This window comes from Camelina sativa, chromosome 5, assembly GCF_030686135.1.
Source record: "Camelina sativa cultivar CO46 ecotype springtype chromosome 5, ASM3068613v1".
In the NCBI taxonomy this organism is placed as follows: Eukaryota; Viridiplantae; Streptophyta; class Magnoliopsida; order Brassicales; family Brassicaceae; genus Camelina; species Camelina sativa.
This window is the reverse complement of record NC_141884.1, coordinates 14,286,499-14,412,825: the sequence shown is the minus strand read 5'-3', so window position 1 is coordinate 14,412,825 and position 126,327 is coordinate 14,286,499. Positions and strand designations below refer to the sequence as shown.

The 126,327-nt window shown below is 35.7% G+C and overlaps 13 protein-coding genes, 1 long non-coding RNA gene and 1 other non-coding gene across 67 annotated transcripts; 9 read left to right on the top strand and 6 right to left on the bottom strand.

Annotated features, from left to right (window-relative positions):
- Positions 1-2,916: 2,916 nt before the first annotated feature.
- On the bottom strand, positions 2,917-5,720 carry LOC104786846 (ethylene-responsive transcription factor RAP2-7). 2 transcript variants are annotated; one of them, XM_010512301.3, is made up of 9 exons: positions 4,863-5,662; positions 4,725-4,755; positions 4,555-4,642; positions 4,326-4,471; positions 4,081-4,125; positions 3,860-3,963; positions 3,651-3,778; positions 3,456-3,566; positions 2,917-3,369 (listed from the first exon to the last, which is right to left on the bottom strand). In XM_010512301.3, the coding sequence occupies exons 1-9, from the start codon at positions 5,398-5,400 to the stop codon at positions 3,148-3,150; spliced, it is 1,413 nt and encodes a 470-aa protein (XP_010510603.2). In that variant the 5' UTR covers positions 5,401-5,662; the 3' UTR covers positions 2,917-3,147. The 2 variants fall into 2 exon arrangements, with proteins under 2 accessions (XP_010510603.2, XP_010510604.2); XM_010512302.3 differs by lacking the exon at positions 4,081-4,125 and having other exon boundaries at positions 4,863-5,720.
- A 9,649-nt stretch (positions 5,721-15,369) lies between these two features.
- LOC104786847 (DNA repair protein RAD51 homolog 2-like) lies at positions 15,370-18,372 on the bottom strand. Of its 2 annotated transcripts, none has more exons than XM_010512303.3 (12): positions 18,226-18,372; positions 17,979-18,092; positions 17,712-17,864; positions 17,410-17,513; positions 17,267-17,330; positions 17,113-17,168; positions 16,840-16,920; positions 16,656-16,715; positions 16,466-16,557; positions 16,255-16,374; positions 16,008-16,151; positions 15,370-15,833 (listed from the first exon to the last, which is right to left on the bottom strand). In XM_010512303.3, exons 1-12 carry the CDS (start codon positions 18,307-18,309, stop codon positions 15,793-15,795), a joined length of 1,113 nt encoding a protein of 370 aa, XP_010510605.2. In that variant the 5' UTR covers positions 18,310-18,372; the 3' UTR covers positions 15,370-15,792. The 2 variants fall into 2 exon arrangements, with proteins under 2 accessions (XP_010510605.2, XP_010510606.2); XM_010512304.3 differs by having other exon boundaries at positions 17,979-18,099; positions 18,226-18,351.
- Positions 18,373-20,103: 1,731 nt separating this feature from the next.
- On the bottom strand, positions 20,104-20,664 carry LOC147943745 (zinc finger BED domain-containing protein RICESLEEPER 2-like). Its single transcript, XM_087512347.1, has one exon. The coding sequence runs from the start codon at positions 20,662-20,664 to the stop codon at positions 20,104-20,106; it is 561 nt and encodes a 186-aa protein (XP_087368473.1).
- An 18,864-nt stretch (positions 20,665-39,528) lies between these two features.
- LOC104786848 (uncharacterized) lies at positions 39,529-40,509 on the top strand. Its single transcript, XM_087450077.1, has 2 exons — positions 39,529-39,628; positions 39,816-40,509. The coding sequence occupies exon 2, from the start codon at positions 39,841-39,843 to the stop codon at positions 40,072-40,074; it is 234 nt and encodes a 77-aa protein (XP_087306203.1). The 5' UTR covers positions 39,529-39,628; positions 39,816-39,840; the 3' UTR covers positions 40,075-40,509.
- Positions 40,510-43,418: 2,909 nt separating this feature from the next.
- LOC104786849 (putative serine/threonine-protein kinase PBL6) lies at positions 43,419-45,590 on the top strand. The gene is made up of 5 exons (XM_010512305.3): positions 43,419-43,764; positions 43,969-44,207; positions 44,309-44,498; positions 44,600-44,991; positions 45,086-45,590. Exons 1-5 carry the CDS (start codon positions 43,611-43,613, stop codon positions 45,476-45,478), a joined length of 1,368 nt encoding a protein of 455 aa, XP_010510607.1. The 5' UTR covers positions 43,419-43,610; the 3' UTR covers positions 45,479-45,590.
- A 138-nt stretch (positions 45,591-45,728) lies between these two features.
- LOC104786850 (uncharacterized) lies at positions 45,729-48,848 on the top strand. The gene is made up of 7 exons (XM_010512306.3): positions 45,729-46,034; positions 46,207-46,686; positions 46,797-46,885; positions 47,032-47,131; positions 47,762-48,016; positions 48,235-48,353; positions 48,444-48,848. The coding sequence occupies exons 1-7, from the start codon at positions 45,879-45,881 to the stop codon at positions 48,724-48,726; spliced, it is 1,482 nt and encodes a 493-aa protein (XP_010510608.1). The 5' UTR covers positions 45,729-45,878; the 3' UTR covers positions 48,727-48,848.
- A 23-nt stretch (positions 48,849-48,871) lies between these two features.
- On the top strand, positions 48,872-49,988 carry LOC104786852 (psbP domain-containing protein 2, chloroplastic). Its single transcript, XM_010512307.2, has 3 exons — positions 48,872-49,307; positions 49,383-49,538; positions 49,614-49,988. Exons 1-3 carry the CDS (start codon positions 48,999-49,001, stop codon positions 49,875-49,877), a joined length of 729 nt encoding a protein of 242 aa, XP_010510609.1. The 5' UTR covers positions 48,872-48,998; the 3' UTR covers positions 49,878-49,988.
- A 5,493-nt stretch (positions 49,989-55,481) lies between these two features.
- LOC104786853 (WUSCHEL-related homeobox 3-like) lies at positions 55,482-56,960 on the top strand. Its single transcript, XM_010512308.3, has 2 exons — positions 55,482-55,942; positions 56,230-56,960. The coding sequence occupies exons 1-2, from the start codon at positions 55,520-55,522 to the stop codon at positions 56,527-56,529; spliced, it is 723 nt and encodes a 240-aa protein (XP_010510610.2). The 5' UTR covers positions 55,482-55,519; the 3' UTR covers positions 56,530-56,960.
- Positions 56,961-60,494: 3,534 nt separating this feature from the next.
- Positions 60,495-66,339, bottom strand: LOC104786854 (kinesin-like protein KIN-5A). The gene is made up of 21 exons (XM_010512309.2): positions 66,033-66,339; positions 65,500-65,746; positions 65,253-65,382; positions 65,010-65,165; positions 64,437-64,913; positions 64,223-64,320; positions 63,972-64,128; positions 63,818-63,887; positions 63,647-63,723; positions 63,505-63,558; positions 63,302-63,382; positions 63,091-63,202; positions 62,899-62,985; positions 62,649-62,824; positions 62,396-62,557; positions 62,033-62,299; positions 61,659-61,948; positions 61,462-61,563; positions 61,258-61,367; positions 61,019-61,170; positions 60,495-60,909 (listed from the first exon to the last, which is right to left on the bottom strand). Exons 2-21 carry the CDS (start codon positions 65,682-65,684, stop codon positions 60,697-60,699), a joined length of 3,156 nt encoding a protein of 1,051 aa, XP_010510611.2. The 5' UTR covers positions 65,685-65,746; positions 66,033-66,339; the 3' UTR covers positions 60,495-60,696.
- Positions 66,340-67,962: 1,623 nt separating this feature from the next.
- On the bottom strand, positions 67,963-69,030 carry LOC104786855 (uncharacterized). Its single transcript, XR_767651.3, has 2 exons — positions 68,792-69,030; positions 67,963-68,273 (listed from the first exon to the last, which is right to left on the bottom strand). It is a non-coding gene; the product is annotated as an uncharacterized LOC104786855 (long non-coding RNA).
- A 6,129-nt stretch (positions 69,031-75,159) lies between these two features.
- Positions 75,160-97,436, top strand: LOC104786843 (uncharacterized). 50 transcript variants are annotated; one of them, XR_015556996.1, is made up of 97 exons: positions 75,160-75,298; positions 75,408-75,528; positions 75,649-75,714; positions 75,839-75,893; positions 75,989-76,072; positions 76,179-76,240; positions 76,381-76,483; positions 76,569-76,661; positions 76,741-76,815; positions 76,897-76,965; positions 77,050-77,073; positions 77,221-77,293; positions 77,410-77,597; positions 77,706-77,740; positions 77,936-77,999; positions 78,274-78,345; positions 78,479-78,541; positions 78,652-78,705; positions 79,022-79,096; positions 79,177-79,245; positions 79,330-79,353; positions 79,498-79,564; positions 79,646-79,742; positions 79,854-79,953; positions 80,043-80,084; positions 80,337-80,391; positions 80,622-80,706; positions 80,794-80,890; positions 80,985-81,079; positions 81,247-81,298; positions 81,380-81,497; positions 81,602-81,697; positions 81,921-82,009; positions 82,122-82,253; positions 82,375-82,478; positions 82,559-82,652; positions 82,894-82,993; positions 83,080-83,274; positions 83,404-83,489; positions 83,588-83,780; positions 83,866-83,978; positions 84,157-84,238; positions 84,348-84,481; positions 84,569-84,691; positions 84,825-84,908; positions 84,995-85,061; positions 85,135-85,189; positions 85,315-85,406; positions 85,545-85,595; positions 85,690-85,818; positions 85,953-86,045; positions 86,165-86,289; positions 86,375-86,468; positions 86,575-86,658; positions 86,744-86,816; positions 86,898-86,935; positions 87,084-87,205; positions 87,332-87,396; positions 87,481-87,503; positions 87,599-87,684; positions 87,804-88,004; positions 88,093-88,158; positions 88,269-88,376; positions 88,481-88,527; positions 88,846-88,931; positions 89,017-89,109; positions 89,189-89,263; positions 91,616-91,684; positions 91,769-91,792; positions 91,940-92,012; positions 92,094-92,232; positions 92,328-92,403; positions 92,494-92,535; positions 92,788-92,842; positions 93,073-93,157; positions 93,245-93,341; positions 93,434-93,499; positions 93,675-93,727; positions 93,852-93,948; positions 94,041-94,134; positions 94,234-94,315; positions 94,396-94,473; positions 94,575-94,709; positions 94,826-94,887; positions 94,972-95,047; positions 95,209-95,282; positions 95,380-95,468; positions 95,591-95,647; positions 95,746-95,858; positions 95,947-96,091; positions 96,207-96,303; positions 96,385-96,469; positions 96,553-96,625; positions 96,734-96,763; positions 96,898-96,975; positions 97,058-97,146; positions 97,278-97,436. It is a non-coding gene; the product is annotated as an uncharacterized LOC104786843 (transcript). The 50 variants fall into 50 exon arrangements; XR_015556994.1 differs by lacking the exon at positions 94,826-94,887 and having other exon boundaries at positions 86,375-86,429; positions 87,161-87,205; positions 95,743-95,858; positions 96,734-96,816; XR_015556997.1 differs by lacking the exons at positions 82,375-82,478; positions 94,826-94,887 and having other exon boundaries at positions 79,878-79,953; positions 81,402-81,497; positions 83,080-83,132; ... (1 more) ...; positions 95,743-95,858; positions 96,734-96,816.
- Positions 97,437-98,162: 726 nt separating this feature from the next.
- Positions 98,163-98,819, top strand: LOC147943744 (protein PROLINE CONTENT ALTERNATIVE 22). Its single transcript, XM_087450076.1, has 2 exons — positions 98,163-98,532; positions 98,607-98,819. The coding sequence occupies exons 1-2, from the start codon at positions 98,279-98,281 to the stop codon at positions 98,647-98,649; spliced, it is 297 nt and encodes a 98-aa protein (XP_087306202.1). The 5' UTR covers positions 98,163-98,278; the 3' UTR covers positions 98,650-98,819.
- A 3,352-nt stretch (positions 98,820-102,171) lies between these two features.
- LOC109133098 (3-ketoacyl-CoA synthase 12) lies at positions 102,172-108,079 on the bottom strand. The gene is made up of 2 exons (XM_087450075.1): positions 107,516-108,079; positions 102,172-107,153 (listed from the first exon to the last, which is right to left on the bottom strand). Exon 2 carries the CDS (start codon positions 104,032-104,034, stop codon positions 102,604-102,606), a length of 1,431 nt encoding a protein of 476 aa, XP_087306201.1. The 5' UTR covers positions 104,035-107,153; positions 107,516-108,079; the 3' UTR covers positions 102,172-102,603.
- A 9,050-nt stretch (positions 108,080-117,129) lies between these two features.
- On the top strand, positions 117,130-118,391 carry LOC104786840 (uncharacterized). Its single transcript, XM_087512346.1, has 5 exons — positions 117,130-117,151; positions 117,455-117,526; positions 117,780-117,821; positions 117,987-118,039; positions 118,143-118,391. The coding sequence occupies exons 1-5, from the start codon at positions 117,130-117,132 to the stop codon at positions 118,254-118,256; spliced, it is 303 nt and encodes a 100-aa protein (XP_087368472.1). The 3' UTR covers positions 118,257-118,391.
- Positions 118,392-118,881: 490 nt separating this feature from the next.
- Positions 118,882-120,766, top strand: LOC104786838 (thioredoxin F1, chloroplastic-like). Of its 2 annotated transcripts, none has more exons than XM_087452840.1 (5): positions 118,882-119,152; positions 119,243-119,398; positions 119,537-119,636; positions 119,778-119,985; positions 120,373-120,766. In XM_087452840.1, exons 2-4 carry the CDS (start codon positions 119,349-119,351, stop codon positions 119,925-119,927), a joined length of 300 nt encoding a protein of 99 aa, XP_087308966.1. In that variant the 5' UTR covers positions 118,882-119,152; positions 119,243-119,348; the 3' UTR covers positions 119,928-119,985; positions 120,373-120,766. The 2 variants fall into 2 exon arrangements, with proteins under 2 accessions (XP_087308966.1, XP_087308965.1); XM_087452839.1 differs by having other exon boundaries at positions 118,920-118,994; positions 120,373-120,510.
- Positions 120,767-126,327: the final 5,561 nt, after the last annotated feature.

Sequence of the window (126,327 nt, the reverse complement as noted above, 5' to 3'; positions counted from 1 at the left end):
CTGGTTGGAGACTTGGAGTACTAGGTTAAAAAAATCTCAATCCGTTTCAAATTATCGAGATATTAGTAAGATAAGATCCAAACATTTTTTAAGTTAAGTTTTGAAAAACTGTAAAATATATATAAAAAAAATTGGTATTACACGATTTGACTATATTTCTCTCCATTTCAAATTAGTTGTCCTTGAATGTTTTCCACACATATTTAAAAAATACTCCGTATTTAATTTTCCTGTTTATCATAATTAATGTATTTTCTATTTGATATCATCAATTAATATGTTAAAAGAAAATAAATAAAATTGAAAACCTTGTAAAAAACTGTATTAGAAACATTTTTTTTTTGTGTTCAAACGGTATTAGAAACATAAAACGACGAAATATACAACAAGAGGTCAAATCATTTTACACGATATTAAATTAAACCAATAAACTTTGGTTCATTCTTAATTGAGTTAGCCCAAATATAGCCGAACAAACACAACAGAGTAGTGATCTTCTTAAGAAATTTAGCGACAGACTAAATCCTTTTAATGTGAATGTGAGTATGTGACTCCACATGCACATCATAAGAACACAATTCTTTGTTCGATCAATGGTCAAGTGAAGATAGTGGTATTCCTGTTTTATTTCTAAAAGAAGGATAATAATAATATTGTTTAAAGAAACATGTGAGTTTTTAGATTGACTGATAAAGGCATAGGATACGAGTCATAGCCTCTCATAGGAAAGGACCATATTTGGAATAATAATTCAGTTTCTTAAGACATCACATCTTTTTTTTTCTTTTCTTTTTTTATAACCAAAGACATCACATCTTACTGAATGAATATCATTTTACATTACCCCGAACGGTAGATAGACTTAGAGATTTGATTTGACAGAACAGGAGAGATTGGGAATCTCTCTCTTATTTTGCTTTCAGCTTGACAATTTGGTATAACAACTATAACAACAAAATATCTTCAAATTTTTGTTGACTGATACAAATAGAGATATCCTTCAAAAAAAAAAATTATTTAGAACGTTTTGGTCAGGTTAGGTTTTAAATCTGGAATTTTATTCCACCTCTACTTAGAGTCTTCTTGCTGGTTTGAGATTAGTTTTTCCTCTAGATTTATTTTTGGTGTGAGCCAGTGGCGGAGCCAGAGTCAAAGTTTGAAAGGGTCAAAAGAATTTTTTTTTTAATAGGGTAAAAAATATAAACTTTAAGGGGTTAAAAATGAAATTTTTTTCTTTCTATGGAGTAAAAATGCTAATCTTTGGAGGATCAAAATGCAAATTTTGTTTTAATATGGTCAAAATGCAAAATTTATAAGGGTCAAGATTAAAGTTTTAAATTTAAAGGGATCAAATTACAAAATTTAGAGGAGTCATTTTGTTATTTATACCTAAAAGCATACTAATTTTTTTTTTTTAATGGGGTCAGGCTGACCACCCTCCAACCTTACTGCCTCTGCCCTTGGTGTGAGCCATTTGGATGGTAATTTGTTGCTGAGTCACCTACTAGCCTTCCTTCGAATTTCCTTTTGGAAGTCTTAGAGTTAGGTTTTAGTTGAAGCAGTGGATTCATTATCTATTTCTTCTCTTGCGAGGACGTCGTCAGTTTTAAGTCTGTAGGTGGCTGAAGCTGGTTCGACGAGTGTCCGCGTGTAAGAATAGCTGATCTTGCATGGTTTGTCTCCTGTCGTTTTTAAGGTTTTGGCCTTCTCCCTAGTGTTTTTAGCTCTCTCTAATCAGCTGGTGAGGTGTGCTGGAAGTTGTATTTGTGTCTCTGGTCGTGTTGGATTCCTGCTTTCCTCTCTGTCGATTTGCTCTCTGGTTGTCTTTGGTGTATGGTATTCCGTGCTTTCGACATTAACAGGGTTTTAAGGGAAGCTTGGTGGGAATCTCTCATGCCTTTGCTCAAATATAGAGCTTAGTTCCTTTTCTTCTCCTTGTATGATCGACTGTTTGTAATCCTTCTTTGCCTCTTGTGGCTATTGACTTTGGGGACATTCTTGTAGTCCGCCAGCATTTATTTTCCTTGTTTGGATCTTGTTTTCCTCTCTGTTGTAATCTACCTTGGTTTGTAACCAAGTTTATCAATGAAATTCTAGATGTTTTAAAAAAAAAGAACGTTTGGTCATGTTTTCTTCTCCTATTCTCTATATTACATTACATATGTTTGTAGCGGATAAAAAAGAATACTAAACTTTAATAGAATAATTAAAAACAATACAAAACAAAAAATAAAAAATGACACAAAAAGGAAAGTTAAAAATAATATTTTGATATAAATCGGTTATGATATTCCTTTTGGTTTACTGAAAAAAATGTCATTTTAAAACAAACAAAAAGTAGTGGTTAAAGTGATACAATTACCAATCAAAATCATTAATTTCCTTTGTTGTTTTTTTTGTCAACATTTTTTATGTGGTGTTTTCAACATTTTGCTTTACAATTGTTTTTTAAAATAAATCTTGTTCAATATAATAAAATAACTATAGAAAATATATAAAGCATTAAGCATCCAATCTATCCCAATCTATTCCAAAAGTTTTAACCACATCCCCCACATGTACACATGACTCCTCCAAACAGTCAAGTACTGTATTCCACACGTGACTATAAGAATAAGTTACTTATGTTATATTTGGCTCTATATCCGGAATACACACACAAATAGGAATGTAGTGTTTTTTGCCAAATCGTTTCGGGTTCCGAAGAGGCAGCCAAAATTGTCACATCCTTATATTATCCTATCACTATCTATCTCTCTTTACTGTTCTTTTCAACAGTGTTATTAAATTATATATGTCTATATCAAACCCCACATTAAACGACAAAATCCTCATCATCATATTTTTTAGTACAGTATACCTTTATTCGCAAATTGTACCTTCCAAGTTTCAAGAGTCCTCTTACTAAGAAACATATTTTTCACATAAACAAACCATATTATATGATAATGACTTTTCATATTACCACAAAACACACACATTTCTCTCCCCCATTTAAAAAAAAAAAAAAAAAACCAAATTTTTTCACTAAATTTGGAAAAAAAAAAATCAGATCATTGTATGTAAAAATCTACCCAAATGACAAATTAAGGGGACTAAACTATAGTAGAGGCTAAAAACTCTCTCATATGTCCCCTCCTTTGTAAGTTAAGGTTGTGGATAAAAGTAACCATGAGTCGCATTGTCATTGGGAGGCTGTGGCCGGAAATGTGAGAATCCTGATGATGCTGCTGCAACTGAGAACAATGGTGGTGGTGGTGGTTGTGGTCCAGGAGGCTGCTGTTGCACCGTGCTTGTTTGCCCCGGTCTCTGCCATCCCCAGTTACTCATCATCCCTTCAGCTTCACTTCTCTTTTCTGTTGCTCTTCCCTGGAAATGAAAAACAAAACATTATCTCACATTGTCTCTGTTTGTTGCAATTGTGTTGTGTTTTTATTTCACCTCTATCTTTTTACCTCGATGGGATTATTATAACTAGGGCATGCTCCGTTCCAGTAAACGCGATGGTCCGTGGATCCATAAGGAATAGGTGTATTCACAGGCTTTCCCATAAACTCGTTATCCATCTACAGGTTGTTTTAAAGACACAATTAGTAACGTTTTGAAACACACTGATTCATGAGTAGAGACTGATATTTTGAAGTTATTACCCTCAAGCTAACTCCACGCTGTGTTTCATAAGTATTAGAAGGGAAGTGAAAGAGCCTCTCGTTTTGCTTTGGTGCATTTCCAGGAGAAAGAGACATTCCCAAGTTGAGATCAAGTTTCTCATGGCCACCTTCATATAGATTAAAACAATCAGAATCAGAACCGTTTTTATAGATTGAAAATGAAAGGTTTTTCATACGAAACTGATTACCTTCGTTATTGGCCTGAGAGTTAATCTCATTTTGGTATGAACTCATGTCAAAGTTTGTGACTGCTTCCGTACCATTGGTGTTGATTGCAGCCTTGTCATAAGCCCTGTTTCCAAGAAATTGTGTTCAGTAAGAGAGAAACTTATGTTGGAGGATTTTGAAAACAAAAGGAAAGGTCTCTTTCTAAGAGGTTTCTGGTAAAATTCAAGATCATTTTAAGGACCTTGCAGCTTCTACTTCGCTGTCGAACAGCCCAAGGTATATATACCTGCAATTCAAGCATCTTAAAATCACCATTGCTAAGCATTCAGCTTAACTCTTTTTTTGAGGTTGATCATTACTCATTCCTCTAAGTCTCATTTTCAAAGACAAAACACTTATATCCATCCCCTTTTTCTAAATATTGAAAGCATATCAAAAAGACAAAAAAAAAAAAAAAAAAAAAAAAAAAAAAAAAAAGCTGCTCACTTTTTACCAAGAAACTGACCCATCCTAGCTTCCCATCTCCCACATTTATGTAATGTAACCCCTCGATACTTTGAACTCCCCCGCGAGAACCCCGTGCTCTGACGACGAAGTATATGCACAAACTCTTCCTTACTCAAGTTTTGTACCTACATAAAAAAGTTAAACCAAACCAAAACAAAACAAAACCTTTGCTATAAGGAAAATTCAAAAAACTTAAAATCTACAAAACCTGTTTCATATCTTCCTCATAATCACCAAGAGTAAAGTTGATATCAGCATCAACACCTCTAAATTTGATCGCAGCTCTATCATAAGCTCTGCAAATTACAAACACACTTATCAAAACCCGAAACAAAGCTGATGAGATGAACAAACAAACACAATCCAAAAAAAAAATACCTAGCTGCAGCATGAGCAGTATCGAAACCACCTACGTTGAATCCAACAAACAAAGTTAAAAAAATAATCAAATCTTGAATCTATCAAGAAACCATTTTTATATAACTGAAACATGTCTCTAGTAGTTAGTTAGTTTACCTAAATAGACTTGTTTGCCACAATCCCAAATATGTGATTCCCAACGACCAGTTCTTCTATAGAAAGTGACTCCTCTATACTGTGAACTTCTCGACCTTGGTCCTCTCCTACTCTTCTTCACCTGAGCCGGAACCGGCGCCGGAGTCGGTACCGGAACCGGTACCGGAGCAGCTAATTTCGTTTCTCCGTCAAAAGAAAGATCAATCCAGCTTCTAGAGCTCGAAGATCCTTGGAGATCTCGCAGATGTCCACAGTCTCCGGTGACCGGAAAAAACTCCTTAGTAGTAACGCCGGCGACGGGAGTTTCCTCTCCGCCGCTACTACTGGTTCCGACTTTTAAAATATCGAAACTGAGAGTGAAGGCACGAGTATTAGAGCAAGAGTCTTCGTCTCCGTCGGCATTGATAACAGACGACGTCGATGTACCGGACTCTTCTAAACGATTCCCGGCGGAGCCGTCTGATGTTTGCCGATCTAAGTACGAGTCACCGTACTGAGTCGAATCAGGTGAATCGGCGTCGAGGTTAAGATCCAACATCGTGTGAAGAAGTTCACAAATCACAAAGCTCGAGATGATCGGAGTTCGTTTTGAGGAAGAAGAAGGGAGATTTTTTCTAAAAGGTTTTTTTAGCGGTGAAGCGTCATTGAAACTGAGGATAAAAGTTTAGGAAACACGGCGGAGGAGAAAAGTTTCGTCGCCGGGAAAAGTTACCGCCGGCGAGAGACAGTTTTAGTTTTTAGTTTAATTGGAGAAGAAGAAGAAGATAGAAGGAGACGTGTGAGGGAACATTTCAGACCCATTTTTAGAGGACCAATCTTTTTATTTATAATACTATTACTTAAACATTTTTTTATTTTATTTTTCTCTTTCTATAACTATAATTTGTATTATTAATACAATAATAATAATAATAATAAAACTTTATAATAATAAAAAATTAACATAATGTTGTTGGTCCTTTTTTGGCAGTGGTTTACAGGCTGAACAGGTTTCCGGTTTTTCTCTTTTTTTTCGGTTTTGGTTTGGGTTTTAAAATCCGGTTTAGGACTGCTTTTTTGGTCAATGCTTTGGTTTATGACCTTGACGTCAAAAATAGTATTATGAGTTTTTGCCAATAATTCATAGGAGACATTCAATACATCCAATAAAAACATCAACCTTTTTTTTTAAGTTTCGAACAAAACAAGAGTAATGATCACTGCAATAACTTTTTTTTTTTTCTTCTAATTATTACCTATGCTTGTTATATACTAGTAGGTATTTTGTATTAATGTGATTTTGTTGCGTACCATTTTTGGCTTTGGTGGTGGATATGGTCCAAATATGCCATTAGAGGATGGTACTGATCGTTATATGGTCTCTATGATGAGTGGACTGATATTGTTGTAGAATTGTGGGTGATGAGTACGACTCGAGCTGGACTTTGGCTGCTTCCATGAATTCATTGATCATGCATAGCTTCGTGAAGCTGAGGAATGGTGTTTGATGATAATGATGATGTTGTCAAAATCTCCCAAAAGTTTTGTAGATTAGAGATTGTCTATTAATTTTAGTAACTAGTATTTTGTAAAAACTAAAACTCAAAAATTTAGTGTAAAAGTAGTATTAAATCCTTGGTAAACACTAATTAAACCAAATATAGAGTATTACCCCCAATCCCCATTAACCACATATCAAGATTGAGAAATGAGATGTAGATATTGAAGGTTTAGCCGTTTAGGTTTAAAAGAATACATCTAAAACATACGACTGTTGTAAAGCCCTCTCTCTTGGACGGCATTGTACTAACGGCTCGATCGCATTGGTCAACAAGGTGGGTTAGATCTTAGATGATCCAACGGCTGGGATTGACTCAAAAGATAAAGAGTATTGTCTTAACGCTAATCTTATAAAAAAAGCAGTAAGCTTCTTCACATTATCCAGATTATCCCTAATTTTCATACGAGCATGAGTAACACGTGAGACTCTCGTTTTAACCAAACTTGTGTTTTGTTTCTTCCTTTCTCTCTCTCTGTGACTCTGTCTCTCATTTTTTCCTATGGCTTTTAATTTCATTTCGACAAACACTGGTTGCTGTGTATATAAATACTTTATTGAAGTTTTCCTATAAATACATGCTTCACCGAGATTAACTAAAGAATAAGTGCTCTTTTCTGTAAGAATTTATAATATAAACTACATATTTTTATTTAAAATATAATAATACGGATCTCAAACTTGAACGAATGCAAAAAACAAAAAAAAAATTATTGTTTAGATTAAATATTTCTCTATAGTTCAAAGTTTAAGTGAATCAATGGATTAGTATTTTTTCCATTTTTCCGGTCACTTTTGTAACATCTCCGACGTCGGAGCAACCTTTTCCGTTTTGTGAGTTGTTTAATTAGAAGAAAAAAAATGTGTAAGTTGCTCTATCACGTGTATTTTAATCTAAGTGAATCGCTTAAACTATTTCTTATAGTTTTATTTTTGGTTATTTTAGACATTATGTATAGATATTTGAGCACAATGGCCTGTATTACCCGATGGATAATCACATGCCGTTCCGGTTTCATGGCACTAGATAGAGTGGCCACACTACTCGGACAAAAAGTGCTTTATGGTTTCTTCACCACTAGGTTTCCTAATTGTATGATTTCTAATTAGTTCTAGAAACTATAATGAATTGTGTTACCATCAAAATTTGATGTTAGGAAAAGTATTAAAAACTGATTGAACATCATCACTTATGTTTATTACTTGCTATCTGCCTTGATTGGAAATGAGAGTTCAATAGTCATATGCTAACAAGCATAGTTGAAGACACCACTCAAAAGCGATAAAGAACTTAAAATAAGATTAATTTAATCAAGTAAAATATCAACTGTTACCTATAAAATTGTATCGTCGTGTGATTTTTCTAACTAAAATTAACGTGCATGCCAAGGATAGTTGTTTACTTGTTTGTATCATTAAAATATCTGAGAGATCGATCATAAAAGCAAAGCAATGTAGACAGACACCTTGCCGACAGGGAAATATGTATGCAAGTGGCGTACTTAAATGTTTTATCGCTTAACATAAATAGTTTTAAGAGGAACAATATTGATTTATTTTCCAAGTTGTTTAGTTTATTTCGATTGGATCCTGTTGGAGTGTTGGTAAAATAATAATCTTTTTGGATGGAGTTGCTGAAAACAAATGTTAATGGGTTGCGACTTCGTAATTAGATGATTATAGTTTCTAGGGAAACAAATAATCCCTGTAACAACACCTAATTTTTATTGTAATTTTTTACATTAGTGATCCGGATCTTGAGTTGGCTAATCCAATGAATGAGCTACTCTCTTAATGGTGCCAAAACTTGAAATACAAAGTGACTGCTGCGCAGCTCGAATTCAACGAATGTAATATGCGAGTTCAAAATTGGATAATGACACATCAACCACACACTAAACAAACCACTAAGTTACATACTTACGTGTCCTATTTTTTTTATCTTTTGTCAACAATTTAGAAAAAGGAAAAAAATGTCATCAATCTATTAAAAAATTATCAATGAAATATATCCTAGGAAATTTTTGATTGAATAATGTTTCAAAATTAATAACTTATTGGATTTTTATTCTATTTTATATCAGTGGGAAACAATTATGAGTTTTACAGTAAATAAGAAATAACGTTAAAATATAATAAATGAAGAAATGTAGGTATTTTTTGACAAAACAAAGAGCATATATAGTAAAATTCGGAGTATATACATCCATTTTATATATGCAGTATCTACCAAAATAAAATAAGATCAAGTATGATTGATAATATAATGCTTTAAAACTTTTAGTGGATAGAAACAACACAAATAAATAAAAATGATAGAAAATAACAAATAAAGAAAACAATACATAAAACTAAAAATATTTTAGTAGTATCTAAACTAATAAACATGAATAAGTTTCTAATTTTTGAGATTTGTATTTTTTTTCAATTATAAATATAGTTGGATCTCATAAATATGGTATATGTTTGACCAAAAAAAAATGATATATTATGTATTTATGTGATATAAAGTTACGAAAATAGAGATTTTGGCTAATGGAACTATCTATTGTGACAAAAAAAAAAAAAAGTGTTACTGATTACACATTTACACCCAGTATAACGAGAAAAATGAGGTAGGTGGTTTGTGACCAGTGTTCATAAATACATTTTCCCAATAAAATCGAAGATGTAGATTTTTTTCGTTACATGGGAAAAGCCAAAATGTAGACACGCACTTCTTCCACACATTTTCCCTAAAGATCCTCCCAAATTAGTTGGCTCCCATGATTTTGACATTTCCTATCATTATGTATCCCATTCACATCCCAACATTGTTTGTTTCTTCAATGTATGCATATATATATATATATACACTTTTAAATTCTTAAAACAAACCATTGTTGTATATTACAGTTTAGTACTATTTAGGTACCCATTGTTTAGGATGCTAGTATCCTCAAAAACAGTACGACCAAATATTTATCTTTGAGTACTACGTCGTACTTTCAGTTTTAAATTAAATAATCACAAACCAAATATTTTCTTCATATATATTTTTATTGACCGTATCTTTATTTAAGAAAACTCTCATAAAAATGTAGTACTTTCTTTTAGCTAGTTTCTTAAGAAGTAGATGTTTTTGAAATTTTGTTTTTTATATAATAAAAATAGATCTTTTGTATTTAAATTCAAAATTTGTAATCTTTCTAGTTATCTTTAACCAAGAAAAAAAAAACTAGCCGTTAAATTCATGACACAATAAATATTATAAAGAGTTTATAAATATGTATATTAAAAACTAAGGCCCTGTTCGTTTCATTATTTAGCATTTATATCTAAATGATCTATTTAAATGATACATCTAAATGATTCGTCTTAATGTCAAATGACCCAACAAACAAGATAAAAAAAATAGTTCACTTGGATGGTCTATCAATAATTCTCCTGTTATTTTTAGATGAACTATTTCCATCTAAATTGTCCAATTAGAATCATCCAAATGAGTTTCAATTTTTTGCCTAAAATTTTAAAACTTATTCAGATAATCCATGTGAATGATTCTGGATGATGCTCTTTTTTTTTGACAAAAATGAACAATATTTGAATGGTTCATTCAGATGGTCCATCCAAATGAATAAACGAACAAGGTCTAACTAAGAGTACTGCAAATCATACAATTTCGAAAATAAATGTTATCATCACGAAGTAAATGATACTTTTAATGATTTTTTGAGGGATTCCAAAATTATTAGTTTAACTCTATTTTAAAACTATGATCTATGTTTAAAATTTTGTATTATTAATGGTTTAGTTACACCATCCAAAAAACACTGTTTGCCAAAACTTTTAAAAGTTAGAAAAAGAGTAATAGAATTTGTCACTATTCCTGAAAATTGGTCGACATGAAAAGAAAAAAGAGAGGAAGTTAATCATCGGTTAGTGTTAGAATATATAAAGAAAGTGAAAAAAATATAAAAATGATTAGAAATGAAGAATTTTAGAGATGTTTTCTCATGTGTCTTGCCATCTTAGTCATCACAAGAAAATACTTTTGTGCCCTTTCCCATCATGGTAAGTGGTAACCAAAGTCTTCAACCTTAAAAGATACATAAATATATAAAAACTTATAAAACCTGGAAAAAGTAATTTATTCCAATTTTGGTTACTCTCAATAATGAATGGTTCTCCTCGTTACCTGCTAGAGCCGGTAGGTAAACCAACAACATGTGTGTTCTTTCTCATAAATAGAAAACAAATAGTTTTAAAATCTTTTTTTTTTTGCTGATAATGTAAAAAATCTCATTAACCCAATAATAGTATGCCACGTAGTGGATATGCCAACGTATATGATCTGACGGACGATATTTTGATCTGCTTTCCAATTTTGTTTTATTTTTCTCCAAAGACCTTTTTAATATGACACATTTCGAAAACAAAAATCATACATCAAAATCACACCGAACAAAAGAAAATTTGATGTGACTGATAGCAAAATTTGAAGCGTAGGAGGTTGATTGATTTATTTCTTCAATTGCCAATCAGACTGATACAATAAATGGTTAAAATTAGCAATTTAATTAGGTTGCTGAAAATATGGTTAGAAGTTTAAAGTTCTAGAACTGATTGAAAAATGAATTACTCCCTCTATTTCATATTAAGTGTCATTTTAGATTTCATATTAAGTGTTATTTTAGAGTTTCTCACACATATTAAAAAAATTATTAAATTTTCTATTTTACCCCTTATTAATATATTAATCAATTTTTCTATTGGTATATACATTAAATTAGTAGGGATAAAATTGGAAAATTTACCAAACATCTACATTGGAAATATAAAGTGACACTTATTTTGTAACAAAATAATCAGTTTAAAATGATACTTAATATGAAACAGAGGGAGTATAATTGTACGGCAGTTTATAAAAAACAAATTATTTTTTAATATTTTCGTAAAAGTGAAAAAAAAAATTCTTCAATCGACTACACGATCAATTTTTGGTTAAAAATGTCGTTTATATTTCTAGTACAGTTATAAATAGTAAAAATTCCTTTCACTTATTAATTTAATTAATGTATATAGAGTATAAAAAAATTCATGTGAAATATTTTAAAATAAAAGTATTTATAAAATGAGAGAGAGTATTACAAATTGGAATGGTTGTCGAAATGAATCAATACCACTTTGAAAGTCTAGTATTTATTTTTCATTTTCATAAGATCTCACTACCAAAGAGGATATATAATTGACGTCGACAATTTTTATAAACTTCTCCAATAACGGATCATTATTGATTTAGGTAACGACAAGCTAAGTGCAAACAAAACAAAAAATGAAAAAAAAAAAAAAAAGATAGTGGAGACCTTACAAATTATATACACTATAATACATTGTTAACATGTAGAGATCAATCTATTTATATATAAAAACAAAGTACAAAATCATCTTTTAACTAACGAAGAAACAAGGGGACCATTAAGCAAATTAGTATAAATAAAAAAGGTAAGAGCATATGGATATCATTTGAGAATAGAATATAAATAAGTTAGGAGGAGGAGGAGGAGCGTATTATGTGGAGGGCTTGTAGTGCACAACATCCAACATGAATGAATACAAAAGATTGGACAAAATAAGTAATTTTTGTTTATAATAATTTAGCCAAGTACAAAAGCAGTGTTTCCATTAATGGTGAGAATCTCTTGTCGGCAAGAATAGTGTACGAGGTTTTTAAATCTCTATGGGTTTACGTGGTCCTTTCCTCACCGTTCATTCTTCTTTTATCTTTCTTTGTTTACTTACATGTTACAGCCTTTTTTTTTTTATTTTATCTTGTTTTACATCAAGAAAAAAAAAAAGACAGCCTTTTGTTTCCAAGATATATGAATAGTTTATGAAATTTACAGTTGTTATGAGTATAATTAAAAGATACATTACATGAGTTAGATTGAACACGTACGTTAGTACCATAAACAAAGTAGGGTTTCAGATAGATGTAAATCAAATTATTAACTCTCTTTTCATCCTCTTTTTACACAACTTTTTTACGTAACATGCTAAACGACCATCATGACTTGTATAATAATCATAAGGAACATGACAACAAACTAAACATAATTCGTTTTGTATTTTTTCTTAATTTACTCTGAGTAACGACAAAAATTGAGTCTGAAAATATAAGATACTATAATAATTCGTTTTGAATCATTTCTTTAGTTAATCGCTCTGAAATCACTCAAGTAATCATAATATTTAGTTTGCTTATCTTCAAAACAATACCCAAAGTGTGTATGAAGGTACGCACATGCAATTTGCTGAAACGAGCTAGCTGTGTAAAACATAATTATCTCTTTATATCACAATTAATTTATTATTCACAAAAGAAAATAAAAATGTCTCTTGATATTGAAGTTTTTTTCTTAGACGCCACAATAAAACATCTTAGGGTTTGATTGTTTTTTTTTTTTTTTTTTAACTCATGAATTAATAGGAAAGGAAACAATAATGTTGCTAGAACAACCAAGGAGAAAAAACATAACAGTGGTAATAGCTTAAAACAAGAAACAAAGTCTCTGCAATTAGTATCTTCGGCATCGTTCTTTTTCAATCCTTTCATGTAACCAAGCCGGTCCGCCTCTAGCCAAATAAGAAGTAAGACGACCATCGCGAGTGACACTACCAGCAATATCCCTAACCAAAGAATTAGCTTTCAAGGAGGAGAGTTTAAAAGTAACATCCCCCATCTCTTGCATCACCCGTTGGATATTCAGTAACTGTGATCTGTACTTAGAGTTTGATTGTTCAAAACGTAAATTTTTTTTCGTTGAAATTTAGTGTATTTTAAAATAAAATAAAATATTTATTTATTTATAGAAAGATCATCTATAAATATATAATGGGCAAAAACACAAAATAAACAACTATAAATTGACTTTTCGTTTGTATTTGCAATTTACAATTACAAATTTAGACGCAAAATAATTTTCTTTTTTTTCTTTTTTTTTTGACCGATTTGGTCAAAAAAATGTTATCCTGAATTTTAAACTTAGAACTTTACACAATATCTATACGTACAAATCATGTATTAGATTGAAAATTCACCTTGTTCTGAAATGTACAAAATATATAAGCAAAAACAATAATGGAAAACTCTCATTGTTTAAAACACTTTGAAAGCACGATGAATAAGCGTCTGCACTCAAACGGTGCTAATTAAAGGAAAAATATACAAGAAACTAAAAAAACACAATTTGGCTTAGTGATAAGGGAGAGTCTAGAAAAGGGCATATAGTTATTGGTTCACACCAAATATGTTACCATCACAAAACATATATAAATCAACTCAACTCATTGCCTCGAAAAGCAATTACGCGAGAGTCTATTATATAAATCTGTATAGACCTTCAAATATTATATGTAAGATACTAAATTAAATAAGATTACAAAAGTTCATCAAATCCAAATGCAGTGGATGCCATCAATTAAAAAACATATCAAATTAGTATATTGGGTACCCATGAAATTTTCTAGTGACTTCTTAAACTAAAATAACGATAAAAAAGAAAGATTAATAAAATAAATCATGGGGCATGGAATATGATGCCATCCTTGAATTAATTTATGATTATCAGATTTAAGTAAAATATCATAGTACTCTTTAGAACCAGATTTTTTCTTTATCACTTGTGGATTTATTTTGTTTGTTAAGAAGAGAAGAACCCGACAGCTGTCTAGAAATATGATGTTGACATGAGGTGTTTCCAATATATTAAAAAGAAAAGAAAAAACTATTTGACATTGTGTATTGATTGATTACACACCAATTTGGTTAAAACAAAGACGTATATTAGTGATCCTTTGTTTGGGCAAAAATAAAAGAAAAAGATCCGTTGTAATCCTAATATCCTATCAAAATCAAGCTACCTTAATAATGTTGATATACTTTGCGAGTTGACGTGCACAGAGGACTTATTAGCATTGAAAGCTCTTTGGCCTATTGATGAAGATCGAATCCGAATATGACATTTGAGAGCATTCCCTACTACTATTAATGGAAGGAGAGAGTTAATTCATTTGTAAAAAGGTCTCTAGCCCAATTTGTTCAAATTCAAACGACCACTTTTTTTTTTCTTCTTATTTTCTATTCAAAATTATAAATAGTTTTCTCAACTTTGAGTTGATAGGAACTTATTCAACTAAATGAGTTAGCTTAGTTTCACATCGACCAAACTATTTTATGTTAGCACATTTTCTTTTTATGGTAAACTTATTTAGGTACAACGATTATGCCAAAGAAATGTCGGTAGATACTATCTACTATTTTTCATTACGTTTTCCGTTAGAAATTTCTTGAAACTGTTACAATTTAACAAATTTCCATATTTAAACCCCAAAGTGTGAAAAGTGAAAACTAAATTCCTAACCCCAACAACTTATATCATAATCACCGTCTTAAAGATTCATCAAACCTATAACAAATTGTAATCACAAAAGTTAAATCTTGACACCAAATTTTCTAAATCTTGCCCGATCCTATACTGTGACAATGTATACACCCCACTACTGTCAAACCTTAGCCTTAACCTAAACACAACCTTTCGTTTGTCGTCGGAACCCAAGTCATTGAAAAAGAAAACAAAAGATGAAGATATTTATGTGTAAAATAAAACGAAAGAAATTATTACTTGTTAACTTAAAAATTAGAGGTGGTATGGAGCAAATTAAATTTTAAATTTGGGGTTACTTTCACCGATTCCCATACTTGTACTGACTGACTAGATGACACATCTGATGATTCATTCTTTCAGAAGATGATTCCCAATAAAACTTTGAGTCGACCATATATTGGAATAATAATAATAATAAAACTATATATTGAAAGAAAAGAGAACCAAGATAATAAAAAGATAAACCTTGACGTCTTCTTTATTCAGAGGTCTTTTCTTGTCATTAATAAAGAAACCTAATTTTGACTTTGACAAGATAGACCAGGAAAGAAACATAAACATTTTTCTTCATATGAACATACCCATCTCATTCTCATTACATATTGCAACAGTTAGTTAGGTACTTCGGTCCAACAAAAAACAAGTAAACAAGCCTATCTTTACCAAAAGCAAAAAAGTTATACAGAGTGTAGGGATCTAACAAAAAAAAATACAATGATATACTAAGATTCAATCACTATTCATTCTCTGCAATGCAGTGTACCATGGAAGCCGCAATGCATCAGTGTACCATGGAAGCCTATATATATATACATATATATATATATATATATATATATATATATTAGTCTTTCCTAATAAAGTTGGATTGAGAACTGATGACTATTGTGATTATTTGCAGCATAGCAGTTGGGAGTCCATGTTGGTGCTTCTCGTTGATTTTTCGTATTAACACGCTTTTGCTTCGTTAAGAGCACTCCCCATGAAAATTAATCATGTCGCTGTGCCCTGCATTCTCATCATATTTAGTGTTTAAGTCTTTATATTGTAATATAGGCTCTGCCTCGAAATGTAATCAAATGCATCAACGGGCATATGACTTGTTTAAGTAGATTCTCTTTATAAGCTCAAGTTGGATGATTCATGCTAAAATGTGATCCTGAATACATAATATTATTATACCTCGAGCATGAATGGTGTTGATTCCTGGACCTTTCAGTTCAGTCCCTTTGTCGCTCAGCAATGAAATCCCAGCTGAAGTTATATGGAAGGGGAAGGCTAAAGGAGGTGACATAGGAGATTTTGCAACCTTAATGATTCTCTGACCTGCACAAAGCGTGAAATCAATCACATGAACATACATTCTTGGTAGTTACTGTGGCCTTACAAGTGCTTTACTTTTCATTCCATAAAATGTGTGAAGCCTTGCCTGATTTGGCTTCAAGAACCAGCCGGATGGTTACAGCATGAGCCCAATTTATCCCCAACGCAGCAACAAGGTGAGAATCATATGTCTTTGTTTGTTCTTGTAATCCATCTTTTAGTTTGGCTGTTGCAAAGGAAGTATATGATTGTGGTGAATAGGAATTAACAAATATCGCAAAACAGGAAAAAGATATATCAGTTTCTGTTTACTTTACCTTGAAAAGAATAGTGACTAGTTTCATCGCGGTTTTGGGATCTAACTTGATTAGTCACCACTATAGGAATCCGAGAAAATTCAGCAAGCGATCTGGTAATGTGAGACTTAATGTCAATTTATCTACAGAACAAGTGCTGATGTGAAAATATATTCCAAGCTTTGAGCTAGCACAAGACTACAGTTCATACTTTAAGAAAGAAATATGCCAACCCAACTGTTGCTGTCTCTGAGCTCCTTGTTTGTTTTCACTGAAAATCAATCAGTTGATCAAAAGAACAAAAGCTTTAAGCCAATACCTTGTAGTTACTAAGGTCACCAAGCAAACAAGAATGACATGAAAATGATCAGCAACGAAATAGAAACTGGACTAACCCTGAAAGAAGAGCTGTCATACTATCAATCACCAGAAGCTTTACTTGGTTTTGAAGAATTGAATCCTTGAGTTCTTGTATACTGTCGATTAGAAAGAAAAAGTTTGATATACTGTAACTGCAACATGATAATAGTTCCTAGCTGTACACTCAGAATTTCTCAACTGCTATTGCATAAACTTTTCAAATAAAACTAACAACGTTACACTCATGCACTTTCGTATTTCCTATAAGAAGCCTAGACTAACAAAACGATGAGCAAAATCTTACGGACCTTTCAGTAAAGTTAGCTAAAGATGTTGGCCGCAAAACTAGGATTCTTCCTGCCATCTGCACTGAGAATGGTTATGCAAGCAAATCTGGAATATGACAAGACTATTACCAAAGGCATTAAACACAGAACAAAACCAGATAAGGTGTTCCGCAACCTCTTGTGCCATTCCTTTAAGGTGAAACACTTCCGGAAAGCTTTCCAGTCCCATTTCTATCACCCTGAGAGATACATTCTTTGAGGATCTTTTTGCACAAAAAAATAAGCAAATGTGGCAAAAAAATAAAAAAGTCAGTTTACCTTCTTGAACTAAACTTGGACTCCACATCTATGTAAACCACACGACCATCTAATCCTCCATAAGCTGCTGGAAACGAAGCTGATAACGCAAGTTTCATGCAAAACTACATAACAGAGAAAACCTTTACCATACACAAACACACAAAAACAAAAAATGTAGAGAAAAAGATAACTCGATACAGGAGAATCTCACAAATACATGAATGATCAAACAGAACACAATGTAACTGCTTTCAGCTTTAACTACACAACAATGCTATGCTAATTCAACACTAGCATCAATCTCAGGAAAAAAAACTAACCTGTGATTTACCAATACCAGGAGGACCAACTAACTCAGTAAGAACACCAAAAGGAATCCCACCGCATAAAGTTTCATCCAACCCTTTCAAATGGGTAGGAAGATGACCAGATAAGTGCTCGTTTTCGACTTTTCTCTCCAGCAAAGATCGAGCCTTTTTGGACACACAACAAAGTGATTAAACAAGAACCTTAAGATTAAAGAATGACAAAAACAGCATATCATCATTCCATATCCTATATAGTAATAAACAAAAAAAGAGCTTTACTGATTGACATGGTGGAGAAGTAGCTTCACTGATGAGTGCCACTGCTGACTTTGTCTCTTTCATTCCAACATCAAGCAGCTCCATTAATTCAAATTCTGGCATTGATAACGCATCCTGAAACCTCCACCACAAACAATTTCATGGATTCATTATTATAAACCTTAAAGAATCTCTCATCCCATTTGTACACAAAATCTGAAAACCTAAGAAGAAATTAGTAATCTGTCTGACAGATTTGGAAAAAAACCTTGGCGGTGATGATGTTTCTTGCGGCGAAGATGTTTGAGATTTTGGTGTGAAGACCCATTTCTCCGATGACCTTGTTCGCCATTTTGTTGCCCGTCTCCGGCGACGGAGATTGGAATAGGGAAGAAAAGCCTCTCTCAGTCTCTCTCTTTCCCCGCCAAATTGGAAGTTATTATTTGGCTTACTACTAATTTGGGCCTGAGATGAGTACAGGCCTGACCCGTTTTGTAAGATCCGTGACCCAGACCAGATTCGTGATCCGTTTTCTGGCTATCAAAAATAATATTTTTTTTTTGTTTTTGGCGAAAAGATGAAGGCTGTAAATGGTAGATTAAAATTGAAAAAATGGGTTGAACAAAATTGGACTGAATATTATTTGTTGGGTATGTTTCATGAAGTGAGTTTTTAAGGTATGGGTTTTCAGTACCCATTAAACTCTTCTTCTCCAAAAGTACAAGTCAAAAACTAGGCCTGGGCGTCCTGATATCGGATCGGATTCGGTTCGGATTTTTTGGATATTGACTCTAACATCCATATGGGTATTTATAAAATTCGGATTGGTTTCGGTTCGAATTATTTGGTTTCCGGATCGGTTCGGATATTATTGTAGATAACCATAATATTTTATTCGGATACTTTTTAAATCTGATTGTATCCAAATTACCATACTAACCGAGCCAATAAAATAAAAAACAATATAATTGAAGCAAATGAAAAGCTCTAAGTTCAAACTTAAATCAAACCATACCAATAGATAAAAATATGACATACTAAAATCCAAAGTGAAGACTCAATGAAAAAAAATCAAAACCAAAGTAAACCATATCATTCTAAAGAAAAAAAAAGAAGCAAAACTAAATAACATCCTAAATCAAACTGAACGTAGTTTAAAAAAATTTCAGACCATAGCAGCAAACTCAAACTTCTCCTAGCCGCATAAGCTTCATGTCTTTGAATTCCTAATACAGCAACAAACAGAAATTCTTATGAGTCATAATATCTTTAGTGGCTTAACTTATGAAAGACAAAAAATTAAACATCAAGTTTAAAACAATCTACCTTATAACCAAGTAATGAGTTTACGATTACAAGTCTTCTAATTCATGTATGCTGGACTTTCAAACTCTGACAAACAACAAAAACAAGATACTGTTAACAATTAAAACTATTAATATAAAGTAGAGAGAATGAAAATACCTTTTTCAAGTTTATCAAGTAGCTCAATCTCTGCAAGCAATTCTGCATTTGTAACAATTGATATGTCACCAAATTAATTAGCATTCTTCATCCACTGCTCTGTGCACATTAACACTTCAACCATATAATGTGTTAAACAGCTTCGATGTGGCTCTATGACCCGACCACTAGTGCCAAAAGCACTTTCAGATGCAACTGATGACATTTGCATTGCAAGGACATCCCTAGCTATTTCTGACAAAATAGGATACCTGCCACTACTGAGCTTCCACCAAGACAATACATCCCACTCTGATCCGATGAAAGTTTTAGGATTTTTCACTTTTTGTTTCAAATATACATCCAACTCATCCTTACCATCACTAACACCTTCTTCGTCAAGCAACTCATTATAAGCAAAATCCATCCTTTCATACTCCATACTATCAGACATTGTATCAGTAGAATCACTTCTTGCAACATGATCTTGGCTACCAAAAGACGGTTGAGTGAACTGTGATGATGGAGAACTTGATGCATTCTTATGAGCACTATACTCCTTATAGAGATATATCAAAACAGTGGTGACCGAATCACACATCTCTTTAGCAGCTAAAGAATCTTTCCCATAAAGCTTTTCAAAGCACATCTTAGCAAACTGCATTTTTTACCTTGGATTAAAGACACTAGCAACTATAAGAAATTAATTAATGTTCTTCATTCTATCCCAGTACTTATCAAATTTCTCTAGCATACCATCAACTTTTTTGGACAAATCTGAATCTATACTATTGCTTAACGACACCAAAGCCTTTCCTATAGTCACTATCTCACCATAGGTCTTGTAAGAAGCAACTGAAGATAAAGCAGACACAACCAAGGTAGAATTGTAGAATATGATTAAAAAATTAACTAACCTCTCTACAGCATTCCAATCTGTCCTTGTAGGCGGTCCTGTTTTTTTTTTTTTCCCATTTTCTACTTCATTAAAGTAGTCATTGTATAACTTATCCTCAACTTCCAGTTTATCAAATGCTAATCTAAACTTAATGGCTCTTGACAACATTAAGTATGTAAAATTCCACCTTGTTTTGATGTCCAACGGTAAACTTCCTCTAGTCATCTTGCCTGAGACAACTTTCTGTTCAAATGAATCACATCTTGAAGTTGAAGACCTCACATATTGCACTGTATTGCGTATGGCTGCCACATTATCACTCAATTCCTTGACAATCAAATTGATTATGTGAGCACAACACCTCATGTTCATATTCTCCCCATTTAAAACCAATGCTTCTTTATTCCTTAAGCTAAATTAATCCTTATAACCAAGTAATGAGTTTACGATTACAAGTCTTCTAATTCATGTATGCTGGACTTTCAAACTCTGACAAACAACAAAAACAAGAGACTGTTAACAATTAAAACTATTAATATAAAGTAGAGAGAATGAAAATACCTTTTTCAAGTTTATCAAGTAGTTCAATCTCTGCAAGCAATTCTGCATTTGTAACAATTGATATGTCACCAAATTAATTAGCATTCTTCATCCACTGCTCTGTGCACATTAACACTTCAACCATATAATGTGTTAAACAGCTTCGATGTGGCTCTATGACCCGACCACTAGTGCCAAAAGCACTTTCAGATGCAACTGATGACACTTGCATTGCAAGGACATCCCTAGCTATTTCTAACAAAATAGGATACCTGCCACTACTGAGCTTCCACCAAGACAATACATCCCACTCTGATCTGATGAAAGTTTTAGGATTTTCCACTTTTTGTTTCAAATATACATCCAACTCATCCTTACCATCACTAACACCTTCTTCGTCAACCAACTCACTATAAGCAAAATCCATCATTTCATACTCCATACTATCAGACATTGTATCAGTAGAATCACTTCTTGCAACATGATCTTGGCTACCAAAAGACGGTTGAGTGAACTGTGATGATGGAGAACTTGATGCATTCTTATGAGCACTATACTCCTTATAGAGAGATATCAAAATAGTGGTGACCGAATCACACATCTCTTTAGCAGCTAAAGAATCTTTCCCATAAAGCTTTTCAAAGCACATCTTAGCAAACTGCATTTTTTTCCTTGGATTAAAGACACTAGCAACTATAAGAAATTTATTAATGTTCTTCATTCTATCCTAGTACTTATCAAATTTCTCTAGCATACCATCAGCTTTTTTGGACAAATCTGAATCTATACTATTGTTTAACGACACCAAAGCCTTTCCTATAGTCACTATCTCACCATAGGTCTTGTAAGAAGCAACTGAAGATAAAGCAGACACAACCAAGGTAGAATTGTAGAATATGATTAAAAAATTAACTAACCTCTCTACAACATTCCAATCTGTCCTTGTAGGCGGTCCTGCTTTTTTTCCCCATTTTCTACTTCATTAAAGTAGTCATTGTATAACTTATCCTCAACTTCCATTTTATCAAATGCTAATCTAAACTTAATGGCTCTTGACAACATTAAGTATGTAAAATTCCACCTTGTTTTGATGTCCAACGGTAAACTTCCTCTAGTCATCTTGCCTGAGACAACTTTCTGTTCAAATGAATCACATCTTGAAGTTGAAGACCTCACATATTGCACTGCATTGCGTATGGCTGCCACGTTATCACTCAATTCCTTGACAATCAAATTGATTATGTGAGCACAACACCTCATGTGCATATTCTCCCCATTTAAAACCAATGCTTCTTTATTCCTTAAGCTGAATTAATCCTTATAACCAAGTAATGAGTTTACGATTACAAGTCTTCTAATTCATGTATGCTGGACTTTCAAACTCTGACAAACAACAAAAACAAGAGACTGTTAACAATTAAAACTATTAATATAAAGTAGAGAGAATGAAAATACCTTTTCAAGTTTTACGATTACAAGTCTTCTAATTCATGTATGCTGGACTTTCAAACTCTGACAAACAACAAAAACAAGAGACTGTTAACAATTAAAACTATTAATATAAAGTAGAGAGAATGAAAATACCTTTTTCAAGTTTATCAAGTAGTTCAATCTCTGCAAGCAATTCTGCATTTGTAACAATTGATATATCACCAAATTGATTAGCATTCTTCATCCACTGCTCTGTGCACATTAACACTTCAACCATATAATGTGTTAAACAGCTTCGATGTGGCTCTATGACCCGACCACTAGTGCCAAAAGCACTTTCAGATGCAACTGATGATACTTGCATTGCAAGGACATCCCTAGCTATTTCTAACAAAATAGGATACCTGCCACTACTGAGCTTCCACCAAGACAATACATCCCACTCTGATCCGATGAAAGTTTTAGGATTTTCCACTTTTTGTTTCAAATATACATCCAACTCATCCTTACCATCACTAACACCTTCTTCGTCAACCAACTCATTATAAGCAAAATCCATCCTTTCATACTCCATACTATCAGACATTGTATCAGTAGAATCACTTCTTGCAACATGATCTTGGCTATCTAAAGACGGTTGAGTGAACTGTGATGATGGAGAACTTGATGCATTCTTATGAGCACTATACTCCTTATAGAGAGATATCAAAACAGTGGTGACCAAATCACACATCTCTTTAGCAGCTAAAGAATCTTTCCCATAAAGCTTTTCAAAGCACATCTTAGCAAACTGCATTTTTTTCCTTGGATTAAAGACACTAGCAACTATAAGAAATTTATTAATGTTCTTCATTCCATCCCAGTACTTATCAAATTTCTCTAGCATACCATCAGCTTTTTTAGACAAATCTGAATCTATACTATTGCTTAACAACACCAAAGCCTTTCCTATAGTCACTATCTCACCATAGGTCTTGTAAGAAGCAACTGAAGATGAAGCAGACACAACCAAGGTAGAATTGTAGAATATGATTAAAAAATTAACTAACCTCTCTACAACATTTCAATCTGTCCTTGTAGGCGGTCCTGCTTTTTTTTCCCATTTTCTACTTCATTAAAGTAGTCATTGTATAAGTTATCCTCAACTTCCATTTTATCAAATGCTAATCTAAACTTAATGGCTCTTGACAACATTAAGTATGTAAAATTCCACCTTGTTTTGATGTCCAACGGTAAACTTCCTCTAGTCATCTTGCCTGAGACAACTTTCTGTTCAAATGAATCACATCTTGAAGTTGAAGACCTCACATATTGCACTGCATTGCGTATGGCTGCCACATTATCACTCAATTCCTTGACAATCAAATTGATTATGTGAGCACAACACCTCATGTGCATATTCTCCCCATTTAAAACCAATGCTTCTTTATTCCTTAAGCTGAATTAATCCTGAAAATTTTTTAAAGCACAAGTGTTTGCAGTTGCATTGTCAACTGTGATCGTGAAGATCTTGTTTATACCCCAATCTGCCAAACATTTAAGAAGAACCCTTGATATAGTTCTTCCTTTGTGATCTGTGATGTACTTAAACCCAATAATTAGCTTCCTTAATCGCCAAGACGCATCAACAAATTGTGTTGTAACCACCATGTAACTAGCACCTGTAGCTTTAGCAACCCATATGTCAGTTGTCAAAGAGACTCTAGGCTTACTAGCAGCAATCCAAGTCTTCAGAGATGCTTTCATTTCCACATACATTTTAACTATGTCTCGAGTAGCTGTTCTTCTAGAATGTGGCTTGTAGAGGTTTACTTTGTTGCAGAAATGCTTCCAAGCAATGCTCTCAATGAATGCAAGTGGTAATTCTGCCAGCACAAGCATCTCGTTTGTAGCCTCCTTGAAGACTTCCTCTGTAACTTTCCCATCCTGCAGTTTTCCTTGATTATTAATCACAGTCTGAGTTTGCTTCTGACACCATGCTATATATTGCTTGCAGATTGCCAAATGATTCTTCAAGTTGGAAGTTCCTGCTGATGGAGCACATCCGTAAGTTTTGTGACAGTAGTTGCACTTGCATTTGTTTACCTTATCCTCTCTTATCGTGTAATGTGTCCACACAAAGGATCTTGTATTGCGCTTCTTATTTGGCTGAGAAGTAGTTCCACCTGAACCCGGAACATCCTTCCTTTTCTTTCCACTTTTCGACATATCTTGGTTATCTTGGTCTGAAAATTCATTCCCATCATTGTTGTGTGGAAATGACGAGGAATCCATCTAAACAGAAGAAGAGAAGAAGTTAAGAACACACCAACGTATATTAAAAGAGGCTAATAACAAATAAAAAGAAGAAGAAGCACATTCACGTTCAATTATATATGACTTATTTTTTTTTACTTTAGCTGGAATCATTCAGAAACATGAGAGACTATTAAAAATTGAATACCTCTTACGAACATGTAATACAAAGAGAAGAGATCGAGTATGCAAATTCTGTTTATTAAGAAGAAAAAAAATATCTAATAAAATGACGACAAGAGCTCCTTTCTTTGCCCAAAAACAAAAAACAGAGCTCCTTTAAAATACATGTTCCTACAATGACGACAAGAGCTACTAAAATGACGACAAGAGCTACAAAGTAAATGTATGTTCCTACAATGAACTTATACAAATCATTACTAATTGGAACTAGTCTCATAACTATGATCTGAAAGGCTAACAACACCAGCAATTGATCTTCCAACCAAAGCTTAACGAGTTTTTTTTTTGTTGATGAAAAAGTAATATGAGTTTCAGATCCATGAAGTTATTTATTCTGCTGAGCAGAGAGTCCTTAACATGTCATATACTTGGGACAAGTGTGTTGTGTTTGGTATTAACATTCAAAAATCCCAACAAGATATTAAATATCAAGTTTTCATAAGAAACAGAGACCTCGGATAAAAAGCACGAGCATGATTTTTTTTTTGTTTCATGTTTCTAAACATGAATAACCAAACAACCCAACACCACAAGCAATTGATTTTCCAAGAAAAGCAATACAAATTTCAAATCAATAAAGAGATTTGTTATAAAATTACAAACAACTCTACTCTCAGATTTGGTATATGAATATAATTAAACCATGAGCTGCAAAGTAGGCAATAACAATCGATTTTTAAACTAATGAAAAAGAAACATCACAGTTAAGAAAAATTAAAGTTCAGAATTCATAGCATACCCGATATCGATTTCAGATCTGTGATGGAGGAACTTAGCCGAGAGTGGGATTTGGGATGCCAGATTGAAATTTAGGGTTTTTATCTTAACTACGCACAATCGAGATTTGGGAAGTGGAAAGATACGCGGCAATATTCTTCGGGATATCAATTGATCTTATTTTTTTGGATTTATGTAGATATCTATTGGATATCGGTTTGGATCGGATATTATCCGATATCCATAAATAATGGAAGCAAAAATCGATCGGATATATCTTCGGTTTTGGTTCAGTTTTAATCTGATTTTTTTGGTTCGGATTCGGTTCGGATTTTCGGATTTGGATTTTGTGCCCAGGCCTATCAAAAACTGTCGATGACGGTTTCCTCTCCGAGATCGGTAACGGACAGAGAGATGACTGAAATCTCGGAGGGGAAGTTAGATTTTGTGGTATAAAGACATGAGCCCAGCCTTCTATCACAGTATGGAAAAAAGCAGGACTGCCGTCTACCTCCTCAGCCAAAGGAACCAAACAAAGCTCACCTCACAGAAGATCTAATTGCTGTCACCATTGAGGTAAATGCTGCGATTGATGTGGTGGAATGGATCATTGATTCAGGTTCCACACGTCACATCTGCAGCCAAAAGACTCTCTTTAAAACTCTTGATGAATCTCATGGTGATAGTGTGTACTTAGGTGATGCTAGTGCTTTGCAAGTTGCTGGAGTTGGTGAAGTTTCTTTGAAATTATCCTCTGGAAGAATTTTAACTTTAACTAAGGTCCTGTTTGTCCCAAACATGTGTAGGAATTTAATTTCTGGTGCTTTGATGATGAATGCTAGGTTTAAGCAAACTTATGAGGCTGGAAAATTAGTGATAACTAAGAATGGGGGGTATGTAGGAAAAGCCTTTTGTAAGGGAAATCTCTTTGTTCCTCAAATAATGAATGAAAGTGCTAGTGCTTCTGCTTACTTTGTAAGTGCTTTGGATACTTGGCATGGTAGATTAGGTCACTTAAATGTGAATTCAATCAAACGTTTAAAGCATGCTAATTTGATTCATGATAACTTAGAAAATGATATCTCAAAATGTGAAATTTGTGTGGAAGCAAAGCATGCTAGAAAGCCTTTTTCATATCCTGTTAATCAAAAATTTGAACTGCTTGAACTTATTCATTCTGATTTGGCTGATTTTAAAATCACCACTAGTAAAGATGGCAAGCATTATTACATTACATTTTTCGATGATTTTTGTAGATATACAAGAGTTTATTTATTAAGATCAAAGGATGAGGCATGTGAAATGTTTATGCAATATAAAGCTGAAGTTGAAAATCAACTAGATAGAAAAATTAAGAGGTTAAGATCAGATAGAGGTGGAGAATATGAATCTGAAATTTTGAAGTCTTTGTGTTTAAAAGAAGGTATTATTCATGAAAGAACTGCACCTTATTCTCCTCAACAAAATGGTATTGCTGAAAGGAAAAATAGAACTTTGAAAGATATAATGAATGCTATGCTTATTAGTTCTGGGTTACCTGATCAAATGTGGGGGAAGCTATTTTATCCGCATGTTATATTTTGAATAAAGTGCCTCATAAAGAAATTTCTGTTACACCTTATGAACTTTGGAAAGGACATTCTCCTAATTTGGGTTATTTGAAAGTGTGGGGGTGTCTTGTTAAAGTTGGGTTGCCTGCTTTTAAAAGGAATGTTGTTGGTTCTAAGACTGTTGATGTTGTGTTTGTTGGCTATGCTTTGAATAGTGCTGCTTATCGTTGTTTGACTTTTAAGCATGATTCTTTGCAATTTGATAGCATGATTGAGTCTAGAGATGTTGAATTCTTTGAGAATGTGTTTCCTTTTCAAAGGAACTTAGATTCTGCTTCTTCAAGTCATTCAGCTAATAGAGTTTCTGCTTCTTCTAGTAGTTGTAAAAGAATTGTTGTTGATGTTGAAGAACCTAGAAGAAGTAAAAGAATGAGAACTGAAACTGAGTTTGGTCCAGATTTTATTACTTTTTTTCTAGCTGAATATGATGAGATTAGCGAAGAATTTGTGTTTGCTTTCTTGATAGAAGAAGATCCAAAAACGTTTTTTGAAGCTATGAAATCTGTGGATGCTGTTTTTTTGGAAAGAAGCAGTTAATAATGAATTTGATTCTGTAATGACTAACCATACTTGGGAGATTGTTGATTTGCCTAGATGGGTGTAAAGCTATCAGGTGCAAGTGGATTTTAAAGAAAAAATTCAAGGCTGATGGCTCTATTGACATATTCAAAGCGAGGCCGGTGGCTCAAGGGTTTGCGCAAAAACAGAGAGTTGACTATTTTGATACTTATGCTCCTGTCACTAAAATTGCTTCCATTCGCATGTTGATAGTTGTTGCATCATTTCATAAATTAGTTGTGCATCAAATGGATATGAAAACTGCATTTTTAAATGGTGATTTGCATGAAGAAATTTATATGATGCAACCGGAGGGATTTATTATAGAAGGTCAAGAAAATAAAGTATGCAAATTGTTTAAGTCTCTTTATGGGCTTAAGCAAGCTCCTAAGCAATGGTTTGAACAATTTAGTAACACTTTGCTAGAAAATGGTTTTGTTTCAAATGAAGGTGATACTTGTATATTTTCTAAAATGCATAAACGTGGATATGTCATTATATGTTTATATGTAGATGATATGCTTATACTTGGCACATCTCTTGAAATTGTGTGTGAAACAAAAGTTTTCTTAAGTTCTAAATTTGATATGAAGAATTTAGGAGAGGCTGATGTTATTCTTGGAATTAAAGTTGTAAAAATTGATTCTGGATTTTCTTTGAACCAGTCTCATTATATTGAAAAGATTCTCAAGAAATTTGGTTATTGGAATGATGAACCTTGTGCTAAAACTCCTTATGATTCATTGTTATTTTTGTGTAAGAATAGAGGAGAAAGTGTGAATCAGTCTAAATATGCGAAGGTCATAGGCAGTGTAATGTACTTTATGAATTGCACAAGACCTGATATTGCTTATACTGTGAGTAGATTGAGTAGATATACTCATAATTCTGGTTCTGATCATTGGTTAGCACTTAATCGTTTAATGCAATATCTTAAGGGGACTATTGATTGGAATTTGTGTTATTCTGGTTCTTCTTGTGTTCTTGAAGCTTATTGTGATGCTAGTTGGGTTTCAGATAATGATGAAGTAAATTCTACTAGTGGCTTTGTATTTACTTTGGGTGGAGGAGCTATAGCATGGAAATCTACAAAACAAACTTGTATAGCTCGGTCTACTATGGAATCTGAACTGATTGCTCTTGAATTGGCCGGTCAAGAAGCTGAGTGGTTAAGAAACCTGCTGGCTGACTTTCCAATGATGGGAAGACCTTGTCCTTATGTGTCCATGAGATGTGATTGTAAAGCTGCGATTGCTGTAGCAATGAACAAGTTGTATAATAGAGAGAAACAGCATATACGTATGCGACATAAGGTGATTCGAAGCTTGATTGAAGCTGGTGTGATATCACTGGAGTTTGTGAGGACAGAGAAGAATCTAGTTGATCCTCATACGAAAGGTTTGTGTGGACCTATGGTTCTGGACACATCAAAAGAAATGGGACTTAAGCCTCTTTCAGGTTAGTTCATTCTGGATACCAAACCAAGAATTTTGTTCACTTTTGATTTCTTGGATCAAATTGGTCAAACGAAGGAATGATCTTAATCTAATGTTAGGTACGCTCCCAGGTTGTTGTCGGTTGGAAGGTTGAGACATATGGTCTCTTAATGATCTTATCCCTGTATGGGGGTGTGAGACAACACACCCTTGATAAGTCACCTAAGTAAGTGTTAAGGTATAGGCTGCCTAAATAGATGAGTTGTTGGCTAACTCACTAGAACACTTATGATGCAGGGTTGTGTTATAGGCATGTGAATAATTTGTATTTGATTTGCGAAACTCTCAAACATTTTTTTTTCTTTTTGTTGATTCAAGTCCTAAGGACATCAACATTTTCTTTCAATTTTAAAACATGTGGGGGATTGTTGCGTATGTTTCATGAAGTGGACTTTTTAGGAATGGGCTTCAGTACCCATTAAACTCTTCTTCTCCAAAAGTACAAGTCAAAAACTGTCGATGACGGTTTCCTCTCCGAGATCGGTAACGGACAGAGAGATGACTGAAATCTCGGAGGGGAAGTTAGATTTTGTGGTATAAAGACATGAGTCAAGCCTTCTATTTCAGTATGGAAAAGAACTTCTTATCTTTTCTGTTTCTTCGTCTCCTTCTTCTTCTTCTAATTTCTGATTTTGAGTTTGAGAGTTTCATCTCTTTTGAATTGAGTGCACAGTTCAATTGAGAGCAGAGTAAACCCTGGAGTGAGCCGTCTTGGTTATCTTGCACCAGGATTAGGCGGTTTTTCGCTCAAGTGCTGTAGATTCTCTACGACTCTGCAACTTAAACTTCTTTGTTCTTTCTCAATTGTTCTGAGTCTGGTTATGTTTCCAACATTATTCAACCCATTCATCTTCAAAATAGTGGTTGAACAAGTTGAACAATTTTACTGTAGGATTAGTATATTTTTTCAGCTTTTTAAGTTGAACGGGCTGAATAATTTTTTCCAATTTCTTCAACCTTTTTATTCGAACAAAGAACAGATAACCAACATGTTTACATCTTATTTTGCTGTAGGATAGTAAGTGTTTGATCCTATCTAACAGATAACCCACACATTTACATCTTATCTTGTAGGATTCGTCTGAACCAGACACGCGTCACGGATCGGCCGACAAGAGAACCCACCACTGACCAACGTTACCGTATGCCGGAAAACTCGTGATGACCGACGCACATCTCTCCGACCGTCGCTGGTACCATTTCTCCAATCAGCCCATACGGAGGCCGCCGTCCAACCAGTACCTAGATGCCGTCCGTACAAACTCCACCGTCCGTACGACCGCCATCCGTACCATGGCCGAGCAATAACAACCAGGAGAACCCCTTCCTCCACCTGAAATCAGAGCCGTATTAGCTGAGATACGCACGCAAATGGCCCAACTTGGGGAACGAATTCAAAGGATCGAGACGGGACAGCGCCAACAAGTGATTCGTGCACCACAAGTTCCGAACCGGCAACAACGCCATGGCCCCGATCCAGGAGGAACGTTCGACGAGGACGACCAGCGGTACAGAAGAAGGTGTCGCCACTACGAGGACGATCAAGTCGATGACCGACCTTACCAACCGGTGGAGCCGGGGCATAAGATCACCGCTCCAATGTTCGCTGGCAAGGTAGATCCGGAAGCGGACCTAGATTGGGAAGGGAGGATGGACAACATTTTCGCCTGTTACAACTATCCCGAGGCCAAGAAGGTCGCCTTCGCCGCAGCTCAGTTCACAGACCATGCTCTCATATGGTGGGACCGGAGTGAAGCTGATCGAAGGAGAAACGGAGAACGAGCCTTACCACACTGGGAGGCCATGAAGAATGATATGAGGCACCGCTATGTGCCACCACTGTACCCCCAAGACCTTCAGCGAAGGTTCCGCAAGATCTTGCAAGGAACCAAAAGCGTTGAAGAATACTACGAAAAGTTTGAATCTCCGCAACCGGTTGGAGATCGATGACACCGAAGAAGACATGATGGCACAGTTTTTAGATGGCCTTCAAGATCGAATAGCAAGGAAAGTGGAGCGTATGACGTATAACTCGTTCGACGAGCTCCTACATGTCGCGATGCAAGTGGAGCAACAAATCAAGAAGAATATCAACAGCACCAACCGTGCTCGCGCTCAAGGAACGCCAAGTTGGTCACCAAACTCGTCGCCAACGGCCGGTAGTAATCACTGCCAGGATAAGTCCAAGGCCATTGCTGTTGATTCACGGTTCAAGTCAAGGGAGCCGGCCAGGGACGCACGCCATGAATCAAGGCCGTAATAGAACAAAGAGAGAAGCCGAGATATTGTGTGTTACAAGTGTCAAGGTCGAGGTCACTATGCCCGCGTACCATGACCATTACCGCATCCGGAGAAATCGAGTTCGTGAATGGTGATGAACAAGACGAGCCAGACGACGCCTTGGAGATCGAAGAGGCCGTGGCCAAGCCAGACGAGGGAGAACTACTCATGATCCGACGAGTTCTCAACACTAGCCAAACACCGGACGATACGCATCAGAGAGACAACATATTTCATACGCGTTGCACTGTAAGTGGGAAGGTTTGTGGCTTGATCATCGATGGTGGATCTTGCACTAATGTTGCAAGTTCCTACATGGTCAAGAAATTATCTCTTAATACCACAAACCACCCGAAACCCTATAAACTCAAATGGTTGAGTGACAAAACCGTGATTCATGTCAATGAACAAGTCACGGTTCCGTTTAGTGTGGGTCCTTACAAAGACCAAGTCTTGTCTGATGTGGTGCCGATGCAAGCTAGCCACCTCCTTTTGGGGCGTCTATGGCAGTTTGACAAAAGGACCTCTCACTGCGGCCACACCAACCAATATTCTTTTGTGCATGATAATAAACGTATTTGTTTGAAACCTTTGAGTTCTGCGTAAGTCAGTGAAATGCTAACGAAATTGTCTAAGGATCCGACCGCTAAAATAAACTCTTTGATCAATGCTAGTGTTGTTTGGAGATCACTTAGTGACTCCACTTGTCAAGTGTTATTAATAGTGTTTAAAGATGTTGTGAGTGCAGAACGTGAACAAGACGCCGTACCGGCCGTGATCAAGTCACTCCTACCGCGCTATCAGGACGTCTTTCCGGAAGAACTACCGCACGGCCTACTACCATTGCGAGGCATTGAGCACAAGATCGATCTCTTACTCGGCGCACAACTACCTAACTGACCCGCGTACCGCGTGAACCCCGAAGAGGCTAAGGAGCTCGAGTGACAAGTCGCGGATCTTATGAAACAGGGCTACGTGTGAGAGAGTCTAAGCTCGTGTGCGGTACCGGTCCTGTTGGTTCCAAAGAAAGATGGGACGTGGCGCATGTGCGTAGATTGTCGAGCAGTGAACAACATCACCATCAAGGACCGCCATCCGATCCCACGCCTGGACGATATGCTTGATGAACTAAGCGGTTCCACCATCTTCTCCAAGATAGACCTTAAAAGTGGCTATCATCAAGTGAGGATGAAAGAGGGGGATGAGTGGAAAATCGCGTTCAAAACCAAGCAAGGTTTGTACGAATGGTTGGTAATGCCATTCGGTTTGTCTAATGCTCCCTCCACCTTTATGAGATTGAAGAATCATGTTCTTAGGGCTTACATTAATAAATTTGTGGTGGTGTGCTTTGATGATATTCTTCTTTATAGCAAAAGTCTTGAAGAACATTTAGATCATTTGTCCTTAGTCTTGAACACTCTTAGGGAAAACAAGCTTTTTGCTAATTTGAAGAAGTGTGTGTTCGGAGCTACTGAACTAGTGTTTCTAGGCTTTGTTGTGAGTGCGCACAGGCTTAAAGTGGATAACGACAATATCAAGGCCATCGAAGAGTGGCCAATTCCGACCAACATCAGTCAAGTTTGAAGCTTCCACGGCCTGGCCAGTTTCTATAGGCGGTTCGTGCGAGACTTTAGTTTAGTAGCAGCGCCACTCACCGCCACCATCAAAAAGAATATTGAGTTCAAGTGGGGACCAGCACAAGAGGCAGCGTTTCGCGAACTTAAGAAGCGGCTGACACAAGCACCACTACTCGCCCTTCCCGATTTCAACAAAACGTTTGAAGTGGTGATGCGTCCGGAGTAGGCATCGGTGCAGTTCTGACGCAAGGAGGCAAGCCTATTGCGTATTTCAGTGAGAAGCTCAGCGGACCGACGCTCAACTACCCGACAACCGACAAGGAGCAGTACGCCTTAGTTCGCACCATGGAGACTTGGCAACACTATCTTTTGGCCAAGGAGTGCGTCATTCACACCGATCACAAGACATTAAAGCACTAGCGCGAGCAGACCAACCTCAAGAAGAGGCACGCCAAGTGGCTTGAGTTTATTGAAACTTTCCCTTATGTTATCAAGTATAAGAAGGGAAGAGAAAATATGGTCGCCGACACCCTTTCCCGACGCCACACGCTGATCACCACCATGGACGCGCAAATCCTCGGGTTTGAAAGCATCAAGGACGTTTACGCCACCGATCCTGAATATGCGGAGTGTTATCGAGAGCACAGCAAAGGCAACTACACCAAGTTCTATGTACATGATGGTTTTCTGTTCAAGGGAAGGCGGCTATGCATCCCAAGCGGACCGATGAGGGAGTTACTGATGAGGGAGGCACAAGAAGGTGGGCTTACGAGTCACTTTGGCGTGGCCAAGACAATAGCTGTTCTAAAGGAGAATTTCTATTGGCCTAAGATGAAGCGCATGGTGGAAAAGTTCTGTGGCCGTTGCATCCCGTGCAGGGCGGCCAAGTCAACTACACGTCCTTATGGCCTCTACAGCCCACTGTTGATCGCCTCAAGCCCATAGGTTGACCTATCAATGGATTTTGTCCTTGATCTTCCTCCATGCGGTAAGAAGGACAGTATTTTTGTCATAGTGGATCGATTCTCCAAGATGGCTCACTTCGTACCGTGCAACATGACCAACGACGCCACCAATATCGCTAGTCTGTTCTTCCGCGAAGTAGTAAAGTTGCACGGCCTGTCCCGCACAATCGTGTCCAACCGAGAGCCCAAGTTCCTTGGAAATTTCTGGAGAACTTTGTGGAGGAAGCTAGGCACGCAGCTTTTGTATTCTACCGCGTGTCACCCGCAGACGGACTGCCAAACAGAGGTCGCCAACCGCATCCTTAGAGCATTACTACAGACCACTATAAGCGGTAACAGGAAAAACTGGGTTGAGTGAGAAGTCGTCGTTCGAAGTTGCATATGGTTTCAAACCTCTTACCCCCATGGACGTGCTACCTTACCACCTAGCGATGTAGTGAACCAAGACGGAGAAAGCAAAGCCGAGCTCGTGAAGAAGACTCATGCGGACGTCAAGGCCAGCATCGAGAAGCAAACCGAACATTATGCGCGGACGGCCAACAAAGGCCACAAGACCATGGTTTACAAGGAGGGCGACTTGGTGTGGCTACATTTGCGTCCAAAATGGTTCCCATTGAAGAGAAAAGACAAGCTAAGCTCGCATGGAGATGGCCCGTTCCGAGTGCTCGAGAGGATCAACGACAATGCCTACCGCCTCGAGCTACTAGGTGAGTATTTGACATCGACATCGTTCAACGTTTCTGACTTGGCCTCGTTTGATGCAGGTACCGAGGAAGATGTTTTGAGGGCAAAACCTTTTCAAGAGGGAGGGAATAATGGAACCTGGGATGATGGCCCGAACCAAGACGTGTACCAAGACGGAACCGGACAGGAAGACGCTGACGCGGCCGCGACCGAATCAAGACGGCCATCGACCCTTGCACCAAATCTAATGCCCGGAGCGACCATAAGGAGCCGAACAGCAGCCAGGGCCGCCAAAAAGAAGTGTTTCTTGTTTGTCCAAACATTTGTCTGAGATCAAGAAGAGTTCGAGCATGGAGTCATTCAAGCCGCCAGACGGCCGACCGAGGTTTCTTTCTCGGTATTCACCATTACGCAAGGGTGAAGACCTCCAAGTCATTAAGGGGAATAGTACTCTTTTTCCTACCTTGGATTTGTCCCATTGGGTTAAAAAAGAGGTTTTAACGAGGCTACGAACCTTAGTGCATGGTCACGGGCGTGGACCACTCCCGGCCACGTGGCCATCCTATCTTTGTTTTCTTTTCTTATGGCCGTTGTTTTTAAAACTTGTTTGGGACGCTGCATTTTCATTTTGGCCATGTTTTTATGGTTTAGGGATCTCCCTTGTAATGGCTAGCCTATTTAAAGGACCTAGGCCCAAAAATGTAAAGGAGACTAGTAATAAAAATCAAAGTTGTTCCTTTACTCTCGTTTTCAGCGATTGATACAAACCCTAGAAGCTTCTCGAACCGGGTTCGAAATCTTCTAGCTTAGCCGTATCACAAGGAGATCCATCCCTTGCGTGTCGCTACATCGATCCACCTTCGACCTTTATCAGTCGAGAGTCTAACGAGTCGAGCATCTCCTCGTGAACCTCTTCCGCCTCTATCCTCATCGTACTGAGAGCCTAGCGATCGAGTATCTCTTCGTGAACCTCTCTCCACCGTTCTGTTTGTTTGTTGGAGCCGTTCAAGTCCGATTCCTTCAGTTCGCGTCCCGTCAGTACGTTCGTCGGTCATGGCCGTCGTACCAGGTCACATCACATATGGTCTCTTAATGATCTTATCCCTGTATGGGGGGTGTGAGACAACACACACTTGATAAGTCACCTAAGTAAGTGTTAAGGTATAGGCTGCCTAACTAGATGAGTTGTTGGCTGACTCACTAGAACACTTATGATGCAGGGTTGTGTTATAGGCATGTGAATAATTTGTATTTGATTTGCGAAACTCTCAAACATTTTTTTTTTCTTTTTGTTGATTCAAGTTCTAAGGACATCAACGTTTTCTTTCAATTTTGAAACATGTGGGGGATTGTTGGGTATGTTTCATGAAGTGGAATTTTTAGGAATGGGCTTCAGTACCCATTAAACTCTTCTTCTCCAAAAGTACAAGTCAAAAAACTGTTGATGACGGTTTCCTCTCCGAGATCTGTAACAGACAGAGAGATGAATGAAATCTCGGAGGGGAAGTTAGGTTTTGTGGTATAAAGACATGAGCCCAACCTTCTATTTTAGTATGGAAAAGAACTTCTTCTCTTTTCTGTTTCTTCGTCTCCTTCTTCTTCTTCTTCTAATTTCTGATTTTGAGTTTGAGAGTTTCATCTATTTTGAATTGAGTGCACAGTTCAATTGAGAGCAAAGTAAACCCTGGAGTGAGCCGTCTTGGTTATCTTGCACCGGGATTAGGCGGTTTTTCGCTCAAGTGCAGTAGATTCTCTACGGCTCTGCAACTTAAGCTTCTTTGTTCTTTCTCATTTGTTCTGAGTCTGGTTCTGTTTCCAACATTATTCAACCCATTCATCTTCAAAATAGTGGTTGAACAAGTTGAACAATTTTGTTGTAGGATTAGTATATTTTTTTAACTTTTTAAGTTGAATGGGCTGAATAATTTTTTCTACCTTCTTCAATCTTTTCAATGCAAATAGTGAAAATTGGTTGAATATTTTTTTTCAACCTGTTCAATCTCTTCAACCATGCAACCATTTGCACCCGAAGAAAAGAAACAAACAATTTTGGTAGCCAAAACATCAAAAATAAATAAAAATTCTTTATCTTTTTGTTCTTCCCAATTTCTTCTAATTATTACGGTTTTTTTCTTCTCAGTTTTTCTAATGCTTGCTCACCAATTACACCTAAAGTATTTATTGAATTTATAAGGCTTATTATTTATATGTAATAAATTTTATTTGAGATTCGTAGTCCTAGGGATGGGCAAAGTTACTGAACCAAATGATTTTTAGCTACCAAACTGAACCAAATTCATGAAACCGAACCTACACCAAATTTAACGAACACCCGGTTTCATTGTTGACAAAGAAAAGCAAATAACATAAATCAAAACAACGATACAAGCCAAAACTGCAAAACATCAATACTTAAGTCGTTGCAGACTTTTTAAATATTATACTTTTAGTAACTTAATACTAATATTCCCAGGACATAGCAAGTCCTTTTCCTAACACTGGATCCAGCTAAGCAGTGTAATAAATAATCTAGTTTAAATTTGCTTTCTGAGTACTTTATATTTGTTTTATGTGCTTTTAAACTTTTAAGATTTTCCTATATAAGTATAAAAGAAAGAAAGTGGAACAACCACAAATAACGTGAAAGATTGGTCTTTGCTAAACATTTTATAAATGGGCGTGATGTCGAGTATAAATAAATAAGATTACCCTTTATAGAGTCTTCAGTCTTTTATCCCAAAGTCCAAACATAAAAAATAAAACGCGTAAACCTTAGAACTTAATAATAATCACAAGACAATTCCATCGAAGGGGTTCATGACCATTGATCTAGGTTGTGAATAACTGGGAGAAGCCATAGTGATTGGTGAGCTTATTGTCAGCAATAAATAATGGAATATTAATGACTACGAGCATCTGGCTGGTGGTTAGTTTAACTGGTTTAAATTCCTTATTATGATAGTAAATAAATGTATTCTCAAGTCTTTTTACAAAGATTGAGTTTATGTTCCATACTCCATACATGAACTATAACAACATGAATATGGTTTAAGAGTTTAAGAGTTTAAGATATATCGAGGTCTAAGAAGACAAAAATAGAATCCCTCATTTTAAAACTCGCAATTATGTATAATGATTCCTGCATTTCACTAATCATACTTCTAGGTACATAAAAATGTATACAGTTAAGGTAACTCCTTAGCGATACATCAAAATCTGAGCAAGTGGCTAATGGAAGGACGGTCTAATAACGTTTAAGATAACGTTTTATGTTTGGAAGTCACGAAAGACTCATAATTAATATGCTTTTATAATGGGGTCATAACAATTCAGTCAGGACGGTGGATGGAGTTTTTGACAATGTTTTTGGTCCACTCATATCTTATGGATTCGTTTTAATGAGAGTAATACTAATACTTGACAGCTGCAATGAATTTCCTAGAATATTCATTCGATAACGTTATTGATAATTTGAATTTTTGGCCAAAAACAAATTTTGGGATGTTAAAAATCTTCAAGAAAATGTTTTTGGCATGTGGAACTTGACAGAAAATCTGGCTCGATCTTAATCTGACTTTAAAATCTCTGTAATGTAATTTGGTAAGTAATTAACAAATAAATTAAACATATAGATATACGTATTGTTCGTTTATCTGAAGGCTTAGTTTTCGTTTTTAAAACAAACATCTGGATGCAATATCGATGTTTTAACACTAAAATGAAGAAAACATATTGTCAAGTACAACACGAAGTTTTGGTCGAAGCATACATACTTGTATGTAAGTCTAAAATTATACAGTATAAAACAAATCTCTTTAAAGTAGAATTAAAAAGTTGACTTTACGTCGTAAATTTTCTAAAAATAAAGTAACATGCACGACAAAAAAAACTAATGGAAGTTAATATCAGACATGATTATTACATTAAGTGAAAATTTTACTATCAAAATATTTATTTTTAAAGATAATAATCCATGCATAGTCATATGATGCCAGATAAATGCAATTTTATACCTAAACGTGATGAAATCATTTTTCCCCCAATAGGAAGACAAAACAAAAGAAATGTTTTCTTCAACCAAAGTCAACGACCGAACTTGCTCAAGCCTTTCCTCTCTTCATCTTATCTAGAAACTAAATTGCGAAAAAGAAGCAGCCTAACTAAAGTCTAAAACACACTTCAAATTGTAAAAACACTCCCCTTAATTAGTACGCAGTTTTGGGGATGCAATTTCATAACACTGAAGTTCTTAATCTTAAAACATTTCAAACTTTATCCTCCCTTATACTAATTAATTTGTCAAGGCTCATGAGTTTGTTTATTATTGGATTATTCTATATATATATATATATATATATAATATTATGCATGCTCCAACTCTATCGTTGATTCATTTAAAAAAAAATTAATTAACATCCTGTTTTCAGATGAAGACTCTCTATTGTTTCTATTAGAGTTTGGGAATCGTTTTTAAAATAAGATAGAACGATAGATGATTCCTTTTAAATTTTTTTTTTTTTTTTTTTGTTAATTGTCACTTACCAAAATTGTGACTTATAGCATGAACCAAAATACTCTCACACACACGTATTCATAAACTTTTTTTAATGCATTCTTGATTCATGACAAAAAGTACAAGTTATTTATACAATATTTTTTGCACACAAAAAAAAAAAATTATACTCCTACAATATTTACGCATGAACTATATAATATAAAGACCCTCAAAAAACCATTGACCCACCATACATAATGAAAAACACCGAACCTTACCACATTCATTGAATAAATTCCTCCTAATCATGTTTAATAATTAATTAATTTGGTATTTGGTATTTGGAGATATCGTCACTCTTTTCTTTTCCTATAAGTTAATATCCATCTCTCTTCTGATCCTTCTACAATTCTTCTTCCTCTCTTCTCAGATTTAAAAGTTTCAGTAATCTATTTTTTGTTCTTGTTTAATTGAAGCAAGACTAAGTCCTTCTCCATCTGTACCTTTCTTTCTGTCATTCAAGAACCCTCTCTGCTTTATTAATTAAATTTCAATTTAATTTTTCTTTAAATTCTCATTTTTACATGTAGATTTGATTCTTATTATTACACACTCGTGTTTTAGATTTGCTTTTTTTTTTTTTTTTAGATTTGCTTCTTACACACACTTATGTGTTTGACTTGCAGAGAATCTTGTCCGTTAGATTCACCCATGGAATCTCCGGCGACCAAATACTCTACTGCGAGGTCCGTTGAGCTACCGCCTCGTCGCGGAAAGGTGAAGCGAGAGATCTTTGGTTTCTTGGCCAGTTCCATCGTTTCCGCGGTCAAAGCCGGTGGAGCGCTTGGAAGGAACTCTCGAGGTGGTGGTGGTGGCTCTTCTTCCTCCACCGCTACTCCTCCGGGGAGTGGATACACATCTGACCAGAACAACGAATCCACTTAAAAGCAACAAACATATATAAAGATTAAAGACATAATTAAGAAAGTGCCACCACCATGGCACCCTAAGAGGAAGCTGAGTGGTTCTGTTCGTTTTTGAAAACAGAACGCTACTTTTGTTTTCCTCCACGTCCGGTTTGGTTTTATGGTGGTTTGTTTTATTTTGTGTGGTACGACCCGGTTTAACTTCGTTTTTTGGTGGGTTAAACTGGGGAATACGTAATGGTTTGATTAATTTGCTTTTGATTTGTTGTTTACAACAACAAATCTCTCCCTAATCTGTTGTTTCTACGTGTTTTTAAAGTGGAGTAATGATGTCTTCTGGGAGCTATTTTAGTTTCGGTTTGGGTTTCGGTTTACTTATGTGATTTGTATGCTTTTAAGTGTCTGTGTTGTATCTCAATTGGAATGTTATACTAATTAAGTGTGTGTTTATTAATTTTGTTAGCTTATTTTCTCTTCGTTACTTTTTTTGTTTGTTAAAGATTTTCTCTCTCTTCATTACTTGGGGAATTTAATCAAAGATGTCAAAAAAGTTGCAAATGGACCGTTTAGTAAAAAAACTATTGACATTTGACAAATACGTAAACTTACTTCAAAAGATCAGATCGTTGTGGTTGGTTATATACTTATCTTTTTTTTCTGTGACGATTTACTAAATGGTAAGACTGATATTTTTAATAAACTAAAAAATATAGATAATTATTAAAAAATAACAAAAACATACATACTAAAAATATAAAAGTTTTTGGCTAAAAACACAAATATTAAGAAACAATAAATATTGTATTATTTGACAAAATTCAACCAATAGAAAAAAATACTGTAGAATTTAAATAGTCAAAAAATTATTATTAATTTAATATTAAAAATGCATGGAAACTTGAAAAAATTCGATAAAATAGAACAAGGTAAAAGCCTAAAAAAACTTATATATTGGAGCATAGGGAGTTTTAACAAATAACAAAAACATACAAAGCAAAATTCAGAATGAAATTTATTTTATATTAAAGAGTGAAATTTATTTTATATTAAAGAGAATTATACATCAAATTCCACTTTAGTTTGGTGTATTAAAAATAAATATCTTTATTTATGTAGAAGCTATATCAAAACTAAACACCAACGATCTTAATCTCTCAATATAATTGTCACAACTCAATAACAATATTTTACAGAAATAGTTTTCCTTTAATATTCCTATGATGAATAGAAAACATAATTTCCTATTTTTATTAGAACTAGATAATTTCTTTAAAGCATATTTTGTCATGAACGGACTCGTTGATGATGTCTTGAGCTGCAAGCTTATAGAAAATTATATAAAATCCGTTTGGTACATTTTCAAAATATATATTTTTCTATGTCATACTTCAAAAATATTATTTCATGTTTTCCATTTTCAAAAATACCCATTTTCTATGTATAGAATGACTAAATTATAAGCTCTAAAAATTTAAATACTAAATCATATATATCCTCTCAAAACTATATCCTAAATATAAAATAGAGAATCCAAATCTAAAAATTTAAAAAAAAATTAATTTAACATATTGTAATTGTATAAAAGAGGGCAAAAATGAAAATGTTTTTTTTTTTTAAAGTATTTTTGAGAAGGATATGTCAAAAGGGGCATTTCTAACATATTCTCAATCAATTATAAGGTCTCTTCTCAATTTATTCAAATTAAATACTTGATGACATATGTTGTTAAATATATAGCTGATTGTATTTAAAAGTGAATCAAACTGTATTATTAACATCATTTATGTTTAGGTTGTTTCATGAATAATTCCCCAAATCTATTTTATGTTTTTTAAATAACATTTCTAAAATGTCTTTATAACAAATGCTATTTTTTATTTAATGGCATATTAAAAGGATAAAAATAACCTTGGATGAGAGAGCTGAAAATTTTGTTTTAATAAGATGATGTGACAATTCTAAATAATACAAAAAAGTGCATTACATGTGTAAAAGTGAATGATATTTTATTATGAATCTCTTTTCTTGTTTCTCAAAAACAATATAAGGCACCATTTTCATCACACTTGAATTAAGATTAATAAATTTTATATAGTAAATGCATTATTCACCCAACATACACCAAAAAAAAAACTATGTCTCAAATGATGCATTTGAAAAATAGACAATATTTCGAATATATACAAAACAAATTATTTTTGTCCATGTTAGAGATTTGTTTTCATTGGAGTTTGACATTTTATTTTAAATAAGATAATTGGTTTTTGTTTTATATAATCTACCATTTACTATCTACTTGAACTTGTTTGTGACTTTTTTTTGGTGCATGACCAAAGTATTCACAGACACCCATACAAACAAGGGTATTTATAAAACTTTTGATGCATTCTTGATTCAAAACTAAACTAATTATCCTTACAAAATTCTTTAGAATTTGTTGTATATTGACATTTGCATTTTGATGGTTATTTATTGGTTCAATATGATTTGTCTTGGCTATAAGCTTTCCATGTTGAACACTCAAATTCATTTAAAATTAAAATAAGATATATAAGTTGTAAAAAAAATAAACAATAGGTTGACTTCTTTCTTTCTTTATCTGAATTTTATTAAGAACTACGACATAATCAAAGAAAACTTCTTACTATAATTTTGTTTTGGAGAAAATTCCCGAAAAAAACACTAATTATTTAATATTTACCAGAAAAAAACATGAATTTTTTTTTGTTGCCAGAAAAATACGCAAGCTATTTTTTAGTTGATAAAAAATACATGAACTATTATTTTTTTCCAGTTTCTCCTTGTTTCTGTTACGACCGTTAACGGTATTGTAACGGCGTTACTATTTTTGAAAAAAAATTCTAGAAAAAACACAAATTATTTATTTGCTGCCAGAAAAATACATCCATGCAAATTCATAATAGAGGTATTAGTGGATAAACTGTTAATTGCATTGATCAGTATTTTACAATTACCTTCAAAAATCACGGATGTAAGATTAACCTTAGTCTTTTAACGACTCAGATCTTGTTTTTTAAGCTAAAACCACCAAAATTATCATAAAATTGAATTTTCGAAAGAGATTTCTAGCATGTAGCTCTTTTTGAGTGTTTTGGACAAATTAGCGGTTTAATTCATCTGTAGGTGAAAGAAAGGTTAAAAAAGACAGACGGTAGCAAACAAAAAAGGTTTGACCAAGCAGCTCCCACAGTTTTACTTTTACAGTTTACTACTTTACAAAAGACACAATTTAACCGCACGCACCTCATTGGTTACTATTATAACCCTTACGGTGCACCTTCCCGCAGACAATAACTACGTTTCTTCTTTCCTTTAAAAAAGTTCAAATTAAGCATCTCTCTCACTTTGCCCTCTCCTCTTCTCTCTCTCTCTCTCTTTCGTAACTCTTCCTCTTCTTCTTTCCCCAAAAAATCAGATTTTTTTTCCCTTTTCCACATTTTCCCTTTATTCTCTGTGTTAATTCTGAATCTCTAGGGTTTCTTTCCTTCTCCAACGAGAGAGAGAGAGAGAAAAGCTTCTAGTTTTTTTTTTTGGATGGGTTGTTTCGGACGCACCGTGAAATCAAACAAACGATCAGAGCCCAAAACCACGAAGAAGAATGATATTACCTCCCCCAAAAAACTCACCAACGATCCAAACATCGTTCATAAGAACATCAATCGAGACAATCAAACGCAACCCACCTCAGGTTTTTCCCAAAAAAATAAAAAATTGATTTTTTTTTTATTTCTCTCAAATTCGGAATCTTTCTATGTGGGTGTTATCTGTTTTCGATCTGGGTTTCATTTTGTTTTTTGCTACATTGCATAAAAGCCGTTTCATTTGTTAGGTTTTGTTGTGTTCTTCTTTGTTTTTGTATTCATGGATTCAGCTTTGTGATGTGTTTGTGTAGATTGTTTGAAAGTTAGTCTATGTGGAGATGTAAACAAGGAAGTAGATACTAAGGAGGAGGACCAATTAGCTTTGGATGCAAAGGATACTTTGGTTGAAGATGAAGTTTCAGGGAAGAAAGCTCAGACTTTTACGTTTGGACAACTCGCTGTTGCTACTGGAAACTTTAAGTCAGATTGTTTTCTAGGTGAAGGAGGGTTTGGTAAAGTTTACAGAGGTTTCATTGAGAAGATCAATCAGGTTTGTGTGTATATCTGTCTTGTGGAATATAATCAATCATTGTGTAATGTGGGTGGCTTGTTAGAGGATTTTTAAGAGTTTTTGTAATGGGGATTCTATAGGTTGTTGCTATTAAGCAACTTGACCGGACTGGTTCTCAAGGAATTAGGGAATTTGTGGTTGAAGTCTTGACGTTAAGTCTTGCTGACCATCCGAATCTTGTGAAGCTTATTGGTTTTTGCGCTGAGGGTGTTCAGAGACTATTGGTGTATGAGTACATGCCACTAGGATCTTTGGACAATCACCTCCATGGTATGTTTTTATATACCTCAAACTCATATATATCTTTCTCTAAAGCAACAAGCTTTGTTGATTATGTTATAACTTGTTGTCTTATGTTCTGTTTGCTTTAGATCTTCCACATAGTAGAAAACCGCTAGCTTGGAACACCCGGATGAAAATTGCGGCTGATGCAGCGAGAGGTCTAGAGTATCTCCACGATACAATAAAGCCACCTGTGATCTACCGTGATCTCAAGTGTTCGAATATCTTGCTTGATGAAGAGTATCACGCAAAGCTCTCAGATTTTGGGTTAGCTAAAGTAGGACCAAGAGGGAGTGAAACTCATGTTTCCACAAGGGTTATGGGAACATACGGATACTGTGCTCCTGATTACGCATTAACGGGACAACTCACATTTAAATCAGATGTATACAGTTTCGGAGTTGTTCTTTTGGAGCTTATCACTGGAAGGAAAGCCATCGATAACACGAGACCACGTAATCAACAGAGTCTAGTCGAATGGGTAAAGATTATAAAGTCTCAACCTTTAATTATAGCTTTTTGCTTTTCCTCCTTTATCTAGCTGAGCACAGTTCACACTTTTGGTAACCTTACAGGCGCGTCCGTTGTTTAAAAATAGGAATCATTTCAAGAAAATGGTTGATCCATTGATGGAAGGAGAATATCCAATTAGAGGAGTGTACCAAGCACTTGCTATAGCTGCAATGTGTGTTCAAGAACAGCCTAGTATGAGACCGGTGATAGCGGATGTAGTAATGGCTTTGGATCACTTAGCTTCTTCCAAATATGATCATGGTCATCATCATAGACGAAAGGATTCTAATGTGCCAGAGACCAGAGGCGATGATGAAGAGAAGAAAACACTACCCGAATCTATTGTGATAGAGAAGAGAGGCGATGAAGAAGAGCAAATAGTAGTACCCGAATCTAATGTTTGTGTGGAGGAAGAGAAACAAGAGATCAAGATTTGCTCAGATCAAGCGACGTAATGATCAGCAATGTTTCTTTATTTTGAACACATAACAAAAAAGATTGTTAGAAATTTTGTTTTGTAGAAATGCTTCGTTTATGTAAAGCAAACAGTTTTGTTCGATTTAGAAATGAAGATGATCTCACGTGAAAAGCAATCAAATAAAAAACCGGTTTAATCACAATCATTTCATGAACCAATCCTAATTCCGGTTTATCACAAACCAATCAAGCCCCAATCAAGCCGGTTCTTGGTATATACAGAATGACACCGTTAACCTTATAACTTCTCTTAAATTACAATTATGCCACAAGTATATGAAGGTTTAACCCGGAACAAAGAATCCGGAAGCGAAGGCTAAACTAAAGAGCAACGGCCGCCGCGAAGCTCTAAACCTCCAAAGAAGCAAAAAAAAAACAATGGCGAAAGGCGACGATAATGTGCAGAGGAAGAAGAACAAAGTGACGAGGAAGAAGATGAGTAGAAAGAACGATTCCGCCACTGTTTCTGCTCGCATCGCTGCCATTATCGCCGCCAAGAAACGCCGCAAGTCTGGCAAACGCAGCATGTGTCAGGTATCTCCTCACCCTTTCACCCACTTTCCAATTCGATTTTAGGGTTTAATTTGGTAGAGAAGAGTGTCTGTTTGAATACTCTTAGGGTTCGCTGAAACTGTGAATTTGAAATTGGAAATGTTTAAGTGAATTTTATGTTATTTGATGCATTTGGTTTTGTATTGAATCTTAGGGAATGTGTTTTAGTCTTCCTACACCTCAAGACCCATATAATGAGAGGCAGGGTAAAGCTGATATCACCAAGAAGAAGAAGAAGAAGAAGAATAAGGTGAAGAGTAGAGATAAAGAAGACAAGAAACCATCTCCTATGTCTATTGACGGTGTTGAGAAGATGGATGGTCCATCAAAGTTTCTGATGTCAAACCTGAATGAGATAGAGAACTCGTTTCGCAAAGATAGCACATACAGTGAACAGCATGACAAGTTTTTGTTCACTAGCACTTGGGGAATTGAGTTCTGGAAATGTTTCTTATCTGGGAAAGATATTGTAGAGACAAGTGGAATGTCTTCTACTGTTGAACAGATTGCGTGGATTGTTTCGACCGCAGCAGATGCTATTGCTAAACGGGAGAAAGACGAGGAGGAGGATGAGTCTATTGGTAACAGCCCTTTTCTTTTGTACCTTGTGCCATCTCAGTCCAAAGCTTCTCAGGTTAGAATCATATTGTTTAGCCGTGTGATTGTTTTCTTTCTTTAGTACAATAGGCAACATCCCTTTTCTTTTGGGACATAATGCAGCCATTTTTATTTAATCATGCTTAGGTTCGATCGGTTTGTAAGGCACTGAAAGGTATTGGAATTCACACAGTGAGCTTACACCAAGGAGCGTCACTAGATCATCAGATTTCCGGGTACGTCTAACCAGCCCATTACCTGTCTTTTTCTTTTTGCAGTCTAGTCTCTTTTACATATTTTCCATGCTGTTGCTACATGAAGGATATGATACTATTCTTTTTTTTCCCTTTCCATTTCTGACAAGCTGCCTTTCGTGCTGTAGATTGAAAAGTGTCGAGCCTGAGTTTATAGTTGCTACACCTGAGAGACTTTTGGAGATTGTCAACTTGAAGGGCGTTGATATATCGGGTGTTTCATTGCTGGTATGCTAAAATCTATCTCCTGTTTCATTATACTGCAGTCCAAACATTTCCAAATCGTTTTCCTATAGATAAACGTACTATGGGTTCAAATTGAATTGTTTCAGTTTAGATTTTATGTTGGCTTCTTCTGTAGTGGACGGAACTGGTTGGCAGGTCTTTTTCTTATTATGAATGATGTTTGTTAGGGTTTGTTCCTTTTTGAGCTTTCAAGAACCACCAACCACCTCCATCTGCAGCCTGATTTGGATTGAATTTTGTATCCTATTTTGTATAATTGGCTCAGTGTTTGTCCCACTATTGATTGCTTTGAGTAAATCTAAGATTCTTACTGGTCTAGGCGGCTTTCCCAACATCATTCTGAGTTTTCTGTTTTAGTGGAAGTCTGATCCCTATAGCTACATATCTACTTATTCTACACGTTGCCATAAGAAGAAATGCTCATTTTCATGGCAGTTTTCTCTGTATTTTCATGTCATGGAGGACATATATTGGGTCTTAACTATAAATATGTTTCTATGTTTCTGGATATCAATAGGCCTCTCTTTAACTCGACGTATCATGCTATAGAGTCTCTGCATCCTATATTTAAGAGCATTCAACACTGCTAATTGGTTTCTCACACTTACACAGGTCATCGATGAACTAGGTTCCCTTTGCAGTAGTGGTTATCTAGACGCTGTTAAATCCATTAAGCAGGCGATTTCCAGCAAACACCAATCAATAGTTTTCAACGACAGTTTCAGTGCTACCATTCTCCCGGCAGTCCAGGGTCTTTTGGGGAGATCAATCAACAGAGTTACCGTCAGTGATTCTGTTGCCAGCCAAGGCTCTAATATTATCCAGACTGTAAATGTCTGCTCCTCGGAAGATAAAAAGCTAGAGAAGGTACATCATATGATACCTTATTTTTGTATCTACAACACCATAGGTTTAAAGTTTTGTGAATGTGAGATTATAAGAAAGTAAAAAGTTGTTAAAGTTTAGAATTAAAAACAAACAGTTACAGAAGTAGCATTCACTAATAGATGGCTTACATATGAAAAGTGGATGGCTCCTCTACTGTGATATGTTACTGAAACCAAATATTTACGTTTCTGTCGCAGTTTGCAGAGCTTCTGGATTCATCTTCGTCGAAGATAATACACATTATTACAAAGGAGGAAAGTTTCGGAAAGATAAGGGCTCTACTTAAGCTCAAGGGTATCTCAGAGGTCCAAAAGGGGTAAGAGCTTATCAACTTTACCGTATTATTATGAAAGAGCATAGCTTTTGCCATACTAATTTGTCACTTTTCTTTTCGTTTTGGCTTCAGCCGGAAACCTTTGGCGCACTTGATTGATATCGAACAGTTGGATACAACAGTTATGAGGGACTTTGAAACCGTTCTACTTCCAGATTTTTTCCCATCAATCGAAATTTACACTCAGATTCTGACAAGCATGGCTAGAGAGAGCGTTCACGGTGTACTTCAAAGCTTTATAACAAAAAAGGAGGCCAAGTCTTATCAAGCTGGACCATTGGTGAATGTCCTGGAGAATTGTGGTCAGAACGTGCCTGATCCTTGGAAGAATTTATCTGTTGCTATGTCTGATTAATCAGATGTTCTCCAAAAGCATTTTTGTTTGTTCCATTGAAGTTTAAGCTGCAGAAAATTTTGTTTAAAATGATCAAATTTCACGCTTTGTGCTAATGATTCATTTTTTTTGTTTGGCTGATATTTGTCTTCTTACGCATGCGTCTAATCCGGTTAAACCAAACCTATCCAAACCGATGTGTACCATCGAATTCAGATTGGTAGCTAAAAGATCCGAATAAACCAAAGATTGGGACTTTAACGGCAAAGATGTGATAAGGAGGAGGAAGCAAAATGTGGTCGTCAAGCTTCTTAGCTTCTCCTCACTTGTCTTCTCCTCCCAAATTGTCTCTCTTCTCATCCTCATCATCATCATCATCTTTTTCTCATCACAAGATCCAGAAGCAGCAGGTCCTCTGCTTTACCCAGAATCCTTCATCCAGAACTGGCATCAATCTCAGCAAGAGACACTTAAATCTCTCGATTCTCACTCTTTTATTCAATGGGTTCTTGTTGGATAAGGCCAAATCAACCGCAGACCTTCAAAGATACACTGATTCCAACAATGGCTTCACTCTCCTCATACCCTCTTCTTATACCAAGGTACAATTCGAAACTGAGTTACAAAAAATTTGTGTATTCACTCCAAATGCTAATTAATGAATGGGGAATGTGAAGGTAGAGAAAGCAGGAGCCAATGCTCTGTTTGAAGAACAAAACAATGGAAGCAACAATATTGGAGTTGTAGTGAGTCCTGTCCGTATAAAGAGTCTTGAAGACTTTGGTGATCCTCAGTTTGTAGCAGATAAGCTCATTAACGCAGAGAAACGAAAGGTTCGTCTCCTTCTCAAAACCCCTAATAGAAAATGTGTTTTGGGGAAGCTTTATGTGGTTTTGTTTGAAAATCAGGAAAGTACAGTGGAAGCTGAAGTTGTATCAGTTGGAGAGAGATCAGGACAAGGACAACAACAACAAGTGTATGAGTTTGAATACAAGATTGATAGCACGAGAGGTGGGATCAAGAGGGTTTTCTCGGCTGCGTTTGTGAGTTCTAAGAAGCTTTATCTATTGAACGTTGTTCATTCAGACAAACCAGAGAACCCTTTGGATTCAAGTACGAGGATGTTGTTGGAACAAGTTCTTCACTCCTTTGATGCTCTGCCTCTCACATGACATCATGACTCACCCCCAAATAAAAAACTATGTTTCTTGTTGATGGGCTCATTCTTGAGTTGATGGGCTTTTGCTGAACCCAATAAATCTGAGATTTCTTTTGTTACAAAATCTGTTTCCTAATTTTTGTGTATATTTGTGTGTGTGAATAACATGCAAATACAAGTTTTGAATTCGGATAATGACACAACAGTAACACTATTATAAATTTGTAGTCGACGACTTATAATTGCTGTATCATATATGTATGTATTTGTTTGAAAGCTTAAATGAAAACAAAATCGTTCACAAAATACTCAACTGTTTAGTAGTATTTTTTTGTCAGACAAATTAAATGATATATACCGATATACGTATAAAATAAGAAGAAGAAGATGTGTGACAAAGACACTTATGGCTTTGTGATTAATTTTGGGATAGAGTTATGATATCTTACGGTCTATATGTTTTTCTGTTTATCGACAGTAACTAAGGAGAGAAACTAATTTTTTTCCACACCGACGATAATGATAATAATAATTGTAATATTTTCACCTTAAATAATTCACCCAAGTAGACAAACATAGGTGAAATCTTAATTTTCCCTATTGAACATAATAAATTCTCTACATTTTGGTTTTGACCGCTCCTGTTGTATTGCATATAATGCGAATAAGGTATATCAGTATACTTACCATATACTATATGGTTGGTTAATTGGCGATGTGATTGTTCATGTACAATAAAAGTTTTATGAGTAAATTACGATTGCATGAACTTAAAACTATATAAAAAATCGTTTCATACAATGTTTTTGTTGAACGATTGACGTATCGGGCTATATATAGCTCTATATATTGCAGTTAAATATATTAAAATTTCCCTCAAGCTAATTAAATTTGTTATTTCTGTCTGAAACGTTACACTTTAAATGTTTTATAAGTACGTTTGAATTATTATCCCATGAGGTAGGAAACATTGAACACATCGACCACATTTACATTCATATATAAATGATTACTTTTTTTTTTTTTTTTTTTTTTTTGTCAACATGCATACTTGTTGTCGTGGAGATGAAACCTGCTGGTAACAAACAAACAGTATAACTAACTATTAAGCTTACTTGATATGGTTACATAATCAAATCAACTATGTACTTTAACGACAATACTATTTGAGAAATAGCAAAGGAATGTGTCAAAATGTCAAAGTATGTGAGGAAAAGGTGGGTGTGGAGTGGAGGAGATATCAGAATTGAATTGAATGGGATAAGTAAGTAAGTAAGTGCATTGACTCCAAAAGATTGGTTAATAAATTGTGTATGGGAGGAGAAAAGAAAGAAAGAACAGAAAAGTCAGCAATTTCAGAACTTAGAAAAGAAAGGTACGGACAGTGTCTGCCATATTTTGATCAGTCACTCGTCAAATCATCTCTCTCTCTTTTTTTTTAATAGTTTTTTTGTATGTTTTTTTTTCTTCTTCTAGCTTAACCTTTTTGTATTTTGTTAATTAACTAATCATATCTAATATCTTATTTCTGTAACGTGTCATATTTTGGATTCAACTGTTGTTTTACGATTGAATTTTTATTAATTGTATTTTTATGAACGTACTTGTTCAAAATGCTACAATCTTCATGTTAGAAATATAAACTATTTAAGTTCATACACGGTAATTTCTCAATTTTACATACTAATTAAGACACACAACATTTTTAGTTACACATCAAAATCTGAAATACAAAACCATAAAAATAAATTATATCCAAAACATAGATAAAATTTTTGGATACACTTACACCAATCTATATTTAAAATGTTTGGTGTGACACCTCCAGGCTTCTGTGATGTGAGTCCTCTTCTAAGATGAAAAAGAATCACATACATGATGTACATATTGATGGACAAAAATAATCTATTGAACGGTCACTGTTAGAAATGTGTAAATATATATGCAACTAATTAGAACGTGTATCACATTCATTAACTTCAACGGACTTGGGATGTTAAGGCCTCTATCGTTTATCCAGAAGATATAGTTTAGTTTTGATATTGGAATCTCAAATTTTTTAGGCAAAGTTGACTTGCACACTGACACGTCGCTTATAATCATAACTCAATATTTTTAGCTGAAAATTAACATTAAGACCTCGACAAGAATGAAATGTCTTGGAACCAAAATTATTTAACTTTCGTTTTCATGTATACATATCAATTTTCTTAAAGAAAGCTTTTCAAATTCCTTAAATTGAAATATTAAAATTTTAAGTCTATTTAATTATTTATCATGATTCTTATAGAATTTTACCATCACATATGTATGCAGGTCCGGGTTAAAGCTAGGGCGAGAGGAACGGATGCCATGGGACAAAAATTTTTTTTTGGGAAAAGCTTAAGCATTTGGAGTCCAAGAAAAAGGAAAAAAAATTTTATATTGAAAAAGGTCCAAAAAAATCTATACGCTTAGGGACAAATTTTTTTTTGAGACGGGACTATGTATGTATGTAAGCAATATTTCAAATTCAAGACGTAGCTATCGAATCAAGACTTTAGAAATTGTACTATCCAAATGATATATAAGTTTTTTTTTTTGTGAACAGATAAACGCAGTAAAATTACATAAAACTTCTTGATAACAAGTATTTGTTTACGAAAACTTTGTAAATGATCAACAATGTAATGAATTTCGCTAAATATGAAATTTTAGTATATTTTCAGTCGAATATATGTGATTGTATCTCAAAAATGGAACCGAAATGGTTATGTTTTCTTGAAGTATAGTAACTTGAAAAAATTGAGTTTGACATTCTTTTTGAGATAATTTATATGGTCCAACTTCGCAGTTACTTCATCTATTGGTACGTCGTTGTTGTAGGTTTACGAATCTTAACTAGTTTACAGATTAGTTCTAGTATATGATTCAATGTATATGCACGTACGTGTGTACGTGAATGAAATTAAAAAAAGACGGAAGCATACGTACAAGCATCATCGTGCAATAAAGTGTACTCATAGAATTTTTAGTTTGAAAAAGAGACAAATGGGGACAAAAGAGAGGAAATGCGAAACAGCAAAAGAGCTGTTTGGTATTTTACCAACAGTTTAGGATTTAATAAGAATGTTGACAGAACACTACGCATTTATGTGAATGAATACAACATTTTTTTTTTTAATCTATAGAGAAAATAGAATTGAAAAAGAGACAGTACTGTTAAAAGGAAATGCAGAGGCAAATTGCAATTTGTCTGCATGCATGCATTTATAGTCTTGTCTCTTAGTATTTTTTACAAAAAGAAAAAAAAAGAGCAAAAAATTTATCCAATAAGGAATGTATACATGGTAATCTAACATAATATTAGTGTAAACATTTTTAAATTAATATTACTAATTTTATACTCTCTTTGTTTCTAATTAATTAACTTATTTTGACTCATATTAAGAATATTTACTAAAATTTAATCAGAAATGCATTATTTTGTGATTTAAGTTTTTCAGTAAATCTAAACCAACAGTATATACTGTATTTTTTTTTTTGAAGTTTACAGTTTATCAATAAAAACTAATAGATAATTAAAAACCTCAAAAACTATATATGTTTTTCAAACAGAAGTTTTTCCTAGAAAATTGATTAATAAAGACAGAGGGACGGAGTCATTAGTAAGATTATATTGGTATCACGTGTTCGAACAAAAAAGTTCTGCAAGGGCTGGCTATGCAAGATCAGCTCAAAACCTTGTGAGTTTTTGAATGTCTTCTAGTGTATGTACACACCTTCATGGTATATGAATTCATTAAGAATATAACATATTTTAGATTTTGATAAACAATATTGTATGTTTCTTTTGGATAATTCGTTATGAAGTCCGGAACGAGTAAACCTAAACTAGTACTTAACTAACTAACTATGGTGTTTCGTTACCATATATATATCCGTCCAAGAAATTAAATTAGATTTTAGTTACATGAATGGAATCATGGAAACATAACATTCAAGTTATAATGTGTGCATTTACCGACCTGAAACTTTTCTTCACCAAGCCAACCAAATCAAAGTATAAACTAATTAGTTTTTTTATTTGATTGAAATGTTATTTGCGTAGAAATTAAAATTTGGAATTTCAAGATGAGAACATAAATATCCTTTAAGGCCCCAAAAAAAATGAATATCCAGAATCAAGAATGTTGACAGAGGGGCAGAGACAGGGCTTTAGAGCCTATAGACAACTAATAATAGGTGCGAATGCTAATGCATGCAATGTTTTTGCATGCAGACGTTAAAGTCAAAATGCTCAGTTTTCTGGAGATTCTAAACAGACAATTCTATGCTGTGATGTGATATTTGAAGCAAAATTTTATGTAACAAAATCTGTTAAATTAATACATGTCAACTCTTACATAATATGGTATGTAAAATAAAATTAAATGTACTTGTGATTAAATTATACAATGTGTATGTAAATCACGAAAACATAATTAATACATAGAACGTGTATGTTTTCATTTCACATTGTTGTTACCCAATTTACTAACTTGTCTGTCCATGTAAAGATTGGAGAAAATTTACCCATTTTATTTTTCTTTTAGTATGATGTGTCAACGTCATCCTGTTGAGAGAAGTAAATCATAATAAAGTAATTATGACATAATCATTTAAGTTTCTCCTCATTCTCCTTTCATCCTCTCTCTCTGCATCATACATGCAAATTCACACAGATATATACATATTTATCTATTCTAGGTCTTGATATGATTGATCATATTTTAGTGATAATATCTATAAACCACAAAAATGTAGTTTTATCATTTGTTAATGAGTACTGGCGTTTTTCTTTGTCTTGTATGATGTTTTTATCTTTCTGCACAAAATAAATGTAAAAATACTAATAAGACTGTGGTTTTTATGTTTACACAGACGGATGTGTCAATGTCTTAATTAATTGTATGAGAGAATTGTACATATTTTTAAAAAAAAAGAACCTATTGAATGATCCACCTCGAGAACCCATGCACCTTCATTGTTTCTCTTTGATTTTTGTACCTCTTCTCTCTTTTCTCTATCCTCTTAAGTTGGCATATTAATTATTAATTAAAGAATGTCACAAACTATTCTACAAAAGAAGTGATTATATAGGATCCGCTTATATATCTAACGTTTCGTTATATTTGAAACCAATGATGTTTAAATTATTTGCAAAGGGTTTTGAAATAAGATATAGTTCTCATTATGTGATATATGGTATATAAATCTCTTCTGCATGTATTAATATATACTACTGTATAAAAAAGTGAAAACTCCCGACAAAATAAACTTTGATAGGTGAAAACTATAGTTATTCCAAAAAAATATATTCCTTTATAAATTATATTCAAAATTTACAGAGAGTACGTATTAATTTGGAGCATATGGGATGGGCCGGTTTCAGTGTAAAACATAAAAAACAATATAGTACAATCTTCTTTCTTTATGTTTATTTTCTGTCTAACCCTTCCCTCTCTTGCGTCCCTTTCCCAATGCACTTTAATAGTATTATTTATAACTTTTACCATTTTTTCTCCAACCATATAAACATCCACACACGCACATCTCATTCTCTCTATATATATGTAACCCTAAGTGTGAGTGTGAAGATAGCATATCAATATTTGTCTAAACAAAAGTAATAATATGAGTCCTGTGGCTTCAACGAGGTGGTGTCCGACGCCGGAGCAACTGATGATCTTGGAAGAGATGTACCGGAGCGGTATACGGACTCCGAATGCGGTTCAGATACAACAGATCACAGCTCACTTGGCGTTCTATGGTCGGATCGAGGGTAAAAACGTCTTTTATTGGTTTCAGAACCATAAGGCTAGAGATAGACAGAAGCTGAGGAAGAAGCTAGCCAAGCAACTTCATCAACAACAACATCAACTTCAACTCCAACTTCAACAAATCAAACCAAAACCAATATCACCGATGATTATGTCTCAACCAGATAATAATAGTAATATCATTGATCATCATAATCCTTACCATCATCATCGCCCATATGATCATATGTCTTTCACCTGCTGCTCTCACGCTTCTCCCATGTGTCTTCCTCATCCGGTATGTATTTCTAATTGTATGCCTTTTTTGTTGTTAAGATTTATTCTTATATAGTTAAATTTTGATGCAAATGTTCTGATAAAAATCGGCCTTTCAAAGGTTTGAACCTACTCTATGCTTGATTACAATACCATACATATCTTGTTTAATTTAAAAGTTTTACATGAAAATTTTGCAAGTCTCAAGTGAGAATACTCCTTTTTTTTTTAGGAGAATATGAACTTGTTAATATTTTTTGTTTCTCTTTTAAAATATTGTACTTTGATCATTGTTAGATGCAAATATAGGGAAATGGAGGAGAAGCTCAAAACAAAGTGATGAATGAATATTATTGCACCAAAAGTGGAGCTGAAGAGATGTTGATGCATAAACCAATCACGGGTCCAAACTCATCGTACGGTCGAGATTGGATGATGATGATGGATATGGGCCCACGACCATCATATCCCTCATCATCATCATCAACATCAACATCACCCATTCCATGTTGTAACATGATGATGAGCAGTGCAAAGATACCATTGAAAACCCTTGAACTTTTCCCAATCTCATCCATCAACTCAAAGCAAGACAGTACCAAAATTTAAAGAAAAGACAACAAATACAAAAGAGATTCTGCAGGTGTTTCATTCATGTATCAGTACTGTATGATGTGTCAAAGGGTAAGAAGAAAACACGTGTACTTGAGGGTAAAGTAATAGCCGTTGGATACAATTCGTTGAATAACTACACCTCTCTCTATCTCTCCTTTCATATGTCTCTATCTCCGCATGCAGTAGAACTAGTGGGTAGTTTTAATTAATTTTGTTAAAAGTTTTTTTTTTTTTTTGTAAGATCTTTGATGGGGTTGGGAGTTATTATGAGTTGTTAAAATGGGTGTCTTGGTTTCTGTAATTGCATGCATGCATGCATGCATGTGTAGGCTATTGTCTTTAGGACTAGACAGTGAGAAAGATCTCCTTTGTCTAATGTGTAACTTCACTCTTTATTTTGATGTGGTCACCTTTCTTTTGATGTGTACCATGATTCTCTCCTTTTTCTCTTTTATTTTCTCATCATAATAATAAGTATAAGTTAAAAGTGATTACAAAGTTTTGTTGCCTTCTGTTAATTAAGAAAATTAGAACTTCACATCATTATTAATAATTTCCGTGTATATATCCATCATATACATAAACACATGATTTGATGATTCTAGTATATATGAGTGTTTTACAAAAGAAATAATAAAAGTATTAGTATGACTGTAGTGAAATAAGAGAAAGTATTAGTAGCATTGGGTATGGAGGTTCGAAATTTAACATGGTTTCTCCCGGTTCCGGAAAATTAGTCTTTGGATTTAGGAAGTAATTAGGATCACTCATGAGTTATAAAAAAAAAAAGAAAAAAAAAGGAAAATATGGGCTAATGAAATGTATTGTGGGTTTATTTCTTGATTAAACTTAGAACTTCTGTGTTTGTGTATTATATGAAAACACATGCATTATATATGATCCGATTTTGTCCAAAAAAACAAATTATATATATATATATATATATATATATGATCCGATGAAACTATAGTTTACTGAAACAATCGATTAAATTCAATATATGGGAATACGAGTATCTAATAAAGTTGGTGATGGTGATTGGTGATTGGTGAGTGTGTGATTACTGATTTGTGATTATATTGAATAAAGTTGTAAAATATCTTAAAGGATTGTGTCATAAATAACAAACCACCATCAGTCCTAGCTAGCGCTTGTAGATGTGTAAGTGGGTTAGTTAGGTTGATTTATCAGCTCTCTTTTGGATTTGGCAGATTGCTGTATATTTTGAAGGGAATTGCTAAAGAGAATTATTTTGACCAATATAAAAATAGTTAAGAATTAGTGGGGGTAGGCCATCATCATCTCTTATACTCTGTCATTAGGAAAATGACTATAGTAACCAGTGATTCAGAGTGAAGTCACAAGTGTCGTGTTTTGGAAAAATGTGTAAATGAGCTATAAAGGTGTATTTTAGAATTTTAGACTATGAATATTTCAACGTATACATGTTATAAGTTAGAACAAAGCTATATATAGGCATGTCAATTAGGACCAAAGCCCGCGGGCTGGCCCGGTCCGGCTCTGAAAAACACAGGGCTCGGGCTTTAATATATATGTCCAGAAAAAATCGGGCCTTTCAGGCTCAGCCCGTTTGGGCTATAGGGTTTTTCGGGCTTAGTCCGACCGGGCTCGGATCAGCCCGAAAAGCTCTTTAACAAATATATTTGTACTTTTTTGTTAACATTTTTGTTTGATTGTAATATTTGATTAACAATTTATTGTAAATAAAGTTTTAAACTTTAATCCTAGTTTTCATATTTACTTAATAACCATACTTAATACTTTAAAATTTTTATTAATGATATTTTATATGAATTATATCTATACTATTAAATGGGAAGTACACTTAGGGATAAAAAAAAACAAAAACATGACATATATCCATGTTGCCAAACAGACCAACTTGCCTACATAATTAAACTAAAAAAAATTAAACTTTCCTAAACCAGTGGTAACAATTATAAAAGAAATAAATGATTAACTCTTTCATAAGTAAATTTCCCTAAAAAAATGGTAACAATTACTAAAGAAATAAATGACTTTTCCAATATTTTAGGAAACTATATTAACTATAAAAGATACATTCCTATATTTTATGAAATTATATTAATTACAAATAACAAATTTAAATATTTGACATACCGTCACTCTAAAAAAATTACAGCCAATAAAATTACAAAATGAAAATTTTAAATATTATAATAAAACAAAATTATTTCTATTAACAATTCCTTGAATTTATATAGTTATTAGAATTTTATAAAATAATAAGAGAGTTTTGCAATTAATAAAACTTATCATTTAACAAGATTTCCATAACAACTGTATCTAATTAATTTTTAATAGTAATATGAAAATAACTTAACTTTAATTTAAACAGATGATTTATTTTAAGAAATCTTGAAATAAATCAGTAATTAGTTTACCAAATATCTAAAATTAAGGGATTATTTCTAAAACTAACTTTATATATATACTCTCATTGGTTTAATAGGACTTGCAAAATCTAGACAATTAATTCATTATCCAAATCTAATCATCTATATAGATTCAAACATATTGTATATGCATTAACTGAAAAATAAATAAGCTTTTAAAAGATTTTTTTTATAGATTTTTGTTATTTTAAACGTAAAAGTAAAAAATGTTTAGCGAACTCTTTCCAGCCTATAAATAGAGTAATCGATTTAACATTCACATATCATATACACCACTCTAACACTATTGTTCTATCTCTTTGTTTCTGCAAAAAAGAAAAATGTATATGTCTCTGTATTTAAGTTTGCATATATGCATATACCTTGCTAACATCTACTATATTCTTTTTTTAGTTCACCAATACTATGTTTTATGTCCTGTTTATCATTTATTATTCTTATGAATTGTTAAATTTATAATTTTCAATCGTGTACATAAGCATATACAAATCAAGACTTTTTTCGACAGCATACATTTTTTACCTAAAGATCGTATATAAGGGAGGATTGTGGTATGAATGGGTGTTCATCCAATTGACATAGTATCTACAAAACAAGAAAATTACATATCTATTGAGAATGTATGTTTTTGATCGAAAATACAAATTGGTCCCATATTGAGAATGTTTTCTTTTATGCAACGGAAATTTGAGAACGGGTGTAAGACATGATGGAACATGATAAAACGGAAAGAGAATTACGTCCACCCCTAAATATTTGTATTTGTCTCAAACGAGTTTTCATCGTTGTTAGCGGTTATATATTTGATTTGATAGTTCACTAATTTAATAGAATCTAACCAATCATTTATCTGATTTAGTTTGTTATCAGTCCAACCATTATGTTGTTCCAAATTTTAAAATATTGGTGAACCCATTATTATTTTAAATTTTCAAACATTAATAAATTAAACCAAAAAAATCAGACTAAAATCTCAATTAGTATGAGTTTGATTATGACTACTAAAATAAATTAGTTTATAAACATAACCCCGCACGTATGTGCGGGTCCGAACCTAGTATTGGTTTATTTGGTTAAAGTAATCAAAATTTTATTTAGTTTTAAACCTTTTCTATTAAATTAAATTGGTTGTAGTGAATATAGATGAGTTATTAAATTTTTGATTGATTTGTTTTATATTGCACCTTCAAACACTGCTTTTTAAGGCTTATAAGTTAGAATTTTTGATCGGTAAGATAAACCCGAAAAAGCCCGAAAGCCATGTAGCCCTGTTAGGGCCGGGCTCGGGCTTTAAAATATAGGCTAGGAATATTTCGGGCCGGGCCGGACTTAAACATATGCGGGCTTTACAGGTTTCGGACCGGGCCGGGCCGGGCCAAGCCAGCCCGATTGACACCCCTAGCTATATATGGTGAAGCTGGTGGTGAACCAACAAAGGTCTCTCACGGTAACAGAATAAGGGAGAGGCATCTCACTGTAAAGAACACATAGAAGAACAAATAATAACTATACGATCCTATCTTTCTGCTGAAATGATTCTTTCGAAGTGTTAATAATACAATCAAATATCTCTACCATGAGAAAAATTGTAAAATATAGCTAAGACAGTGAGTTCAAAAACAAAAACAAAAAACGGAGAGATCTGATCGTTCTATACACTCTTGTTACCGTGTTACTACATAAATTTCACGGAACTCGAACACAACAAAACGTATCTTTTTTTTTAGTTGATGGCCGTTAACGGTGGTCGACCGTTACTACTAAGGTGTTTAGCATCTCCGTTAGATTGCTGCAGCATCTGTTTGGGCGACTTTGAGGAATCGTGAAACGCTTTCAACAATTCCTCAAACGACGGCGTTTTCAGTTCTTCTATTGATCCTACCGTTGGAATGTTGTACTCTCTCTTCCTTGGCGTTGAGCTTGTTGCTTCATCCACCTGTTTATTTAATTTTGTCCAGTATATTAGATAATGTGATTAATAAACAATTTTGTTCAGATTCAATCATGTTATATGATTAAAATAAAAAATGAACAGAACGTGTTACCTTGTACTCGTGACCAAGACATTTTCCTGTCTTTTCTTTGATGTCTACGACGTTCCCATCATGGTGACTTCTTAGTTCTTTCAAGTTTTCAGAACAAGGAGCGATTGTGGAATTAACATCCGCTGATGCGTCTTTATCGAGTTGTAAAGATTCTGCGAATTTGAAATAATAGAATCAAATATATAAGAAGATAGATTGTTTATATATATGAATGGATCTTTGAACTGAATTAGACTTACGGTCAATGGATGAGATGATATCGCTGTTTGCAGACTCGACATCGCTTAATGTGGTTGCGACCGCAGAAGAAAACTGCGCTCGTAGTTTCTCATTGTTTTCTATGGCTCCTCTGGTTTTATCATTCACATAAAGAAAGATCAGTTTGAATTTTGGATAATGTATATAAAAAAATATTTGCAAGGAAGCATAGTAAGGTGCATTACCGGATGATAGAATCCGCGGATGCAACATTCCTCTTCTCTAGATCAACCAAAGATTCTTGAGCGGTCTTCCATTGTTGAGTTCCGATTCTGGAATTCTCCAGGCTATGAAAAACAATGATGGACTCAAAGAATTAATACTGGCACAACAAAGTAATTGAATTTGTTTTGGGTTGAATCGAATAGAAAGTGAATAATACCATTTAAGAAGCATGTTTTGCATATCTTCCTTTGCAACCTCAACTGCGGAAACGTTATCGAGATGATGAGATTCCACTTGGCTCATGTGAGCGTTCCATTGGACTTTAACTGACGAAGCTGAATCTTTCATTGCAGACATTTCTTGCTGTAATGCTCCGGTTTGGGATGATGATCCGTCGCGAATATCCTGCACAGCCATCTGAACCAATTCCTTCTTCCTAGCGTTTGAACTCGCTAGTAACTCCGCCACCTTTTCAAGCATTTGTTTTTCTTCATTTGCAATGGATTCCTGAAATATAAAACAATATCCTATAAATCTAGCATAAGAGAAGCTGAGTATCTAGAATTAGAGAAGGAGTAGCGAAAAACTTACCTCAAATTTCTTAGTGAATGCAGATAATTTCTGCTCATTGACGTTTTGAGCATCTTCTGCTAGCTTTGTCAGCTTAGTGGAATGAGTGTCTAGAGTCTTGAAGAAGTCTAACATCACAGTGGAGACCGATTTAGCAGACTCCATTGAACGGGAATGCAAATCGCGCTGTTGCTGTGTAAATGCAGAGAGCTTCTCCTCTTGGTTGTGAAGGCTACCTTGAAGCCCTTCAAGTAGTGCATACGCCTCTGATGTAAATCCTTTAAACATCTAATTCAAAACACCAGTTCATAGGGTCAAGAGTAGTCACTCATAAGAATATTAGTTCTTCATAATAAATAGGCTATAGGATGATTCACTTCTTACATCTTCCAGTGCACAAGAATGTTTTGTCACTTCCGAGTTCAAGTAATTCAAAGTCGATTGGCTAGACTTATCTAAGTTCCCTGCTATATCATCTAAAGACTTGATGCCTGAATTGTACTTTTCCTTCAACTGTGCTAAACTTCCCTGTAGTGTTTCAGTAGCCTGCAGAGAATACGATTAATTGTGTGAGTAAACATAACCGAAGATAGGCATCACTGTTTAAAAAGGTAAGCTAGAAACTTGTGTAACCTACCTCTGTCTTTGCAGATACGAAAGATGCCATAACTTTTTCCATGTCTTGCAATTGTTTTTCCTGCTGGCTCACTGAACCTGCAACACTGTTGTTCAAGAGCTCAAGTTGCCGTAGCAGTTGTGACTGGAACTCTTGGATGAGCGATCTATTGCTGTCTTCAATTTTGTCCTTCCTCTCTGGAAACGATAGTTGAGTTAGTTTTCAGAATGTGATGGCAACAATGGAAGAGAAGAGAGAGAGCAATACACACCTATTTTGGCGAACAAGTTGGAAACATCGGATGCTGCATTTGCCAACTCTGCCTGAAGCTCGACAGCACGGTCAACAAGTGTTTTCTCTGAGAAAATGTGAAAAAGGTGTTAACCTGTGATATCATCTCAAAGATACAACTATTCAAATATCGACGAACAGGAGAAATAAACTCAGCTTGTTTCCAACATACCAGATTTAAGGAGATTGGATATCAAGTACTCTTTATCCTTAATTGTTGCAACGGCCTGTCTATGTTTCTCTTCCAGATCTAACAATGCTTGTTCCGTTTCCCAGAGTTTTTTCTGAAATCAGAGAAAGAAAAGAGTATAAAAAGGTATGCATGTCAGTGGAAATGGAACTGTGCTCGGCAACAAGCCACAGAACAAAAGAACTAGTAATACCTCAGTCTTATTAAGCTTCTCTCTCAGTCCAGCAGTTACAAGCTGTTCCGAGTTGTACAGCTCTTGAAGTTGAACAATTTGCTATATTCAACAATCAGAATTGTCAGCATATTTGGTAGTCGGTAAGGAACCAACTGAAAATTTAATCCTACAAGCAAAAGGGACAGAGAAACAAAAGTTCACTATAATCCTTTCAAGCTCACCTTGTCTTTAGCTTCTCCCTCAACTTCCATTTGCTCTATCTTTTCAGCCATAGCCTGCAGAAACCGATAGAGAATGAACTCTGAATCTATAATCTAAAATTGTAAAATGATTGTGGCACTTATTCCTTGATAAGAACAGCACCTTTTTCTCGGCTTCTTCTTGAATATATCTCTCCTTAGGAATATAAATTCCATTTTTCTCCCTTGTAGCATAGACCTCTGATACAGTCAAGAACAGAGAGTTAACCCAAGAGGTTCACTATAAGTATTTGATAAGCAAAGGAGATCCTCAATATGTGACAAAAATATATACCTTGCTTTAGACGTTCAATTTCAGAATACAAGTCTTTCATAATAGCTGATTTCATCATCTTCTGGTTAACCTGATTGTAGCAGAACAAGTGTTATATGAGTAAAGTGGCAGAAATACAAAAGAAGCATATTTCATGTATTAGTGTTTGACAGACCTCTGGTTTATTTTTGATGTGTTTCGCACGGTGGGCATAATCAAGTGTGCTGAGTGTTTCTTCCAGGCAATGAACAGAGGGTGACACTGTAGCAATTACACATGTTTTTGTTTTTCCTCCCAAAGAGTCTCTTAATAATCTTGTCAACTTGCTTTCTCTGAAATTTAAATGCGTATAATCGTATGATTAGAAACCTGTATTGTATCAAATCTTACAGACAGAGATCTGTGAAGTCAAAATCTTTCTCTTACCTATATGGAATATGACCAGAGTGTTCAACCAACGCATTTATGACACGTCCAAGTGTGAGCAAACTTTTGTTGATCTCACCAGCTTCCCTGGCTCTACCCTGCAATATAGTGATCTCATATATGTTAGTAAAATCATGATGTAAGACATACTACTATACTGTCAATGATAAAATCATGGTTCTTTACTGTTGGATCTATTATATGTTATGTGTACCTCTCGAGCACCAGACCGTGAAATATTCTCTGAACCAGCAAGATCAACAAGATTTAGCTTTCCGCTTTTGACAATCTCTTCCCCCTCTGGAGTACACTCCTTAATATGGATTGTCACCGAAAATATTGAATGAGATCTACTACTTTGCTTGTTGAGAAGAGTCTCTGCTGTGCGTCTCTTGGCTGATCCTTTCTCCAACACTTTATAAATCTCATCAGCAGTAGACACTATTTCTTCTTCCAAACCTCTCACAAAAACGCCACCTTTGCCGTCTTCCATAAGGGCCAGAGGTTTCTTTGATTTATCATCCGTAAACTTTGTTTCTTCAGGAGCTAAAAGGTCTGTCAGTTCTTCATTGTAGAGCTCAAGAAAAGAAACTTTCAAACTGTACTCAGCAGCACTTTGTGCTTCCAGTATATCAAATATCTGTTTAACTGCTCTAGGGATAACACCTGCATCACTAGGAATTTCACCGTTCTGGAAAGAAAAAGAAACAGGTTCCATCAAATGAGGATTCTTTACCATATCAGTGAAAATACTTCAAAAATGATGTTCTTGAACTAGTTGGGTTACCTTTTTCCTTGCTCCTCCTTCCATTGTGTATGTCTTACCAGTTCCCGTTTGCCCATATGCAAAGATGGTGCAATTATACCCATCAAGAACCTCAAAAACAATGGGAGAAACTGCTTGATGATACAGGTCCTTTTGTTGGGATGTTGGCCCAAAAACCTAACAAATTTCACAAATTACTAAGCATGAGACTATCTTTCAGAAACTTAAAAACAAAACAAAAAACGTAAAGAGATGAACAAAAACCTTGTCAAACAAAAACGTTTTATCAATCTGCTTCCCAGCTATATTCTGTGCTACCGCCACTTCCTTTTTGCGGTCATTGCAGGTAAGTACCGCAGGTGTTTGTAACCTAGTCTCCTCAGAATTAAACGGTCTGAAAATTCACAGAACCAACCACCAGAGAGTAAAGATTATTAGCACACTAAAATACCAAAAAAAAGAAGCTTCTTACAACCGTCCTGCCAAAAAAGGGAATTAATGCAAAATGTACCTGCAACGAACGATGACTTGTATATTCACACCCTTCTCTTTCTCATTCTTGCTAACTGGATTCGAGTTTGAGTTTGTTGAATTAGAGTCAACTACTCGAAAATCTCGATTTGACTTCTCAGTCGAACGCGGAGTCTGACATGGAGATTTCGCCGAGCTTCCTCTCTTCGAATTGTTAGAATCCATCTCCTCTTCGTCTCTCCTTTTCTTGAAATAATTTCGTAAAGCAACCAAAACCTAATCTATCTCTGCATCAACGGAGAAACAAAAACCCTATCAACCGCCATAGTAAGTCAAAAACAAAACGATCCACACAAAACAAAGCTTAAATCTCAAAATCATCAAATCCAATCTACAAATTAACAAATTCACGCCCTAAAACATTGAACAAAAAAAAAACAAATCCGTAATCTCAAATTAATCCTACAAATCACGCATAAACCTCGAAAAAAAACTACGATTAGAAATGGAAGATTCAAAAACTCAAAAAACGCGTCTCTAAATCTCCAGAAAATTTTGGGCGAAGAAATGTACCGATCGAGGAGTTTAGATTCCGATTTCCTTGAAGCAATCTCGCGATTTCAAATACAAATTCGAATTTGAATTTCTTTTTTTTCTCAGGCGATGTGGTGGTTTAGTTTTTAATCTTCGCCGATGAAGAAGAAGAGAGATGAATATGGAAGAATGAAAAAAATATAAAGACGCTTCTGAGAGAACAAAAAAAATAAAAGGTTAAATTAGAACGAAGAGCTAAAATATGAAATTTTCGGAGGATTAAAAAAAATAAATAAATAAATGAGCCGTTACGGTAGGCGTTTGTCGTTTGACTTGTTAGACGCTTGATGGAGCCTAACGGCGTTAAATTTTGAACCGTTATATTTGTAAAAAAGTCCGTGATCCGACCGTTGTGAAAAAGGACAACACGCAAATAAAGAAGAGGTGATTTGAAAACTTTCGAATTTTTATTTATTTTTGAAGTATTTTTGTTTTGTTCATTACTCCCTTAATTCTTCTTAATATATGTGATTTGCCCATAATGATTTGAAAGCTTATACTATAGTGATATTTAACAGCTTGATTTCTTATAATTAAAATTTATATTGTTTTGATATAAAGTATTTCTTAGAATTAAATTAAGAAGTTAATGATCATTTCTCTAATTTGAAACCCTATGAACACAAATCTAGACTTGTACATTGTGAATTTTGGAGTCAAAATATGATTTGATTTAACAAAGAAAATAGTATATAGTTTTAAATGAAATAGCCATATTAATATATTACTATGATGTTACTCAATTCGAGAATAGCCATATTAATATATTACTATGATGTTACTCAATTCGAGAAATTGGTATATGACTATATGTTAAGTAGAAAAAAAAAACATGGCCTCACGTCGAGGGACGTATATGTGAAAGAGGGGGGGGGGGGGGGGACACGTGACTTGATTTTTTACTTTACAATGTACCTGTTTGAATATGGCTTGGAAGTTTCTGGATTAGTTTGTTTTTCTTAACTTAACAATGGAGGTGTGTTTTATAATTTTTAGGTTTTTGGTTTAGGTATTAGATTTTAAATTTACATAAAATTTGAACGGTAATTTGTTGATTCTTGTTTTTTTACAGAATCGATAAAACTCAGTCAATACATATTAAGTCAAAATTTCTGGCTAATTTTGTTATGATGTTTTTACAATTTTCTGGCTAATTTTGTTCTTATGATCGTTTAGTTTTGACAAATTTCTGGATTTTGGCTAATTTTTTTCTTATGATGTTTTTAAATTGATTAAATCTCTGGCTAAGAAAATTGTTTTTCTTTCTTTTTCTTTTTCTTTTCCTGTTTTTTCTTTTGGTTTATCACTTTATTGTCAAAAGTTTCTTTTGACGTTGTTTTTGTGTGTTAGCGGATAATATATGAGTTATATTATACATAAGACATCTTAAATTATTGTGTTAATCCACCCTATGAACGAACACAAATAAGTAATCCAGAGTTAACTCTTGAATTTTGAATTCTAATTCTAATTGACACTCTTGAGTTATCCAGTGAGATGGCATATGCATCAAAGTGAAAATTTTGTCGCCAATGTACCTTTTTAACGATCGATGCTAAGGGCCTTATCAATATTTCTTCGGTTTAATTTCATAATATTGTCCAATGGGTTACATAAAACTGGGCCTATTATAGGTTTTTCAATTGGGCCTATTATAGGTTTTTCAATTGCACGAAATAGGAAAGTGCTAAGGTCTATAATTGTATATACATAAATTGGGAGTGCCTAAAACCATCTCCACTGGAGAACTTGTATTAAGTTGCTCAAAATTAAATTAAACATATAAATAATATTAAACTAATCTAAACAACCTACTAACAATTTTCAACAAAATTACTCTTCCACTAAAGAACCTCTAACAAGATTGCTTAAACTACAAAATCAAAAAAAAAAAAAAAAAAAGAAGAAAAAAGTTAAATGTTTTGTAATGATCTATTGTTTTTGGCAGAATCTGAATCAAAAACAAGCAAAACAAACATTAATAGACCAGATACTGAAGAATCAAGAGATGCAGGAAAATAGGAATAAGAATGAATGACAAAGAAGGTGTGAGAAAATAGGAATAAGAATGAATGAGAAAGAACGCCTGATACGCCGAAAAGGCTCCACCAGTCTGGTAGTGTCTCTTGCAATCATCTTCTGAGATTTGTAGTAACCCAACGATGCATGATACGTCGCCTCCTTGTTCTTCATTTCCACTTGGCTAAGCCTTTTCTGCACCTGAATTCAACAAATTTCTTCTACTCATCAGTACTCGTCTCATGTCACACACTCTACAAGAATCTTAGCTTTTGAGTTCAAAGAGTTTTGTGTTAAGAAAGGTTTGCTAAGTTCAGTAGAATGGAGGTTGTGTTAGTTCAGTAGAATCTAACCTACAACAACAAGGAGGTTGTGTTAGTTCAGAAATACAGACATTGGTAATTCAGAATGGCAATAGAGAAACATTGTTACCTCATAGTCCACATTATCAGCAATGTGTTCTTTAAGAAGCACATATAGAAGAGTAACAACATTCAATCAGTTAATCAGATTATATAGCTGAAGAAATTGAGAAACTTTCTAATTATGCATCTAAAGAAACACATTTTTTCACAATTGAAGTTATGAAACAAAATCTGATCCGATCATTGGATTATACTTGTTTCCCCTAAAATATTTTAACTGGGCAAGAAATTAAAGTCTCATCTTAGCTCTCAGGATTCTAAAATTAGGTGTTGGAGGAAGAGAAGGGAGAGTACCAGGCTCATCGGTGCCATCGAGACAATCACAGATTAGGAAAACCACATAACAAAGTTACCTCCAACATAGCACAGTAACACGAGCAACATCCGCCGGTGGACCTCGCCGTCCACTTTAGGCCATTAGAAGCAACATCGGCCGACGATTTTTCCGGAGTTGAGGTGAATCGGCGAATCCATCGTCGTTAACATCGAAAGAGAAAAGAGAGAAAGGTCGGGAAAGAAAAAAAGAAGAAAATGATTTTTTTTTTTTATATTTACCCTACAACCAATCTAAACCTGACACGTATACGTTACTTATGGGTTGCTTCGGGTCCTTCTGGAAGAAGAGATTCTTTGATTATTTTACTATATTATGGGTTTTTTTAATTTTTTTTGAGCCATAAATAGTCATAAGCACCCCCAATGGAAATTCTCTAACAGTTTTTCCTAGCTTCCTCGACATTGGAGTTGTCAGCTTGGCTTTAATTTGTGTTGTTATAACCACATCTTAATCTCAATAAAAGTATATCCTTCACCCAAAAAAACTACAAACTCTATTGTTATTTATGTTTTACCCCAACATATATAGGGACATTTATCAGCAAAAATAGAAATGTTCCAAAATCATGAGCTCATTTATCAACTTTAAATCCAGATCCATATAAAGTGTCCAATGTGAACAAAACACAAATCATATGTGAGAAAAAATAGAAACAAACATATATATATATATATATATATATATACATACACACATCTACTGCCCGTTTTAAGTTACAATTGATGTTATAATATATATACTATGTAGGCGTATATATACTCAATCAAGCATATTGCCAATACAATGCCATGATAGTTATGTATGTTGTCCAACTAATTAAACTCTTATACGTTAAAATTAAAATCCAAATTAACATTATACATATGTATTTATTACAAATATCTTTTTTCAGTAAAGCAAAAATAAAATCTAAATACATATGTATTTCATCAATTAAGATATATATATATATATATATGTATACATATACATATATATATATATATATAAAATGATGTATGAAATATGTTCACTTAAATTTTAAGATGCTCACCAGTTATTTATTTTTTATTTAGGAGTCAAAAGGAACGATGTTACTCTATGATACTTTATGCAAGCTTATTTCTTGGTCACCTTTATATTTCGTAGTTACAAATTTTAAAATGATGAAATTGACACTTTTGCCTAAATTTCCCTATATATTCTCCACTTTGTACTTATAATTTGAAGATGCATATGCTGCGAAAGAAATTATGTGTAGACACAATTAGGGTAGTAACCAAACCACAACGCATAGAAAGCAACATTACTTGTTAAGTTAGCAGTGACATGAACTTTTATCAGCCAAATACAGAAAAATATACAACAACGTTTCTAAAACAACACTGTTCAAATTTTTAAACTATAAACCTAAAAGAATATAAACAATGCCAAAGGCAACATATTCGATTAATGCTAATTATAATCCATAACAGATAAACCATTTCAAATTATTCAATATACGTACTTTCCCATCTAATCAAACATCCAAAGAATATTCCAAAAATTAAATATACACATAGGCGTTTCCAATTAAATTCGTTCAATTGGTATAATAACCTTTGGATAAAATATAATTTTTAATTGTTGCAGCATGTTAAGTAGAAATGGTAACATTGTTCTACTCTTAGTAAAGTCTCCCACATCAAGCATCATTATATTTACGAAGAAGAAAAATATAAGTGTTTTTACAAAAAAATATTTTTAAAAAGAAAGACCTCATGAAAAATGTTCACAAAGGTTTTTTGGGCCTATAAATTCATTTTTCTCTAAAAGGTTCGCAGCTTTGTTGTTATTACTTCTGGTTCATTGAAATTGAAAAGTTAAAAATAAATGATTCATTGTGATTGTACTATATCCGCGACGGACTTTCTGAAAGACTTTTTCGTTTGAAACATCGATTCAATTACATACATGCCTCTCTGACTACTCTCCCTCTCATCCTGAAGGGTAGAGGAGTTAGATAACACCCATAATATTTTTAATATAAAGAATCATACTATCCTTTTATAGTTACAACACAAACAGACAAAATGGCTAAACATCTGTTAATTATTTCATATTTTATTTTATTTTTGTAATAACTGGCCAATATATTTTAATTATTTTATTATACCTTAGATTTGATTACGGCATAAACGTCCGTAAGCAACAAGCCAACTTGATTATATATTGCAGATTCTCCGCAAATTCACTTCACACGTAAATGTACATAACATAAGCAATGCAATGTATGGTCATTTTTTCTTCCCCTTTACTCTTTTTCTCTGTCTGATTTCTTTTCTCTCTCTATGTGAATTTGAATGATGCAAGTAGAATTTCTGCTTAGACTTTTTTGCCTAGATTCCTTTCAAGTCTGCTAGTTGTCTCAACATGGCTGAACTTGGGGCTTCTATCTTTTAGGGTTTATTTGTCTTGACGCCTTTGTCTATCTGTAATTTTCTTCTGATTGTTATATGTTTATTAGGTATTTTTAAGCTTTGATTTCCTTATTGGTTGCCGCAAGTAATGATCTAAACTGGTATGTTTCATTTTTTGTTATTATTTCTCTTCTGTGTGTCTTCCAGCTGGATATCTTCATCCATCACTTGATTCTGATTCTTTGCAGTCTATTAGCAGTCAGATGAAAGATGATCATAAGTTATTATATATATATATATATATGGGTTTGTACTTGTTTTTTTGTCCTTTTCAATATGGATATGTCTACTAATGTAGTTTTTGTATTGAATATATTGGTGTCTTTTAGGATTGTTCTAGTATGAGCTCATCATTGGGAAGTCTTCAACTTTTTTTTTCGCCTTGTTATATGCTTGTGATTGTGGTTTTTTTGTTTGTTTTAATCCTACGCTCATATGCTTTTGATGGTGGTTTAAATGCTTGTGTTTGGGATGGTGTTTTCTCTTTCTGTGTGAATTCATTATCTTCGTATAAGAATTTGAGTGATGCAAGTAGAACTTCTGTTTGGACTTGTTTGCCTAGATTCCTTTAAATTCTACAGTTTGTCTCAAAAGGAATGAACTTGGGGCTTCCATCTTTGGTTGATTCAAGTGTAATGAGCTTCTTTTTTCCTGGCTTTGATTGATTGGTTGTGTCACACGTTTTTCTCTTTTGCGGGTGTCATTTTCCCCAAATTCAATTCATAAGCAGATTGTTTATTTTCTGTATGAACGATACAATCATACAGATTGTGGAGGCAATGGGATTTTTATGTTGATTTGAATCTATCTTCTCGCCTATCATCTTTTTTTTTGTTCCCGAATAACACAACTTCCTGTTATATTAACAATTACCTCTGTTATATTCTGTCTCAGTTGATCTTAGATCTCTCGGCGTTCCATGTTACCTCTTTGCAGGTTTCTTATTTCTCTCTGTTTCCTTATTAGGGTTTGTGAAAATTTTGATTTTAATCTTAAATTTTATTATACTTTGTACTCTGTTAGTAATTTTGTATTGAATGTTTATATGTCTTGTAGGTATGCTTAAGGCTAGACCTGTGGTTTAAGATCACCTTTCATTTGAATGCCAGATTACTAACTGGTTTCTTTCCCCTTTATCTCTGGTTGTCTTAGCTACAGCTCTGTTTAGTGTTTGATCATACTCTCATATGCTTGTGACGTGGGCTTTTTCTTATGTGAAATACTCCCGTCCTTTATAGGTATATTGAGGATGCATGGGAGGCTAGTTTTGGTATGTCTCATGACCGTTGTTAACTAATAACTAGTGAGGTTGCTTCTCTATGTTTGTATTTTATCTTACTCTCATATGCTGGATTTTTCATCTTTGGTTGATTTAGGTTTCATGAGCTGCTTTTTCGTGGGGTTTGATTCTTGGTTATTTTTTTTTTGTTATAGTTCACTGGTATTTAAAAGAAGTAAGCTTTGTGTTCCTCACTAGTTTCCTCAAGGATTGTTCTCAATTGGTATTGTTTCCTTTTTGTTATTATTTCTCCTCTGTATGTCTTATTGTATTTTCCATGAATCACTCTTTACTCTCATCCTTTGTAGTCTACTCACAGTCAAATGAGAGATGATCATAACTTCCTTTTAAAATGGGTTGGCACTGTATTTTCTGTCTTATTTATGATGGATGTGTCTACTAAAGTAGTTTTTTGCATTGACCATCTTTAAGTCTGAGCTTCTCTGATGCAGAAATCTAGACATGTATTGTTTATTCAGCTTTTCATTCCTCTTTCCTTTGTGGATCTTCTACAATCTGTTGATTTATATTGCCTCCATTAAGAGAAGAGAATGAGTCTTCTATAGTAGCTGGCCCAATCCGTTTGTGTCGTCTCTCTACAGCTTTTGTGTGAGATCCTTTTTTAAAAACAAACAGAGAAAATCATATGGATAGACTCTGAAGAATTTACAAAAAGGTTTCAGAACTGAGCAAAGGCAGTGTCAAAATTACAAATCATTAATGTGTACGTTGACCAAAATTGAACTCCATAATCACTTAGTTTCCTAATAAATTCAATATATATATATATATATATATATATAGATTTTATGTGGAAACACTATTAGACAAGCTGGTTTGATCCTTTGGTTAAGTTTATTAGAATATATTTCCGGTTTATCCGTAACCTTTGGTATATAAGTTTTAAATTTGTTACAATTAAGAAATAATTAAGAAAGCTATTTCACAAATCTCTTTGTTCATCGATTCTAGCTATCATTGTAACAATACCGGTTATTTCTTTACGCGACCCGAAAACCGTAATCTGTTTACTCGGTTTGATATGAAACCTAAAACTCTAGACAAATGGAAGATAACTTGTGGTGCAAGTACCAAATGTTTAGCAAAGAAACGTGGAAATTTATGAATGTTACCGTCTTAAACCATAACAATATATAAAACCACGCAAATCTGTGTATTCTACCTTTTATATGGAGTTAAATAATGGATCATATTAATATCAAATAAATAAATTGTTGACAAAGAAAAACTTAAGACGACATTGATTTTGGTTCATGCAGGTCGATCGAATGACTTGGTAGTTGTCGCAGAGATGGGAGATGAAAAGGAAGGAGAGAAACGCGGGAGTGATGAATAAGAGGAGTCGAAGAGGAACCATATTAGAATGTGTGGGATGGGATTTGTAAAGCCGATAACTTAGAATCCTCCACATATATTCACAATCCTTTGTCTTCGTTCTCCTTCTTCGTCTTCTTCATCTTCTTCATATTCCTATTCATGTTGCTTTCATGGCTCAATTAAAATGCAAAGAGGATCGAAACAAACATGAAACGATGATTCGAGCTTTTTAATACTTTATTTTGGTGAGAAATTAGACGATCAAAGTGAAAGAAAAGAGATGGTAGATTTAATATTAGCTTTATTTTCGACTGTATGATGAGTAGAAGTGCTGGTTTAATTTGGTTTGCGTTGATTTTCTAGCAAACGTATAATTTATTTCCGGTTTAGTTTCACTGACCAACGAATAATAAAGAAGGAAAAATGAATGAATCGAGCAAAATAGAAGAAAAAAAGGAAATTATGCATATTCGAAAAAAAAATAAGAAGCCTTTGCTCGATATCGCGTCCTCAATCGTGTTAGTGTTTTCTGACCGTTGGAGAAGAGATCGCATGATAAGACCAATAAAAAGAAAAAAACTTTACATGAATCTCTCTAACGGTCACTTTAGAAATTTACCAAAGAAAAAAAAGAAAAAATTTACATGAATCTCTCTAACGGTCACTTTTGATATGGACGCGCACGCTTCTTCTCTATGATTACGTCTTCAAGGGTTTTGTTCCTCTCTCTCTCTCTCTCTCTAGTACAGTATCTTCTCTCGCTCGGTCTGTTTCGTTGGTGGTTACATTCTTCTAAACTAGTCTCTCTGATGTTTTTCTTTGAATCGATCATTGGATTTTAATTCTTTTCTAGGGTTTGGTTCCTAACTTGTTGTTTCTGTTTAATTTCCAGGCTTTTATCAATCGATGATGTTATAATGGGGCGACGGAAGAGCAAACCTGAACAAGGTCGCAGTCGCAGAAGAGAGGCGCAAGAAAGAACAAAATTGGTAAAGCTTTTAAATTTAATCTTTCAATGATTTCTCTCTCTCTCTCTCTCTCTCTCTCTCTCTACGATAAGGTAACAGATACAACAACTCGAAAAACCCTAGATCCAGATCAAGGTCACCGAATCTTCCTAACCCTTGTTGTTTGTTTGTGTTCACTTCATCATTCATCACTAACTCTAACATCTGCTCTGTTTTTTTTTTCCCTTGGGTCGTGAATGATGACGAAGAAGATGATCGTTGAGGCCTGAAACGATGGCGTTTTGGAAATTCTGCGAATTGGGGCTTTTGGTGTTAGTTGGCGACCCATAGGGTCCATTAATTGAGACGTCGTCGTTTTTTTTTGGAGCATCGTCTTCTTCCATCCCTTTCTCTTTTTTCAAAACGGAAGAGAGGAGAGAGGAGTGAGGATCTGAGCTTTTGGTATTGATAAAGAGCAGTACCTTATTCTTCTTAATCTCTACCGATTCGCTTTTAATTATTAGCTTTGATTGATTTATTTGACTCTTTCTCTCTCTCGTTGATGATTCAGAACACAATCGTGACGTTGATGGTGCGGTGCCGTGAGTGACATTCTTCTAAACCCCCGACCCTGTCTCTGATTTTGGTATTAAACCGATCCGATCATCTACTGAGTTGTGAATTCGTCTAGGGTTTGGTCTCTTCCTCTCAATTGTTTTTTAATTATGTTCATATTTTTACCTCTCGCTCCCTCTGTCTGTTTACTCTTCTTCTTAATCCCTAATTAAGCAAGTTTATTCGTGCTCTTGCAGGTGGTTTTTTGGAAGCGAATCATCATCGCCCGCTCCTCCTTCGGAATTTTCACGCCTCCTTAGACGGTTTGATTTATTTAACATGTCCTTGTGTATGTTGTTGTAGATAAGATTCCTGGTGAATTATGCTATTATTGATCGCTCTCGCTCTGTCATTCTTCTTCCTTACGCGTCTGTGATTGTCTTGCAGGTTGTTTTGGGAGGTGAATCTTTGATCCGATCATCATCGTTCACCCTCTTCTTGGGTTTGGTCTCTATCTTTCAATTGAATTCTTCTTCTTCTTAATGCGTCTCTGTTTTTTTGTTTTGGTTCGCCTACGTAAGTTTCTTCGTCTTGCAGGTGTTTTGGGAGAGAGAGCGTCTATGAACCGATCCTTGCTCCCCCGCTTCTGAGTTTTCACTCAACACCCCCACCCCCCCTACGGTTTGAATTTATATATTTGTTTTTTTGTCCTTCTGTTGTTGTATATTTTCTGGTGGATGATGCTTTGATCGATATCGCTATTTGCTTCTTTTTGTATGTCTCTTAGGTCTGCTACTAAGTCTGGGCTCCTTTGATGCACAAGGCTCGACATGTATGTGGTTTATTCAGGTTCTTGTTCTATTTCCCTTTGCTATCTCTTTCTTTGTTTTTTATGAACTAGATTTTGAATTTTGGCTTCCTGAGTTTTGGACTGTGCTATCATGGACTTTTCAAACATGATTTGGTCCTTTTGATTGGATGTTTTCCAGGTCTCTCTTTGATGCAGATAGTCCAAGCACCGAGATTACAGTGTGGGAGGTTCCACGAGAAAGCATTGTGGGAGTGCCTATGCTTTCTGAATTTAACTTTCAGGTTACCTCGCATCCATAAACCTTTTTGCTCTAAACGTATCTCTATTATTTGTTTCTGAATATTACTTGCCGTTTTGTTATTTCAGGTTTTGGATGCTGCTTTTACCAATCATTGATGGCTTTGACTGATCTACCTCAGGCGTTCTCATGGGTTCTTTGCTCTAAGCGCATCTCTATTAGTAATTTGTTTATGAATATTCACTTTGTTTTTGTTGTTTTTTTCTTCCTAATAACATGATTCCTACTTTGTTATTTCAGGTTTTGGATGATGTTTATATCAATCAATGATGGCTTTGATTGACACGCTTCTTCTCTGTGCTGTGTCTTTAAAGGGTTTGTTCTTCCTCTTAACACGTCTTTTACTTCTTCTTCTATTTTTTATTTTTACCTTACGTTTCTTTCTTAGTTTTGCAGGTGTGTTTTAATTTGCAAGCGAATCATGCTCTGATCTAAGTTTTAATTGCACGGGATGGTTGAAGCTATGTAAGTTGACTTCTCTGAATACCATACTTGATCTATTAATGTATGTTTTGCTTGTTTCTGGCATTAATGGTGTTCATATGTTAGGCGTTGGAATGTCCGGAGAATAAGGTATTTGTCTTGCTTCTTTCTCTTTTTGTTTTTTATCCTTAAATGTTGAAGGTGACTGTGATGTTGGTAGATTCTAAAGTTATATGTTTATGTATTAGGATTGATTGCTTCACTGAATTTTTCCTTTGTTGTTCCTTGTTTATGTAGAGAACCGTTGCATCTCCATCTTCAGCTTCAGTTTCCTGCAAGCCCAAAACCTCTGTGAATTGGGATGATGTTGGTTAGTGTTATCGTAGCATCTCCATCTTCAGCTTCATCATTCATCGCTAACTCTAACATCTGCTCTGTTTTTTTTTTTTTGTTTTTTCCCTTGGGTCGTGAATGATGACGAAGAAGATGATCGTTGAGACCTGAAACGATGGCGTTTTGGAAATTCTGCGAATTGGGGCTTTTGGTGTTAGTTGGCGACCCATAGGGTCCATTAATTGAGACGTCGTCGTTTTCTTGGAGCATCGTCTTCTTCCATCCCTTTCTCTTTTTTCAAAACGGAAGAGAGGAGAGAGGAGTGAGGATCTGAGCTTTTGGTATTGATAAAGAGCAGTACCTTATTCTTCTTAATCTCTACCGAGTCGCTTTAATTATTAGCTTTGATTGATTTATTTGACTCTTTCTCTCTCTCGTTGATGATTCAGAACACAATCGTCGCCAACGTGCTTGCTTAATTAAGGTAACAACATAATAAACTGGTTCTACTGATTTGATCGATGAATTTTATTATCTGTTCCTTTGTGTTGCTTTGAGATTTGTTTCAGTGTTTCTCTTCATATATATATATATTTTTTAAACAATTTGCTTAACTGGGAATTTTTATTTATAATTTTTTCTTAAAACAATTTGCAATTTGCTTAACTGGGATATGAAGTGGAATTTTGATAATGGTGCTGGTTGTTCCTGTTCTCCTACTGTCACACCACATTGATATAGAGGTATGTCTGATTTAGCTTTATTTTTATGATGATGGTCTCACTATCTATTGATCTTACTTGTATTCTTGTTAATGACGAGATTTTGTTGTGACTTGTGGATTGCATTGATTCCATTATGGCAGGTAATGAATTCATTCGATGTGCCAAGGTCTTCCAATTTCAGATTGCTGATGCGCTTTGATCAGATGTTATTTTGCCGAATTGGTTTTTCTTTTGGTGTTGCATTATAGCTCAATAAATCCTCACTGACTTGCTTCGTGTTTCTGCTTTGAAGGTGGCTTTCTCCATTGCTATTTATTCTCCGCCTGCCGTCGTTAAAGTTAACGCCATACTTACAGTATCTCGGGTTAGTTATCTGTTTCTTGTGTTGCTTTAAGTTTTGCTAATAATGATCAGTGCTTCTTCGTATTATTAAATTTGAAAACAGTTTGCAATTTGATTAAATGGGAATTTTGTTGTTGTATTGACATGATTTGAAGTGGAATTGATAATATGGTGTTGGTTCTTCCTGTTCTTTTAGTGTCATCACCACATTGATATAGGTATGTCTGATTTAGCCTTATTTTATGATGTCAAACTATTTCTCTTTGTGATTTCATCATCTTCATAAAGTTGTTACCTTTATCTGTGTGTTTTGATTGCATATCCACAGCCTGACATCCTTGTTCGTGGTTTTGCTGGTTGGAATTCTAGGTTTTCCTTCAAGGTACCCTCTCTTCTTATTGACACTCTTGTAGTCATTCCATCACTGATCGAATTGGTGATGCTTTTATTTGATGGATCTTTTTTCTCTTCTCTTGTCTACATCTTCAGGTCGTAGTATTCTTCCTCTTTTACCGATTTTTTTTTTCTTTTTCTTCTTTCTATAGAAGTGAAAACACATCTCTGTCTCTCTTTGTTGCAGATCATGAGGAACCAGGATTACTGTGTTTGATCTCTATTAGTAATTTGTTTATGAATATTCACTTTGTTTTTGTTGTTTTTTTCTTCCTAATAACATGATTCCTACTTTGTTATTTCAGGTTTTGGATGATGCTTATATCAATCAATGATGGCTTTGATTGACACGCTTCTTCTCTATGCTGTGTCTTTAGAGGGTTTGTTCTTCCTCTTAACACGTCTTTTACTTCTTCTTCTATTTTTTTTTTTACCTTACGTTTCTTTCTTAGTTTTGCAGGTGTGTTTTAATTTGCAAGCAAATCATGCTCTGATCTAAGGATTAATTGCACGGGATGGTTGAAGCTATGTAAGTTGACTACTCTGAATACCATACTTGGTCTATTAATGTATGTTTTGCTTGTTTCTGGCATTAATGGTGTTCATATGTTAGGCGTTGAAATGTCCGGAGAATAAGGTATTTGTCTTGCTTCTTTCTCTTTTTTCTCTTTTTGTTTTTTATCCTTAAATGTTGAAGGTGACTGTGATGTTAATGATATGTTTATGTATTAGGATTGATTGCTTCACTGAATTTTTCCTTTGTTGTTCCTTGTTTATGTAGAGAACCGTAGTATCTCCAGCTTCAGTTTCCTGCAAGCCCAAAACCTCTGTGAATTGGGATGATGTTGGTTAGTGTTATCGTATGCTAATCTTCTTGTTTCCCTTTTTGATGGAATATGTGGAAACACACTTATGCTTAATTATTGCAGCTGGACTTGATGGAGCTAAACAAGCTTTTCTGGAGATGGTTTATACTACCGGCAAAATGAAGAAATATGTTCACTGGTCTTCGGAGACCAGCGAGAGGTATAAATTTGCAAGTTTGGCTTCTTCACTTCGCTTCGCTGGTGAAAGATTTATTACAAACGAGTTTGTTCGTATATCTTTTCCTCTCATACAAAGGCTTAACACCTTCAGGCAATACTTGTTTCATACCTTCAGTGCTGCAATGCTTAACTCACACCAAGCCCCTTCTTGAGAGCCTTCTCTCATACAAGAGTCAAAAACCCTTGCAACTGTAAGAATCAAGAGTACTTTGTCCCTTTTTTTTTTAAACTAGTTTGTGTATTGAATGTCTTTTTACGAAAATATCTCCCTTTGATGCAGATGGTGGATGCACCGGGACTGATATGATAAACCTTTCTTCAGGTATGTCATCTTTTTAGTTTCTTCTGTGCTACATCTTTTTATTATCATCTTCTTTATTGCAACCACAAGATCCGTTGTTCTGTTAATGTCAAAACCCTTGCAACTGTAAGACCCCCAAAAAAGGATTATTCTGTTTTCCCGATTCTCTTGCTGTGTACACACATTCAGATGATCATCAATTCCTTCCTAAACGAGTTTATTCTTTTACTTTTTCCTTTTTAACTAGTTTTTGTATTCATTGCCTTTTTTTAGGTCTGCTAACTCTAAGCTCCTCTGATGCAAAAGGCTGGACATGTAGTTTATTCAGGTACTTCTTCTGGTAATATATGTCAGCTATCTCTTTTTTTAATTGACTGGATTTTGAATTTTTGACTGTGCCATCAGGGACTTTTCAAACATGATTTATCTCTTGCTCTTCCTTTTATCGATGAGTGATGGTTTTGATGGATGGTTTTTGTTTTCTCTGCACTACATCTCTCAACCGATTTTTTTTTCTTTCTATATAAGTGAAAACATCTCTGTCTTTCTTTGATGCAGATCGAATAGGAACGGGATTACAGTGTGGGAGGTGCTGAGAGAAAGCATTGTGGCAGTGCGTATGATTTTAGAGTTTAACTTTCAGGTTACCTTTCATCCATAAACCTTTTGCCTAGCGGTTGCTTTATCTAATATGGGCTATTGTTGGTCCTCTGTTTCTGGTGTTTCCCAGATGTTCTTGCTGTGTACACGCACATTCAGATGAGAGATGTTCCACGATGTCTCGATTGAGATAAACCAGATGGTGTTTGGTTTCAGAACTGCCGCAGGCTCGTATAAGCATTATTTATGTTTTTTTACCTGTCTTGGTTTCCCTATCTCGAATTCTTGTATATAAAAAGTTGCTTTTTTCTGATTCTTCAGGCATTGGAATCTTTCTATGAGAAGTTCGATCCAGATTTCATCAACATCAGCACAAAGGCCAGAGAGGTGTTGCAGATCTTAATGAAAATTTCCAGGTACGTGTCACTTATCCTTGTATTACTATTGACCTCTTGTCTCAGCCATATACATTTTAAGGTTTTCAACGATAGTCGTGGCATCTAAAATTGGCTTGAGTTATAGAAGAAAACAGTCTTAGCATATAATTCTATCTGTAATAAATTCGTTGTGTTTATGCGTGCAGCTTGTAGGAAAAGATGCGCTAGCAGAAGGTAACAAAATCACCTTGAAAACAGGTAAGATTTCTTGGCTCCCTTCGTTTTGGTTTAGTTCTCTCTCTTTCTCTAAACGGGTTATATTCACTCACTCTCAAACAGGTAGGATTTTTTTTTGTTGCAGGGAAGTTCAATCGTGGTCTCTCCATACTTAATATAAGCTGTTGCAGCAAGGCCGATGTTTGACTGATAAAGAGACTTTCATTTTGTGTGCTCTCAGGTGATGCATTGAATCAGTAATTTCCTTTTTTACTTTCTCTCTCTCTTTGTCTGACTCTCTCTTTCTCTTTTATCTCAATGCTCGTTTTATCTTTTGCATTGCAGCTTCATGTTTATTTTCTTGTGCTTGATGATGCATCATGGACAACTCTGTCACACGTCGTGGTCACTGGTCAGTATTGTTCGTTCAGACGGCCAAAGGTTTGTATGATACAATTGTGTGGTTCTCTTTACTCGTATACTTGTTTTGCTTGTTCTTGTTGTGAGATGGGTTAAAGCTTCTTTTCTTCTTTTTTCAAATGTTAGCGGAATGCTAATTTTCTTTACCTTATATCAATATCAAAGTGTGCTTTTCAAGTTTCTGGTTTAGTTATTGACAGCGTTTCATAGTTGCTGGTATCATAATAAAAATCTTTTTGTCCAGGTTCTAGGAGCCAACATATGAGGATTGTCTCAACCTGATTGCTCGTGTTCCTGTTGTAGCTGCGTATGTTTATCGGAGATTAGTGAAGAGTATATATTTCTGTGATCTTTTTCATGTTTCTTGTAGCTTCTGAGTTTTCGGTACTGATAGTGTACTCTTTACTTCTATTTTTGTATTTAACTTTCCACTCAATCATTGCAGGATGTACAAGAATGGTGATTCCATCCCCTCAGATACATCTTTGGATCATGGTGCAAATTTGTTTTCCCACATGTTGGGATTTGGTGATGAAAAGATGTAAGAGCTCATGAGGCTTTACATCACTATCCACAGGTCTGTATTAATTTCTCCTAAAACAAGCTTCTTGCGTTTATTGTTGTTGTTTTTAAGACTTAAAAGATTTGCCGGCATGACATGATATCTTTGTTTTTCTACTGTTTTAATTTTGCTTTAGTAATTATGAAGGTGGAAATGTCTATATCGTGAATATATGTTCAAGTCTTCAATCTACGTCAGAGCTTCTTGAGTTATTTGTTGTTGTTTTCGTCTATTGTGGAGGTAGCGTGTGATAGTTTTATGGTACAATGATAAGTTGGTAGAAACAAATTCTTAGACTCTTATTTGTCTTGTTGCAACAGGAAGTTCTTTGGATCAAATCAGCTGTGAAGGAATGTGGAGAAAACATATTGAAAGAGTAGTTACTATGTTTGGAAGACAGTAAACAATAGCAAGGTAAAAACACACAGTTCCTCTACCTGTACATGACTGATGAAAGTTTCAAACAAATGGAGCATGCGAAAATGAATTAAAATTTTGTTCTGAGTCGTCATTTTAATAACCTCAAGTTTGGTCTACCAGTCTCATAGCTTCTAGTAACTAACACCGCCATAAGAGTTTCCCCGCCCCCCTTCTTCTAGTTAATGTTGTAATGGTACTAAATATCTCTGTTGACCTCGGCATGATTTGTCTGCAGGTTGTTCCAGGCTATGGACATGGTGTTCTGCGCAAAACTGATCCAAGGGCAAAGAGAGTTTGTCTTGAAGCATTTACCTGATGACCCTCTTTTGCAGCTGGTACTTTTTTTTTTTTCTTTCTATTCTGTTGTGCTCTCAAAGTTCTATCAATGTCCAGTGGCTTACAAATATTTTCTACTCTGTAGGTGTCAAAAGCTTTACGAAGTTGTGCCACCCTGTTCTCACCGAGCTTAGAAAGGTAGTATCTCTATCAATTCTAGTATAACAGGGGATCGTTTCATGTAATGGATTACGCTGAAAGTATGACAAGGCTTGCGAACTCCTTTGCCGATCATTTCGAATTTGAATATACTTGCAAATACTATGATGGCGTGTTATAGGTGAAGAACCCCTGGCCAAATTGGTCTTTTGTGTTTCATATTCCGCTTTTTCTTTATTAAAGTGAAACGAAACAGGAGTTTTTGCTCTTTAATGGGGTTTCTTTCTTTCTTTTGGGTGAAACGAAACAGTTGGTGTGTTCCTGCGTTCCTACCCGGACGGACGATGGTTTATTCGACTCTGCTTTTTTCTTGTCAGTCGCCTGGCGTTTCTAACTGTAAGTAACAACATCATTCGAACTCATTAAAAAGGTATATACAAATCTTAATTAATGGTCTTGTTTCTTTCTTTTTTTTCTTCTTTTGGGTGAAACAGGTGTGTGTGGTGTTCGTGTTCGTGTTCCAATCTAAAGGGCAATGACTCAGACTTTTTTGGAGGACCAAGTAGATTCAGAGCATAAAAACGGATCCGACATGAAGCCATAACTAAGGTGTCTGCTACATGTTCTTGATCACACCTTCTTGCTTCCTCTACCAGCAACTCAGCTTCTCTCTCTCTCTCCTCCATGGTTTGCCTTCCAACTTTGCTTTTCGTTTTGTTTTCTTATGGATCCGACAATGTGCCCTTTGTAATAACATGTCTCTTTCTCGTAGGTGCATGTTGTCCATGGAGGATACACAAGGAGCCAAGTGAAGAGCCCAGATGTTTGTTCTGTTGGCTGGTGGACTCGAGGTAGGAGGCTGCAAAGCCAAACTCAAAGGCCAAGGTTCTATTTTTATTCTTTGTTTTCTATCTTACAGGTTTTTATGTTTCTTTCCCTCAACGTCTTTCTAATCTCATACTTTGCTTCTCTACTTGTTTTCCTAGCCAAACTTATTCTCTGTTTTTCCTTTCTTATGGATCCGACATTGTGCCCTTTGTAATATCATTTCTCTTTCTCGTAGGTGCATGTTGGCCATGGAGGATACACAAGGAGCCAAGTGAAGAGCACTCAAAAAAATTCAGCATTTACTCTTCACTGGAGAGGTACAGGTTTTGAGTATTTTTTAATTATATTGTTAATTGCTCATAGCTTGGTGCTTGGATGATTGGTTCACCCTGGTTCTAACAATTTTGGAATCTTTGTTTTATATAGGTGATATTTCCATGGATGTTTGATGAGATTCATGCCTTGAAGCCATTCAAAGCTGCCGCTTATCTCTTAGCCAGCCAAGAAGGAGGATTTCGCCTCTCCATTATATGATTGTTGCTACATTAAAAACTAACAAGGTTTGTTTCTTAGAATCTTTCATCTGTTTTTCTTTTCTTATGGATCCGACAATGTATGATCTGTTTTCACATGTCTCTTTCTGGTAGGTGCATGTTGGCCATTGAAGACGCCCAAGGAGCCTAGTAAACACTGAAGAGCCCAGATGCTTATTCTGTTGACTGGTGGACTCGAGGAAGGAGGTTGCTTGCAGAGCAAACTCAAAGGCCAAGGTTCCATTTTTTTCTTCTATTTTTGATAGTTGTTTGTTTCACTTGAGCTCAAATTAGAATCCTCTTGGCGGTTTTATAGTTGTTTCACTTTTTCAATACTATGGAAGGGTGGCTTATCATGGCTATGCTGCAGATTGTACTGTGATATAGCAGCATAGCCCTGCTATACCATTCATGATGATGACTACTCTTGTGTTGATTGCTGCACAGGTGACAAGTGGGTGCTTTATTCTCTCCTTTTCATTTTATTTTTGTCCATATATACTCCCATGTGTCTAATCGAAATTAATAATTTATCTTTAGGTTCCTGCAGATGGAGTTTTAATATCCGGCCACTCTCTTGCCCTTGATGACTGGAGAGAGCACAATCGTGTGTTTTCGTGTTTCCTATTTGACTCTTTTATCCTTTCTACTATATAGTATGACTAAAGGTTGATTTGCAGGTGTGGAGGCTATCTGCTTGTGAGAAAATGGGATCTGCCACCATTATTTGCAGCGGTAAAACTAGAACACTAACGTTAAATCGTGTGTTTTCTTGTATCCATCCTATCATAATTAAATTGTCTACTTTCTCGTCCCACTTTGGTATAACTCCTAATAGTCGACTTCCTTTTTCTTGCTAGGTTAACAAGGACTCTTGCAAAAAAATGCCGCTCTCATAAGTAATGATGTAGCTGCTATTTCATGTGGTGACATTCCACTTACCGCTGTGCAGGTTTGAGTTTCTACTTTCTCTCTTTCTCTATTGTTCTGATGCTTTCTTCTCTTCTGCAGCTGTCAATTACTAACCCTAGGCCTTTGTTTTACAAAATCTTGGTTATAATTAATAGAGTGGCCATTCTTTCAAATGTAGATACTACACTGCTTTTTGGTTGTCTCAAGGAGTCTCGTCATCTGATCACAGGTACATCCACAAACATACTTTTGCGATATTGACAATTCTCTTTGAAAAAAACCACATTCATCTTTGTGATGTTGTTTTCTCTTTCTCGTTTCAGCTGATATGGGACCGGGCTTTTGGACTGCCACTAGAGCGGAGAGTGTAAACATGGAGAGGTTACATGTCCTCTAATAGATGAAACTTTGCAACTCCGTGGGGTTCTTAAGCTCTCCCTAAACCACCATAGGTTAGCTTTTTTTCTTTTTTACATCTTCTCATATAATTTGGTCTCATTGCTCACTCCACCATCGTTGTTGTTGGTTGATAGCAATAGATTGAAAATCCTGGATTGGATCTAACTTCCTTTATCTTGTGTTTTAGGATTATCCGGTTCTTTGGTGTTAGTTTTACGGACTCGTCCAAAGCCTGGGGGATCACAGGTGGTGGTTATGCAACTTTTGCCTTTTCAGGCTGGTAACGTTTTCTCCTTTAATATTGATTTGGTTTCTTTGAATCGATCATTGGATTTTAACTTGCTTGTTCTTTTCTAGGGTTTGGTGTTTCTAACTTGTTGTTCTGTTTTTTTTTTCCAGGTTTTGGGTGATGGACATGCTTCTTGTATGTGATACGTCTTCAGGGGTTTTGCTCTTCCTCTTCCTTTTATCGATGAGTGATGGTTTTGATGGATGGTTTTGTCTTCTCTGCACTATATCTTTAGGTAGTGTTCTTCCTCTCAACTGATTTTTTTTTTTTTTTTTTAAATCTTTTTAAGTGAAAAACATCTCTATCTTTCTTTGATGCAGATCTTATAGGCACGGGGATTACAATGTGGGAGGTTCTGAAAGAAGCATTGTGGGAGTGCGTATGATCTAATTACGTCTTCATGCGTTGTCATGGGTTCCTTGCTCTGAACGCATCTCTATTTGCTTCTGAATTTTCACTTTTCACATTTATTTGGTGGTTTTTTTTCTAGTTACTTGTTGTTTTTTTCTTGTTGGTTTAGATTTGTGGAGGAGGATCGGTTGATTGGTGATGGCTTCGACTGATCCCTGTCAGTTGTCACTCCTATTCATGTTATTCTTCTAGGGTATGGTTTCTAAACTGAATCCCTTAAAAGCCTTTCTCATTATGTTTTCATGCAATTTTTACCTCTCTTTGCTCTGTTATATTAGATTTTGGAGAATGCTTTGATCGGTGGGTGATGGTTTTGATAGATCGTTATTGTCTTCTGCACTAAATCTTCAGGTAGTGTTCTTCCTCTCTTAACCGATTGTTTCTTTTTCCTTCTATACAAGTGAAAAACATCTATGTCCCTCTTTGATGCAGATCTTAGAGGCAACCGGATTACAGTGTGGTTTATTCAGGTCTGCTAAGTTTGAGCTCCTTAATATATGTCACCTATCTAATTGTTTTCATCAAGTACTGGATTTTGAATGTTGGCTTTGTGAGTTTTGGACTGTGCCGTGAGGGACTTACAAACATGTTTTGGTTTCTTTTTGTTGGATGTTTCAGGTTTCGAGTAATATTGCTCATCTTCCTAGTGACACTGCATCTAGGCTTTTAGCCTAAGACCCCGTCTTTTGTTACAGATATTCAAAGTTCTATAAGAGAGAAGCATCGTCAGCTTATTTCAGGTTTTGGATGATACTTTTATGGATCAGTGATGGCTTTGATGGACACGCTTCTCCTCTCTGCTATGTCTTCAGGGGTTTTGTTCTTCCTCTTAACACGTATTTTACTTCTTTCTTCGTTTTTTGCAGGTGTGTGTTTGCAAGCGAATTATTATCTGATCTAAGGATTGGTTGCACGGGATGGTTGTAGCTATGTAAGTTGACTTCTCTGAATACAATACTTGATCTATTAATGTATGATTTGATTGTTTCTGGCAGCATTGGTGTTTATATATTAGGTGTTGGAGTGTCCGGTGATAAGGTATTTGCCTTGCTTCTTTCTCTTATTTTTTGTTCCTAAATGTGGAAGATGACTGTGATGTTGGTAGATTTTTAAGTGATATGTTTATGTATTAGGATTGATTGCTTCACTAAAATTTGTTAAGGCATCAACAGTACGTAGCATCTCCATCTTCGGCTTCAGTATCCTCTACAACGTCAAGGTATAGAAGTAGACCATCACAAAAGACTCCAGCTCCATTAGGTGGCATTGCAATGTTATTTACTCGCAGTATATATACGTTATTTATAAATAACTAAATGTTACACTTTTTATTTTTAGGTAACGCTCTCTCTACTGCGAGTAAAAACCACATCACTATTCATATCTTCTTCTTCTTGTTCTATTTTTTTCTGTTGTTGTTGTTCTTCGTGACGCTGATGGTGCGGTGCCGTGAGTGACATTCTTCTAAACCCCCGATGCTGTCTCTGATTTTGGTTTTAAACCGATCCGATCATCTATTGAGTTGTGAATTCGTCCAGGGTTTGGTCTCTCCCTCTCAATTGCTTTTTATTATGTTCATATTTTTTACCTCTCGCTCCATGTGTTTGTTAATTCTTCTTCTGTGCAGGTGGTTTTTTGGAAGCGAATCATCATCGCTCGCTCCTGCTTCTGAATTTTCACACTTTCTTAGACGGTTTGATTTATAACTTGTCCTTGTGTATGTTGAAGTTTCCTGGTGGATTATGCTATTATTGATTGATCGCTCTCGCTTTGATTTTTTTTTGTTTTTTTTTTGTCTTGCAGGTTGTTTTGGGAGGGGAATCTATGATCCTCATCATCACTCCCCCCTCTTCTTGGGTTTGGTCTCTATCAATTCAATTCTTCTTCTTAATCACTCCCCCCTCTTCTTGGGTTTGGTCTCTATCAATTCAATTCTTCTTCTTAATGCGTCTCTGATTTTTTTTTTGTTTTTTGGGTTCGCCTAAGTAAAGTAAGTAAGTTTCTTCGTCTTGCAGGTGTTTTGGGAAAGAGAGTCTATGATCCGATCCTTGCTCCCCCTACGGTTTGAATTTATATATTGCTTTTTGTCCTTCTGTTGTTGTATATTCTGGTGGATGATGCTTTGATCGATTTCGCTATTTGCTTTTTTTTTTTTTTGTATGTCTCTTAGGTCTGCTACTAAGTCTGGGCTCCTTTGATGCACAAGGCTCGACATGTGGTTTATTCAGGTTCTTGTTTTCCCATTGCTATCTCTTTCTTTCTTTTTATAAACTAGATTTTGAATTTTGGCTTCCTGAGTTTTGGACTGTGCTATCAGGGACTTTTCAAACATGATTTGGTCCTTTTGATTGGATGTTTTCCAGGTCTCTCTTTGATGCAGATAGTCCAGGCACCGAGATTACAGTGTGGGAGGTTCCAAGAGAAAGCATTGTGGGAGTGCCTATGCTTTCTGAGTTTAACTTTCAGGTTACCTCGCATCCATAAACCTTTTTGCTCTAAACGTATCTCTATTATTTGTTTCTGAATATTACTTGCCGTTTTGTTATTTCAGGTTTTGGATGCTGCTTTTACCAATCATTGATGGCTTTGACTGATCTACCTCAGGCGTTCTCATGGGTTCTTTGCTCTAAGCGCATCTATATTAGTAATTTGTTTATGAATATTCACTTTGTTTTTGTTGTTTTTTTCTTCCTAATAACATGATTCCTACTTTGTTATTTCAGGTTTTGGATGATGCTTATATCAATCAATGATGGCTTTGATTGACACGCTTCTTCTCTATGCTGTGTCTTTAGAGGGTTTGTTCTTCCTCTTAACACGTCTTTTACTTCTTCTTCTATTTTTTTTTTGGAAAAAAGATGGCTAGCTACACGAACTATCCGAGAAAGCATGGTCACACATGCCAAGTATACTATTGTATATTCAACTACACAAATTATATGTATTACATGACCACATGCATGAACTATATGACGTTATGCGGTCATCACCATAGACATATAATTCAGTACACCGGTCAACTGACTCCGGCGAAGACCGGTGTTGACTCCAGCGTTGACCAACATGACAAAAAAAAATATTCTAAATTTTTTAAAATTTTGTTTTTAAAATAATAAATTATTATACTCTAATATATTTATGGTATATTTATATATTATACTCTAATATATTTATGGTATAAATTATTATACTCTAATATAACATATATTTTTTAAAATAATAATAAAATCATTTATGGTTTTTCATGATTAAAAGACATATTCTATTCAATATCCAAATATTTTTTATATATCTCTAATATATTCATTCTTTTTTGGTAAAATATATTCATTCTTATAATTAGTTACTTTTTATTTTTCAAGCTAAAGTAAATAGTTAAATAAAAATTATTTATAATTAGTTTCAAGATATAAAAAATCAATTATAATTATTTTCAAGATAAAAAATCATTGATAATTATTTTCAAGATATAAAAATCATTTATAATTATTTTCAAGAGATATATATATAAAGCTCTGATAATCAGATTATTGAAATATTACAAAATCAATAAAATCAAATTCAACTACTTTCATTAGAAAATAATATGCAAAAGATTGAGTATATGACTCTTTACTCTAAATTTTGCATGGTAAATGTTATACAAAATTTTAGATACTCTTTACTTTAAAATTTACTCTTCAAAATACTCTTTATTAGTGTAAACAATTGTTTTCTTGTCGTTTACTCTATTCAATATGCAAAAGATTGATTATATGACTCTTTACTTTCATTACTACTTTCATTCTTTTCAAGATATAATATAAAGGCATTTGCAAAAATACTCTTATTCTATACATTTTTCAAAACATACCCTTATATCAAATACATTGTTTTGCTAAAATGGTTTTTTATATCTTTATCTTTTATATATTAAAAGTAAATATTGTGAATTTTTGTTGTTGTTGTTTATATGTTATTTTGAGTTGTAAATTTTAAAGTTAAGAGTATCTAAAATTTTGTATAACATTTACCATGCAAAATTTAGAGTAAAGAGTCATATACTTAATCTTTTTCATATTATTTTCTAATGAAAGTATTTGAATTTAATTTTATTGATTTTGTAATATTTCAATAATCTGATTACCAGAGCTTTTTATATATATATATAATTATTTTCAAGATATAAAAAATCATTTATAATTATTTTCAAGATATAAAATCATTGATAATTATTTTCAAGATACAAAAATCATTGATAATTATTTTCAAGATACAAAAATCATTTATAATTATTTATAATCATTTATAAATATATATATTTATCTTGAAAATAATTATAAATGATTTTTGTATCTTGAAAATAATTATCAATGATTTTATATTTTGAAAATAATTATAAATGATTTTTTATATCTTGAAAATAATTATATATAAATAAATATATATATATATTTATCTTGAAAATAATTATAAATGATTTTTGTATCTTGAAAATAATTATCAACGATTTTATATCTTGAAAATAATTATAAATGATTTTTTATATCTTGAAAATAATTATAAATGATATTTATTCAACTATTTACTTTAGCTTGAAAAAAAAAAGTAACTAATTATAAGAATGAATATATTTTACCAAAAAAGAATGAATATATTAGAGATATATAAAAAATTATTTGGATATTGAATAGAATATGTCTTTTAATCATGAAAAACCATAAATGATTTTATTATTTTTAAAAATATATATTTATTATTAGAGTATAATAATTTATACCATAAATATATTAGAGTATAATATATAAATATACCATAAATATATTAGAGTATAATAATTTATTATTTTAAAAACAAAATTTAAAAAAAGTTTAGAATATTTTTTTTTGTAATGTTGGTCAACGCCGGAGTCAACGTCGGTCTTCGCCGGAGTCAACGTCGGTCTTCGCCGGAGTCAGTTGACCGGTGTACTGGATTATATGTCTATGGTGCTGACCACATAACGTCATATAGTTCATGCATGTGGTCATGTAATACATATATATACTTCGTGTAGTTGAGTATACAATAGTATACTTAACATGTGTGACCATGCTTTCTGGGATACTTCGTGTAGCTAGCCATCTTTTTTCCTTTTTTTTTTACCTTACGTTTCTTTCTTAGTTTTGCAGGTGTGTTTTAATTTGCAAGCAAATCATGCTCTGATCTAAGGATTAATTGCACGGGATGGTTGAAGCTATGTAAGTTGACTACTCTGAATACCATACTTGATCTATTAATGTATGTTTTGCTTGTTTCTGGCATTAATGGTGTTCATATGTTAGGCGTTGAAATGTCCGGAGAATAAGGTATTTGTCTTGCTTCTTTCTCTTTTTGTTTTTTATCCTTAAATGTTGAAGGTGACTGTGATGTTGGTAGATTCTAAAGTGATATGTTTATGTATTAGGATTGATTGCTTCACTGAATTTTTCCTTTGTTGTTCCTTGTTTATGTAGAGAACCATAGCATCTCCATCTTCAGCTTCAGTTTCCTGCAAGCCCAAAACCTCTGTGAATTGGGATGATGTTGGTTAGTGTTATCGTATGCTAATCTTCTTGTTTCCCTTTTTGATGGAATATGTGGAAACACACTTATGCTTAATTATTGCAGCTGGACTTGATGGAGCTAAACAAGCTTTTCTGGAGATTGTTTATACTACCGGCAAAATGAAGAAATATGTTCACTGGTCTTCGGAGACCAGCGAGATGTATAAATTACAAACGATTGGCTTCTTCACTTCGCTTCGCTGGTGAAAGATTTATTACAAACGAGTTTGTTCGTATATCTTTTCCTTTCATACAAAAGGCTTAACACCTTCAGGCAATACTTGTTTCATACCTTCAGTGCTGCAATGCTTAACTCACACCAAGCCCCTTCTTGAGAGCCTTCTCTCATACAAGAGTCAAAAACCCTTGCAACTGTAAGACTCAAGAGTACTTTGTCCCTTTTTTTTTTAAACTAGTTTGTGTATTGAATGTCTTTTTTACGAAAATATCTCCCTTTGATGCAGATGGTGGATGCACCGGGACTGATATGATAAACCTTTCTTCAGGTATGTCATCTTTTTAGTTTCTTCTGTGCTACATCTTTTTATTATCATCTTCTTTATTGCAACCACAAGATCCGTTGTTCTGTTAATGTCAAAACCCTTGCAATTGTAAGACCCCCAAAAAAGGAATATTCTGTTTTCCCGATTCTCTTGCTGTGTACACACATTCAGATGATCATCAATTCCTTCCTAAACGAGTTTATTCTTTTACTTTTTCCTTTTTAACTAGTTTTTGTATTCATTGCCTTTTTTTAGGTCTGCTAACTCTAAGCTCCTCTGATGCAAAAGGCTGGACATGTAGTTTATTCAGGTACTTCTTCTGGTAATATATGTCAGCTATCTCTTTTTTTAATTGACTGGATTTTGAATTTTTGACTGTGCCATCAGGGACTTTTCAAACATGATTTATCTCTTGCTCTTCCTTTTATCGATGAGTGATGGTTTTGATGGATGGTTTTTGTTTTCTCTGCACTACATCTCTCAACCGATTTTTTTTTCTTTCTATATAAGTGAAAACATCTCTGTCTTTCTTTGATGCAGATCGAATAGGAACGGGATTACAGTGTGGGAGGTGCTGAGAGAAAGCATTGTGGCAGTGCGTATGATTTTAGAGTTTAACTTTCAGGTTACCTTTCATCCATAAACCTTTTGCCTAGCGGTTGCTTTATCTAAGATGGGCTATTGTTGGTCCTCTGTTTCTGGTGTTTCCCAGATGTTCTTGGTGTGTACACGCATATTCAGATGAGAGATGTTCCACGATGTCTCGATTGAGATAAACTAGATGGTGTTTGGTTTCACAACTGCCGCAGGCTCGTATAAGCATTATTTATGTTTTTTTACCTGTCTTGGTTTCCCTGTCTCTAGTTCTTGTATATAAAAGTTGCTTTTTCTTATTCTTCAGGCTTTGGAAACTTTCTATGAGAAGTTGGATCCAGATTTCATCAACATCAGGACAAAGGCCAGAGAGGTACGTGTCACTTATCCTTGTATATGTATCAATATCGTGACTATTGTCTTAACAATATACATTTTTAAGGTTTTGAAGGATAGTCTTGGCATGTAATCTTGGCTTGAGTTATAGAAGAAAACAGTCTTAGCACATAATTCTATCTGTAATAAATTCATTGTGTTTTTGCGTGCAGCTTGTTGGAAAAGATGCTCTAGCAGAAAGGTAACAAAATCACCTTGGAAACAGGTAAGATTTCTTGGCTCCCTTCGTTTTGGTTTAGTTCTCTCTCTTTCTCTCAACGGGTTATATATTCAGTCACTCTCAAACAGGTAAGATTTCTTGTGTGTTTTGTTTTTTTTTTTTGTTGCAGGGAAGCTCAATCGTGGTCTCTCCGATTGAAGCAAGGCCAATGTTTGACTGATAAAGAGACTTTCATTTTGTGTGCTCTCAGGTGTTGCATTGAATGGGTAATTTCCTTTTTTATTCTCTCTCTCTCTCTCTCTTTTTCTGACTCTCTTTCTCTTTCATCTCAATGCTCGCTTTATCTTTTGCATTGCAGTTTCAAGTTTATTTTCTTGTGCTTGATGATGCATCATGGACAACTCTCACACGTCGTGGTCACTGGTCAGCATTGTTCGTTCAGACGGCCAAAGGTTTGTATGATACAATTATGTACTGGTTCTCTTTACTCGTATACTTGTTTTTGTTGTGAGATGGGTTAAAGCTTCTTTTCTTCTTTTTTCAATTTTCAGCGGAATGCTAATTTTCGTTTCCTTATATCCAAGTGCCAAAAGAGTTCCAAAAGGCATATGAGAATGGATTTCACAAGTCAAAGTGTGCTTTTCAAGTTTCTGGTTTAGTTATTGATAGTGTTTCATAGTAGCTGGTATCATAACAAAAATCGTTTTGTCCAGGTTCTAGGAGCCAACATATGAGGATTGTCTCAACCTGATTGCTCGTGTTCCTGTTGTAGCTGCGTATGTTTATCGGAGGTAATTTTTTTTCATGTTTCTTGTAGCTTCTGAGTTTTCGGTATTGATAGTTTACTCTTAACTTCTATTTTTGTATTTAACTTTCCATTCAATCATTTCAGGATGTACAAGAATGGTGATTCCATCCCCTCAGATACATCTTTGGATTATGGTGCAAATTTGCTTTCCCACATGTTGGGATTTGGTGATGAAAAGATGAAAGAGCTCATGATGCTTCTTTACATCACTATCCACAGGTCTGTATTAATTTCTCCTAAAACAAGCTTCTTGTGTTTATTGTTGTTTTTTCAAGACTTACAAAAATCTGCCGCCATGATATCTTTGTTTTTCTACTGTTTTATTTTTGCTATAGTAATCTTGGAGGTGGAAATTTGTTTAAGTCTTCAATCTATGTCAGAGCTTCATGAGTTTTTTGTAGGTAGCGTGTGATAGTTTTATAATACAATGATTAGTTGGTGAGAACAAATTCTTAGACTCTTATTCGTTTTGTTGCAACAGGAAGCTGCGAAGGAATGTGGAGAAAACATATCGAAAGAGCAGTTAATATGTTTGGAAGACATTAAACAATAGCAAGGTAAAAACACACAATTCCTCTACCTGTACATGACTGATGGAAGTTTCAAACAAATGGAGCATGCGAAAATGAATTAAAATTTTGTTCTGAGTCCTCATTTTAATAACGTCAAAGTTTGGTCTACCAGTCTCACTGTTGACCTCGTCATGATTTTTCTGCAGGTTGTTCCAGGATATGGACACGGTGTTCTGCGCAAAACTGATCCAAGATATGTATGGCAAAGATCTTACATGAGGTCAGTTTATAATTTGTTTATTAAAATTTTAAACTGATTGTAGTTCTTGTTTTTCTCATTATGTAGTGTGACAATATCTTTATATATGCATGATAAGGTATTTATCTTGGAGAGCCAAGCGGGATAAAGACCAGTGCAAATGGCGAAGAAGTTGGGTTCAACACTGAGGTTTATGCTACCCACGAGGTACATGATTGAAAATTTCAGATACAGATTTCCGTGGAAAGATTGTTAAGTACTACGGACTAATATTTTAACGCATGTCTTGTGTTCCCCATATTGATAAAATTGCTCATGTTGCCTTCAAGACAGCTCGGAAACGGCGTGACAAGCTGTGTTCTGTTGACAAAGTTAATGTCTTGGAAGTATGGTTGACAATACATTTTCCTTTACTTGTTTCCCTCTCTTTTGTTTCTTGTTGAGCTCATATAACACTGATGCCAATGCAATTTTTTCTCAGCAGGCCACTATTTTATGGATGAAAGGAGTAACAACACTAGCCTCTGAATATCTTGATGTATGTCACATATGTATGTTGACAATGCTGCGATGCAGCTTGTTTGTGACCCCAAACAGGTACGTGTATTTGCCAACTAGTCAGCGTTGATAACGGTTTGGAAATTGTGTAAATAATTCCAATGAGTTGATTATTTCATATGTGCAGTTTGCATCATTGCTACAAACAACAAATCTGGTGATATATTATCCGGTGAAGCTTCAGTGATCACATGAAACATTGGAATGCTGCCATCTTCTAGTCTCCATGATTCGATATAATATAAAACAATCTGATCTTTGAGTATGCAGTAGTATGATCTTGTCTAAACATAAACCCTTCATGTTTAATACAGCGACCTGGACTCTTTAGACCTTTACATGGTTTTGCACCTGATACTGCTTGATAGGTTCTAACTTTATTTTCAGATCAATTGGTTCCTACTATAGCTTTCAAGGTCTCTCTGAGTGTTAAATGTAAATGGAATTTTGGGTGGTGGTTTCCTCGCTGCTGGATTATATTTGAGTAAACACTTACCTACTTGTCATTTTCTCATCTTTGATCTCACCAGTATATTCAAAGTTTTATGTGTTTTGTTATCTGCAGATTGTACTGTTACAGGAGGCTTCCTTCAACGCTTCAACATTGGCTTTGATGGACATGTTTCTTCTATGTGCTACTTCTTCAAAGGGTTTTGTTCTTCCTCTTAACACGTCTTTTACTTCTTCTTTTTTTGTTTTGTTTGTTCCTTACGTTTCTTTCTTCGTATTGCAGATCTTTAGGAAGCAAACCATGATCCAATCATCTCGTTTCTAATCCATGTTATTTTCTTCAAGCGTTCTCATGGGTTCCTTGCTCCAAACTCATCTCTATTTGCTTCTTTATTGTCACTTTGGTTCGGTGGTTTTGTCTTATCTTCTAGTTACATAATGTCGTTTTTGTTTTGTTGGTTTAGATTTGTGGAGGATGATCCTGCGATTGATCGGTGATGGCTTTGACTGATCGTTGTCACTCTCTTACTCTTGTTGCTCTTCTAGAGTTTGGTTTCTAAATTGATCATTCAATGCTTTTTTATTATGTTCATGCGATTTTAACTCTACTTGGCTTTGTTAATTTTAGATTGTGGAAGAGGATGCTTTGATCGGTTAGTGATTGTTTTGATGGCTTGTATTTGTCCTCTCTGCAGTTCATATTCAGGTAGTCTTCTTCCACTTAACCGATTTTTTCTGTTTCTTTCTATATAAAGTGAAAACAACATCTCTGTTTCTCTTTGATGCAGATCATGAGGAATTAGGATTACTGTGTGGGAGGTTCAAAGAGAAAAAACAAACATTGTGGGAGCGTTTGATTTCTGAGTTTAACTTTCAGGTTGCCTCGCATCTTTACACATTTTTGCCTATCAGTTGTTTTATTCAATATTGGCTATATTTTTACTGTTCACAGATAGGCTAATGTTTTTCTTTGCTTGTATTCGGTCGTGGAATGTCGAGAATGTGAAGGAGGTACGTGGTTCCATTTTGTTACCTATTCATCTACCGTACTCTATGTTACCTCGTTGGTGGTTTCTTCTCTTTTCCTTGGAGGTAACACCTGTTTCGTTTTAACATCTAATCGAAGATTCAATAAAAATCTAAATATAAAATCCACCCATTTGAGAATTGAAACATTAACCATACAAAAATATGGCAGGCCTACTTACCATTAACGAATCGAACTCAGGGACAAACGATAGATTTGAAAAACTTAAGAAACAAAAAGTTTACAAAACAAAGATTAATGATGACTGGGTTTAGAAACTATAAGAAACATCAAAAGGGTCGAATTTATTCTGTAATACATTTGTTAAAACACCAATGAATACGCATATCTACACCAGACATACTGTTCAGTTATTGGATGAGAAGAGAGAATAAAAGACTCCTTGCAGGAATTCACGCCAACAAAAAGTATATAGATAGATTGTAAACCAGAACAACTGAAATGGTTGAAAGAATTCCAAATATATAGATCTGAAAAGAGGCAATTGAACATGTGTTTTTACATAGAGAAACGTTGATTCGGCAGGGCTAAACAAAGATAAGCGACGATTTGGGGATGGAAGAGAAGCACCTTTTTATTTAATAAATTAGCGACATCAGATTTGATCTAAACCGTTGGATGAGAAAATAAAATAATCTCATCCGATGAATTAAAAAGATGACGTCAGCAGTTTTTTAAAAATGAGTTTGCTATTATATATAGATGCCATCCACGTCAATAAAAATGTGATATTCAAAAATATATAAAACACGTCCGAAACTAGCAAATCATCATGTAGTAGTAAGTTAGTTGGTTGTGTAACAATTAGTTGAATGACCGTTAGGTCTAACACCTAAGTTTCAAAAATTTCCCGGGAGACAAAAAGATTCAAAACACAAAGCAAAGAGAGAGAGAGAGAGAGAGAGAGAGAGAGAGAGAGAGAGAGAGAGAGAGAGAGAGAGAGAGAGAGATCAATTGAAACATGAAGGAAGAGGAGAGAGTTGGTTCATCGTCCTCTTCTTCGTCTTCTCTTCCTGTGAGCTACGGAGTTGACTGTGAAAAATACGAATTTTCTTCATCCGTTTCTTCTCTGTCTCAACCGTTCTCTCCTGAAGGTTCAAGTAACAAGAGTTTTGTTCTTGAAAACAATCTTCCTTTTGTTTTCTCGCTGGACCATAGCAATAACACCATCCTCATCTTTCCTAGAGATAGACCATGTTCTTGTCTCCACCATGTGTAAGGCCTTATCTCTCTTTCTCTATCCACTTCCTTTTTGTTCTTAGGGTCCTCATTTCTTGGGTTTCTTGCAGCTTGGAGTGGATTCTACAGAGATGTTGTTGTTGCCTCTGTTAGCCTTTCTACTTTTTTTTTAAACTTAAACCAATAAAATCTTGTGGCCTGTCCTCATGCTATATCAGATTATATGCAAGTAGTAAGAGCTTTTTTTTCTGTTAATTTTTGTACTAGCTTGGTTGTAATTTGTTACTTTGAAAAAGTTTGAAGTACTACTCTTATTTAGTGAAGTTTTTAATAGTTTACAACAAAAATAACAAAAAAATAACAAGAACATGTTTTGTTGCCGAACTTATATTAGAATTTCGCCCCTAAAGTTATGAATAAAAAAGGTGGCCTGAAACTCTTTGCTTCACATGTTTTGTTGCCGAACCAGATCTTATTAATTACAGTATATTATACTAATCTGGTTTCTCGTAAAACAAAGTGTATTTTTTTGCTTTGAAAAAGTTGGGTCAGTGCTACTAATCGACGATTAATCAAGAGAACCAAGACTATCTCTATTTCCGTTTACATCATGTGATTCATGTATTTAGCATTATCATGATCAAATCAAAATTTCATAGAATAAAAAACTTTATAAAGTTGATCAGTATCAAAGATCTCTTTTATTTTTATGTTTTTGTCAACCAAAGATCTCTGTTATTCATCAACCTAATGAATTTTTTGTATTAACTAGTTAAAATTTCAGAAAATTATATATAAAGTGTGACAGTAGAAAGAGATCAGTACCGAAGATCTCTTACATCTATTGCAACAAAAATACATTCAACACCTCCTTACCAAGAAAAAAATTGCAACATGCTATCTCTACACCAATGGAGAGATTATCAAAGTTAATCATCACATCCGGCACATTTCTGGACAATATTGCAAAGTGCATAATTAACCCTAATCGGAAGTATCTAGTATTTTACATGTGCTTCTTTAATTTGGATATATAGCCGACACACACTGAGCAAGCTACTCAAATTGATGTATCATGCCACCAACAAGCAATGCAAGCTACTAAAAGGGTCCTACGATACCATCCAATAGTTGGATGTACTCTTCTCTGAGAATTTTCTTTTGAAGTTGTAAGCTCATTGATATTCCTCGCATCTTATGATGTGAATAGGGTTGGTGACACTGATGATTTCATTTCCACAAAGGTGTATATCATTTTTTTTTTTGACAATAGGTGTATATCATTTACTTAAGTGGAAATGTGATTTCTTACTCATCCAAGAAGCATGTCGTTGGATATGTTTGCTTCTTGAAAAATTCGACATTCTCTTCAAAATAAACTGATTGATTACTTTGAAAATGTAGATTCTTTGGCGTATTTATATGTTAAATCAAGAATTAAGCATAAAGCACGATATCAATCTTATTTTTTTTTTTTGCATGCATGCTAGCTGTCCTAGCAAATTGGCCAGTTGCAGTCCCAAAAAAAAAACATGTTTGCCGCCGCCGACCCAAATGGACGTGGACCGGTCCGTTTGACAATTCTACTTGTATCCAGTTACCAACTATCACTCTACTCTATATATCACGACCAAATTCAATTCATCGTTCTACGAGTCTCACGTCGCATATTTCCATCAGACTAGTTAGTTGATGCTCTAGTACAATATCTCAATTGAACGATTCACCAAATTTCCAGAAAGATTGGAGTCATTAAGTATCATTTTGGGAGACTTATCATCAACGTCATCTTTATGTACGTAATCAGTACTCCTGTATATATAATTATAATCATTGGTAAAATGCGATGGAGCAAAATAGTAGTAATTCACATTATTTAATGTTATTGTATATCATAATCGAAAAGAATTTAAGAACTGTACGGTACGGTATGGAGTATAATTGTTTTAGACTTGGAAATTTACGAAATCAGGTAGTAAATTTATTCAACCAAATGAGAAACAGAGAATCATGTAGTGATTGGTCACTCAATGATACATGCAATCCTCAATTTATTGACGATGGAGTTTATTTAAGAGGATGATCCAACGGCACCTAATAGTGCCACCACATTGTGAAGTCGAAATGAGAGTGGGAAATAAATGTTTCATCTGTTTTTTGAGTGGCCAATTAAATAACAAAGTTGTTTTTATTTCGTTTTGGACAGCTCTCTTTCTACTGCCATACTTACCTGTCCCTATTTATTACCTTTTTTAGTTTTTTTGTTTTCCTTCAAATGCACTCTCTCCGTTTTATATTATTTGTCGTTCTAGACAATTTCATACATATTAAGAAAACAATTAAATTATCTGTTTTACCCAAATTGATAAGGAGTTGTTGAATGATACTCGAACATATACTTAAGGGTAAAATTAAAAATTTGATTCATAAAGTTGCATCGTAAATACAAAACGACAAGTAATATAAAACAAAAAATTAAGTCCAGAACGACAAGTAAATATAAACCGAAAGAGTATTATATACGATCTACTTGAATATTGTGAAAAATAATCAAATACTAGTAGTATTGTTAACAGTTTTCTATTATAACACGAGTCTTCGACCAATCTTACTAATTTAATTCCCATGTTTTCATCCGACAAATAAGGGTTTCCATATCTCGTGTTGGACACAACACAACGTGTGTTTGTTTACCATTCAAACCAATGTGTGTTAAATGCAAATTATGGTTAAAATCAATCTTAAGTGGATAAACTATGAGATATAAAATTTCTGAATTTTAATGATTTCTTTACATCATAGAGAATATAGATTATCGGTCCATAATGTAACCAAATTTAGTACTATTAAACAAGAAAATATCATTTGTGGTCATTTTTTTTTTTGATAAAGATCATTTGTGGTCATTTGATTTCTAAAATGATTGAATTGTTACAAACCGTAAGAGATATCAATTGTACAAATGTATAAAAATACCTCTTTCAATATATTTTTTATTTTCCTTTTTGCTTTGTGATCGATATGATAACCACTCAACGGTATATACTTTATAGATATGGTCACATTATCATATATCTCTTTTTTGTAGAAATAAGATATGCTTTATCATTTCAACCTATATATATATTAGCTAAAACACATTCCATCCTGAAAAATACATTAAGGGATTAGTAAAGCTATACCACATTATTTTTTTTGTCGTAAGGCATGAGTATTCTGTTACAAAAAACTGAGTATTACATAAATTAAAATACTAATAGTAAATAATACTAATACTAATTAATTTAGTATTATTAATAGGGAGATTTTTGTCATTTAGCATGGAGACAGATAGGGGCCCGGAATCTGGTAATGAAATCAAATGCCCATTGAATGTTTTGCCTACCAAACAGACTTTTATTTTTCAAAAAATGTTTACACGAAAAAATTGTTCTGAGAATGTGAATGTCGCACGTAAATGTGAATGTGATTTTAAATAAACTACGAAACGTCGATTAAGTGACATATGTTCAGAATCTGAACATTGTAATTCAAAAGTCCACTACAGACTCTTTATTTACCAACTTTCGACAAATATTCAATGAAACTTTTAGTCCTTCGAAGTTTTGAAATTTCTATAGTTTCTGTTTTATACAATATTTAAAAATTAAAACGAAAGGACTAAGCATGAAGATGTACCGTGTAACAAGCTTGAGTAAATGCGTAACAATAGTACAAAGTAAAGTGGAAATTTAATGAATATTACAAAAATATTAAAATGATACAACATTTAACATTGAAGGAAAAAAATAAAGATGGCAGCTAGCTAACCAATAGGATGGCAAATTAGTAAATTCCCATCGTATTGGAAAGTGCATGCCCCCTAAAACCCTTATTGATGTATGTAATTAACAAATTATAACACCCTCAAAAAAAAAAAATCATATAAAGAAAAGAAAAACTAAATCGAAGTTTCTTTTACATTCATATCACCTTTCCCAATCCGAATTTAAAAAATGAAAACGTAAATTTTTTAACAAAAGGAAAAAAAAAAAAAACTTTTTAAGAGAGAGAGAGAACTATTTGTGTCACCTTGCGTTTGCGTTTGCGTTTCTGTACGTAAACGTGTTACATGAAAGCGTCAGGGACCTTGAAAGTGTCAGGATCTTCATCTTGAATCCAACCAAACTTCTCCAAATAAGGATTCACAATTGATTTTGGTGGATAATCATCAATGCAGTGATTCCACACGTTTCCTTTTGATTCCCCAACCGTTAGATCTCTTACAACTTCCCAAACGCAGCTATTACATTTGAAACCAGCTCCAAAGCTTATCATAAATACTCTATCTCCTCTCTTCAACCTCTTCTTGGCTTCCATGTAAGCCAACACATACCACAAACTACTAGCTGAAGTATTCCCAAACCGATGGAGAGTCATCCTCGCCGGTTCAATGTCATACTCGGTCAAATCCAAGCTATGTCCAATCCCATCAATCACAGCTTTCCCTCCGGTGTGAATGCAAAAATGTTCGATCCCGGTCTTGAAGTTGATCCCTGCCTTTAATGGAGTCCCTGATGGCAGATTCGTGGACCCTTTGCTAGGGTTTTGACGAATCTTGATTTTCTTGATGAGAAGCTTCAACATGAACCTCAAGAGCTCGGTTACGGGAAGAATCTTGGGTGTTATAACCTTGAGATTGTCTACAAAAGCACGAGTTGCCGCTTTCGGTAGATTCTTCCCCAAGTAAAACCCTACACGGCCTTGTTCATCCTCGGATTGGATACAGCAGTTGTAAGACTCCTCTCTAGCTCCATGGTGAGTCCGTACCATACACTTGAGCTTAAACATTGCTCTCTTTCTCAAGCTACGTTTGTTAGTCAAGAGAATAGCACAACCACCGGATCGGAACAAGCAGTTGGCTAAGATCATCGAACGGTTGTTTCCGCTATACCAATTAGGGCTCAAAGACTCGGACGTGGCAACAAGAGCTAACTTGTTTGAGTAGGTCTTGAAAATGTTCTTGACTATGTCTACGGAGATTAGACTCGCGCTACATCCCATCCCCGTCAAGTTGAAGACTTTGACATCGTCCCTCATCTTGTAATGGTTTATGATTCTTGAAGCTAAAGAAGGTGTTGAAGAGAGCATGGAAACATTGACTACGAGGATGTCGATATCTTTAGGAGAGATTTGGTTTCTCTCCAAGACTTTTCCGATGCTGTCTACGTAGAACTCTTCCATCTCGGAGATCCCATCTTGTAACGAAGGACGCTCTTCTCGACCTTCAAAGACGAGTCTTGGAGCGTAGGTTTGTTCTCCAATACCTGAGCTTACGATGGCTTTGAGAAGGAACTTGTATTCAGTTAATCCAAGGTTTTGGTTTCGATAAATGATCTCTCCACTGAACTGAGTGGTCACCATTCGATCGTTGGATGGTTTATGACATTGGTAGTCTAAGATGTAGCAATCTTTGTCTTGCTTTGAGTCTATGAGTTTCCAGATCTTGAAGAAGAGGTAACAAAGGAGAAGAGAGAACAAGAGAAAAAGAAGATCCATAATTTATTCTTTCTTTTTGTATTTTTCTTTGTTTTGGTATTAAGAAGAGATGATGAAGTAAGTAAGATACATGAGAATGGAGTGGAGACTGTAAAGGGGATTATATAAGGAGAATATGCAAATGGATGAGGAGACGACAGCTCTGAATTTTCCAGTGGGTTCTACTTCACCGTTGGGTTTTTTTTTTGGGTATTTAATAGTATTATTATACTAGAATTTTAATAATGTTTCGTTGACGGTAAGAAAGTTAGAACAAGTTTACGGTGATTATATTTTGACTTAGGAGAGAAGTGGGGACACGTTGCATCGGACGAAGACTTCACATGTTTTGTTATTAAAGCATAAAAAAAAACTTCATTACAATAAGTCTACCATTGGCATGTGACTATGTGAGCTTGAAGAAGAGAACACAGAGAAAAGTGATAAGTAAAGTTGTGTAAAGTTATCTCAACTCCCACCAACCGAACGAGGATTAATTAAGTAAGTAATTACGTATCAATCTATTATTACAAAAACACAACTCAACACTTTGGCTCACACCTTCTGCGTGCGTCTCTCTTCTTTGTACTTTCCCACCTTCTCTTCTCTTCTGTCTTTTGCCTTAAACACTTAATTTATCTTTCTCCCTAGCTCTCACTCTATCTAACTTAATTTTATTAAATTCATCTCTCACTCCTCCAACAAAGTTAGGTGTGTGCATGTGTATGGATATTTATGTATATTTATATATATGCCTCCGGAAACATGACTTTCTATTTATGCATATTAGAAATTTCATTACACTTCTTCCTATAACTAGTAATTTTGAGTCTATATCTTTCCGCCGTGTTAATTGCAGTCGCCAATTAAATATGGACTCCAATCTACTTTGATATGATGTTTTAATTGACACTTTAAATTATTGTCACTAGGTTTGATAATTTATATATTGCATGTTGAGATGCTCGTAAGAATTTTCATTGAAGGGTACATTTTGGTGTTATAATTTTGTTTGGTTAGTTGATGAAATAATCACGTTTTATTTGATACGATACACCAAATAGTAAAAGTCTCATTTTCTCAACAACAATTAATTCATAACCAATGATTAGTCATTCGAGTTTTATATATTACTAAGATAGTACCCGCGCTACGCCGCGGGAAGATTTTGTATATTTTTTTGTGTAATTTTTATTATTGTTTGTATATTTTCTTTTTCTTTTTATTATGTGTCGTTTTGTATGTTTGTGTTGGATTAGAAATTCATTATATCTTTAGCATATTATTTGTTATTTGTTTTGTGATTTATTCATTGTGCGGTTTTGTTTTGCTGTATTTGTTTTGCTGTATTTGTTTTTTTTACTTTTATTGATGTTTTTAGCTTTTATATGTCAATTTAATTTATGTATACTATGTACTTAGGAATTTTAAAATTGGTCAAGTCTCATGGATTATCACAACTTTACTCAACCCCTAGACCCTAATATGTTAAGGAAATTTATTCTAATGACTTCATGAACTAAATGAATTAGTGGGTGAAATGGTTTAATGGATCAAAGTTATGTTATAATGAGTAATGGTTTAACCATTTGATCCATCTAATGCTTACAGCGGTCAAAATTACTAAAACCTCTCAAAATTACCGAAACCACTAAACCGGTGAAATGTGTAAACCGGTCAAAATTTCCCCAAAATAATAGTTTCATCGTTTTTTTTTTTTTTCCTTAGCTTCATCGTTTTTTTGATTCTAGTAAAATTAAATTTGATTCAGAAGCGTTTGGATAAAAATCAAAGACTTTCCAATCCGCCAGCTTAAGGATTGCTCTAGCTATGAAGCTGCATCTATTCAAAAACTGTAGCTTCATCTGCCAGGAATGTGTACGTTACCTTTTGCCTTTGTATGTAGCTTCAAAAACTGTAGCTTCATCAACTCTAAAATAAACAATTCTAAATACTCTATGCTTTATCCATGTATATTTAACTTAAATCTTTCAGTCTAATCTGAAACCATGGACTTAGGAATTAGGGCTAGACAATCTGTTTATTAGGTTCGATTATTCCGGTTTATGTTACCTATTGTAGGCCACAATGAAGCCATGAGCGTAAGATAGGTCAGCTGCAAATACGATTTGATTTCAGTAGCATCTCCTCCTTTACCATAAGTAATGTTTGCTCTGATTGTTTCATTGAACAAAACAGATTCTTAACACACCAATCCGCTTTGTTTTCTAAACCATATCACTTGAAATGTCTTGAACTCAACTCCATCAAAAGTGATCTGACCATAAACAAGCTCGTAAAACCTCTACAACAACATAACTAAAAACACCACATGTAAGAGAATAAGAGAACCAAAAACAAAATAACCTCTGCAACCTCTGAAACAGAGAACCAAAAACTAAATAAGAGAATTTAGATAACCTTTCCAACACCACAAACATTTATAGCTAAACATATGACTAAATTTATAGCTCGATTACTTGCATTGAAACATTTATAGCTCGATTCTCGAATCTGGATGACAAAACTGATTGGTCTTTCCCTTATTGGACGCAATTGGATCATAAGATGGTTGTAACTTAGAGATGCCAAACAAAAGTGGTGCACGAAATAAAAAAAAATAAATAGAGGTTAAATTGTATAAGACATATTAAAGACATATCATAAAATGAATGGGTATTCAGCAACCAAGAAGCACAGACACCATAGTTGAGCTGATAATTCGAGGACATGGTGGTTCCAAAACATGAATTTGTGCAACTGAATTTCACCTTTCTTTATAATGAGGTTAAATTCTAAAAGGCAACTATGTCTAAAAATCTTCATAGCTAAACCTTTTAAGATATAGTATAGAACCTATGCGAAAACTAAAACGTGAAACTGCAGACCCACCAATTTGTTGAATATAGACGATACAAGGGGGAGCATTTCGTTATGCAGATGAAGAAAGTGTTCTATTTCCATCGCTGAAACCTATCAGTAATTAAAATCAGCCAAGAGAGATGCCGATTCATCTTTATTTATCAGTTAAGGGAACTTATCACATAGAAAAAACCTCCTGCATAAACTCTGGCAACTCAAGAAAGCATATACATACCAATGCATGATCGTTCTTTTTTTCGTAGGCTCTTGTTTTGAATCTGAGGAAGCATAGAGATAGATAAACATAATTAAAACAGATAGAAATAAAACAATTCGCTTAATTCACTGGATTATATACAACTAAAGCACCAATCTTTATAGGTCAAATCAAGTATCTCTCTTGGACCATAGACAGCTGCAATTACTTTGGTATTGTCCATCTCGAAAACAGCAGAACTATAAACAATGTTGAAATTTTTGTGTTCATATATAAGTGCCAAATTAAGAATTGAGATGAAACTACTCCAACTTCAGCTACGATTTGCCTCATCTAAGATATCATTGCAAGACGCAACAGGAATTGACTTGTGAAGACATCATCAACAAACAAAGACAAGGAATAGAGAGATGGGAAACATACCTCATTGAATCGGCCACCATCTAATCGAAAACCTTCTGCTCAGATTGGTAGAGAGAGCGATGGGATGAACAACACAGTCGTCGAAGGTTGGTATCACGGCGACGAAGAACATAAATTTAGCAATTGATTAAAAGCGTGTTCGACAAAGATTGGAATCAGAGAAATCAGTGACAATCAGAGAAAGAGATAGCAAAGACCAAGTCCGAGTCAATGTGAAGGAGGCAGCTTCCGTCGTGAACTCAAATCGGCGATGGAGAAGAAGAACAAATCGAGAAATAGAAAAACGACAACGAAGAAGCATAAAGACAAAACACTTAGAGGTTTGCTTCTATTTTCTTTAGTACACGTATGAATAAATTTAGATGAGCTGTATTAATTAAAATGTTTTCATTGGTTACCTATTTTTACTGATGTGTCAACACCAGGTTCAATACAGAATCTGATGTGTCAAGTAAGGAAAGCAACACATTGTGTTTTTATTGTATTGATATATGTGAAAGACATGGAGTAAATAAATTATATATGGACATGGGACACATCTTAATATATCACATGGCTTGCTTTAAAAAATTGGATTTTGTCGTTGCATAAGATTTATAGGTTTACACAAACACATGACAGAGAGATCAAAACATAATTAGTTTGCTTCCAAACTAAACATCATTAATATATACTACCAAAACTCTCCATCATCTGCTTCTTACTACTCATTATTTTCTTCACTGAAGTTTTATATACGTTACTGAATTCACTGATTTAGTCTAATCAACAAATATTCTATCATTTTTGTATTTGCAATTCAACATAGTTATCATAACATATTGAAACCAATTTCTCATAAAAAATAGGAAGAAAATAGCGAAATGGTGATTGTATACCTTCGGTAATTCGGTTTCTAAACCGTTTCATCTCTATATGTTTTCATCATTTTTTTCTTTTCTATTTGGATTTAAATTCGAAGCATTATGATATTTCTTACACGGAATGTACATATAGAACGGGATGTGGAAACTTTGATGGAAGTTGATATGAATGCAGAATCTGCAACATGAGTGAAGTTTTGTCAGTGTTATGATTAACTGAAATCTTGATCTTCTGCTTAGTTTTGATTGAAAATTCCAGTTTGGTCAAGGAATAAATGAGCTTATTAAATTCCGATTAGCAAAAAAAAAAAAAAAAAAAAAATGCATGAAAAAAAGATGAATAGTCATAAACTAGTGACCCAACTCTAGGACGGTGCCTTTAGTTATACCCGTGAATCTTAAAAAGGTTCGGTAAAAGATCCCTATGATCTAAGGGCATCAGACCTTGTTTATCGGGGGATTTAAGAGAATTTAAAGAGAGTTCTAATTAAAAAGAAGAAAAAAAATAAATCAGAAATGGAAAAAATGGGAAGATCTCCCCTTATATAAGAGACCGAATATATGTTTAAGAGGCGCTACGTGTCCCAATTCTATTGGTTGAAATAATAAAACAAAAGAGAAAAAAAAACATTTCTTCCTCGATTAATTTTTCCAAGGAACTGTATGGATTCGAAGGGAATGGAAAGAAAGAGATAAATAGCAAAGGCGATTTGGAAGCCAATCACCAAAGAAAGAATCGAGTAACAGTTGGAAATGGATGCGGTTTGAAGTTGGAGCCGATTAAATCGGTAGAGAGAGATTGAATCAATTGGAATCAGAAAGGTAAGTTTCTTAGTAGACAATCAGTAGAGAGATTGAAGCCCTAAACAATTTCTCGTCAGCTTCGTTTTTGCTCCTTTTCCCCGCAGCTTTCTCCGGCGGAGTTGTTCAGGTACGTTCCGGTTAGCTTAGAAATCTTAAGGAAACCACACGCTGGAGAGAATTCAACTTTCTTGTGCTTCAATTTTTCATCAACGTTGAGAGAAGGTATGAGTCTCTTCAATCTATTAATTTAATCATATTATAATAAATAAATTATTTATTTAAATTTTAAATAACAAAAATAAAAATTAACTAGTCATATATAACAAGTGGTAAACGACGTTTCTTAGAGCAAGTCCATTGGTGACTTTAGCAGGATTTTTAGCAAGATTATTATTTTATTTGAGATTAAAAATAAATCAAAAATGATAAAACAACAAGAGTTGGCTCTTGTTTAGTAAGTTTTAACATCGACTCTTGTTGGGAAGAGTTAGTGTGCTGTCTGTATTTAATTGGTCAAATTTATTATATAAAAAAAACAATTTATTTTTTTCCTCTTCTTTCTCCATCTCTTCCATCTCTTCGACTTCGCGATATTTCTCCCAACGGAGAGAAATTTTGCTTCATTTTTTATCTTGTTGATTGATTAACAAATCTCGAATCAAACTACTGATCAAACAATCTTCAGTCGGAGGTGTTGATTAAGCAATCGACGAGAGATTTGAGAGTCTTCTCTACCAAAGCCGATGGTTCATCAATCTCCATCTGATGGTAATTTCATGTTTCTATTTGTATGATGGCTTGTTTTATAATGATTTAGAAATTAGGGATTCGATTTTCGAAAATTAGGGTTCTTGATGGTAGATGATGATTCTCCGATCATGTATGTCCTCCGATCTGGTTCTATGAAGGTTATAGCTTAGAATCATTGATTGTTCGAGGAAGAGAAGTAATTGATTGCACCGGAATCTATAAACATTGTGATTGGGTAACGTCAAGAATCGTTCAAAGAAAGTGATATATTAGGGTAGAGCCTGGTATTTAGATCTCGCTCTCTCTTTAATTTGCATATTCTCTGGTTGATCTATCTCCCAATGTGTGTTCTTGATCCATTTTTACGCCTGTTTTCTTGAAAAAAAGCACCTTCCGTTGAGCTATATCAAGTTTTGCTCGTTATGATATTGTTCTTAGCTAAAGAAAGAGTGAAATGCAGATCAAACAAGAAGCCAACAGAACAAGGATGGTGAGCGAAATCAGCCTCTTGCTACTGGTCCTCAGAAGGAAGTTGTAACGCCCGCGTCCCGCGCTCCTAAAGGGGGGGCAATTTGTTTTAAGGAAATTGATCGGTAGCTGAGTTTAAGTAGCTAAGCTACTAGCTCAACTAGCTAGAATATGAGCTGTACGAGCTGAACGTGTTCGATGAACAAGTTAGCTCAGCTACGGACAGCTCTCGGCCAGCTGCGGACAGCTATCGGGCAGCTAACGTCAGCTCGACCAGCTGCCAGTCAGCTGCCACTAGCTCGACCAGCTGCCAGGAAGCTCGACCAGCTGGACAGTAGTGGCCAGTGAACGAGTAAGCTGGGTGCTGGGAGCTCGGTCATGGGACGCGGTGACGAACGGGTATGGACGAACAGTCGTGATCGAACAGGCACGACCGAGGCACGACTGGACAGGCGTGACCGAACAGGTGTCGTGACCGAATAGGCACGACCGGGCAGGTGTCGTGACCGAATAGGTGTCGAGACCGAACAGGTGTCGTGACCGAATAGGCACGACCGAACAGGCGCGACCGAAGAGGCATGACCGAACCGACACGGACGATTGGTCATGGCCGAACAGGCACGGCCGGACAGGCACGGCCGAACAGGCACGGCCGGACAGGCACGGGCGAACGTGTGCGAGCGAACGTACACGATCGAAGGGTCTCGTCGGACAGGTACCTTTTGGGACCAAGACTTCGGCCAGAACCCTATAAATAGAGGGCGTTGCCTTCATTCCAGGACACCAACCATCAACCTTCCATCGTCCATCAAAGCCTAAGTAGAAAAGGGGGTGCGGCTCGGCGAGTATTCTCGTCTGAACTGATGCGCACGCTACCTCTCTATCGAAGGTACGATGAGACGAGCGACGGGTCGGTAATCGGGCCGAGCCGATCGTGGGATAAGCGGTGTTTCGTCCGAAGACTCGAACTGACCGCAGGATGACCAACGGTTCGATCATAGTGTCGGACCGATCGAATGGTCATTGACGATCTGCGTCCATGGACGGATCGATCAAGCGTCGACCGGTGATTCGATTGCTAGTCGGATCGGGCGATCTAAGGATCGATGATACAAGCCGTAGGTCGGATGGATTGGTCGGGTGGTCGACGAGTCAGTCGGAAGTATCGGCTTGGTCCGTGGATTGGCGATTCGATTATGGGGTCGGATCGTTTGATCGGACTTGGCTCTGATACCAAGACCGACGAGTCGACCGGGGTACCAAGATATGACCGATAGGTCAACGGACGGTACGTCCGGTAAGCTTCGGACACGAGTGGTACGGGAAGCCGATAGCGCAACCGATCCCTGTGAACCGAAGGGACTATAAGTCCCCATCCCTAAACTGTGCGAGCCTGTGGGGTTGGTTGGTTGTATGGCTATGCACCAAGGGATGGGTTAAGGTTAATATGATATTCCGCTGCGTATAAAGGTCTAAAGGCAAGGCCGCGAGCCAAAGCTAAGTGGACGGGTTAAAGGATATTCGGCCAGGAATAGGGCCAAGGGGAAGCCGTGACCGCGGACGCTGGGACGTCCGGGTCGGGGTCTTTCAAGTTGGTATCAGAGCATGCGCGATCCTGTGAGGACGTATGCGATTGTGCTATGTGTTCGGACAAAATGGAAATCGCTGATAAGACCGAAAGCATGCTTGGGAACGGGAATGTGTTCGCCACGATGCACCGTGAATCGAGCGTTTGTTCAAAACGTTGAACACATAGCATATCGACCAAAAGGTCGAGAATTAAGACCGCGTCCGGTTAGGACCACGGTTAGGAAATATCGACCAAAAGGTCGGGAAACAGCGACCAAAGGTCGAGAATTACTAAACCCACCGAATTCGAGGACGAATTCATTTTAAGGGGGGTAGACTTGTAACGCCCGCGTCCCGCGCTCCTAAAGGGGGGCAATTTGTTTTAAGGAAATTGATCGCTAGCTGAGCTTAAGTAGCTAAGCTACTAGCTCAACTAGCTAGAATATGAGCTGTACGAGCTGAACGTGTTCGATGAACAATTTAGCTCAGCTACGGACAGCTCTCGGCCAGCTGCGGACAGCTATCGGGCAGCTAACGTCAGCTCGACAAGCTGCCAGTCAGCTGCCACTAGCTCGACCAGCTGCCAGGAAGCTCGACCAGCTGGACAGTAGTGGCTAGTGAACGAGTAAGCTGGGTGCTGGGAGCTCGGTCATGGGACGCGGTGACGAACGGGTATGGACGAATAGTCGTGATCGAACAGGCACGACCGAATAGGCACGACTGGACAGGCGTGACCGAACAGGTGTCATGACCGAATAGGCACGACCGGGCAGGTGTCGTGACCGAACAGGTGTCGAGACCGAACAGGTGTCGTGACCGAATAGGCACGACCGAACAGGCGCGACCGAAGAGGCATGACCGAACCGACACGGACGATCGGTCATGGCCGAACAAGCACGGCCGGACAGGCACGGCCGAACATGTGCGAGCGAACGTACACGATCGAAGGGTCTCGTCGGACAGATACCTTTTGGGACCAAGACTTCGGCCAGAACCCTATAAATAGAGGGCGTTGCCTTCATTCCAGGACACCAACCATCATCCTTCCATCGTCCATTAAAGCCTAAGTAGAAAAGGGGGTGCGGCTCGCCGAGTATTCTCGTCTGAACTGATGCGCACGCTACCTCTCTATCGAAGGTACGATGAGACGAGCGACGGGTCGGTAATCGGGCCGAGCCGATCGTGGGATAAGCGGTGTTTCGTCCGAAGAGTCGAACTGACCGCAGGATGACCGACGGTTCGATCATAGTGTCGGACCGATCGAATGGTCATTGACGATCTGCGTCCACACACAGATCGATCAAGCGTCGACCGGTGATTCGATCGCTAGTCGGATTGGGCGATCTAAGGATCGACGATACGAGCCATAGGTCGGATGGATCGGTCGGGTGGTCGACGAGTCAGTCGGAAGTATCGGCTTGGTCCGTGGATTAGCGATTCGATTATGGGGTCGGATCGTTTGATCGGACCTGGCTCTGATACCAAGACCGACGAGTCGACCGGAGTACCAAGATATGACCGATAGGTCAACGGACGGTACGTCCGGTAAGCTTCGGACACGAGTGGTACGGGAAGCCAATAGCGCAACCGATCCCTGTGAACCGAAGGGACTATAAGTCCCCATCCCTAAACTGTGCGAGCCTGTGGGGTTGGTTGGTTGTATGGCTATGCACCAAGGGATGGGTTAAGGTTAATATGATATTCCGCTGCGTATAAAAGTCCAAAGGCAAGGCCGCGAGCCAAAGCTAAGTGGACGGGTTAAAGGATATTCGGCCGGGAATAGGGCCGAGGGGAAGCCGTGACCGCGGACGCTGGGACGTCCCGGTCGGGGTCTTTCAAGTTGGTATCAGAGCATGCGCGATCCTGTGGGGACGTATGCGATTGTGCTATGTGTTCGGACAAAATGGAAATCGCTGATAAGACCGAAAGCATGCTTGGGAACGGGAATGTGTTCGCCACGATGCACCGTGAATCGAGCATTTGTTCAAAACGTCGAACACATAGCATATCGACCAGCAGGTCGGGAGATATCGACCAGAAGGTCGGGAATTAAGACCGCGTCCGGTAAGGACCACGGTCAGGAAATATCGACCAAAAGGTCGGGAAACAGCGACCAAAGGTCGAGAATTACTAAATCCACCGAATTCGAGGACGAATTCATTTTAAGGGGGGGTAGACTTGTAACGCCCACGTCCCGCGCTCCTAAAGGGGGGCAATTTGTTTTAAGGAAATTGATCGCTAGCTGAGCTTAAGTAGCTAAGCTACTAGCTCAACTAGCTAGAATATGAGCTGTACGAGCTGAACATGTTCGATGAACAAGTTAGCTCAGCTACGGACAGCTCTCGGCCAGCTGCGGATAGCTACCGGGCAGCTAACGTCAGCTCGACCAGCTGCCAGTCAGCTGCCACTAGCTCGACCAGCTGCCAGGAAGCTCGACCAGCTGGACAGTAGTGGCCAGTGAACGAGTAAGCTGGTTGCTGGGAGTTCGGTCATGGGACGCGGTGACGAACGGGTATGGACGAACAGTCGTGATCGAATAGGCACGACCGAATAGGCACGACTGGACAGGCGTGACCGAACAGGTGTCGTGACCGAATAGGCACGACCGGGCAGGTGTCGTGACCGAACAGGTGTCGTGACCGAATAGGCACGACCGAACAGGCGCGACCGAAGAGGCATGACCGAACCGACACGGACGATCGGTCATGGCCGAACAGGCACGGCCGGACAGGCACGGCCGAACGTGTGCGAGCGAACGTACACGATCGAAGGGTCTCGTCGGACAGGTACCTTTTGGGACCAAGACTTCGGCCAGAACCCTATAAATAGAGGGCGTTGCCTTCATTCCAGGACACCAACCATCATCCTTCCATCGTCCATTAAAGCCTAAGTAGAAAAGGGGGTGCGGCTCAGCGAGTATTCTCGTCTGAACTGATGCGCACGCTACCTCTCTATCGAAGGTACGATGAGACGAGCGACGGGTCGGTAATCGGGCCGAGCCGATCGTGGGATAAGCGGTGTTTCATCCGAAGAGTCGAACTGACCGCAGGATGACCGACGGTTCGATCATAGTGTCAGACCGATCGAATGGTCATTGACGATCTGCGTCCACGGACAGATCGATCAAGCGTCGACCGGTGATTCGATCGCTAGTCGGATCGGGCGATCTAAGGATCGACGATACGAGCCGTAGGTCGGATGGATCGGTCGGGTGGTCGACGAGTCAGTCGGAAGTATCGGCTTGGTCCGTGGATTAGCGATTCGATTATGGGGTCGGATCGTTTGATCGGACCTGGCTCTGATACCAAGACCGACGAGTCGACCGGAGTACCAAGATATGACCGATAGGTCAACGGACGGTACGTCCGGTAAGCTTCGGACACGAGTGGTACGGGAAGCCAATAGCGCAACCGATCCCTGTGAACCGAAGGGACTATAAGTCCCCATCCCTAAACTGTGCGAGCCTGTGGGGTTGGTTGGTTGTATGGCTATGCACCAAGGGATGGGTTAAGGTTAATATGATATTCCGCTGCGTATAAAAGTCCAAAGGCAAGGCCGCGAGCCAAAGCTAAGTGGACGGGTTAAAGGATATTCGGCCGGGAATAGGGCCGAGGGGAAGCCGTGACCGCGGACGCTGGGACGTCCCGGTCGGGGTCTTTCAAGTTGGTATCAGAGCATGCGCGATCCTGTGGGGACGTATGCGATTGTGCTATGTGTTCGGACAAAATGGAAATCGCTGATAAGACCGAAAGCATGCTTGGGAACGGGAATGTGTTCGCCACGATGCACCGTGAATCGAGCATTTGTTCAAAACGTCGAACACATAGCATATCGACCAGCAGGTCGGGAGATATCGACCAGAAGGTCGGGAATTAAGACCGCGTCCGGTAAGGACCACGGTCAGGAAATATCGACCAAAAGGTCGGGAAACAGCGACCAAAGGTCGAGAATTACTAAATCCACCGAATTCGAGGACGAATTCATTTTAAGGGGGGGTAGACTTGTAACGCCCACGTCCCGCGCTCCTAAAGGGGGGCAATTTGTTTTAAGGAAATTGATCGCTAGCTGAGCTTAAGTAGCTAAGCTACTAGCTCAACTAGCTAGAATATGAGCTGTACGAGCTGAACATGTTCGATGAACAAGTTAGCTCAGCTACGGACAGCTCTCGGCCAGCTGCGGATAGCTACCGGGCAGCTAACGTCAGCTCGACCAGCTGCCAGTCAGCTGCCACTAGCTCGACCAGCTGCCAGGAAGCTCGACCAGCTGGACAGTAGTGGCCAGTGAACGAGTAAGCTGGTTGCTGGGAGTTCGGTCATGGGACGCGGTGACGAACGGGTATGGACGAACAGTCGTGATCGAATAGGCACGACCGAATAGGCACGACTGGACAGGCGTGACCGAACAGGTGTCGTGACCGAATAGGCACGACCGGGCAGGTGTCGTGACCGAACAGGTGTCGTGACCGAATAGGCACGACCGAACAGGCGCGACCGAAGAGGCATGACCGAACCGACACGGACGATCGGTCATGGCCGAACAGGCACGGCCGGACAGGCACGGCCGAACGTGTGCGAGCGAACGTACACGATCGAAGGGTCTCGTCGGACAGGTACCTTTTGGGACCAAGACTTCGGCCAGAACCCTATAAATAGAGGGCGTTGCCTTCATTCCAGGACACCAACCATCATCCTTCCATCGTCCATTAAAGCCTAAGTAGAAAAGGGGGTGCGGCTCGGCGAGTATTCTCGTCTGAACTGATGCGCACGCTACCTCTCTATCGAAGGTACGATGAGACGAGCGACGGGTCGGTAATCGGGCCGAGCCGATCGTGGGATAAGCGGTGTTTCATCCGAAGAGTCGAACTGACCGCAGGATGACCGACGGTTCGATCATAGTGTCAGACCGATCGAATGGTCATTGACGATCTGCGTCCACGGACAGATCGATCAAGCGTCGACCGGTGATTCGATCGCTAGTCGGATCGGGCGATCTAAGGATCGACGATACGAGCCGTAGGTCGGATGGATCGGTCGGGTGGTCGACGAGTCAGTCGGAAGTATCGGCTTGGTCCGTGGATTGGCGATTCGTTTATGGGGTCGGATTGTTTGATCGGACCTGGCTCTGATACCAAGACCGACGAGTGGACCGGGGTACCAAGATATGACGGATAGGTCAACGGACGGTACGTCCGGTAAGCTTCGGACACGAGTGGTACTGGAAGCCGATAGCGCAACCGATCCCTGTGAACCAAAGGGACTATAAGTCCCCATCCCTAAACTGTGCGAGCCTGTGGGGTTGGTTGGTTGTATGGCTATGCACCAAGGGATGAGTTAAGGTTAATATGATATTCCGCTGCGTATAAGGGTCCAAAGGCAAGGCCGCGAGCCAAAGCTAAGTGGACGGGTTAAAGGATATTCGGCCGGGAATAGGGCCGAGGGGAAGCCGTGACCGCGGACGCTGGGACGTCCGGGTCGGGGTCTTTCAGAAGTCAAACCCCAGAGGATAATACCACTAAAGGACTGCTCTACGAGTGAAGCTTCTCAGCTTTTGAGCCAACGTATGAATCTGAACTATCTCTTTACTCGTTTGAGTGGTTTATTATTTCCTCTGTATCTCACTGTCTGGTCCTTCTTGTATCAACTGTTGCTATGCTAATTGCTAAACATCTGATGAGTCAGTGCTAGTTTATTGGTCATGCTCCTTTTAGAAATCTCTTTGGTTAATAGATATGGTATGTTAAATTCACAGACTTTATGCGACTCAGTTTATGTGCTTGTCTTATTTACTTTCTTTATTTGTTCAATGAACAGGAGGGGCAGCTGCAATGCAGACCCAAACTGTGGATCTATCTGGTAAGATTAAGGACTTCCAAGTTTTTTAATCCTTTTTGTATGTTACACTTGTTCTGCTTGAGTTGGCTCCAAACGCAATCACATATACCTATAGTTCCCACCTTTATCTCTGCATTCCAGCTAATAGAGTAGAACTGATTGTCAAGTTTACCTGCTATTTCACAGAGCGACCAATCATGTACTATGGAGGAAGTGTTTGGGGTAAACTACCTCACAAGGTAGAACTGACTTCAGACTCTATCATATGCTTTTAGTTCTCTATTAAGATGCTCGTTTGCATTAATGATGAGACTCATGTCTTGTGGGATGAAACAATTACAGATCCTGGCTGCAGCAAACAACACATTGCCTCCTCAAAAGATATCGCCAACGGATTACATGACTGAAGTGTGCCGAGGATTGCTGATGCCAAAATCGTCAAGTTCTAACAATTGAATGGTCCTTGTTCTGCTGATGGATCCCATATAGACTAGTGAAAATGGTGTTGGGTGTTTGCTGAGATAAAGAAACTATAGCTTCCCACATGACACAAATATTATAAACTTTCTTAATGAAATAGAGCTCTCTTTTTAATTTATTTTACCAGACTATAATTATAATTACAAATAATTTTTTTTTTCAAATAAGAACCCCAATTATTAGAGCTTACCATTGGAGAAGTATAATTTAATTAACAAACCAAAACTTCTAATTTTGTAAAAGTACATTTTCTAATATTACAAAAATATAAGAGTCTCAAAATAATAGTCTTCCAATGGAGATGCCCTTATATCTCTAAAACAAGAGACGACTCTCTCCTTCTCTCATTCCTTTTCAATTTCTTTTATTATTGTAATTGTTAGAAACTGTATGAAAAGCCCCCGTTGGAGGTACTCTAAGGGCATGTTTATCGGGGAGTTGTTAGGGAGGTTCTTAGTGTATTTGGGCAAAAAAATAAATCAGAATAAAAGAAAAAATCTAAGATCTCCTCTTATATAGTATACTGGAACGTGGGTTAAGAGGCGCTACGTGTCAGCTGTCTGTTGGGCGAGCAGAAAATACAAAATGAAAAAAAAAAATATTGGGGGTGAATGATTTTACTATTTTTCCTCTCTCTCTCTTTCTCTCGCGATTGTATCGGTGAATCAAGAACACAAATTGGAATCAGAAGATTGAAACAATTGGAATCACATGGTTTGTTTCTTAGATGTAGTACAATTGTTTTCTGATTAGGGTTCTTAGATTTAGGATCGCAAATAAGGGTTATTTGATGTTAGTTGGAAAATTAGGGATTTTGGTGTCCATGTTATGGTGAAAGAGTTTTCTACTTTCCTCAAGGTCACATGGAACAAGTATGTATAGAATGATCCAACTCTCCCAAATCGTTCTTAATTTGTTTCTCAATTATAAGAATTGAATGTTTTTTTTTTATTATGTAACAGTTGGTGGCTTCGACTAATCAAGGAGTCGTTGATCAAGAGATACCAGTTTTTGATCTTCCTCCGAAGATACTTTGCCGTGTTCTTAGTGTTGTGTTGAAAGCAGAGCATGAGACTGATGAGGTTTACGCTCATATCACATTACACCCTGAAGAAGATGTAAGTCAAAAATAAGAATTTTTTTGACTTAATATGTTATCAATTCAGTCAATTTGATGTTGGTCATTCTTTAAAGAGAGATTTCAAATCCTTCTGACTAAAGAAGATGGTCTCTTTGGATATCTTGTGTATATGCAGGTGTGGTCCATGTAAGGTGATTGCTCCCAAGTACAAAGCTTTATCAGAGAAGTATGAGGACGTTGTCTTTCTAAAGCTTGACTGCAATCCAGATAACCGGGTTTGTGCTCTATAACCCAATATCTATCTATTGAACCATGATAGTATCTAAAGATAAGAGAAGACTTTCATCAACAACGCTACTATGTACTTCTCCTTTGTTGTTGCTGAATTTTTTTTGACTCTTTTCTATTGGTGGCAGCCATTGGCAAAGGAGTTAGGAATAAGAGTGGTTCCAACATTCAAGATATTGAAGGACAACAAGGTCGTCAAGGAAGTGACTGGTGCGAAATATGATGATCTGGTTGCGGCGATTGAAACAGCGAGGTCGTCGTCTGCTGGTTCTGGTTGAACAAGAAGCAGAACAGTTTAGACAGTGGAAAGCCTCCCGGGAGAAGGAACTTTTGCAGGTACCTTTTCCTGTTTCTTTTTATGTTTTTGTTCTGTCATAGCTTTCATAACCTTGGATTAAGTATTAATGATTGAGACTCAAGATGATTTTGTTATGTTATAGAGATCATTGATTCATATTTTGTTCTGTTTTTGTTGATTATGTAGATGGATATGTTTTTTGTTCTGTCATAGCTTTGATAACCTTGAGTTAAGTATTAATGATTGAGATTCAAGATGATTTTGTTCTGTTATAGAGATCATTAATGCCTTTTTTGTTCTGTTTTCATGATTATGTAGATGGATATGTTTTTGTTACATACTAACTCATTCACATTGTTGTCCTCTAGCTATATGAACCTGTTACATACTAACTCATTCACATTGTTGTTTGTAACTGAAACCAGATTCATAAGATGGTTGAGCTGTCGGGAAGCCCAGATCGTGAAGCCATGTGGTATTTAGAAGTCATGGACGCATACAGACTGTTCTATGAGCCCTTGATCCTAGAGTGAAGCCATGTGCTTTCCGCAGCCCACATCTCCACAAAAACCAAATCATCAGTGACGAGTGTTTGTTTTTTCAAAGAGTTTCTGTCTTCAGTGATGAAACAAACCAAGGATGTTGTTCTGTCTTCAAATTCGTTGTAGTTTTATGTTGTGTAAGCTAGCAAATGGTTTGTTACCCCAAGACACTTGGTAACTATCCTGCAATCGTTTTTTTTTTGTCATACTCATCTTCTAACATCAATTTCTGTAATACTTGCTGTTAATCACTAATGATGAGTGTTTGTTCCTTCAACTCTCCCCATACTTTGAATCAGTATTAAAATTAACTCTCCCCATACTTTCAACTCTCCCCATACTTTGAATCAGTGTTAATCACTAATGACGAGGACTGGATCAATATACTTTGAATATGATCTATGGGGGTGGGGACATTGTATATGAATACAACAAGATGATTTGGTTGAGAATATTTGGGCAAAATTTGGAGCAAATCAGTATTAAAATTAATCATTTTCTCCATTTAAGAATTGCACTTCTATTATAATATGTATTAATGTTTTATTATGTTTTGTATGTTTGAAAATTAATTAAAATGCAATATTTTCTAATTTTATAAAATCTTAAATGCTTACACATTTATACCACTTCTATTCTATTTAAATTTTTTAAATTTAAAAAAACAATATTTTCAAAAATAAGATACCCAAAACAAGAACCTACCAATAAAAGAGATAATTTTATCTAAGAGATCATGGGTTCTTATATTCCAAACAGTGCACAATTAATTCATAAAAAATTTAAGAACTCCCCTTCTAATATACTACCGATAATCATGGTCTAATATCCTTTAATCTAGTCTCATAAAAATAGAACGACGACGAGGCACAAGAGGCTAAGCAAATAGTACACTTTATGTTATTTTTTTCTTCCTTTTTTTTTTCCAGAAAAAATGATTTATATAGATGAATTAACGTAATAGTTATACACAACTGGCTTGTGAGTCATGGTAGAAGTGAAAAACACCCTGAGTATAAAATATTTGAATTACAATCAAGCTTTGTTAACAGATGAACAACATTTTTACAATTCCTGAATGAATAAATAGATGACCAATTCTTAATGTCCTTGATGATATCTTCAATACTTGTGTTAAAAAGCTTCTTGTTAAGCATTTTATTAAATGTGTCATAGTCTCCCTAAAAAACAACAGTGGTTAGTCCTTGGATCCAGGTTTGTTGAATTGCCACTAGTAAGGCCTTAGCTTCTTCTTCCAATGGGGATGATGTATAGCTTAGAACTGAAGCTCCCCAGCCTTGAGAAACTCCATCTTAATCACGAAGTATCCAGCCACATTTTACTTGGTTAGTAAAAAGATTGAAAGAAGCATCATAATTACACTTAGTAAAGGGATGTGAAGGTCTTATCCATCTTTTCATTGCCTGTTGAGTTGCTTAATCTCTTACTTCATTACTTTGTTCTAGATGATATGACCATTCTCGAAAATCTGATTGTGTCCGTAGAACAATAGTTTTCAGATTTTCATGCATACCATCAAAGATGAATTTGTTTCTGGTTTTCCAAAGTGCCATAAAAGCTAAAAAGGAAGATATATTATGTTAGATGGAGTGTCTTTAGCATGATGATAATCAAATAAAGCTTCAATGAAAGATTCAGAGTCCATATATGAGGAATAGATGAAAGGATCATGAATATTTGATAGTTGCCATATTGATTCAACATATGGGCACATAAAGAGGATGTGTTCAATGATTTCGGTACTCTAAAAACATCTAAGACATATCGGATCTAGATTCATTTCACAGGTGACTAAACGTGTAATTGTAGGTAGTGATTTTGAAGCAATACGCCAAAGAAAGTGTTTCAATTTTGGTAGGATGTTAAGTTTCCAAATCTTCTGCTTCAATGTTGTTGATCCATGAGGTATTGGTGGAAGACCATTTGGTTGGTTTGGATTGTGCATAGATAACCAATATCCTGAACTAACCTTATAATCATCTGAGTTTGTATAATGACATACTCCCTCCGTTTCAAAATATAGGATGTTTTAACTAAAGCACGCAGATTAAGAAAACTTTACTTTTAACAAGTTCCACCAATCAGAAACAAAACTGCATAATATAAAATACTAAACTAATCTAAAAGTTGCATAGAAACTTGAAAACATCCTATATTATGAAACAAAAAACTTCTCTAAAACATCTTATATTTTGAAACAGAGGGAGTATAATTTTATGTAAGAGTGCAGTGCAAGGCAGATAAGTATGAATGATGTGTTTCTAATCTCGTCGATGATGTTTCCTCTGATTTTGTCAGTGTCCCAATAGCAATAAGTACCCTGTGAAGAGATGAAAACTATTTTCTGGAATCAAGCTGTGAACAGGTTGTAGAGGGTGAGTTAAAGTAATGTTGTCATGGTTCACCCAAACTGTTTTACCATTACTAATGGTATAGCAGTACACCGTTTATTTTATTTTATAAGATCTTTTAGTTAAAAACACAAAATTTAAAGAACTATAAATGTATTTTTATTTTTACATGACATAATATTATTTAATATTTATTTAAAAGAGTTTAACCAATTAGATAAAACACTACAGAATACAAATGATCATAATATACTAAATAAACATAAATAATGTATTGAAATTGAAAAAATCTTAAAATGGAAAAAAAATAAAAAGCTAAAAGATCTTATAATTTGGAATATAAGAAGTATATGATAAGCACAAATGGTCATATTAGCAGAATGAACTCATTGGATTAAATATTTACCATTATTTATGTTGGGTAAAATTTTAACCCTTAAAATTATATTGGAGAAAGTCAAATATAAGTTCATGAAACTCTATAACTAATGGAAAGGACAAAGAGTTAAAAAAGAGTTCTAATTATTACTAATTCCCAAAATCGTTTTTCGAACATGAATCATTGACCTTCTCAAAAACAAATATCCGGGATGATAAGAAACCGTTAATTAAAATTTAATCCCATGAGATTAAGGATAGAGAAAAATTCTCTAAGAAAAGAGAAGTTAACTCGACACAACAACACATGAAATTGAGAGCAAAAGCAAGAGATTAAACGGAAACCTCAAAATCACAACGTGTGATTTCAGAAAGTGATTATGATTTAAAGATTGATTAGTTTTCTTGTTATCCCAAAAAAAACAAAATATTAGATATGTATTGGCTTTTGTATTCGTTATGGATATATTTGATCAATAAAAAGTAATATTATTTGATATTTGTTTTGTGGTTTTGCATAAATTTATTGAATTAAATACAGAAACTTAACGAATAATTCTCGTTTTATTGCCTTAGAAACTTCTCAAAACTAATGCAATATCAATCTCTCTAATCTCACAAGTGTTATTACAACCTAACAACTCCTTATATATAGAGAGACCTTTTAATGTTTCTTATTTAATAAAACAAATTGATAACTCCTATATTGTTCTAATCCAAATCTTCTTTGGAAACCATATCTCGGTGAGATTAGAATAACTTCAAACTTAAGTTTCTTCAAGCTTATCCCCAACAATCACCCCATTAAGCTTGAAGTTCTTGTCGGACACATCATGAACACCAATAGACTCTCTCATTTCTCGAAACTTTATTCTACCAAGTGGTTTGGTCAGAACATCAGCCTTTTGCTCAGTGCCGAGAATGTGTTCAACCTCAACCTGCTCATTCTCAACACATTCACGGATGAAGTGATACTTCCTGTAGATGTGCTTGCTGCGACCGTGGAAGACATGGTTTTTGGTGAGCGTTATAGCCGACTTGTTATCTATACGGATCGTTACCTTCTTAAGTGCTTCTCCTGTAACTTCAGAAAGTAATTCCTGCAACCAAATGGCCTGCTTCGCTGCTTCAGTGGCAGCCATGAATTCTGCTTCAGAGGAGGACAATGCCACCGTCTCCTGCTTCTGAGAACACTAAGTAGCCGGACAACCATTAAGATAGAACACGTGACCACCAATACTCTTACCATCATCTTCATCTACATTGTGACTACTGTCACAATATCCCACCAAACCTGAGTCATTGCCCCGTTTGAACATGAGACCATACTCTGTAGTCCCTTGTAAGTACCTCAAGACGTGTTTTAGCGCTACTCCATGACACTTCTTAGGACTGTGCATATAACGACTCAACATTCCAACAGCAAACGAGAGATCAAGTCGAGTATGGATCAAATACTGGAGACAACCGATTCCTCTTCTATACTCGTGTTCACTTAAAGGCTGTTCTGCTAACGCTTTAGAAAGCTTAGTAACTGGATCCATCGGAACTTGAACAACATTGCACTCACTCATGCCAGCTTCCTCAAGAATATTCACCGCATATCTCCTGTGCTTCAAAGTAATTCCACAACTTTCTTTTAAGACCTCAATACCAAGATAGTATGTCAACCTCCCAAGGTCACTCATCTCGAACCTAGATGACATTCCCAGCTTAAACTCACAGATCAGCCTCAAGCTACTACCAGTAACAAGAAGGTCATCAACATAAACAACAACAACCAATAAGTGTTCTCCTTCTTGTCTCCGAACAAAGCTTAACTCCATCAATATTTGATTAAGTTTGTGATTCCAAGCTCGTGGAGCTTGACGCAAGCTGTAAAGTGCTTTATTTAGCTTGTATACTAAACCTTCACTTCCCTTCTTCTTAAAACCTTCCGGCTGTGCAACAAAAACCTCTTCTCTAAGTTCTCCATGTAAGAAAGCAGTCTTCACATCTAGATGATGCACTTCCCAACCTTTAGAAGCAGCCAAAGCAATGATGAAAGATGTGCCACCGGAGCAAACACTTCGTTGAAATCGATACCGTGTTTCTGCACATATTCCTTCGCGACTAGCCTCGCCTTATACTTATTAATGCTCCCGTTTGAGTTGCGTTTTATCTTAAATACCTATTTCAAGCCAATTGGCTTAACTCCAGCTGGTAACTCCACTAAGTTCCACGTTTTGTTTCTTTTGATCGAATTCAATTCCTCATTGCAAGCCTCTCTCCACACTTCTAGTTCCTTTGCCTCTTCATAGGTTCGAGGCTCATCATTCAAAGACAACAAAAGTTGCTCTGCTTCTTCTTCTGCAAAAAGTACATAGTCATTCAGATAACTAGGCTTCACACTAGGTCGAGTCGATCTTCTCAATACAGGCAACACCACTTCCGGTTCTTGTTCTTGAGTCTCTACTAACACCTCGACTCCATTCTCAGAGTTATTAGTTTCTTCACAGTCTGCTATACTCTCTCTTAAACCACTGTTACCAAAGTCTCCGAAACTTACAGTGAACGATCCGGAAACCTCTGTCTCATCATGCAAGTCGCTCCAAGTCCATCTCTTAGTTTCATCGAAGATGACATCTCCACTTACCGTTACTCTCCGTGTTGCAGGATTGAGCAACCGATAAGCTTTACTTCCTGGTTCGGTTCCGAGATGCACCAGTGCACGAGTTCTGTCATCCAACTTCTTCAGGTGTTATGATTCTACTTTTGCATATCCGACACATCCAAAGACCCACAAGTGTTCTAAGTTTGGATTCTTCCTTTTAAACATCTCGTATGGTGTCTTCTCATGCAGTGACCTCGTTGACCCGATTAATCAAATGGGTGGAATGTCTCACCGCCTCTCCCGTAGATAGTTAGGAACATCCATGTGCTTCAAAATACTTCTTGTCATCTCAAGAAGTGGTCTGTTTCTCCTCTCCACCACTCCGTTTTGTTGTGGTGAATAGAGAGCAGTCAAGTGTCGCTGAATCCCAGACTCTTCACAAAACTTCATGAACTCAGAAGACACAAATTCTCCTCCCCTATCTATTCGAAACAT

Coding starts and splice junctions, on each gene's coding strand:
- LOC104786846 (XM_010512301.3), bottom strand. CDS start 5,400: ATGTTGGATCTTAACCTCGACGCCGATTCACCTGATTCGACTCAGTAC. Junction 4,756..4,862: donor TGGCAAACAAGTCTATTTAG/GTAAACTAACTA, acceptor GATTCAACGTAG/GTGGTTTCGATACTGCTCAT. Junction 3,567..3,650: donor AGCGTGGAGTTAGCTTGAGG/GTAATAACTTCA, acceptor AACAACCTGTAG/ATGGATAACGAGTTTATGGG.
- LOC104786847 (XM_010512303.3), bottom strand. CDS start 18,309: ATGGCGAACAAGGTCATCGGAGAAATGGGTCTTCACACCAAAATCTCA. Junction 17,331..17,409: donor TCCAAGTTTAGTTCAAGAAG/GTAAACTGACTT, acceptor TGTATCTCTCAG/GGTGATAGAAATGGGACTGG. Junction 16,375..16,465: donor TAGTCACTATTCTTTTCAAG/GTAAAGTAAACA, acceptor CCTTTGCAACAG/CCAAACTAAAAGATGGATTA.
- LOC147943745 (XM_087512347.1), bottom strand. CDS start 20,664: ATGAGGTGTTGTGCTCACATAATCAATTTGATTGTCAAGGAATTGAGT.
- LOC104786848 (XM_087450077.1), top strand. CDS start 39,841: ATGGAATCTCCGGCGACCAAATACTCTACTGCGAGGTCCGTTGAGCTA.
- LOC104786849 (XM_010512305.3), top strand. CDS start 43,611: ATGGGTTGTTTCGGACGCACCGTGAAATCAAACAAACGATCAGAGCCC. Junction 43,765..43,968: donor TCAAACGCAACCCACCTCAG/GTTTTTCCCAAA, acceptor GTGTTTGTGTAG/ATTGTTTGAAAGTTAGTCTA. Junction 44,992..45,085: donor AACAGAGTCTAGTCGAATGG/GTAAAGATTATA, acceptor GTAACCTTACAG/GCGCGTCCGTTGTTTAAAAA.
- LOC104786850 (XM_010512306.3), top strand. CDS start 45,879: ATGGCGAAAGGCGACGATAATGTGCAGAGGAAGAAGAACAAAGTGACG. Junction 46,035..46,206: donor GCAAACGCAGCATGTGTCAG/GTATCTCCTCAC, acceptor ATTGAATCTTAG/GGAATGTGTTTTAGTCTTCC. Junction 46,687..46,796: donor CTCAGTCCAAAGCTTCTCAG/GTTAGAATCATA, acceptor AATCATGCTTAG/GTTCGATCGGTTTGTAAGGC.
- LOC104786852 (XM_010512307.2), top strand. CDS start 48,999: ATGTGGTCGTCAAGCTTCTTAGCTTCTCCTCACTTGTCTTCTCCTCCC. Junction 49,308..49,382: donor TACCCTCTTCTTATACCAAG/GTACAATTCGAA, acceptor GGGAATGTGAAG/GTAGAGAAAGCAGGAGCCAA. Junction 49,539..49,613: donor TTAACGCAGAGAAACGAAAG/GTTCGTCTCCTT, acceptor TTTGAAAATCAG/GAAAGTACAGTGGAAGCTGA.
- LOC104786853 (XM_010512308.3), top strand. CDS start 55,520: ATGAGTCCTGTGGCTTCAACGAGGTGGTGTCCGACGCCGGAGCAACTG. Junction 55,943..56,229: donor CCATGTGTCTTCCTCATCCG/GTATGTATTTCT, acceptor ATGCAAATATAG/GGAAATGGAGGAGAAGCTCA.
- LOC104786854 (XM_010512309.2), bottom strand. CDS start 65,684: ATGGATTCTAACAATTCGAAGAGAGGAAGCTCGGCGAAATCTCCATGT. Junction 64,321..64,436: donor CACGGTCTGGTGCTCGAGAG/GTACACATAACA, acceptor ACTATATTGCAG/GGTAGAGCCAGGGAAGCTGG. Junction 62,300..62,395: donor ATTCTTGTGCACTGGAAGAT/GTAAGAAGTGAA, acceptor GTTTTGAATTAG/ATGTTTAAAGGATTTACATC.
- LOC147943744 (XM_087450076.1), top strand. CDS start 98,279: ATGAAGGAAGAGGAGAGAGTTGGTTCATCGTCCTCTTCTTCGTCTTCT. Junction 98,533..98,606: donor TGTTCTTGTCTCCACCATGT/GTAAGGCCTTAT, acceptor GGTTTCTTGCAG/CTTGGAGTGGATTCTACAGA.
- LOC109133098 (XM_087450075.1), bottom strand. CDS start 104,034: ATGGATCTTCTTTTTCTCTTGTTCTCTCTTCTCCTTTGTTACCTCTTC.
- LOC104786840 (XM_087512346.1), top strand. CDS start 117,130: ATGACGGATAGGTCAACGGACG. Junction 117,152..117,454: donor GACGGATAGGTCAACGGACG/GTACGTCCGGTA, acceptor GGGGTCTTTCAG/AAGTCAAACCCCAGAGGATA. Junction 118,040..118,142: donor GGGGTAAACTACCTCACAAG/GTAGAACTGACT, acceptor AAACAATTACAG/ATCCTGGCTGCAGCAAACAA.
- LOC104786838 (XM_087452840.1), top strand. CDS start 119,349: ATGAGACTGATGAGGTTTACGCTCATATCACATTACACCCTGAAGAAG. Junction 119,399..119,536: donor CATTACACCCTGAAGAAGAT/GTAAGTCAAAAA, acceptor GTGTATATGCAG/GTGTGGTCCATGTAAGGTGA. Junction 119,637..119,777: donor ACTGCAATCCAGATAACCGG/GTTTGTGCTCTA, acceptor TATTGGTGGCAG/CCATTGGCAAAGGAGTTAGG.